At 39.8% G+C, this 141,604-nt stretch overlaps 1 protein-coding gene and 1 long non-coding RNA gene across 2 annotated transcripts; one reads left to right on the top strand and one right to left on the bottom strand.

The window, feature by feature from the left end:
• Positions 1-13,055: 13,055 nt before the first annotated feature.
• On the bottom strand, positions 13,056-20,183 carry LOC142666768 (uncharacterized). The gene is made up of 3 exons (XR_012851729.1): positions 20,098-20,183; positions 13,479-13,716; positions 13,056-13,113 (listed from the first exon to the last, which is right to left on the bottom strand). It is a non-coding gene; the product is annotated as an uncharacterized LOC142666768 (long non-coding RNA).
• A 45,785-nt stretch (positions 20,184-65,968) lies between these two features.
• ABCC3 (ATP binding cassette subfamily C member 3) lies at positions 65,969-125,228 on the top strand. The gene is made up of 31 exons (XM_075845838.1): positions 65,969-66,266; positions 91,220-91,396; positions 91,936-92,061; positions 92,804-92,941; positions 93,040-93,162; positions 93,242-93,303; positions 96,161-96,289; positions 96,590-96,808; positions 97,054-97,231; positions 97,582-97,743; positions 97,937-98,029; positions 98,405-98,608; positions 98,769-98,915; positions 111,747-111,834; positions 112,066-112,132; positions 112,281-112,407; positions 113,272-113,448; positions 114,334-114,501; positions 116,612-116,795; positions 116,870-116,975; positions 117,210-117,360; positions 117,509-117,716; positions 117,794-118,104; positions 119,263-119,462; positions 121,435-121,561; positions 122,345-122,446; positions 122,690-122,836; positions 122,965-123,123; positions 123,645-123,811; positions 124,403-124,597; positions 124,897-125,228. Exons 1-31 carry the CDS (start codon positions 66,219-66,221, stop codon positions 125,006-125,008), a joined length of 4,602 nt encoding a protein of 1,533 aa, XP_075701953.1. The 5' UTR covers positions 65,969-66,218; the 3' UTR covers positions 125,009-125,228.
• Positions 125,229-141,604: the final 16,376 nt, after the last annotated feature.

Raw genomic sequence — 141,604 nt, 5'->3', positions numbered from 1 at the left:
CATGGCACCAGGATGCATTATGGGAGTAAGACAAGATGGAGGCAGTGCGATGATCTGGACAATGTTCTGCTGGGAAACCTTGTGTTCCGAACCACCGACCTAAACATTGCTGCAGACCCCCCTTCATGGCAGTGGTATTCCCTAATGGCAGTGCCCTCTGTCAGCAGGATAATGCCCCGCCAAAATGTTCAACTTGTATCATGTGGCCCCAGTACCAATTTATAAATAAATACCAGGGACATAGGTCCAGGTTATTTTATATCATGACCTTTTTACTCACATAATTTCCATTTTTTTTAATTCATTTGTAATTTTCAATTTTTTTTATCGTTTTAATTTTCGGTGCGTAGCTTATTTGTTGTACCTCATGTATTTATTGCCTGCTGCTGGCACTTCAGACACTAGGTGGCGCTCCACTTCAGGAACCACGCGTATCTAATACAGAAACCTTATCTTAAATGGCGGCTTCCAACTTCTATACCCGTTATTAATTGGTATAGTAATGGCCACCATAGAATTACCGGCGTCTCAACCGAGTCTCTGTGAACAAACCGCCTCATATCCCTCCTTAGCTTCATTCCTTGATAGCGTTCCTCTGCTTATTGCTCCCGTTACCTCAAGCCCTGCCCCTTTACTTCCCGCCAAGTCTGCGGCCAATCACAGATCGCAGAAGTTACATTGGTCCGTGCCAACACGCATGCGCAGTGGAAAGCGGCGCCTTCGGCTGAGGCTACGTGTGGACCCCAGGTCTTGTAGTCGGGTCCCGTGGTGCCAAAATATGGCGCAGAGAGACGTGTATACATGGATTCCGTGATGGGGCGGACAGGCTCATGACTGAGACTTAATCTCTATCTGTGCTGTACGACACAATCGTTTTTCACTGCCCGAACTCTATCGTGTGCAAGAGGTGCACGGCTTCCTTCTCACGCACTTTGTGTGGAGTTATAAGCTGTCCGACGTCTACAAAAACACAGCTGTTATTTTTTTTTAAGATGGTACGTGCGTTTTTATGGCGTTTTTTGCAAACACTGTTTTACGACTCGCGCTTTTAGAATTTGCTTTTTTACATTGCAAATCAAGTGATTCAAATCATGTATATATATATATATATATATATATATATATACACACACACACTACCGTTCAAAAGTTTAGGGTCACCCAGACACTTTTGTGTTTTCCATGAAAACTCACACTTATATTTATCAAATGAGTTGCAAAATGACTAGAAAATATAGTCAAGACATTGACAAGGTTAGAAATAATGATTTTTATTTGAAATAATAAGTTCTCCTTCAGACTTTGCTTTGGTCGCTCCATTTGCAGCAATTCCAGCATTGCAGACCTTTGGCATTCTAGCTGTTAATTTGCTGAGGTAATCGGGAGAAATTTCATCCCATGCTTCCAGAAGCCCCTCCCACAAGTTGGATTGGCTTGATGGGCACTTCTTGTGTACCATACGGTCAAGCTGCTCCCACAACAGCTCTATGGGGTTGAGATCTGGTGACTGCGCTGGCCACTCCATTACAGATAGAATACCAGCTGCCGGCTTCTTCCCTAAATAGTGCTTGCATAATTTGGAGGTGTGCTTTGTGTCATTGTCCTGTTGTAGGATGAAATCGGCTCCAATCAAGCGCTGTCCACAGGGTATGGCATGGCGTTGCAAAATGGAGTGTTAGCCTTCCTTATTCAAAATCCCTTTTACCTTGTACAAATCTCCCACTTTACCAGCACCAAAGCAACCCCAGACCATCACATGACCTCCACCATGCTTGACAGATGGCGTCAGGCACTCTTCCAGCATCTTTTCAGTTGTTCTGCGTCTCACAAATGTTCTTCTATGTGATCCAAACACCTCAAACGTCGATTCGTCTGTCCATTACACTTTTTTCCAATCTTCCTCTGTCCAATGTCTGTGTGCTTTTGCCCATATTAATCTTTTCCTTTTATTAGCCAGTCTCAGATATGGCTTTTTCTTTGCCACTCTGCCCTGAAGGCCAGCATCCCGGAGTCGCCTCTTCACTGTAGACGTTGACACTGGCGTTTTGCGGGTACTATTTAATGAAGCTGCCAGTTGAGGACCTGTGAGGCGTCTATTTCTCAAACTAGAGACTCTAATGTACTTGTCTTGTTGCTCAGTTGTGCAGCGGGGGCCTCCTACTTCTCTTTCTACTCTGGTTAGAGCCTGTGTGTGCTGTCCTCTGAAGGGAGTAGTACACACCGTTGTAGGAAATCTTGAGTTTCTTGGCAATTCCTCGCATGGAATTGTAATGACTGGGGTGGGGAGACAGACAAGTGAGCCCTAATCTACCCACCACTCAGTCCCTGCCTACTTGCAACGACCCGCCCTAGGTAGGGGTACAACTGGGCGACGGTCCCTACGCTCAATAAGTGCACGACAGACAAACAGACAAGGGTACACAGAGCTAGGGGGAGAAAGGGGCAGTTGCCCACAGCAACACCGTGAGCAACAAGAGAAGTGAACAAGCCGAGTCAAACCAGGAGTGTACGAGGTGCCAAACGCAGAGCAGAAGAGTAGTAAACAAGCCGAGTCAAACCAGGAGTGTACGAGGTACCAAACGCAGAGCAGGAGAGTAGTCAGCAAGCCGGGGTCAATATGAAGCAAGGACAAAGGTACAAGAAGCTGCAGCAGGGCCAGGAAACCAAACGAGAAGAATCACAAGCAAAGGAGGAACAGGAAAGGCAGGTATAAATAGACAGAGGGCGGGAGCTAGCTCCGTCTGGCCAGGCTGTAATAGGTTCTACCACTCCTAAGCCTGCCACCCTGAGTGGTGGAAGATGGAGTCAGTCTCACAGACATAGAAGCAGGTGCAGACTGATTGAGTATGGGCGTTAACCCCGAAGCTGTGCCTGGCAGATCCTTTACAGGAATAGCCTTCATTTCTAAGAACAAGAATAGACTGTCGAGTTTCACATGAAAGCTCTCTTTTTCTAGCCATTTTGAGAGTTTAATCGAACCCACAAATGTAATGCTCCAGATTCTCAACTAGCTCAAAGGAAGGTCAGTTGTATAGCTCCTCTAAACAGCAAAACTGTTTACAGTGGTGCTAACATAATTGCACAAGGGTTTTCAAGTGTTTTCTAATCATCCATTAGCCTTCTAACACAGTTATCAAACACAATGTACCATTAGAACACTGGAGTGATGGTTGCTGGAAATGGGCCTCTATACACCTATGTAGATATTGCATTAAAAACCAGACGTTTGCAGCTAGAATAGTCATTTAGCACATTAACAATGTATAGAGTGGATTTCTGATTAATTTAATGTTAATGCATTGAAAAAAACTGTGCTTTTCTTGCAAAAATAAGGACATTTCTAAGTGACCCTAAACTTTTGATCGGTAGTGTATATATATATATATATATATATATACACATACACACACACACAGAATAATACAGATACTGAGAATTACACCCAGTGTACAGGACAGGAGGAGCGGGTGTGTGCTGTCTGTGTGTTGGAGGAAGCTCTTTCCGGGTGTCGGCTCTTTCCTCTCCAGGGAGAGAGTTTGCTGCTTGGGATGAGAGGAAGTTCTTCCCAGCCAAGTGCTTCTCAGCCTCCTGTTACCCGGTCTAGGCCGGCGGGTAGCGGGAGCGTTCAGCAACCGGCCGAAGTTGTGGGGGTGAGAAGATCTAGTCGGGGTCACAGCGATGTGGCCCCGATCCTGCCCCCGCCTGAAACCAGGACAGAAAGCCAGGAATGCCGCAAGGTTCCTTGTGTTGCAGCCAGCAGGATCGCTCCTGGAGATGTGCAGCAGAGCATGCATGATGGTGTGGAGGCAGATTGGGGTGAACTACGTGCCACGGAGTCAACAACCACCTTTAGCTCCCGTGTTGCGGAGTGCCTCCGTGGGTATGAGGACGCCGGGAAGGCCATTCGGAAGCTCCAGGAGGAGCTGAAAGCAGCCCGTGTTCGGTCGCACGCCACTTCTGGAGCAAAGAGGTTGGTAGTAATGGCGACTATCAGGGATCTCAAATCTGAGGTGGATGCCCTGAAAGAAAAGCGCAAGTTTATTTTGGAGAATAGTGGACCTTTCAAGGAGAAACTCCTTAATGATGATCGGTTCCGGGCAATGAAGGGTGTCTGTGACCCTGGAAAGCAGACGGATGATGAGGGTGAGGAGGAGGAAATGTGTCCGGGTGCGTCTGGTCAGCGGAGTACGTGCAGCGAGCTGCCTGCAGAGCAAGTGGCTTTACCCATGGACTCCAGCTCAGCCGGTGAGGGGGACACCTGTGACCAGGACATCAGCAGCAGCAATTCAGGTGGGAGGCTGATGGCGGAAATACGGCAGCTCCAGTCTCCGGTGAGCCTGCAGCATTTTTTTTGGCGCGGACTTGGGTCCAGAGGAGAAAGTTAATGCCAAGCGCGCAGCAAAGCGCAAAGCCCGGCGGCGACTAAAATCCAGAAAGGCTGGAAAAATCATGGAGGAGGTCAGTTTTAAGTTTGTTCCCCACCCAGTGCTACCCCAGCTGGCCGCAGGGTCAGCTCGCTGCACAAGCCCCGTGATCCAGCCTAGCCCGGGCCCTGAAGTGGGTCCGGTGCAGGAAAGCGGGGAGATTAATGATGGCGTAATAATGGAGGCTAATGTCCCTGCTTGTCATAGTAGCGGTGACATTTTTGGTGGCGTTTTTAAGGCGTCAATAGCGCCAGATAATGTTGGTGGCCCAGCGTTGGGTGCAGAACAAAGCTCTGGTGCTCAGGTTTCCTCTTCAGTAATGGGGGGCAGCTCGACACCAGAGCTGGAAGCGAATATTCCAGTGTCCCTGGAACCCGTTGGTGCTACTGAGCGGCGGCAGCATGAAGGGGCTGCTGGGACTGACGGCACGGTTGAATGTCCCCCCAAGCTTGCGGTCATTGGGTCCGGTGGCGCAGTCACTAGTATTCCTTTGGTGGCTGCGTCACATGAATCCCCAGCCCGGGAGCCAGCTTTGCCAGGGGTGAGGGCGAGTCTGGGCATTGCTGGCTCTAAGAAGGAAGGATTGTCTCAAGTAAAGAAATGTCACGCTAATGAGGTGGAGGTGAAACCTGATGATACCGAGGCGATAACATCCGGCCCAGAAACACTTTTTACTGCTGGTCCAGAGGGTGAGGATATGAATGGTGCCGGTACAATTGCTGTTAATAATGGTGAGGGTATGAATGGTGCCGGTACGAGTGATATTGATAATGGTCCCTCTCCTGTGTCTGGGGCCGGGGTGAGTGGTGGGAATGTTACTGCCAGGGGTATGAGGTCTAGTGAGGCCGGTCCATCTGCCCCCCCAGGGGTGACTACTCGCAGTTATGCCAGTGTCACTGCTGGGGCCTCCTCCTCATCTTCAGGCTCTGGGGACGGTATTTTACAGCGGCGCCTCCTGGATGCCCTTAAAAAGGGTGAGAGAACAATAATGGTAGAGGGCCGAGCGGTTGATCTGTCCTTCTGGATAGACAGGCATGGCCTGACTGCTTTCCGAGAAGAAAGGGAAGGGGAAACTGTGTGGACCCTTCCGACAGCCGGGCCTGGGGGGGGCTCGTAGGAATGTTGTTCGTCTTCGCTGGAGAGGCAATGATACGTGCCCACCTAGGGCAAAAATAGTTGAGCTTCTCTTGAAGATGAATTTCAGGGCGATCGACATCTTTGCCCTGATACATCCCTATGGCACCCCAGTATTTGACATCAGCTTTGTTCGGCCGGAGGGCCTGGAGCTCTTTTGGTCAAATTATGAGCTGGTGAAGAATGAGTCCGGCTGGCGAGACTTCGCTGTACAAGCGTTGTCTCGTCAGAGCGAAATCAAGAAGGTGACCGTCCTAACTTGCAATGAGTGTCTTTCTTGTATGGACATTATGACCTGGCTCAGCAGGTACGGGGAGGTAACGGAGGTCCCCAAAAAAAACAGGGATGAATTTGGCATCTGGTCAGGGGCCTGGACCTTTATGGTTAAATTAAAGCGTTCAGGAAGTACTGTCACCCACATCCCTTCCTCAGCCTTTTTAGGAAGGGACCGAATCCTGGCCTTTTACCAGGGGCAGCCGAAGCTCTGCCACAGGTGTGGTGACCCCACGCACTTCAGTGCCCACTGCAAAGTGCAGAAGTGTGCGTTGTGCGGGGGGATAGGTCATCTTGCCGCATCCTGTGGGGATATTCGGTGTCACCTGTGTGGGGATCTAGGTCACCCATTCAGTCGCTGCCCTCGTTCCTTTGCCAACGCCATGGCGGGCCCAGCGGGAGAAAGCCGAGAGGTTGCTCCTGCCGTGGTTGGCACTGGTGGAGGTGAAGGGGCTGAGGGGCCAGGGAAGAAAGGCAAGTCACCCTCCAAGTTAAGGCGATTGGAGAACCGTCGAAGGAGTAGGGAGCTTGGGGAGCCCCAGGCAACTGGGGTAACCCTTGGCCCTGCTCCGGGGGCGAGTGTCATTGCTACTGAGGCCCTGGGGGAACAGGACTTGAATGAAGAGGTCAGGAGGTTGGAGAGGGAGGAGGAAGCCGCTTCTTCATGTTCCTCGCTATATGAAAGTATGGATGAGGACAGTAGACGGTGGCTAGATGAAAAGCGCAAGCAGGGTGCTAAAAAGAAAAAAAAGGGAGATAAGAAATCTTCTCCCACCCTGGTCCAGGTGCCTAAGGAAAGCCCAACCTGCTCACCTCTTGTTGTTCTCTCAAACCGCTTTCAAACCCTCAAGGACATCTCCTCTTCAGATGAGGAGTGTGGGGGTGAGGATGTGGCGAAGGTGACGAGGGGGTCTGTGGGGGGCGTCCAGCTTCTTGCCTCAGGGGGTGCAGAACCCTCAGGGAGAAGCGCTGTCCCGGAGCCTGGAGGTGAGGTTGATAGTGGTGCTGGTGAGGAGGTGGAGGAAGGGAAGGATATGGACACATCAGCATCCCTCAAAAGGGCCCTCGGCTCTTCATCAGACAGTGATAAAAACCAGGGGAGGGGCAAGGGGAAGGGGAAAAAGGTCATCTAATTCAATCACCCAGGATGGCGGCACCCACCCCGTTGACGCTGGCATCTATTAATGTCGCCAGCATTAAATCTGACAAGGCTAGATTTGCGGCCTTTGATTTTCTCGGCCGAATTGAGGCCGACATTTTATTTTTGCAAGAGACCAGGCTGACAGACTTGGCAGCCATACATAAAGCGAAAAAGGAGTGGAGGCGTGGACCATCTTATTGGTCTCTTGCGGCCGAGCCGGGTAGCGGGGTGGCGGTTCTTTTCACCGCATCGGTAGAATGCAGGCGGGTTATTGAATTAGAAATGGGGAGGTGCCTGATCTTGGATGTCCTCATGAAGGGACAGGAGCTCAGGCTCATTAACATCTATGGTCCCCAAACAAGCTGGGACCGGAAAAGTCTCTTTATGAGGATCAAGCCCTATCTTTTTACGAGTCGGCAGGTGGTCTTTGGAGGGGACTTCAATGCTGCCACGAGGTCCCAAGATAGGGGAGGTTCCAGAGACAGGCTGACTTATGACTGTGTGGCCCTAAATAGGATAGCTAGTGAGGCTCGCCTGGTGGATGTCCACATCCGGCACACCCCAGGCCACGCGGGATTCACCTTTTATCGAGGTAGTTGTAGGTCTAGAATAGATAGGTTTTATTTAAAGAAGGATGCCATCTCTTCGGCAGTGTCCGTCGTTGAGGTGGAGTTCTCCGACCACTGTTTAATTTTATTTTCTCTGAATGTTGCAGAGACCCCCCGGATGGGAAGAGGCTTTTGGAGGCTCAATTCGTCTCTCTTGGAAGAAGCGGAGATAAGACGGTCCTTTGAGGATTTCTTTCAGAGCCAGGTACCATTACTGGATCTTTGTAGCAGTAAGTCGGAGTGGTGGGAGATGTTCAAAAAAAGGGTGGCGAGTTTCTTCCGCCAGCTCTCGAGCCTCAGGAGCCTGGACAGGTACCGCCTGTATCAGGGCCTGAGGAGGAAACTCGAGCATCTTGTCTCGACTGGAGGTGACCGCGAGGACATCTCCAGAGTGAAATCTTTGCTTAAGAGTTGCCAGTATGATAGACACGCATCTTTAGTTTTTGAGAGGGATTTTGGGAAGTACCGCTCGCCCGACCCCTACAAGAACTGCAAGATGTCAGTAAATAGTAAAGTGGTTTCAGGACTGATGGACAGTACAGGATCCCTGAAAAGGTCCAGATCAGGGATCTTGGAGGTCGTCAGATCCTTTTACTCGCACCTCTTGGGAAAGATGGATCTTGATCGGGATGCGATGTCGGCTTTCCTGGCTGAAACTGTCCCCGAACCAGGAGTAGACCCCTCTCTTGGTGTCTTGGCAGAGGCGATCAGGGAAGAGGAAGTGAGACTGGCGATTGAAGGGCTTGCCCTCAAGAAGTCGCCGGGTCCAGATGGCTTAACGTCTGAATTTTACAAGACCTTTAAGGACATTTTAGTTCCCCTGTTGACTGAGGTGTTGAATGAGTGTCTTTCCTCGGGCACTTTGCCGAAGTCAATGAGGAGGTCGGCCCTGATCATCCTGTCAAAGGGTAAAGACCCATCGCACATTGAGAATTGGCGTCCCATAGCGCTACTCAATGTGGACAGAAAGGTTCTGGCAAAGGTGCTGTTTAATCGGCTGGTGAAATTTGCACCCCGGCTCCTTTCGGGGGCTCAGCATTGCTCTGTTCCAGGCCGCAGCGCGTTTAGCGCTGTACTCGGTGTCCGAGAGGCAGTGGAGCAGAGTAGGGCGGGCCGTTGGAAGGGGTACTTGCTGTCCTTGGATCAGGCAAAAGCGTTTGATCGGGTTGATCACGAGTATCTCTGGTCGGTCCTTCTGAGGTATGGTCTGCCGGGGGGGTTTGTTGATTGGCTTAAGATCTTGTATGCAGGGGCAGAGAGTTTTCCGCTTGTGAATGGTTGGATTGGCCGCTCTTTTGAGGTTGGGTCTGGGGTTCGCCAGGGTTGCCCGCTGAGCCCGCTTTTATACGTATTCGCGATTTACCCCTTCCTTAGGAGGGTAGATCGTGGACCGTTGGTGGGAGTCAGCATGGACTTGGCAGCCTCGGAAGCCACTCTGAGAGTGGTGGCGTATGCGGATGACGTCACCGTCTTTGTGTCCTCGAGAGGGGAGGCAGAGTGGGTGATGTCTGAAGTTGACCGCTACTCGGAGGCATCCGGGTCCATGATCAACCAGGATAAGTGTAAGAGTCTCTGGCTGGGAGGGGGAGATCCTACCTTTGATCTCTCGGACACTCTTCCAGGGCCTCAGGAGTTTGTAAAAATTCTCGGCATCGAATTTGGCCAGGGGGATTACCCCAAACAAAATTGGGACAGCAGGCTAAAGATCGCCGCTCAGAAGGTCGACCAGTGGAAGGGTTGGTCTTTGACTCTCAGGGAAAGGGTCAACTTGATCAAAACTTACCTGCTCCCTTTGTTAATCTATTTGGGCAGTGTCTGCATCTTGCCAGAACCTCTCTGGACTCGGGTCTACAGCTTGTTCTTCCAGATGTTATGGGGGAATAAGCTGAACCTAGTCAAGAGGGAGGTGACATACCGTACGAGGAGACTAGGGGGGTTGTGTATGGTCAACCCTGTGGTATTCCTGGTTAATACCTTTGTAAAGATCAACATGTCAAACCTCTGGCAAGAGAGGGCTCCTCCGTGGGTAGTCTCCTGCAGGGGGTGGTTTCGGCCTTTCTTCCAGGAATGGGAGACAGGAGGGCAAGTGAAGGACCTTCGCACGCCGCATGGGCATCTTCCGGCTTATGCTACCGTGGTTCTGAAAACAATTCGCCGGTGGGGTCTGGGGATGTGGGAGATCAGGACTCTGTCAAGGAGGCTCCTTGACAACAGAGTTCTGTTGACCCATTTCCAGAAGCCCCTGGCGCTCAGGGACTGCCCAAGTCGGGATCTGGAGGTTGGTTTGAGGGTTTTAAATTCTAGTAGGATCCCTTTAAAGTTTTGGGACTTGGCTTGGCGTTGCTTCCATGGGAAACTGTATGTGAGGGACAACTTGAAACACAGGAACCCTGAGGAAAGGGGTTGTCCCCGGGAGGAGTGTGGCGGCGTGCTGGAAAGCATGGAGCACTTCCTGCTTCATTGTCCCCTCAATACAGGGGTCTACAGCAGGGTGGGTGCCTCCATTGGTTGGCCTGGTCTGACCGGTCTCTCCTATGCGGAATGGGCCTATGGAACATTCAGACACCTGGGTGGTCGAGATCGGGGCACTTTATTCTTAGTCAGCTTAGCGGTCAGGTACGGCACGTGGAACGCACGGTGTTTTGTATCAACCAGACAAAAAACCCTCCCGAAGGAAGAGGTGGTGAGGAACATTCTCGGTGACCTGGGGAAGGTTCGTTCTTTGGAGTTCGAGAGACTGGGCACGAGTAGGGCCTCCATGCTTTGGAGGGGTTTCTCCTTCAGTGTGCCCTAGTCTAGTCGTCTCTATTCCTGGTGGGGGGCTAATGCTGTCACTGTAGCTTTTTGTTTTCTGTATAGTTGATGACGGATATAGGGCTGCAGGTACCGAACCAGGGCCTTGTGGGTAGGATTTGTTAAGGATGTGTTATGTGTTATGTCAGGTAATGTATGCCATTGTACAGGCTGAGTTATTACTTACTATATCTTGTAGAGTGTAGTATTTTTGTATAGATGTGAGGGGGTTAGGTGTTAAGTGGGGAGGGGGGAAAGGGGGGAGGGGTGGTACAAATAATAAGAAAAAGCCGGGCCCGATCAAAGAGACATTGAAGGATGGACGATGGTGTTGGTCGGAGCTTAGGTAAGAACTTTGGACTGGACATTGGTCTTGAATTGGATAAAAAGTCATTAATATGGGTATAATGTATATATTATGTATATATATATGTATGTTCAGTATTGTTTTGTATATATTGGTTACTAATTGGTATTCATATTTTGGATTTGTGGTTGATTAGAAGGGTGGAGGGGAAAAAAAAAAAAAAAAAATATATAGAAAATAGTGGGGGGGGGTGGGTTATTTGCCGATGTGTTTTCTCATGTAGGAATTTCTCATTTTTCCTTGGTTAATATTTTTTGATGGGCACATGGACCGGTTAGGGTCAGTTTTTGGTTTTATTGTGGTTTAACAATTTTATTTATTTTATTTTTTAGACTGTTACTGATTTTGTTCTTTTGAGGCGTCTGGATTGTTGTTGTGACTATGAGTTTTGTGTATTTGTATTTATACTGATGTGAGTGACGTGTGGATGATGAGAGTGATGTGTGGATGATGAGTGATGTGTGGATGATGTGAGTTATAATACAGAAGACTGAGTGCTGGTAGGAATGTGATCTGGACCAGAGAGGAGGCGGCCGAGATTGATAATGTGTTTAGAACTTGTTCATTTTGTGTTGGTTTTTGACCCGTGTATTGTATGTGCGGATTTATGGCATGTGTATGTTTGTTAACATTTATTAAAAAAGATGAGAAGTGGTACTGTGCAGTGTATATATACAGAATAATACAGATACTGAGAATTACACCCAGTATACAGGACAGGAGAAGTGGTACTGTGCAGTGTATATATATATATATATATATATATATATATATACAGAATAATACAGATACTGAGAATTACACCCAGTATACAGGACAGGGGAAGTGGTACTGTGCAGTGTCCATATATACAGAATAATACAGATACTGAGAATTACACCCAGTATACAGGACAGGAGAAGTGGTACTGTGCAGTGTGTATGTATATATATATATATATATATATATATATATATATATATATATATATACAGAATAATACAGATACTGAGAATTACACCCAGTATACAGGACAGGGGAAGTGGTACTGTGTAAGATTGATAGCCTGCATAGTATCTCTTCTGTTGTTTTGTAGGCTGGGTTATACATTTTTAGTATCTCAGAAGATTCTATTTGGTTATTCTTGATTTATTACAGGGGCATTACTAGTGAGCGCAAACTAGCGACTCCCATCTAGAAAGGTCTACAAAACCAAAGAAATAAAATAGTTGGATCTGCAATGCTTCAGCCCAAGGCCTGATTCACACGCACGTGTTAAACGTCCCACGGACCTGTGTAATTCAATGTGGCCGTTCACACGTGTGAAGGGTCCGTGCGAAAATAGGACATGTCCATTCTTATCAGGCATCCCTCCATAGACTCTGAACTATGGAGGATGCGGAACATGGCGTCCCGCAGCGCTGAGCACGGATGCACCTCGGATGTGAAATACGGCGGTCCTGCTGGGACTGGTGTTTGCTCCTTCCCTTGTAGCAGTACGTGCGGATTTCTTCAGGGATTTGTTTGTAATGTTAGTGAAGGGAATCGCAAGACGATCAGGACCCTTGACGCAGGTTTTTCAGCCCGGGTATTTTGGCCAAAATATCAACTAATTCCTTAATGTTTATCATGGATATGTTTTCAGGATGCAGCCAGGCCTTGTATGTTGGGGGAGAGTCGGGTGCCAGCACTGTGTGTGATACACTTGGAAGCAGTTCGCCTAATCGGCACCCTTATATAAGCCCTATCTGGGTGCCATGATGATATTAAGCAGCCTATCCCTCATGGATGATGGGTGTGGTAGTGGCTGTTCATCTCCCTCCATGTAGTGTTGTGGGAAGTGGGATGTAACCGGCCCTTGTATTAGTCAGTGCGGCCTTGTTCTGTGACTTTAGATATATCTATATTTCCTCTGATTCGTCAGTTTGTTTTTTTCAGAGTGAAGGTTCTAGGCTCGGTCGTCATAGGGTGCGGTGCTAGCTGTGATTTCGCTGTTCTCTCACCAGGGAAAGCGATAGGTTCACGATTTCTGACTTAATTATGTGACGTCCTATAAGGTCCCCGAATAAAAAGCCCCAACAACGGAGAAGCGACTAACACCAATGCCCCACTCTTGTGTTTCCAGGAGGTGCAGAGAGAGGGTCGGGGAGGAATCCCTCATATACAAGTGATAAACATAATGTAAACTCTATGCAATGGGATGAGATTATTAACTCTATATTCCCCTGGAGCTGATTATATGGATCTTCTCATCTACTTTATGTCTATTGGGTCTATGAAGGGTCGAGATTTCCTAATAATAAACTATTATACTGATGATGCAACCAAGTGATTTACCCCAAGGAGCTGGAACGGGATCCTTGTATGGGGAACGTAGTCCTCAAACTGCAAATCCTGAAAGACAAAAAGTACTTCAATAAACCGGATAATATTAAAGTGGAAGTTTGGTTGGACAACCCCTCCTGTCAGATTTTGGGTCCCACTGAGGGGACATCAATAGGCTGCAAGGCCCCCAGCGATAGAACTAAGGGGCCACAGTACTTCGGAGAGAGCTGCGGGCCCCTGTGTTCTAGAGATCCTACTGGTTCATACTGATGTTGTCTGTAACGCTGCACATACAGAGGTGGAGACAGACGTTGGGTCAGTACCTGAGGGTTCGGCCCTTGCAGAATATTTTTCCTCAGCTAAGCACATTAAAGTAATTAACACTATAATGAATCGTGTGGACGTCATGTTTAAAGTGCAGTAACATTTCCTACCATCAGGTGGCAATAAATGCAATGTCTCTTCTATGTTCTGCTTTGATTTTCCTTGTTTTTCTTTTTCCATACTTGGTACATCTAATCTTCCAAGTGTGTTTTACACCAAATATGTAACCTCAGTGATATAGGGGTCAGCACTGTTATGTTCAGGGGTCCTGGATTAAATCCGACTAGCTGCCACATCTGCATGGAGTTTGTATGTTCTTTCCGTGTTCTCGCGACTTCCTTTCCAGTCCTGCAATATTAGGAGTGATACATTAATTACGTGTGAAACAGTGTGTGAGATATGAAGATTAGATTGTGAGCTCTTGCGGACAGGAACTGATTACACAATTTATTGGCTTTATATGAATAATGGGACTTAAAACGAACACAGCCGGGGTCAGGCAGGCAGGGGAGACAGAACTTCTGCATTATATATTCTGTCAATGCAACTTTCAGTTTTGTATTCATGATTCTGGTTGTAGTTCTCACGGTTTCTTACCTTCCCGTCCGCACACAGGATATGAAATCAGCAAATACCCGTAATAATAAGCCCGAGACAATGTAGTGCAGTACATAGCTAACCAGTAATGAAAAAGGTATAATAGCAACCCCATTATAGTAGTTATATTCTTGTATATAGGGGGCAGTATTATAGTAGTTATATTCTTGTATATAGGGAGCAGTATTATAGTAGTTATATTCTTGTATATAGGGGGCAGTATTATAGTAGGTATATTCTTGTATATAGGGGCAGTATTATAGTAGTTATATTCTAGTATATAGGGGCAGTATTATAGTAGTTATATTCTTGTATATAGGGGCAGTATTATAGTAGTTATATTCTTGTATATAGGAGCAGTATTATAGTAGTTATATTCTTGTATATAGGAGTCAGTATTATAGTAGTTATATTCTTGTATATAGAAGCAGTATTATATTAGTTATATTCTTGTATATAGGGGCAGTATTATAGTAGTTATATTCTTGTATATAGGGGGCAGTATTATAGCAGTTATATTCTTGTATATAGGGAGCAGTATTATAGTAGTTATATTCCTGTATATAGGAGGCAGTATTATAGTAGTTATATTATTGTATATAGGGGCAGTATTATAGTAGTTATATTCTTGTATATAGGGGCAGTATTATAGTAGTTATATTCTTGTATATAGGGGGCAGTATTATAGTAGTTATATTCTTGTATATGGGGGCAGTATTATAGTAGTTATATTCTAGTATATAGGGGCAGTATTATAGTAGTTATATTCTTGTATATAGGGGCAGTATTATAGTAGTTATATTCTTGTATATAGGAGCAGTTTTATAGTAGTTATATTCTTGTATATAGGGGGCAGTATTATAGTAGTTATATTCTTGTATATAGGAGCAGTATTATAGTAGTTATATTCCTGTATATAGGGGGCAGTATTATAGTAGTTATATTCTTGTATATAGGGGCAGTATTATAGTAGTTATATTCTTGTATATAGGAGCAGTATTATAGTAGTTATATTCTTGTATATAGGGGCAGTATTATAGTAGTTATATTCTTGTATATAGGAGCAGTATTATAGTAGTTATATTCTTGTATATAGGAGTAGTATTATAGTAGTTATATTCTTGTATATAGGGGCAGTATTAGGCTGGGTTCACACGTGGCGGAATTTCACTTAAATTCCGCTGCGGACACTCCGCAGCGTTAATCCGCAGCGGAGCCGTTTCTGCATTGACTTCCACTTCTATTTAGAAGTGTTCGTTTAGACGATGCGTAACATTCCGCTGCGGAGCATAGGCTGCGGAGCGGAATTTGGTGTCCACAGCATGCTCTGTCTGTTGCGGAGCAGTGGCGGACTCATGGCGGAATTTCTCCATTGACTTCAATGGAGATTCTAAGTTTCTCAATGAAGTCCGCAGCTGTCATGCACATGTTATGTGTGCTGCGGATGCGTCTTGCTTTTTTGCCATGACATTTCTTCATTCTGGCTGGACCTATGTATTTCTAGGTCTACAGCCAGACTGAGGAAGTCAATGGGGCTCCCGTAATGACGGGAGCGTTGCTAGGAGACGTCTGTAAATAGTCACTGTCCAGGGTGCTGAAAGAGTTAAGCGATCGGCAGTAACTGTTTCTGCACCCTGGTCAGTGACTACCGATCACAATATACAGCAACCTGTAAAAAAATATAAGTTCATACTTACCGAGAACTCCCTGCTTCTGTCTCCAGTCCGGCCTCCCAGGATGACGTTTCAGTCTAAGTGACGGCTGCAGCCAATCACAGGCCAAGCACAGGCTGCAGCGGTCACATGGACTGGCGCGTCATCCAGGGAGATCGGGCTGGATGCCGAAAGAGGGACGCGTCACCAAGACAACGGCCGGTAAGTATGAAATTCGTTTACTTTCACTAGGGAAAGTGCTGTCCCTTCTCTCTATCCTGCACTGATAGGGAGAAGGGAAGCACTTTTCCCGCAGTCCGCAGCAGCTAGTCCGCATCAATTTACTGCACATTTTGTGCAGATCCGCAGCAGAATCTGCAACGCAGATTCTGTGCGGCATTGATGCGGACAGTTGCGGAGGAAATCCGCCACGTGTGGTCATGCCCTTTTAGTAGTTATATTCTTGTATATAGGGGCAGTATTATAGTAGTTATATTCTTGTATATAGGAGCAGTATTATAGTAGTTATATTCTTGTACATAGGGGACAGTATTATAGTAGTTATATTCTTGTATATAGGAGCAGTATTATAGTAGTTATATTCTTGTATATAGGGGGTAATATTATAGTAGTTATATTCTTGTATATAGGAGCAGTATTATAGTAGTTATATTCTTGTATATAGGAGGCAGTATTATAGTAGTTATATTCTTGTATATAGGGGGTAGTATTATAGTAGTTATATTCTTGTATATAGGAGCAGTATTATAGTAGTTATATTCTTGTATATAGGGGGCAGTATTATAGTAGTTATATTCTTGTATATAGGAGCTGTATTATAGTAGTTATATTCTTGTATATAGGGAGCAGTATTATAGTAGTTATATTCTTGTATATAGGGGACAGTATTATAGTAGTTATATTCTTGTATATAGGAGCAGTATTATAGTAGTTATATTCTTGTATATAGGAGCAGTATTATAGTAGTTATATTCTTGTATATAGGGGGTAGTATTATAGTAGTTATATTCTTGTATATAGGAGCAGTATTATAGTAGTTATATTCTTGTATATAGGGAGCAGTATTATAGTAGTTATATTCTTGTATATAGGGGACAGTATTATAGTAGTTATATTCTTGTATATAGGGGGCAGTATTATAGTAGTTATATTCTTGTATATAGGGGCAGTATTATAGTAGTTATATTCTTGTATATAGGGGGCAGTATTATAGTAGTTATATTCTTGTATATAGGAGGCAGTATTATAGTAGTTATATTCTTGTATATAGGGACAGTATTATAGTAGTTATATTCTTGTATATAGGAGCAGTATTATAGTAGGTATATTCTTGTATATAGGGGCAGTATTATAGTAGTTATATTCTTGTATATAGGGGCAGTATTATAGTAGTTATATTCTTGTATATAGGAGCAGTATTATAGTAGTTATATTCTTGTATATAGGAGCAGTATTATAGTAGTTATATTCCTGTATATAGGGGGCAGTATTATAGTAGTTATATTCTTGTATATAGGGGCAGTATTATAGTAGTTATATTCTTGTATATAGGGGCAGTATTATAGTAGTTATATTCTTGTATATAGGAGCAGTATTATAGTAGTTATATTCTTGTACATAGGGGACAGTATTATAGTAGTTATATTCTTGTATATAGGAGCAGTATTATAGTAGTTATATTCTTGTATATAGGGGGTAATATTATAGTAGTTATATTCTTGTATATAGGAGCAGTATTATAGTAGTTATATTCTTGTATATAGGAGGCAGTATTATAGTAGTTATATTCTTGTATATAGGGGGTAGTATTATAGTAGTTATATTCTTGTATATAGGAGCAGTATTATAGTAGTTATATTCTTGTATATAGGGAGCAGTATTATAGTAGTTATATTCTTGTATATAGGGGACAGTATTATAGTAGTTATATTCTTGTATATAGGAGCAGTATTATAGTAGTTATATTCTTGTATATAGGAGCAGTATTATAGTAGTTATATTCTTGTATATAGGGGGTAGTATTATAGTAGTTATATTCTTGTATATAGGAGCAGTATTATAGTAGTTATATTCTTGTATATAGGGAGCAGTATTATAGTAGTTATATTCTTGTATATAGGGGACAGTATTATAGTAGTTATATTCTTGTATATAGGGGGCAGTATTATAGTAGTTATATTCTTGTATATAGGGGCAGTATTATAGTAGTTATATTCTTGTATATAGGGGGCAGTATTATAGTAGTTATATTCTTGTATATAGGAGGCAGTATTATAGTAGTTATATTCTTGTATATAGGGGCAGTATTATAGTAGTTATATTCTTGTATATAGGAGCAGTATTATAGTAGTTATATTCTTGTATATAGGGGCAGTATTATAGTAGTTATATTCTTGTATATAGGAGCAGTATTATAGTAGTTATATTCTTGTATATAGGGGCAGTATTATAGTAGTTATATTCTTGTACATAGGGGGCAGTATTATAGTAGTTATATTCTTGTATATAGGAGCAGTATTATAGTAGTAATATTCTTGTATATAGGAGCAGTATTATAGTAGTAATATTCTTGTATATAGGAGCAGTAATATAGTAGTTATATTCTTGTATATAGGGCAGTATTATAGTAGTTATATTCTTATATATAGGGCAGTATTATAGTAGTTATATTCTTGTATATAGGGGCAGTATTATAGTAGTTATATTCTTGTATATAGGAGCAGTATTATAGTCGTTATATTCTTGTATATAAGGAGCAGTATTATAGTCGTTATATTCTTGTATATAGGAGCAGTATTATAGTAGTTATATTCTTGTATATAGGCGCAGTATTATAGTAGTTATATTCTTGTATATAGGAGCAGTATTATAGTAGTTATATTCTTGTATATAGGGGCAGTATTATAGTAGTGATATTCTTGTATATAGGGGCAGTATTATAGTAGTTATATTCTTGTATATAGGGGGCAGTATTATAGTAGTTATATTCTTGTATATAGGTGCAGTATTATAGTAGTTACATTCTTGTATATAGGGGGCAGTATTATAGTAGTTATATTCTTGTATATAGGAGGCAGTATTATAGTAGTTATATTCTTCTATATAGGGGCAGTATTATAGTAGTTATATTCTTGTATATAGGAGCAGTATTATAGTAGTTATATTCTTGTATATAGGAGCAGTATTATAGTAGTTATATTCTTGTATAAAGGGGGCAGTATTATAGTAGTTATCTTCTTGTATATAGGGAGCAGTATTATAGTAGTTATATTCTTGTATATAGGGGCAGTATTATAGTAGTTATATTCTTGTATATAGGAGCAGTATTATAGTAGTTATATTCTTGTATATAGGAGCAGTATTATAGTAGTTATATTCTTGTACATAGGGGCAGTATTATAGTAGTTATATTCTTGTATATAAGAGCAGTATTATAGTAGTTATATTCTTGTATATAGGAGGCAGTATTATAGTAGTTATATTCTTGTATATAGGAGGCAGTATTATAGTAGTTATTTTCTTGTATATAGGGGGCAGTATTATAGTAGTTATATTCTTGTATATAGGGGGCAGTATTATAGTAGTTATATTCTTGTATATAGGATCAGTATTATAGTAGTTATATTCTTGTATATAGGGGGCAGTATTATAGTAGTTATATTCTTATATATAGGATCAGTATTATAGTAGTTATATTCTTGTATATAGGGGGCAGTATTATAGTAGTTATATTCTTATATATAGGAGCAGTATTATAGTAGTTATATTCTTGTATATAGGGGGCAGTATTATAGTAGTTATCTTCTTGTATATAGGGAGCAGTATTATAGTAGTTATATTCTTGTATATAGGAGCAGTATTATAGTAGTTATATTCTTGTATATAGGAGCAGTATTATAGTAGTTATATTCTTGTATATAGGGGCAGTATTATAGTAGTTATATTCCTGTATATAGGGGCAGTATTACAGTAGGTATATTCCTGTATATAGCAGCAGTATTATAGTAGTTATATTCTTGTATATGGGAGCAGTATTATAGTAGTTATATTCTTGTATATAGGGGCAGTGTTATAGTAGTTATATTCTTGTATATAGGGAGCAGTATTATAGTAGTTATATTCTTGTATATAGGAGCAGTATTATAGTAGTTATATTCTTGTATATAGGGGGCAGTATTATAGTAGTTATATTCTTGTATATAGGAGCAGTATTATAGTAGTTATATTCTTCTATATAGGGGGCAGTATTATAGTAGTTATATTCTTCTATATAGGGGGCAGTATTATACTAGTTATATTCATATATATTCGGAGGATAGCACAGGAGAAACATTATTATATATTCTTCAGGTTTTGGTATGAATCTGCATGTTGCGCAGTAAAATGAACACTGTAGGAAAACAGCTTTGCGATGTCATGCAGGACAGGTAGAGGAAGGCAATAAATCACAGCAGCTCACAATATTCTGTACTGGAACATTTCAGGAGTCATGTGCTGGATTTCTGTTTCCGATCTTTTCCATATCTCTCTGTGCACAACTTTGTGGTTGATAAATGAACTATGTTCTATCTGCCAGGAGTGATGGTTTCCAGAGTCCTGGGCAATAGAAAACTTGTTGTAAATTCACCTCCTTCCATACGTTTCGTGCCAAAATAACCACATTTTCTATAAGTCAGCCTAAGCCAGTGAAAATACATTAGCGAGAAGATTGTGAACTCAAAGAAATGAAAAATGTGCCAAGTCAACTATATTCCAAGATGAAAGTCAAGAAATATTTAAAGAAGATGTTGATAGAGAAGACGTGTGCCAGACATCGGGCCGGTTCTGAAACTCATACATCGGTGTTGACGACTTTAAATGGTTCTTCAGTTTTGTTATCTCTCAGTATGAAATGTTAGAAAGTGACATTGGTGACAGTCCATGAGATGAGACCCTCCCCAGGATGAATCTAGATACATGGTTGGATACTACTTTCTATCCACAGCCTCAGTTTTGGCCACTTCCATATCTCAAGTGGCCAAACGTGAAGACCCACCAATTTCATTAGCCATAGAGGAGGCCTTTCTTCCTTTCTTAGTTGGGATCTGCTACTTTAGAGCATTAATGACACCAGCAATGTTATTTTAGGACTTACCAAAACTAGAGAACCCCACCCGATAATACTATCCAGGGACTAGAATGGAGGCTTATATCATGTGATGCCCCACAGACTGGGAAGATGTCCATGAAATCATGTATGGCCGCCTTTACATCGACAATGCAGGTTAACACCTCTAGTTCTCAGAATCCGTTGGGGTCTCAACAGCTGTACCCCACTGATAATACTGACGTCTTAAAAATTCCCACTTTTCATGATTTCCTATGGGCCATATCTTGCGTGAGAATTTGTATCCACCATGGGTCTTGTCGATTTTGGACAGGACATGATCAATTTATAGGGTTCTAACCGAATACAATGGTCTGATCCATGCAGACAGTGAATTCATGCTCCATGTTGCCTGCCGTAAACCTCAGATTATTGAAGGGCTCCCAGTAAGGAGACCCCCTGCATCTGTCTGTATGTAGGTTTCATTAAGCTGGACAATCCCGAAATCTCAATTTTCTGGCACGGGATACTTTACATCTTTGTTAGATAATTTTTACTTCAGGCCATGGTGGTAAAAGCTGAATTTTTGCTTAAAAAAAAATATCTAAAAATGTCAAAACAAAACTCTACAAAAACACTCAGGTATTCAAGTAGCAGCCGTGTCGTGTACTGTATATACCCGCGGACAGCATTGGTAGGATTTGATATATTGTATGATGCAAGCCCAAGCCTGTCACTCTGTCTCAATAGCCCAATGAGATTATAATCTGCTCCTGCTCCAGTCCCTGAGGTGGAGTCATTTATAAGTGCATTTATGTGTGTGTATAGAAAAACAATTGAGGACGAAAAGTGGAAATGCCGCATTCCAATAAACTTTATAGTGTCCGGTAGAATACAGCCGACATGTTGTTGAAGTGGTTTTCGAAGTGAGGTTCAAAATCTTTTACCATCTGTTTGCATAATGGGCAGCTTCAGACAAGCGTAACGTGCCCGTTTTACATCCACAAATTCCCTCCCGACTTCAGAATTACAGGGTTGGGTCACCAGACTCTAGGTCGGGCTGGGATTTGCAGCCGTAATACTGTCCCTACTCAACATTGCCGATAGGTCACTAAATGGTGGGTTTCCAGCCGTGGAGATCCTCTCTGATCCCGAGAACCGGAGAGTGTTTTTCTCACCCGCCATTGACATGAACATAATTTATAGAAAGGTCTTCATGTCACAAAACACATTGGTGGGAAAACCCTTTTAAAGACGTTTTATATAAAAGTTTGCAATCAGGACTAAACATAAACCCCATAATGATTTTATTTTAATAGGGGGCACTCTTTCCTCTGAGATGTGCTGCCATATGGTGGAAATGTATAGGGATGAACGGTCGTATAACGATGGCCCGTCCCCATACATGACCAATCTTAGCTGCTTGTGAAAGGAGCAAACGAACGTCGATCAACGAGCTGTAACGTTGACCAACGCTCGTTCTCACAGCCCATATCGGGCCGTGTAATTGGCCCTTTAGGTTGGCCATACACTTGAGATCGTTCTGCTGACGGCTATTCCTAACGACTCCCCCATACACAGAAATGCTCGGGGAAGAGAGAAAGTCGCTGCCAGTCTCCTCTAGCAGCGGCTTATCGTCTAAAACAAAAGGACTAGGCATGTATAAATTCATCGGCCTGATCCTTCGATCACCCAACATCTGCCATCGTGCAAGATACGGGACGCCCCATACATATTTGATGGGCGGGTTCAGCCGACATACATGTAATTTTTAAAATGTATATTTATTCTCACCCTAGTAGTCACAAGGACCTTATAAAAACTGGATGACGGCTCTTGGTTGTTACCCAACTTTTTCAGAAATAAATTCACCCGAAGAGCAGAATTTTTGAGGAATTTTTTTTTTAATAGGGATTTTTCGACTTTGAAGGGAAATGTTTTTAATGGACGTTTGACAATAATTTGTAATATTTGCTATTGTTTAATGACAACCACCCATGGCCTAAGACCGGGGCTGCACGGAGACTCTTTGTGGCGCTACTGATTGATTTTAACTATTGTGCTACAGCTGCAGTCCATTGAATTGCAGGCAATCTTGTGGACTGCAGCTGTCACTCAAGAGTTAAAATGAATCAGCAGTACTACAAAAAGTCTCGGTGTAGCCTACGCCTGCAGACTCTGAGCTGATTGAAACCTAGTGATTTAAGCCCTGAGGATATAGTCTTTTTTCTTGTGTGTGCATTAGTAGCTTTTCTATACCTCATATTATGCAGGAACCACCACGAGACAAAAGCTGGCCATACACAATATATAGCTGGCAGCTCTCTTCTGTGACACACCCATTAACATGCCCATTCAGCGGATTTCTATAGAAGGGTGGAGATAAGTGGCGCCCGGAAACCTGTGGTGCTGCTGTTCCAGGACAAACTAAGGGTGAAAATTCAACCTGTATGACCCTTGCTTCACAAAAAAAAGGAGCTATTGGGGGTCAGGCAGGCTCTCCTCCTAGATTTTATGTATGTGGTCAGCTTGTGAGTGACCATTCTTTCTTTATTGTATAAGATGCACATTGAGCCGTGTTAATGGTGGAATCAGCCATCGTAGTCACAGTCAAATTTCTATCAGGGCTGGTTTTAGAGAAAAATAGGCCCTGGGAAACAAGCAACGTAAGGCCTCCTTCTTGACATTTTTAGACAGTTATTCCTATATTTTCAGCCCACATAATGCTGCTATAAAGTGCCAATTTAGTACTGCCATATACAGTGTACTGCCATACAGTGCCAAGATTATACCTCTATATACAGCCTATATAATACCGCCATACAGTGCCAAGATTATACCTCTATATACAGCCTATATAATACCGCCATACAGTGCCAAGATTATACTGCTATATACAGCCTAAATAATGCCACCATACAGTACCAAGATTATACCTCTATATACAGCCTATATAATACCGCCATACAGTGCCCAGATTATACCTCTATATACAGCCTATATAATACCGCCATACAGTGCCCAGATTATACCTCTATATACAGTCTATATAATACCACCATACAGTGCCAAGATTATACCTCTATATACAGTCTATATAATACCACCATACAGTGCCAAGATTATACCTCTATATAGAGTCTATATAATACCACCATACAGTGCCAAGATTATACCTCTATATACAGTCTATATAATACCACCATACAGTGCCCAGATTATACCTCTATATACAGCCTATATAATACCACCATACAGTGCCAAGATTATACTGCTATATACAGCCTAAATAATGCCACCATACAGTACCAAGATTATACCTCTATATACAGCCTATATAATACCGCCATACAGTGCCAAGATTATACCTCTATATACAGTCTATATAATACCACCATACAGTGCCAAGATTATACCTCTATATACAGCCTATATAATACCGCCATACAGTGCCAAGATTATACCTCTATATACAGCCTATATAATACCGCCATACAGTGCCAAGATTATACTGCTATATACAGCCTAAATAATGCCACCATACAGTACCAAGATTATACCTCTATATACAGCCTATATAATACCGCCATACAGTGCCCAGATTATACCTCTATATACAGCCTATATAATACCGCCATACAGTGCCCAGATTATACCTCTATATACAGTCTATATAATACCACCATACAGTGCCAAGATTATACCTCTATATACAGTCTATATAATACCACCATACAGTGCCAAGATTATACCTCTATATAGAGTCTATATAATACCACCATACAGTGCCAAGATTATACCTCTATATACAGTCTATATAATACCACCATACAGTGCCCAGATTATACCTCTATATACAGCCTATATAATACCACCATACAGTGCCAAGATTATACTGCTATATACAGCCTAAATAATGCCACCATACAGTACCAAGATTATACCTCTATATACAGCCTATATAATACCGCCATACAGTGCCAAGATTATACCTCTATATACAGTCTATATAATACCACCATACAGTGCCAAGATTATACCTCTATATACAGCCTATATAATACCGCCATACAGTGCCAAGATTATACCTCTATATACAGCCTATATAATACCGCCATACAGTGCCAAGATTATACTGCTATATACAGCCTAAATAATGCCACCATACAGTACCAAGATTATACCTCTATATACAGCCTATATAATACCGCCATACAGTGCCCAGATTATACCTCTATATACAGCCTATATAATACCGCCATACAGTGCCCAGATTATACCTCTATATACAGTCTATATAATACCACCATACAGTGCCAAGATTATACCTCTATATACAGCCTATATAATACCGCCATACAGTGCCAAGATTATACCTCTATATACAGTCTATATAATACCACCATACAGTGCCAAGATTATACCTCTATATACAGCCTATATAATACCGCCATACAGTGCCCAGATTATACCTCTATATACAGTCTATATAATACCACCATACAGTGCCAAGATTATACCTCTATATACAGCCTATATAATACCGCCATACAGTGCCAAGATTATACCTCTATATACAGTCTATATAATACCACCATACAGTGCCAAGATTATACCTCTATATACAGCCTATATAATACCGCCATACAGTGCCAAGATTATACCTCTATATACAGTCTATATAATACCACCATACAGTGCCAAGATTATACCTCTATATACAGCCTATATAATACCGCCATACAGTGCCCAGATTATACCTCTATATACAGCCTATATAATACCACCATACAGTGCCAAGATTATACTGCTATATACATCCTAAATAATACCACCATACAGTGCCAAGATTATACCGCTATATACAACCTAAATAATACCACCATACAGTGCCAAGATTATACCGCTATATACAGCCTAAATAATACCACCATACAGTGCCAAGATTATACCGCTATATACAGCCTAAATAATACCACCATGCAGTGCCAAGATAATACTGCTATATACAACCTAAATAATACCGCCATACAGTGCCAAGATTATACTGTTATATACAGCCTAAATAATACCACCATACAGTGCCAAGATTATACTGCTATATACATCCTAAATAATACCACCATACAGTGCCAAGATTATACCGCTATATACAGCCTAAATAATACCACCATACAGTGCCAATATTATACCGCTATATACAGCCTAAATAATACCACCATACAGTACCAAGATTATACCGCTATATACAGCCTAAATAATACCACCATACAGTGCCAAGATTATACCGCTATATACAGCCTAAATAATACCGCCATACAGTGCCAAGATTATACCGCTATATACAGCCTAAATAATACCACCATACAGTGCCAAGATTATACCTCTATATACAGCCTATATAATACCACCATACAGTGCCAAGATTATACCGCTATATACAGCCTAAATAATACCACCATACAGTGCCAAGATTATACCGCTATATACAGCCTAAATAATACCACCATACAGTGCCAAGATAATACTGCTATATACAACCTAAATAATACCGCCATACAGTGCCAAGATTATACTGCTATATACAGCCTAAATAATACCACCATACAGTGCCAAGATTATACCGCTATATACAGCCTAAATAATACCACCATACAGTGCCAAGATAATACTGCTATATACAGCCTAAATAATACCACCATACAGTGGCAAGATTATATCTCTATATACAGCCTATATAATACCGCCATACAGTGCCAAGATTATACTGCTATATACAGAACAAATAATACCACCATACAGTGCCAAGATTATATCTCTATATACAGCCTATATAATACCGCCATACAGTGCCCAGATTATACCTCTATATACAGCCTATATAATACCAACATACAGTGCCAAGATTATACCGCTATATACAACCTAAATAATACCGCCACACAAGGCCAAGATTATACTGCTATATACAGAACAAATAATACCACCATACAGTGCCAAGATTATATCTCTATATACAGCCTATATAATACCGCCATACAGTGCCCAGATTATACCTCTATATACAGCCTATATAATACCAACATACAGTGCCAAGATTATACCTCTATATACAGCCTATATAATACCACCATACAGTGCCAAGATTATACCTCTATATACAGCCTATATAATACCGCCATACACTGCCAAGATTATACCTCTATATACAGCCTATATAATACCACCATACAGTGCCCAGATTATAGCTCTATATACAGCCTATATAATACCACCATACAGTGCCAAGATTATAGCTCTATATACAGCCTATATAATACCGCCATACAGTGCCAAGATTAGACTGCTATATACAGCCTAAATAATACCACCATACAGTGCCCAGATTATACTGCTATATACAGCCTAAATAATACCACCATACAGTGCCCAGATTATACCGTTATATACAGCCTAAATAATACCACCATACAGTGCCAAGATTATACCGCTATATACAACCTAAATAATACCACCATACAGTGCCCAGATTATACCGCTATATTCAGCCTAAATAATACCACCATACAGTGCCAAGATTATACCGCTATATACAGCCTAAATAATACCACCATACAGTGCCAAGATTATACCGCTATATACAACCTAAATAATACCGCCATACAGTGCCAAGATTATACCGCTATATACAACCTAAATAATACCGCCATACAGTGCCAAGATTATACTGTTATATACAGCCTAAATAATACCACAATACAGTGTCAAGATTATACCGCTATATACAGCCTAAATAGTACCACCATACAGTGCCAAGATTATACCTCTATATACAGCCTATATAATACCACCATACAGTGCCAAGATTATACTGCTATATACAGCCTAAATAATACCACCATACAGTGCCAAGATTATACCGCTATATACAGCCTAAATAATACCACCATACAGTGCCAAGACTATACCACTATATACAGCCTAAATAATACCACCATACAGTGCCAAGATTATACCGCTATATACAGCCTAAATAATACCACCATACAGTACCAAGATTATACCGCTATATACAGCCTAAATAATACCACCATACAGTGCCAAGATTATACCGCTATATACAGCCTAAATAATACCACCATACAGTGCCAAGATTATACCGCTATATACAGCCTAAATAATACCACCATACAGTGCCAAGATTATACCGCTATATACAGCCTAAATAATACCACCATACAGTGCCAAGATTATACCGCTATATACAGCCTAAATAATACCACCATACAGTGCCAAGATTATACCGCTATATACAGCCTAAATAATACCACCATACAGTGCCCAGATTATACCATTATATACAGCCTAAATAATACCACCATACAGTGCCAAGATTATACCGCTATATACAGCCTAAATAATACCACCATACAGTGCCAAGATTATACCGCTATATACAGCCTAAATAATACCACCATACAGTGCCAAGATTATACCGCTATATACAGCCTAAATAATACCACCATACAGTGCCAAGATTATACCGCTATATACAGCCTAAATAATACCACCATACAGTGGCAAGATTATACCGCTATATACAACCTAAATAATACCGCCATACAGTGCCAAGATTATACTGCTATATACAGCCTAAATAATACCACCATACAGTGCCAAGATTATACTGCTATATACAGCCCAAATAATACCACTGTCACGGCGCGGGGTGTGGACCCACTGGGCCGTACCACGTAGCGGGATAGCAGCTGGCCAACTAGGTACAATACAATGTCTATAGTCCAGAAAGGGTACCTGACGCAATGTTGACAGTAGCAGTGACACAACTTGACTTTCACTGTAGATGGCACAGTAGAGGCAGCGGAAGACACAACTTGACTTTCACTGTAGATGGCACAGAGGCACGGTAGCACGGGATACAGGATACAGGCAGCAGGAACGGGTAACACTGGGAACTGGAAAACACTAGGAGACCATTTGCAAGACAAACTTTAGGTGTACAACAATGCTCAGGCAAGGATCAAGTAGGTAGAGCCCTTTTTATAGTCCAGCAGCATTCTTGGCTAATTACTGATTATTAACAACTGGACGTGTACTGGCCCTTTAAGGTCGTGCGCGCGTCCTGCGGGAAACAGTCTCAGAACCCGGAAGTGAGTGCCGGGGTCTCCCTAGAGGGAGATGCCGCCGAGAACACAGATGTCCATAGCCGGGGCTGTCAGAGGGTAAGTCTGAACGACGGTCCGCGGCCATAGATGTTACAACCACCATACAGTGCCAAGATAGTATTGCTATATACCGCCCACACAATACCGCCATACAGTGCCAAGATACTACTAATATACGGCCCACATAATACCACCACATAGTGCCAAGATAATATTGCAATACACAACCCAAATAATACCGCCATACAGTGCCAAGATAATATTGCAATATACAGGCTACATAAGACTATTTTATGCACTCTTAAAGGGACCAAATTATACCGCCATATAGTTCCCAAAATATACTGTATATTAAATTCCCAAAAAATACCATACACACACATACATAAATAATACTGGGGAAGGTTTATTTGGCTTCTGGGGCTTCCAGTCCCGGGGGCTCCGTAGTAAATGGCTCAGTCCCCCCCCCCCCTAAAACTGCCTCTGATTTCTATGGTTACAGACCTTGGTCCAGATATAGGTGACCTCAATGTATTCTAATATTTCAAGAATTTAAAATCTTCCACTTCTTATTCAAAATCTTCTGAACAGATTGTAAAAGACCAAAGGAAACTTTTTCCATCTTGCAGAGGAAATGGTGAACTTGGCCATTAGGGTAAGTTTGTTCTAAGAGTTGGAAAAAAGTCATGTTGAGGAAAATGTGGGTGTGGTTTATGTAAATTGTCTGAATGTAGGCGTGGCTTTAATTTGGACTAACACATAAATTCCCAATGGTTTTAATCTTGAGTAATAAACAGTAGGGAACCTTGGACATTACGTTACCTCCAGCTTTGAGAAGGCCCTCGATGATACAATTGTCCATCATTTCCTTCCAAACGCAACTCTAGTGTAATTATTTACTATAGAGAGGGGGGGAGCTGTGTGCCGCTATGGTGGGGGGGGGAGCTGTGTGCCGCTACGGGGGGGGAGCTGTGTGCCGCTACGGGGGGGAAGCTGTGTGCCGCTACGGGGGGGGAGCTGTGTGCCGCTACGTTCAGGAAACAAAAGTTAAAGTTGTCGCTGACTTGAAGCCAACACAGATGTCAGTAATGAGATTATTGTTTCGAGAGAGGGGTCATTTCCTCCATGACTCTCGTGACTGGTTGTATGTATATAAATAGGCAGTAATAATATACAGATCAGAGACTTCTTATGTGCCACAGTATGGACTCTCATAGTATGGACTGTATCTGCTGGCTGTGGAGTTTCTGGTCACCTTATTCCACAATTGATGACCCATATTAAGTCTGGGAACTCAGGAAGACTTCTCGAGAACTTTCATGGTCCACGCTGCCCTCTGCACTCTGTGGGGCCTCCTAGAGTTGTGATTTAATGTAGCCCCTAAGGATGATGACCTCGTTTTCTGAAGATGTACCAATATTATAATTGGTCGCAGTTTGTAGCCATGAGAAGGTCCTAAAGTTCTGATTGGCTTGAGCATGGTCCAGTTTTGAGAAGTTTCACATACTTTGAGTTACCGGGACATCAGGATGGAAATGTCAATAAGAACAATGACCATGAATACACGGCCAAGAAGCCTGTACCAAGAATATTTATCATTTCTGGTCCTTCGACAGAACTATTGAGTTACCCAACCGCATCATTGCAGCTCAACACTATGTCTACAATTGACCGTGCCTCTGAGTTCCGCCAGACGTCATCTAATTCATTTACACGGCTCCACATATAATCGCTTAGGTCGCCTGCAGGTCAAGTGCTCTGGAAATAGATTACGCATCTGTTCATTGGCACTATAAAGAGCTTTGTCATTTCACCATCTAGATGCAGTTGCTATAATTCCTCAAATATGATTCGACGTGTGACAACTTTGTACATTTTCAGTCACGCTAACAAGAAAAATGAGACTGCTCGAGTGCTCAGAAGAGGGAAAAGCAGAGGTTACCGCTGCCGACGGGTGAAACCAATAGAGGAAGACTCCACCTGCTGAAATGGTCACGTCACAGGGAACTTGGTAGTTATTAGCATTTACATGACATTATGCAGTTATTCTGACATAGGCATCACGTAGAAAAGAAGTCTAAAAAATATTTTTAGAGGTTCGGAAACTGTTCCTAATCGGCATGTACAATAAAATGGAGACATCAAATTCCATATCTTATCTTTCTTTTAAAGTAATTATGTGCCAGACTGTCAGCTCATCAATTGCTATTAAAATCCATATAAGAGGAGAAGTTAGCTACTTCCTCCCCCACTGAACAGTCCTTCCCAGTATTCATTGTTGGATATATCTCGAAGGAATAGATAACCATTTGGTCACCGATACCAGATCTACTGGAGAAAATCTACTAAAGCTTCCAGGAAGACCCAAGAGTGGAGACGGATCCTCTGGGTGACAGTAAAAGCAGACCCATGAGGGCTAATATGGCTGTCACATAGGTAATGTCTCTCCACGAAAACTGGAGTACATAAAGATAAGCGTATAAAAAAATATGGCACACAGTCAATGCACACACGGTCTAAATGAGGCACATGTGAGCTGATCCTACCCATCATCTGAGGAGGAGTCATGTCTTCTTTGCCCATATCAACTCATTAACGAGATGTCCTACACGTGACATTGGCATACTCTCTAATTGTTAAGCTGGGCACAGGATATTTATTAAGTTTGGCCAAGCAAGGTGCCAAAACAGGGTATACAGTATGTGTGTCTACTTTTCGTTAAGCCAGTTCACCTCGGATTCCAAAAACCATAAGGGCATGCTCCAGTCACACTTTGCATTTAAAAATGGTATTGTTTGTAGGGCATGTACATATGACGCGATGAAAAAGACTCCAGCGGGGTCGAAACGTAGCTTGTGGAAATTAGGATGTGTTAATAAACACTATATATATTTTTTTGACAAGTTGGATGCTGTCCTCAAGTTTGTTACCGTAGTCCATAATGATGTCATGTGACCACAGTAGCCAATCATGGTCATTGGATGTTGCGTCACTATTGACCATCGCAGCCACCAAACCAGTTTTGTAGGATTTTCTTTTCTCCATTGAAGTCATGGCAGGAAGACATCCAGTGACCGGACATTCTGCAGTTTATAAAGCGCGCCGTGCCAGGGTAATGTCATTTTTGACCATAGATAAACTTTTTTGTTCCCCTCTGCTTATAAAATACATGGGCTGGGTTTTTTCTGGTTGGTTTTATGTTCAGTCGTGTTCATTTCCAGTGATCTGTCCGAGTCCTGGGATTCTTTTATAAAATGCTTGCATTGCAATGCTGTTCGCACAAAAATCCACCGATCCATGGAAAGCATTGTTATAACCGCCACCGTCTCCTCTCCTGAGCCGAAGCTTTCATTCAATCACTTCTGCGGGATTTTTGTACACCGTTGCTAAATACACTTTCAATGAAAACCACTGGTATAAATGGGCTAGACATTCGCTGACCCCCTCACCTCTACCCTCAAGTCCATACTTTACAGTTTTGTTGTGTTCAGCCTTCGGACAACCAGAACCCTTTAAATTACTAGGCTAACCGGATGAAACTGATCTAGTGGGTGTAATTGCACCCATTAAGTTTAGACAAGTCCCCTTTAAATTTTCGGCATAGAGCATGTTCATCCCATGTGCCGGGCTGTAGGCTCCTGGGAGTCGGTTAATAGCAGCAAGGAGTGGCACGTTGTAGTATAATCTTATCATTGCTATGTAAACAGGGACATTCCTGAGCCGGCTGCGTTATTAACCTGTATTTCCACAATACGCGCACTCCCCACAACACCCACCCAGCCCATTCCCTTCTGAATTTCTCCCGCCCACACCTCACGTGTCCACCATCCCATTCACTGACACAGAAGCCATAATTATTTCACTGCATTTATTTTTATTGCTTTGCCTTATTTTATTGTTTTGCAAATTTTGACAAAAGTTGCGGACGGCGGTTTGATGACTGTTTTTAGCTGGATTTCTGTACCCATGTGCGATATATATTTGATGCATAAGGCAATTTACAGCTCTAGTAAATTGGCAAGTTCACTATAATAACAGGGGTGATGTGTACTCACAAAAAGTGATGTGTAAGGCCGGGCCATCTATTCACCGTGCGCTTCACCTCCGGCAGAGCGCTGCACAAAACTCAAAACAATTTGGTAAATTGACCACAATATGCACCGATCCTTGCCGTCTCTAATGCATCTTACGACAATATTGATAAATCTTCTTTACCACATGTTGTGGGCTGAAAATAATGTACTACGTCCCAGCGACACTTTGTGTGCACGCCATATATATAGGTATTTTTTTTTCCATGTATGTAATTTTAGTTTCACTTGATAGATTTCAGTCTGTAGAAGAGAAATGATGTGTTGTTTGTTGTTTAAATGTTGTAGATATTTAGTATTTTTAAAAACTTCCCTGCGGTGGTCATATTGGAGAAACAAACGTCCTTCCTGCATCGTCTATATAGACAGCGCAACAGCGAGTGTGCGCTTTATGGCATCAGTAATGAATGGTAGTAAATTAGCAGAGAAATGTCATAGATTATTACAGTCTCGAGAAAATTAAGTACAGCCCCTCCCCCCCAGAGAGTGACACAGGGGCTTCATACAGAACCTTATCTGTGTACATAGTGTAGAGTTCCCATCCCTTATCTCTCTCAAGCAGTGCAAAAGCTGAAGCCTGTCCTTAAGCCGAATAGGGCATCTGGCGGTTTTAGAGGAGTGTCCTGGTGGCCACTGAAAAATTAGCTGTTTGCCAGGGACTTACTGCAGCTCTAATTTTGTCTTTGAGATAACCTCTTTAATTCTCACCCTCATGATAATTAGTTGACTCTGCTCTTCTGTCCCAGTCTATACAGTAAAGCTGATAAGCGAGCAACAGAAAACAGGAAATGTCAACCTACTGTGTGTGCTCCAGTGCCAGTGTGAAAACTGGCATATTTCAATATTTTTATGTGGGTAGTATAATAAAAGATATTCCCTTTAACATATAAGTGAAGGTTCATCGTGCGTTGAGTGTGTAATCAAGGACTGTAACATTTCACTGAACACATACTCACTTGGACTGGTTTGTAATAATAGACCACGTGGAGTGTACTACCAAGAAACCTCTTGAAATCTGATGAGTAATGCTGATTCTGCTGTCTCATTCATTGTACAAACATTCAGTGACAACTGTTTTTTACCTTTTCGCCTCTTAAAAGTTGCATTTGGCCTTGGTCTTCCCACTTGCTGCATACATTGCTGGACTTTTAAGAACCTCTTGGGAATTAGGAGTGCATTAGCTAAAGTTGGCCGACATTGAGCTTATCTCCCCTCCAATCTCGAGGGTGGGAGATCGATGAAAGGTCCATCAAAAATTGAACGTTCAGTTTTTGATCAATGTCCTTTGAGTTCTAGTCTCTACAAACCCAACTGTGTGTGACTGCGGAACAAATGAAAACGTAAGCTCACTGAGCCCCGGGCGGGCACCATATCAGTAAAGCCAAATGGATTTGTAATTCCACCATCTAAATTTAGGACATAGGGTTAGTAAAACTTCTGTCTTTGGCAATGACCTCAGGCTTTACATGGCTTCTGTCAGAATTGATGTGTCTTAGACTCGTAATTGCCATGTTAGTAATATTTCTGCCTCTGGTTGTGGTGTTTTTTATGGGTCCAGCTTATGGTCTTTGTTATGACTCCTTTATATGCCCTCCACTTTTGTTCTTGGTGAAGGTTTCAAGACTATGGTGGATTCTCCTTGACCAAATCAAGATGAGGCGTCAACGTCAAGCACCAGTGACCAGGCTGAAGCTTTGTCTCGTTCTGCTCGGATTATAAGAAGAGCCTCCTCAGGAGACCATTATACTCGGTAGTGTTGACTAGTAAAGAGGATGAGAATGACCAGCAACAAGATCAATGGAAACAATCACAAGGATTATGAATGAGGCACTGAGAAGAACCAAACTGAAGCCAGGACGTTCTGGAAGAATAGCCGTCATATGGTCACCAGCAGCCGAAAAGGATTTGATGGCCATCTTGTTGGCCCGTCAGTGATCAGACGCTACAGAATAAGCTTTCTATTCCTTTTTTTCATCGGATGACTTAGTCTAAAGGCTTAACATTAAAATACAAGTAATGTAAATAACTCTAAATTTTCTATTCATCTGCTCAGCCACATTCTGCTTGGCCTAAAGCCTACTGATCCCTATCAGTCAAATGGGAAAATACAGCTTAACGACTATATTCGTTTTGGAACAGATTCAGCTCACATAAGATCACTTTGCCTCATGAGGCTGGCTATAACTTTCTATTCTAAGTAGAAGAAAACCCTCCTTCATGAACGTAATATAAATGTCGCTATAAGCTCGAAACGATCAGATAGGGCAATATAGTCCAATGGATTAAAATGTATTTTAATATTGATTGAATTGAGTGGAAATGAATATATGGGGTGACTCAATGCGGCCCAGCATCATTGGGAGGACTCCGATATCATGGGATCTGAACCCCGTCACTCAGCTAAAGCCAACTCTTTATAAAGGAGTTATGGGGTTGATGATATTTCAGCTCTACCACTTTCTTGTAGAGTTGAGATACCCGCCGCAGGTAGTGCTAGTCGCAGCAGTTGTTGGATTCCTCTGTGTAATGTAAAGATTACGGGGCTTTTGAAGAATTCTGGGATTTTCCAACTGCAGGAAGAGATGATGTCTGAGAACAATTCCTTGCCGAGTCATTTATCTGCACAATTTCTGGAGTTCATGGGAAAAAAATGTCACTCATTTAGACTGAATTTGAGCACAGATAGTGCTGTATTCCCCACCCCCGATATAGACAGCACAAAAAATGCAGAGAACCTTCCGAAATAAACTGCTGTATTGGAAAACAAAAATTTCTGCCATGTTGAGCTGACATAATTGTATTTGGCTCCTTGAGGTTTTCGATGTACTGCACCGTGTGGCACGGGAGGCCTAAGAGTCGAATTGCCTATTTCTCAAACCAGTAAGATTACGTGATGACCCCATTTTTGGTTACATACTACCAGTGTTAAGGGGCCCAACTTCCATTCACATGGTCCAATGTATTGCCTAATTTCCATTTTGGTTGGACTCTTTAAATCCCTTCTCTTCTAATAGTAGTAGTCATGTGGTGGTGCCCTATCTTTAGGGCTCAACTCGTAGTCCCAGCAGCCCTGTTAATTATCTCCAAGACTGTACGGGTATCACTATGCCAGGAAATACATCTGGAAGCTTTACCATTGCTGGGTGAAAACCCCTCACTATAGAGTTAATGATCTGAACTGATGTATGCTTCAAAAACATACACAGAAGTTCAGGTTACTTCTTCAGCCTCGGGTTCCTGTGGGAAGACTGTAATTGAGTTACTTATCGAATTCTCCATTGTTCGTCTATATATATATCCACAATATTTATACCTGTGTGTAATAGAGGATTCCAGTAAAGGAAACTAAATATAGGCATCTTGGAAGCGGAGTCCATAAATGGGTTATCCACTGTTGCTGGATCCAATCTTGGGGCCCATTGTGGTTCTCCACTGTTGCTGGATCCAATCTTGGGGCCCATTGTGTGTCTTCTACGCAGGATAACATCATGTGAAGGAGCTTCTGTGTCTACATAAGATAAAACGTTCTTACAAATCCCTCACTAAAGGTGCATACCCAACAAGACCCGGAGGGTGTACTTACACAGCAAGATGGACGCTCCAGTAGATGAGTCATTTAGAGACCATCAGATGTCGTACCATTGGGCTATAGAACGTGTATATGTAGAATATGTGTATTCAAGCTATACAAATTCTGCTCAAAGTGGTCTCCATTTTGGCAGGCACGACCCTTGGCCTGGTCGTGCATTTTGGTCAATGACCAAAAAGAGTAGTTACCCGTGACTATACAAAGACACGGCCTCCAAAGTGACCTTCAATGTCTAAAATTCTTGAAAAATATCCCCAGTTATTACTCACTGAATCTTCTGATTTCCTTTGACCATATTAGGCCTTAAATTGCAGTTATTGCTGAAAAATAAATAAAGAAATCTTTTCTATGTGTCCCAGGGGATGAGCCATGTCCCTCATTCTCTTCCTCCTCCTCACTATCTCTGTGTCTTGCTGTAAGACAACTGGCTGCAGCAGGAGCCTCCCCCATCTGCTCAGTCTGCAGTACGGCACAAGGATTAAGCCCCACCCATTTGCTGACCCCACTTGATAGGCCCCATAAACCATTTAATAGCCAAAAATGGTACAGATCATTAGGACATTGATTTCTATGCTCACTGCAGTATTTTTATAAGGTCGTTTACTGTATATAAGCGACGCGCAGAAGGTCCTGCAGACGGGCAGTGGGTGCAAATATATTTGCGGTTTACTTGTATCAAGAACTTCTAGGTCTAGTGTACTTTGCCAGGAAGGTTCCTAATTGGGTGAACTTACTCATAGTTTGATATATTGTACTCCTCGCGTATAAAAAAAAAACTAATCATCTGCGCCCATTGAAAAACATACAGGAAGGAACAAGCTTTCATCAGTTTCATTTCCTGTCCAGCATCTGTCAGGGAATTTACAGAGTTACTGCCAATATTCAGAATAAAGTAATTTACACAACAAATCACAGCTAAAAAAAAATCACAAAAGCACCCGACTAAAATAATATTCAAATTAATTTATTATATATTATTTTATATCAGTGTTATACCGTGTATATAGTGATATGGAGCATGCTGGTATAACCTGGGTATCTTCTGTATATAATTATATATTTACAGCTGGTATAAGTTATACATCTGATTGTATATAGTGATATGGAGCATGCTGGTATAACATGGGTATCTTCTGTATATAATTATATATGTACAGCTGGTATAAGTTATACATCTTGCTGTATATAGTGATATGGAGCATGCTGGTATAACCTGGGTATCTTCTGTATATAATTATATATGTACAGCTGGTATAAGTTATACATCTTCTTGTATATAGTGATATGAACATGCTGGTATAACCTGGGTATCTTCTGTATATAATTATATATTTACAGCTGGTATAAGTTATACATCTGATTGTATATAGTGATATGGAGCATGCTGGTATAACATGGGTATCTTCTGTATATAATTATATATGTACAGCTGGTATAAGTTATACATCTTGCTGTATATAGTGATATGGAGCATGCTGGTATAACCTGGGTATCTTCTGTATATAATTATATATGTACAGCTGGTATAAGTTATACATCTTCTTGTATATAGTGATATGGAGCATGCTGGTATAACCTGGGTATCTTCTGTATATAATTATATATGCACAGCTGGTATAAGTTATACATCTTCTTGTATATAGTGATATGGAGCATGCTGGTATAACCTGGGTATCTTCTGTATATAATTATATATGTACAGCTGGTATAAGTTATACATCTTCTTGTATATAGTGATATGGAGCATGCTGGTATAACCTGGGTATATCCTGTATATAATTATATATGTACAGCTGGTATAAGTTATACATCTTCTTGTATATAGTGATATGGAGCATGCTGGTATAACCTGGGTATCTCCTGTATATAATTATATATGTACAGCTGGTATAAGTTATACATCTTCTTGTATATAGTGATATGGAGCATGCTGGTATAACCTGGGTATCTTCTGTATATAATTATATATGTACAGCTGGTATAAGTTATACATCTTCTTGTATATAGTGATATGGAGCATGCTGGTATAACCTGGGTATATCCTGTATATAATTATATATGTACAGCTGGTATAAGTTATACATCTTCTTGTATATAGTGATATGGAGCATGCTGGTATAACCTGGGTATCTCCTGTATATAATTATATATGTACAGCTGGAATAAGTTATACATCTTCTTGTATATAGTGATATGGAGCATGCTGGTATAGCCTGGGTATCTTCTGTATATAATTATATATTTACAGCTGGTATAAGTTGTACATCTGATTGTATATAGTGATATGGAGCATGCTGGTATAACCTGGGTATCTTCTGTATATAATTATATATGTACAGCTGGTATAAGTTATACATCTTGCTGTATATAGTGATATGGAGCATGCTGGTATAACCTGGGTATCTTCTGTATATAATTATATATGTACAGCTGGTATAAGTTATACATCTTCTTGTATATAGTGATATGGAGCATGCTGATATAACCTGGGTATCTTCTGTATATAATTATATATGTACAGCTGGTATAAGTTATACATCTTCTTGTATATAGTGATATGGAGCATGCTGGTATAACCTGGGTATCTTCTGTATATAATTATATATGTACAGCTGGTATAAGTTATACATCTTCTTGTATATAGTGATATGGAGCATGCTGGTATAACCTGGGTATATCCTGTATATAATTATATATGTACAGCTGGTATAAGTTATACATCTTCTTGTATATAGTGATATGGAGCATGCTGGTATAACCTGGGTATCTCCTGTATATAATTATATATGTACAGCTGGTATAAGTTATACATCTTCTTGTATATAGTGATATGGAGCGTGCTGGTATAACCTGGGTATCTTCTGTATATAATTATATATGTACAGCTGGTATAAGTTATATATCTTCTTGTATATAGTGATATGGAGCATGCTGGTATAACCTGGGCATCTACTGTATATAATTATATATGTACAGCTGGTATAAGTTATACATCTTCTTGTATATAGTGATATGGAGCATGCTGGTATAACCTGGGCATCTCCTGTATATAATTATATATGTACAGCTGGTGTAAGTTATACATCTTCTTGTATATAGTGATATGGAGCATGCTGGCATAACCTGGGTATCTTCTGTATATAATTATATATGTACAGCTGGTATAAGTTATACATCTTCTTGTATATAGTGATATGGAGCATGCTGCTATAACCTGGGCATCTTCTGTATATAATTATATATGTACAGCTGGTATAAGTTATACATCTTCTTGTATATAATGTTATGCAGCATGCTGGTATAACCTGGGTATCTTCTGTATATAATTATATATACACAGCTGGTATAAGTCATACATCTTCTTGTATATAGTGATATGGAACATGCTGGTATAACCTGGGTATCTTCTGTATATAATTATATATGTACAGCTGGTATAAGTTATACATCTTCCTGTATATAGGGATATGGAGCATGCTGGTATAACCTGGGTATCTTCTGTATATAATTATATATGTACAGCTGGTATAAGTTATACATCTTCTTGTATATAGTGATATGGAGCATGCTGGTATAACCTGGGTATCTTCTGTATATAATTATATATGTACAGCTGGTATAAGTTATACATCTTCTTGTATATAGTGATATGGAGCATGCTGGTATAACCTGGGTATCTTCTGTATATAATTATATATGTACAGCTGGTATAAGTTATACATCTTCTTGTATATAATGATATGGAGAATGCTGGTATAACCTGGGTATCTTCTGTGTATAATTATATATGTACAGCTGGTATAAGTTATACATCTTCCTGTATATAGTGATATGGAGCATGCTGGAATAACCTGGGTATCTTCTGTATATAATTATATATGTACAGCTGGTATAAGTTATACATCGTCTTGTATATAGTGATATGGAGCATACTGGTATAACCTGGGTATCTTCTGTATATAATTATATATGTACAGCTGGTATAAGTTATACATGCTCTTGTATATAGTGATATGGAGCATGCTGGTTATAACCTGGGTATCTTCTGTATATAATTATATATGTACAGCTGGTATAAGTTATACATGTTCTTGTATATAGTGATATGGAGCATGCTGGTATAACCTGGGTATCTTCTGTATATAATTATATATGTACGGCTGGTATAAGTTATACATCTTCTTGTATATAGTGATATGGAGCATGCTGGTATAACCTGGGTATCTTCTGTATATAATTATATATGTACAGCTGGTATAAGTTATACATCTTTATGTATAGAGTGATATGGAGCATGCTGGTATAACCTGGGTATCTTCTGTATATAATTATATATGTACGGCTGGTATAAGTTATACATCTTCTTGTATATAGTGATATGGAACATGCCGGTATAACCTGGGTATCTTCTGTATATAATTATATATGTACAGCTGGTATAAGTTATACATCTTTATGTATAGAGTGATATGGAGCATGCTGGTATAACCTGGGTATCTTCTGTATATAATTATATATGTATGGCTGGTATAAGTTATACATCTTCTTGTATATAGTGATATGGAACATGCCGGTATAACCTGGGTATCTTCTGTATATAATTATATATGTACAGCTGATATAAGTTATATATCTTCTTGTATATAGTGATATGGAGCATGCTGGTATAACCTGAGTATCTTCTGTATATAATTATATATGTAAGCTGGTATAAGTTATACATCTTCTTGTATATAATGTTATGCAGCATGCTGGTATAACCTGGGTATCTTCTGTATATAATTATATATGTACAGCTGGTATAAGTTATACATCTTCTTGTATATAGTGATATGGAGCATGCTGGTATAACCTGGGTATCTTCTGTATATAATTATATATGTACAGCTGGTATAAGTTATATATCTTCTTGTATATAGTGATATGGAGCATGCTGGTATAACCTGGGCATCTACTGTATATAATTATATATGTACAGCTGGTATAAGTTATACATCTTCTTGTATATAGTGATATGGAGCATGCTGGTATAACCTGGGTATCTTCTGTACATAATTATATATGTACAGCTGGTATAAGTTATACATCTTCTTGTATATAGTGATATGGAGCATGCTGGTATAACTGGGTATCTTCTGTATATAATTATATATACACAGCTGGTATAAGTCATACATCTTCTTGTATATAGTGATATGGAACATGCTGGTATAACCTGGGTATCTTCTGTATATAATTATATATGTACATCTGGTATAAGTTATACATCTTCCTGTATATAGGGATATGGAGCATGCTGGTATAACCTGGGTATCTTCTGTATATAATTATATATGTACAGCTGGTATAAGTTATACATCTTCTTGTATATAGTGATATGGAGCATGCTGGTATAACCTGGGTATCTTCTGCATATAATTATATATGTACAGCTGGTATAAGTTATACATCTTCTTGTATATAATGATATGGAGAATGCTGGTATAACCTGGGTATCTTCTGTGTATAATTATATATGTACAGCTGGTATAAGTTATACATCTTCCTGTATATAGTGATATGGAGCATGCTGGAATAACCTGGGTATCTTCTGTATATAATTATATATGTACAGCTGGTATAAGTTATACATCTTCTTGTATATAGTGATATGGAGCATACTGGTATAACCTGGGTATCTTCTGTATATAACTATATATGTACAGCTGGTATAATTTATACATGTTCTTGTATATAGTGATATGGAGCATGCTGGTATAACCTGGGTATCTTCTGTATATAATTATATATGTACAGCTGGTATAAGTTATACATGTTCTTGTATATAGTGATATGGAGCATGCTGGTATAACCTGGGTATCTTCTGTATATAATTATATATGTACAGCTGGTATAAGTTATACATCTTTATGTATAGAGTGATATGGAGCATGCTGGTATAACCTGGGTATCTTCTGTATATAATTATATATGTACGGCTGGTATAAGTTATACATCTTCTTGTATATAGTGATATGGAACATGCCGGTATAACCTGGGTATCTTCTGTATATAATTATATATGTACAGCTGATATAAGTTATATATCTTCTTGTATATAGTGATATGGAGCATGCTGGTATAACCTGAGTATCTTCTGTATATAATTATATATGTACAGCTGGTATAAGTTATACATCTTCTTGTATATAATGTTATGCAGCATGCTGGTATAACCTGGGTATCTTCTGTATATAATTATATATGTACAGCTGGTATAAGTTATACATCTTCTTGTATATAGTGATATGGAGCATGCTGGTATAACCTGGGTATCTTCTGTATATAATTATATATGTACAGCTGGTATAAGTTATACATCTTCTTGTATATAGTGATATGGAGCATGCTGGTATAACCTGGGTATCTTCTGTATATAATTATATATGTACAGCTGGTATAAGTTATACATCTTCTTGTATATAATGATATGGAGAATGCTGGTATAACCTGGGTATCTTCTGTGTATAATTATATATGTACAGCTGGTATAAGTTATACATCTTCCTGTATATAGTGATATGGAGCATGCTGGAATAACCTGGGTATCTTCTGTATATAATTATATATGTACAGCTGGTATAAGTTATACATCGTCTTGTATATAGTGATATGGAGCATACTGGTATAACCTGGGTATCTTCTGTATATAATTATATATGTACAGCTGGTATAAGTTATACATGCTCTTGTATATAGTGATATGGAGCATGCTGGTTATAACCTGGGTATCTTCTGTATATAATTATATATGTACAGCTGGTATAAGTTATACATGTTCTTGTATATAGTGATATGGAGCATGCTGGTATAACCTGGGTATCTTCTGTATATAATTATATATGTACGGCTGGTATAAGTTATACATCTTCTTGTATATAGTGATATGGAACATGCCGGTATAACCTGGGTATCTTCTGTATATAATTATATATGTACAGCTGGTATAAGTTATACATCTTTATGTATAGAGTGATATGGAGCATGCTGGTATAACCTGGGTATCTTCTGTATATAATTATATATGTACGGCTGGTATAAGTTATACATCTTCTTGTATATAGTGATATGGAACATGCCGGTATAACCTGGGTATCTTCTGTATATAATTATATATGTACAGCTGGTATAAGTTATACATCTTTATGTATAGAGTGATATGGAGCATGCTGGTATAACCTGGGTATCTTCTGTATATAATTATATATGTATGGCTGGTATAAGTTATACATCTTCTTGTATATAGTGATATGGAACATGCCGGTATAACCTGGGTATCTTCTGTATATAATTATATATGTACAGCTGATATAAGTTATATATCTTCTTGTATATAGTGATATGGAGCATGCTGGTATAACCTGAGTATCTTCTGTATATAATTATATATGTACAGCTGGTATAAGTTATACATCTTCTTGTATATAATGTTATGCAGCATGCTGGTATAACCTGGGTATCTTCTGTATATAATTATATATGTACAGCTGGTATAAGTTATACATCTTCTTGTATATAGTGATATGGAGCATGCTGGTATAACCTGGGTATCTTCTGTATATAATTATATATGTACAGCTGGTATAAGTTATATATCTTCTTGTATATAGTGATATGGAGCATGCTGGTATAACCTGGGCATCTACTGTATATAATTATATATGTACAGCTGGTATAAGTTATACATCTTCTTGTATATAGTGATATGGAGCATGCTGGTATAACCTGGGTATCTTCTGTATATAATTATATATGTACAGCTGGTATAAGTTATACATCTTCTTGTATATAGTGATATGGAGCATGCTGGTATAACCTGGGTATCTTCTGTATATAATTATATATACACAGCTGGTATAAGTCATACATCTTCTTGTATATAGTGATATGGAACATGCTGGTATAACCTGGGTATCTTCTGTATATAATTATATATGTACATCTGGTATAAGTTATACATCTTCCTGTATATAGGGATATGGAGCATGCTGGTATAACCTGGGTATCTTCTGTATATAATTATATATGTACAGCTGGTATAAGTTATACATCTTCTTGTATATAGTGATATGGAGCATGCTAGTATAACCTGGGTATCTTCTGCATATAATTATATATGTACAGCTGGTATAAGTTATACATCTTCTTGTATATAATGATATGGAGAATGCTGGTATAACCTGGGTATCTTCTGTGTATAATTATATATGTACAGCTGGTATAAGTTATACATCTTCCTGTATATAGTGATATGGAGCATGCTGGAATAACCTGGGTATCTTCTGTATATAATTATATATGTACAGCTGGTATAAGTTATACATCTTCTTGTATATAGTGATATGGAGCATGCTGGTATAACCTGGGTATCTTCTGTATATAATTATATATACACAGCTGGTATAAGTCATACATCTTCTTGTATATAGTGATATGGAACATGCTGGTATAACCTGGGTATCTTCTGTATATAATTATATATGTACATCTGGTATAAGTTATACATCTTCCTGTATATAGGGATATGGAGCATGCTGGTATAACCTGGGTATCTTCTGTATATAATTATATATGTACAGCTGGTATAAGTTATACATCTTCTTGTATATAGTGATATGGAGCATGCTGGTATAACCTGGGTATCTTCTGCATATAATTATATATGTACAGCTGGTATAAGTTATACATCTTCTTGTATATAATGATATGGAGAATGCTGGTATAACCTGGGTATCTTCTGTGTATAATTATATATGTACAGCTGGTATAAGTTATACATCTTCCTGTATATAGTGATATGGAGCATGCTGGAATAACCTGGGTATCTTCTGTATATAATTATATATGTACAGCTGGTATAAGTTATACATCTTCTTGTATATAGTGATATGGAGCATACTGGTATAACCTGGGTATCTTCTGTATATAACTATATATGTACAGCTGGTATAATTTATACATGTTCTTGTATATAGTGATATGGAGCATGCTGGTATAACCTGGGTATCTTCTGTATATAATTATATATGTACAGCTGGTATAAGTTATACATGTTCTTGTATATAGTGATATGGAGCATGCTGGTATAACCTGGGTATCTTCTGTATATAATTATATATGTACAGCTGGTATAAGTTATACATCTTTATGTATAGAGTGATATGGAGCATGCTGGTATAACCTGGGTATCTTCTGTATATAATTATATATGTACGGCTGGTATAAGTTATACATCTTCTTGTATATAGTGATATGGAACATGCCGGTATAACCTGGGTATCTTCTGTATATAATTATATATGTACAGCTGATATAAGTTATATATCTTCTTGTATATAGTGATATGGAGCATGCTGGTATAACCTGAGTATCTTCTGTATATAATTATATATGTACAGCTGGTATAAGTTATACATCTTCTTGTATATAATGTTATGCAGCATGCTGGTATAACCTGGGTATCTTCTGTATATAATTATATATGTACAGCTGGTATAAGTTATACATCTTCTTGTATATAGTGATATGGAGCATGCTGGTATAACCTGGGTATCTTCTGTATATAATTATATATGTACAGCTGGTATAAGTTATACATCTTCTTGTATATAGTGATATGGAGCATGCTGGTATAACCTGGGTATCTTCTGTATATAATTATATATGTACAGCTGGTATAAGTTATACATCTTCTTGTATATAATGATATGGAGAATGCTGGTATAACCTGGGTATCTTCTGTGTATAATTATATATGTACAGCTGGTATAAGTTATACATCTTCCTGTATATAGTGATATGGAGCATGCTGGAATAACCTGGGTATCTTCTGTATATAATTATATATGTACAGCTGGTATAAGTTATACATCGTCTTGTATATAGTGATATGGAGCATACTGGTATAACCTGGGTATCTTCTGTATATAATTATATATGTACAGCTGGTATAAGTTATACATGCTCTTGTATATAGTGATATGGAGCATGCTGGTTATAACCTGGGTATCTTCTGTATATAATTATATATGTACAGCTGGTATAAGTTATACATGTTCTTGTATATAGTGATATGGAGCATGCTGGTATAACCTGGGTATCTTCTGTATATAATTATATATGTACGGCTGGTATAAGTTATACATCTTCTTGTATATAGTGATATGGAACATGCCGGTATAACCTGGGTATCTTCTGTATATAATTATATATGTACAGCTGGTATAAGTTATACATCTTTATGTATAGAGTGATATGGAGCATGCTGGTATAACCTGGGTATCTTCTGTATATAATTATATATGTACGGCTGGTATAAGTTATACATCTTCTTGTATATAGTGATATGGAACATGCCGGTATAACCTGGGTATCTTCTGTATATAATTATATATGTACAGCTGGTATAAGTTATACATCTTTATGTATAGAGTGATATGGAGCATGCTGGTATAACCTGGGTATCTTCTGTATATAATTATATATGTATGGCTGGTGTAAGTTATACATCTTCTTGTATATAGTGATATGGAACATGCCGGTATAACCTGGGTATCTTCTGTATATAATTATATATGTACAGCTGATATAAGTTATATATCTTCTTGTATATAGTGATATGGAGCATGCTGGTATAACCTGAGTATCTTCTGTATATAATTATATATGTACAGCTGGTATAAGTTATACATCTTCTTGTATATAATGTTATGCAGCATGCTGGTATAACCTGGGTATCTTCTGTATATAATTATATATGTACAGCTGGTATAAGTTATACATCTTCTTGTATATAGTGATATGGAGCATGCTGGTATAACCTGGGTATCTTCTGTATATAATTATTTATGTACAGCTGGTATAAGTTATATATCTTCTTGTATATAGTGATATGGAGCATGCTGGTATAACCTGGGCATCTACTGTATATAATTATATATGTACAGCTGGTATAAGTTATACATCTTCTTGTATATAGTGATATGGAGCATGCTGGTATAACCTGGGTATCTTCTGTATATAATTATATATGTACAGCTGGTATAAGTTATACATCTTCTTGTATATAGTGATATGGAGCATGCTGGTATAACCTGGGTATCTTCTGTATATAATTATATATACACAGCTGGTATAAGTCATACATCTTCTTGTATATAGTGATATGGAACATGCTGGTATAACCTGGGTATCTTCTGTATATAATTATATATGTACATCTGGTATAAGTTATACATCTTCCTGTATATAGGGATATGGAGCATGCTGGTATAACCTGGGTATCTTCTGTATATAATTATATATGTACAGCTGGTATAAGTTATACATCTTCTTGTATATAGTGATATGGAGCATGCTAGTATAACCTGGGTATCTTCTGCATATAATTATATATGTACAGCTGGTATAAGTTATACATCTTCTTGTATATAATGATATGGAGAATGCTGGTATAACCTGGGTATCTTCTGTGTATAATTATATATGTACAGCTGGTATAAGTTATACATCTTCCTGTATATAGTGATATGGAGCATGCTGGAATAACCTGGGTATCTTCTGTATATAATTATATATTTACAGCTGGTATAAGTTATACATCTTCTTGTATATAGTGATATGGAGCATACTGGTATAACCTGGGTATCTTCTGTATATAATTATATATGTACAGCTGGTATAATTTATACATGTTCTTGTATATAGTGATATGGAGCATGCTGGTATAACCTGGGTATCTTCTGTATATAATTATATATGTACAGCTGGTATAAGTTATACATGTTCTTGTATATAGTGATATGGAGCATGCTGGTATAACCTGGGTATCTTCTGTATATAATTATATATGTACAGCTGGTATAAGTTATACATCTTTATGTATAGAGTGATATGGAGCATGCTGGTATAACCTGGGTATCTTCTGTATATAATTATATATGTACGGCTGGTATAAGTTATACATCTTCTTGTATATAGTGATATGGAACATGCCGGTATAACCTGGGTATCTTCTGTATATAATTATATATGTACAGCTGATATAAGTTATATATCTTCTTGTATATAGTGATATGGAGCATGCTGGTATAACCTGAGTATCTTCTGTATATAATTATATATGTACAGCTGGTATAAGTTATACATCTTCTTGTATATAATGTTATGCAGCATGCTGGTATAACCTGGGTATCTTCTGTATATAATTATATATGTACAGCTGGTATAAGTTATACATCTTCTTGTATATAGTGATATGGAGCATGCTGGTATAACCTGGGTATCTTCTGTATATAATTATATATGTACAGCTGGTATAAGTTATATATCTTCTTGTATATAGTGATATGGAGCATGCTGGTATAACCTGGGCATCTACTGTATATAATTATATATGTACAGCTGGTATAAGTTATATATCTTCTTGTATATAGTGATATGGAGCATGCTGGTATAACCTGGGTATCTCCTGTATATAATTATATATGTACAGCTGGTGTAAGTTATACATCTTCTTGTATATAGTGATATGGAGCATGCTGGTATAACCTGGGTATCTTCTGTATATAATTATATATGTACGGCTGGTATAAGTTATACATCTACTTGTATATAGTGATATGGAGCATGCTGGTATAACCTGGGTATCTTCTGTATATAATTATATATACACAGCTGGTATAAGTCATACATCTTCTTGTATATAGTGATATGGAACATGCTGGTATAACCTGGGTATCTTCTGTATAGAATTATATATGTACAGCTGGTATAAGTTATACATCTTCCTGTATATAGGGATATGGAGCATGCTGGTATAACCTGGGTATCTTCTGTATATAATTATATATGTACAGCTGGTATAAGTTATACATCTTCTTGTATATAGTGATATGGAGCATGCTGGTATAACCTGGGTATCTTCTGTATATAATTATATATGTACAGCTGGTATAAGTTATACATCTTCTTGTATATAGTGATATGGAGCATGCTGGTATAACCTGGGTATCTTCTGTATATAATTATATATGTACAGCTGGTATAAGTTATACATCTTGTTGTATATAGTGATATGGAGCATGCTGGTATAACCTGGGTATCGTCTGTATATAATTATATATGTACAGCTGGTATAAGTTATACATCTTCTTGTATATAGTGATATGGAACATGCCGGAATAACCTGGGTATCTTCTGTATATAATTATATATGTACAGCTGGTATAAGTTATACATCTTGTATATAGTGATATGGAGCATGCTGGTATAACCTGTGTATCTTCTGTATATAATTATATATGTACAGCTGGTATAAGTTATACATCTTCTTGTATATGGTGATATGGAGCATGCTGGTATTACCTGGGTATCTTCTGTATATAATTATATATGTACAGCTGGTATAAGTTATATATCTTCTTGTATATAGTGATATGGAGCATGCTGATATAACCTGGGTATCTTCTGTATATAATTATATATGTACAGCTGGTATAAGTTATACATCTTCTTGTATATAGTGATATGGAGCATGCTGGTATAACCTGGGTATCTTCTGTATATAATTATATATGTACAGCTGGTATAAATTATACATCTTGTATATAGTGATATGGAGCATGCTGGTATAACCTGGGTATCTTCTGTATATAATTATATATGTACAGCTTGTATAAGTTATACATCTTCCTGTATATAGTGATATGGAGCATGCTGTTATAACCTGGGTATCTTCTGTATATAATTATATATGTACAGCTGGTATAAGTTATACATCTTGTTGTATATAGTGATATGGAGCATGCTGGTATAACCTGGGTATCGTCTGTATATAATTATATATGTACAGCTGGTATAAGTTATACATCTTCTTGTATATAGTGATATGGAACATGCCGGAATAACCTGGGTATCTTCTGTATATAATTATATATGTACAGCTGGTATAAGTTATACATCTTGTATATAGTGATATGGAGCATGCTGGTATAACCTGTGTATCTTCTGTATATAATTATATATGTACAGCTGGTATAAGTTATACATCTTCTTGTATATGGTGATATGGAGCATGCTGGTATTACCTGGGTATCTTCTGTATATAATTATATATGTACAGCTGGTATAAGTTATATATCTTCTTGTATATAGTGATATGGAGCATGCTGATATAACCTGGGTATCTTCTGTATATAATTATATATGTACAGCTGGTATAAGTTATACATCTTCTTGTATATAGTGATATGGAGCATGCTGGTATAACCTGGGTATCTTCTGTATATAATTATATATGTACAGCTGGTATAAATTATACATCTTGTATATAGTGATATGGAGCATGCTGGTATAACCTGGGTATCTTCTGTATATAATTATATATGTACAGCTTGTATAAGTTATACATCTTCCTGTATATAGTGATATGGAGCATGCTGTTATAACCTGGGTATCTTCTGTATATAATTATATATGTATAGCTGGTATAAGTTATACATCTTCTTGTACATAGTGATATGGTGCATGCTGGTATAACCTGGGCATCTTCTATATATAATTATACATGTACACCTGGTATAAGTTATACATCTTCTTGTATATAGTGATATGGAGCATGCTGGTATAACCTGGGCATCTTCTGTATGTAATTATATATGTACAGCTGGTATAAGTTATACATCTTCTTGTATATAGTGATATGGAACATGCCGGTATAACCTGGGTATCTTCTGTATATAATTATATATGTACAGCTGGTATAAGTTATACATCTTCTTGTATATAGTGATATGTAGCATGCTGGCAAAACCTGGTTATCTCTTGTATATAATTATATATGTACAGTGGGATAAGTTATACATCTTCTTGTATATAGTGATATGAAGCATGCTGGTATAACCTGGGTATCTTCTGTATATAATTATATATGTACAGCTGGTATAAATTGTACATCTTGTATATAGTGATATGGAGCATGCTGGTATAACCTGGGTATCTTCTGTATATAATTATATATGTACAGCTGGTATAAGTTATACATCTTCCTGTATATAGTGATATGGAGCATGCTGGTATAACCTGGGTATCTTCTGTATATAATTATACATGTACACCTGGTATAAGTTATACATCTTCTTGTATATAGTGATATGGAGCATGCTGGTATAACCTGGGTATCTTCTGTATATAATATATGTACAGCTGGTACGTTATACATCTTCTTGTATATAGTGATAACCTGGGTATCTTCTGTATATAATTATATATGTACAGCTGGTATAAGTTATACATTTTGTATATAGTGATATGGAGCATGCTGGTATAACCTGGGTATCTTCTGTATATAATTATACATGTACAGCTGGTATAAGTTATGCATCTTCCTGTATATAGTGATATGGAGCATGCTGGTATAACCCGGGTATCTTCTGTATATAATTATATATGTACAGCTGGTATAAGCTATACATCTTGTATATAGTGATATAGTGCATGCTGGTATAACCTGGGTATCTTCTGTATATAATTATATATGTACAGCTGGTATGTTATACATCTTCTTGTATATAATGGTATGGAGAATGCTGGTATAACCTGGGTATCTTCTGTATATAATTGTATATGTACAGCTGGTATAAGTTATACATCTTCTTGTATATAGTGATATGGAGCATTCTGGTATAACCTGGGTATCTTCTGTATATAATTATATATGTACAGCTGGTATAAGTTATACATCTTCTTGTATATAGTGATATGGAGCATGCTGGTATAACCTGGGCATCTTCTGTATATAATTATATATGTACAGCTGGTATGAGTTATACATCTTCCTGTATTTAGTGATATGGAGCATGCTGGTATAACCCGGGTATCTTCTGTATATAATTATATATGTACAGCTGGTATAAGTTATATATCTTCTTGTATATAGTGATATGGAGCATGCTGGTATAACCTGGGTATATTCTGTATATAATTATATATGTACAGCTGGTATAAGTTATACATCTTCTTGTATATAGTGATATGGAGCATGCTGGTATAACCTGGGTATCTTCTGTATATAATTATATATGTACAGCTGGTATAAGTTATACATGTTCTTGTATATACAGATATGGAGCATGCTGGTATAACCTGGGTATCTTCTGTATATAATTATATATGTACAGCTGGTATAAGTTATACATGTTCTTGTATATAGTGATATGGAGCATGCTTGTATAACCTGGGTATCTTCTGTATATAATTCTATATGTACAGCTGGTATAAGTTATACATCTTCTTGTATATAGTGATATGGAGCATGCTGGTATAACCTGGGTATCTTCTGTATATAATTATATAGGTACAGCTGGTATAAGTTATACATGTTCTTGTATATAGTGATATGGAGCATGCTGGTATAACCTGGGTATCTTCTGTATATAATTATATATGTAAAGCTGGTATAAGTTATACATCTTCTTGTATATAGTGATATGGAGCATGCTGGTATAACCTGGGCATCTTCTGTATATAATTATATATGTACAGCTGGTATGAGTTATACATCTTCCTGTATTTAGTGATATGGAGCATGCTGGTATAACCCGGGTATCTTCTGTATATAATTATATATGTACAGCTGGTATAAGTTATATATCTTCTTGTATATAGTGATATGGAGCATGCTGGTATAACCTGGGTATATTCTGTATATAATTATATATGTACAGCTGGTATAAGTTATACATCTTCTTGTATATAGTGATATGGAGCATGCTGGTATAACCTGGGTATCTTCTGTATATAATTATATATGTACAGCTGGTATAAGTTATACATCTTCTTGTATATAGTGATATGGAGCATGCTGGTATAACCTGGGTATCTTCTGTATATAATTATATATGTACAGCTGGTATAAGTTATACATGTTCTTGTAAATAGTGATATGGAGCATAATGGTATAACCTGGGTATCTTCTGTATATAATTATATATGTACAGCTGGTATAAGTTATACATCTTCTTGTATATAATGATATGGAGCATGCTGGTATAACCTGGGTATCTTCTGTATATAATTATATATGTACGGCTGGTATAAGTTATACATCTTCTTGTATATAGTGATATGGAACATGCCGGAATAACCTGGGTATCTTCTGTATATAATTATTTATGTACAGCTGGTATAAGTTATACATCTTCTTTTATATAGTGATATGGAGCATGCTGGTATAACCTGGGTATCTTCTGTATATAATTATATATGTACAGCTGGTATAAGTTATACATCTTCTTGTATATAGTGATATGGAGCATGCTGGTATAACCTGGGTATCTTCTGTATATAATTATATATGTACAGCTGGTATAAATTATACATCTTGTATATTGTGATATGGAGCATGCTGGTATAACTTGGGTATCTTCTGTATATAATTATATATGTACAGCTGGTATAAGTTATACATCTTCCTGTATATAGTGATATGGAGCATGCTGGTATAACCTGGGAATCTTCTGTATATAATTATATATGTATAGCTGGTACAAGTTATACATCTTCTTGTATATAGTCATATGGAGCATGCTGGTATAACCTGGGCATCTTCTGTATATAATTATATATGTACAGCTGGTATAAGTTATACATCTTCTTGTATATAGTGATATGGAGCATGCTGGTATAACCTGGGTATCTTCTGTATATAATATATGTACAGCTGGTACGTTATACATCTTCTTGTATATAGTGATAACCTGGGTATCTTCTGTATATAATTATATATGTACAGCTGGTATAAGTTATACATCTTCTTGTATATAGTGATATGGAACATGCCGGTATAACCTGGGTATCTTCTGTATATAATTATTTATGTACAGCTGGCATAAGTTATACATCTTCTTGTATATAGTGATGTGGAGCATGCTGGTATAACCTGGGTATATTCTGTATATAATTATATATGTACAGCTGGTATAAGTTATACATCTTCTTGTATATAGTGATATGGAGCATGCTGGTATAACCTGGGTATCTTCTGTATATCATTATATATGTACAGCTGGTATAAATTATACATCTTGTATATAGTGATATGGAGCATGCTGGTATAACCTGGGTATCTTCTGTATATAATTATATATGTATAGCTGGTATAAGTTATACATCTTCTTGTACATAGTGATATGGTGCATGCTGGTATAACCTGGGCATCTTCTATATATAATTATACATGTACACCAGGTATAAGTTATACATCTTCTTGTATATAGTGATATGGAGCATGCTGGTATAACCTGGGCATCTTCTGTATATAATTATATATGTACAGCTGGTATAAGTTATACATCTTCTTGTATATATTGATATGGAGCATGCTGGTATAACCTGGGTATCTTCTGTATATAATATATGTACAGCTGGTACGTTATACATCTTCTTGTATATAGTGATAACCTGGGTATCTTCTGTATATAATTATATATGTACAGCTGGTATAAGTTATGCATCTTCTTGTATATAGTGATATGGAACATGCCGGTATAACCTGGGTATCTTCTGTATATAATTATATATGTACAGCTGGTATAAGCTATACATCTTGTATATAGTGATATAGTGCATGCTGGTATAACCTGGGTATCTTCTGTATATAATTATACATGTACAGCTGGTATAAGTTATGCATTTTCCTGTATATAGTGATATGGAGCATGCTGGTATAACCCGGGTATCTTCTGTATATAATTATATATGTACAGCTGGTATAAGCTATACATCTTGTATATAGTGATATAGTGCATGGTGGTATAACCTGGGTATCTTCTGTATATAATTATTTATGTACAGCTGGTATGTTATACATCTTCTAGTATATAATGGTATGGAGAATGCTGGTATAACCTGGGTATCTTCTGTATATAATTATATATGTACAGCTGGTATAAGTTATACATCTTCTTGTATATAGTGATATGGAGCATGCTGGTATAACGTGGGTATATTCTGTATATAATTATATATGTACAGCTGGTATAAGTTATACATCTTCTTGTATATAGTGATATGGAGCATGGTGGTATAACCTGGGTATCTTCTGTATATAATTATATATGTACAGCTGGTATAAGTTATACATCTTCTTGTATATAGTGATATGGAGCATGCTGGTATAACCTGGGTATCTTCTGTATATAATTATATATGTACAGCTGGTATAAGTTATACATGTTCTTGTATATAGTGATATGGAGCATGCTGGTATAACCTGGGTATCTTCTGTATATAATTATATATGTACAGCTGGTATAAGTTATACATCTTCTTGTATATAGTGATATGGAGCATGCTGGTATAACCTGGGTATCTTCTGTATATAATTATATATGTACGGCTGGTATAAGTTATACATCTTCTTGTATATAGTGATATGGAACATGCCGGTATAACCTGGGTATCTTCTGTATATAATTATATATGTACAGCTGGTATAAGTTATACATGTTCTTGTATATAGTGATATGGAGCATGCTGGTATAACCTGGGTATCTTCTGTATATAATTATATATGTACAGCTGGTATAAGTTATACATCTTCTTGTATATAGTGATATGGAACATGCCGGAATAACCTGGGTATCTTCTGTATATAATTATATATGTACAGCTGGTATAAGTTACACATCTTCTTGTATATAGGGATATGGAGCATGCTGGTATAACCTGGGTATCTTCTGTATATAATTATATATGTACAGCTGGTATAAGTTATACATCTTCTTGTATATAGAGATATGGAGCATGCTGGTATAACCTGGGTATCTTCTGTATATAATTATATATGTACAGCTGGTATAAGTTACACATCTTCTTGTATATAGTGATATGGAGCATGCTGGTATAACCTGGGTATCTTCTGTATATAATTATATATGTACAGCTGGTATAAGTTATACATCTTCTTGTATATAGTGATAAGGAGCATGCTGGTATAACCTGGGTATCTTCTGTATATAATTATATATGTACAGCTGGTATAAGTTATACATCTTCTTGTATATAGTGATATGGAGCATGCTGGTATAACCTGGGTATCTTCTGTATATAATTATATATGTACAGCTGGTATAAGTTATACATCTTCTTGTATATAGTGATATGGAGCATGCTGGTATAACCTGGGTATCTTCTGTATATAATTATATATGTACAGCTGGTATAAGTTATACATCTTCTTGTATATAGAGATGTGGAGCATGCTGGTATAACCTGGGTATCTTCTGTATATAATTATATATGTACAGCTGGTATAAGTTATACATCTTCTTGTATATAGTGATATGGAGCATGCTGGTATAACCTGGGTATCTTCTGTATATAATTATATATGTACAGCTGGTATAAGTTATACATCTTCTTGTATATAGAGATGTGGAGCATGCTGGTATAACCTGGGTATCTTCTGTATATAATTATATATGTACAGCTGGTATAAGTTATACATCTTCCTGTATATAGTGATATGGAGCATGCTGTTATAACCTGGGTATCTTCTGTATATAATTATATATGTATAGCTGGTATAAGTTATACATCTTCTTGTACATAGTGATATGGTGCATGCTGGTATAACCTGGGCATCTTCTATATATAATTATACATGTACACCTGGTATAAGTTATACATCTTCTTGTATATAGTGATATGGAGCATGCTGGTATAAACTGGGCATCTTCTGTATATAATTATATATGTACAGCTGGTATAAGTTATACATCTTCTTGTATATAGTGATATGGAGCATGCTGGTATAACCTGGGTATCTTCTGTATATAATATATGTACAGCTGGTACGTTATACATCTTCTTGTATATAGTGATAACCTGGGTATCTTCTGTATATAATTATATATGTACAGCTGGTATAAGTTATACATCTTCTTGTATATGGTGATATGGAGCATGCTGGTATAACCTGGGTATCTTCTGTATATAATATATGTACAGCTGGTACGTTATACATCTTCTTGTATATAGTGATAACCTGGGTATCTTCTGTATATAATTATATATGTACAACTGGTATAAGTTATACATCTTCTTGTATATAGTGATATGGAACATGCCGGTATAACCTGGGTATCTTCTATATATAATTATATATGTACAGCTGTTATAAGTTATACATCTTCCTGTATATAGTGATATGGAGCATGCTTGTATAACCTGGGTATATTCTGTATATAATTATATATGTATAGCTGGTATAAGTTATACATCTTCTTGTATATAGTGATATGGAGCATGCTGGTATAACCTGGGTATCTTCTGTATATAATTCTATATGTACAGTTGGTATAAGTTATACATCTTCTTGTATATAGTGATATGGAGCATGCTGGTATAACCTGGGTATCTTCTGTATATAATTATACATGTACAGCTGGTATAAGTTATGCATCTTCCTGTATATAGTGATATGGAGCATGCTGGTATATCCTGGGTATCTTCTGTATATAATTATATATGTACAGCTGGTATAAGTTATACATCTTCTTGTATATAGTGATATGGAGAATGCTGGTATAACCTGGGTATCATCTGTATATAATTATATATGTACAGCTGGTATAAATTATACATCTTGTATATAGTGATATGGAGCATGCTGGTATAACCTGGGTATCTTCTGTATATAATTATATATGTACAGCTGGTATAAGTTATACATCTTCTTGTATATAGTGATATGGAGCATGCTGGTATAACCTGGGTATCTTCTGTATATAATTATATATGTATAGCTGGTATAAGTTATACATCTTCTTGTACATAGTGATATGGTGCATGCTGGTATAACCTGGGCATCTTCTATATATAATTATACATGTACAGCTGGTATAAGTTATGCATCTTCCTGTATATAGTGATATGGAGCATGCTGGTATAACCCGGGTATCTTCTGTATATAATTATATATGTACAGCTGGTATAAGCTATACATCTTGTATATAGTGATATAGTGCATGCTGGTATAACCTGGGTATCTTCTGTATATAATTATATATGTACAGCTGGTATGTTATACATCTTCTTGTATATAATGGTATGGAGAATGCTGGTATAACCTGGGTATTTTCTGTATATAATTATAAATGTACAGCTGGTATAAGTTATGCATCTTCCTGTATATAGTGATATGGAGCATGCTGGTATATCCTGGGTATCTTCTGTATATAATTTATATATGTACAGCTGGTATAAGTTATACATCTTCTTGTATATAGTGATATGGAGAATGCTGGTATAACCTGGGTATCTTCTGTATATAATTATATATGTACAGCTGGTATAAGTTATACATCTTCTTGTATATAGTGATATGGAGCATGCTGGTATAACCTGGGGATCTTCTGTATATAATTATATATGTACAGCTGGTATAACCTGGGTATCTTCTGTGTATAATTATATATATACAGCTGGTATAAGTTATACATCTTCTTGTATATAGTGATATGGAGCATGCTGGTATAACCTGGGTATCTTCTGTATATAATTATATATGTACTGCTGGAATAAGTTATACATCTTCTTGTATATAGTGATATGGAGCATGCTGGTATAACCTGGGTATCTTCTGTGTATAATTATATATGTACAGCTGGTATAAGTTATACATCTTCTTGTATATAGAGATGTGGAGCATGCTGGTATAACCTGGGTATCTTCTGTATATAATTATATATGTACAGCTGGTAGAAGTTATACATCTTGTTATATAGTGATGTGGAGCATGCTGGCATAACCTCGGTATCTTCTGTATATAATTATATATGTACAGCTGGTATGAGTTATACATCTTCCTGTATATAGTGATATGGAGCATGCTGGTATAACCCGGGTATCTTCTGTATATAATTATATATATGGACAGCTGGTATAAGTTATACATTTTGTATATAGTGATATGGAGCATGCTGGTATAACCTGGGTATCTTCTGTATATAATTATACATGTACAGCTGGTATAAGTTATGCATCTTCCTGTATATAGTGATATGGAGCATGCTGGTATATCCTGGGTATCTTCTGTATATAATTATATATGTACAGCTGGTATAAGTTATACATCTTCTTGTATATAGTGATATGGAGAATGCTGGTATAACCTGGGTATCTTCTGTATATAATTATATATGTACAGCTGGTATAAGTTATACATCTTCTTGTATATAGTGATATGGAGCATGCTGGTATAACCTGGGGATCTTCTGTATATAATTATATATGTACAGCTGGTATAACCTGGGTATCTTCTGTATATAATTATATATACACAGCTGGTATAAGTTATACATCTTCTTGTATATAGTGATATGGAGCATGCTGGTATAACCTGGGTATCTTCTGTGTATAATTATATATGTACAGCTGGTATAAGTTATACATCTTCTTGTATATAGAGATGTGGAGCATGCTGGTATAACCTGGGTATCTTCTGTATATAATTATATATGTACAGCTGGTAGAAGTTATACATCTTGTTATATAGTGATGTGGAGCATGCTGGCATAACCTGGGTATCTTCTGTATATAATTATATATGTACAGCTGGTATGAGTTATACATCTTCCTGTATATAGTGATATGGAGCATGCTGGTATAACCCGGGTATCTTCTGTATATAATTATATATATGGACAGCTGGTATAAGTTATACATTTTGTATATAGTGATATGGAGCATGCTGGTATAACCTGGGTATCTTCTGTATATAATTATACATGTACAGCTGGTATAAGTTATGCATCTTCCTGTATATAGTGATATGGAGCATGCTGGTATATGCTGGGTATCTTCTGTATATAATTATATATGTACAGCTGGTATAAGTTATACATCTTCTTGTATATAGTGATATGGAGAATGCTGGTATAACCTGGGTATCTTCTGTATATAATTATATATGTACAGCTGGTATAAGTTATACATCTTCTTGTATATAGTGATATGGAGCATGCTGGTATAACCTGGGGATCTTCTGTATATAATTATATATGTACAGCTGGTATAACCTGGGTATCTTCTGTATATAATTATATATACACAGCTGGTATAAGTTATACATCTTCTTGTATATAGTGATATGGAGCATGCTGGTATAACCTGGGTATCTTCTGTATATAATTATATATGTACAGCTGGTCTAAGTTATACATCTTCTTGTATATAGTGATATGGAGCATGCTGGTATAACCTGGGCATCGTCTGTATATAATTATATATGTACAGCTGGTATAGGTTATACATCTTCTTGTATATAGTGATATGGAGCATGCTGGTATAACCTGGGTATCTTCTGTGTATAATTATATATGTACAGCTGATATAAGTTATACATCTTCTTGTATATAGTGATATGGAGCATGCTGTTATAACCTGGGTATCTCCTGTATATAATTATATACGTACAGCTGGTATAAGTTATACATCTTCTTGTATATAGTGATATGGAGCATGCTGGTATAACCTGGGTATCTTCTGTATATAATTATATATGTACTGCTGGAATAAGTTATACATCTTCTTGTATATAGTGATATGGAGCATGCTGGTATAACCTGGGTATCTTCTGTATATAATTATATATGTACAGCTTGTATGTTATACATCTTCTTGTATATAGTGATATGGAGCATGCTGGTATAACCTGGGTATCTTCTGTATATAATTATATATGTACAGCTGGTATAAGTTATACATCTTCTTGTATATAGTGATATGGAGCATGCTGGTATAACCTGTGGATCTTCTGTATATAATTATATATGTACAGCTGGTATAACCTGGGCATTTTCTGTATATAATTATATATGTACAGCTGGTATAAGTTACACATCTTCTTGTATATAGTGATATGGAGCATGGTGGTATAACCTGGGTATCTTCTGTGTATAATTATATATGTACAGCTGGTATAAGTTATACATCTTCTTGTATATAGTGATATGGAGCACGCTGGTATAACCCGGGTATCTCCTGTATATAATTATATATGTACAGCTAGTATAAGTTATACATCTTGTTATATAGTGATATGGAGCATGCTGGTATAACCTGGGCATCTTCTGTATATAATTATATATGTACAGCTAGTATAAGTTATATATCTTCCTGTATATAGTGATATGGAGCATGCTGGTATAACCTGGGCATCTTCTGTGTATAATTATATATGTACAGCTGGTATAAGTTATACATCTTGTATATAGTAATATGGAGCATGCTGGTAAAATCTGGGTATCTTCTGTATATCATTATATATGTACAGCTGGTATAAGTTATACATCTTCCTGTATATAGTGACATGGCGCATGCTGGTATAACCCGGGCATCTCCTGTATATAATTATATATGTACAGCTGGTATAAGTTATACATCTTCTTGTATATAGTGATATGGAGCATGCTGCTATAACCTGGGTATATTCTGTATATAATTATATATGTGCAGCTGGTATAAGTTATACATCTTCTTGTATATAGTGATATGGAGCATGCTGGTATAACCTGGGTATATTCTGTATATAATTATATATGTACAGCTGGTATAAGTTATACATCTTCTTGTATATAGTGATATGGAGCATGCTGGTATAACCTGGGTATCTTCTGTATATAATTATATATGTACAGCTGGTATAAGTTATACATCTTCTTGTATATAGTGATATGGAGCATGCTGCTATAACCTGGGTATATTCTGTATATAATTATATATGTGCAGCTGGTATAAGTTATACATCTTCTTGTATATAGTGATATGGAGCATGCTGGTATAACCTGGGTATCTTCTGTATATAATTATATATGTACAGCTGGTATAAGTTATACATCTTCTTGTATATAGTGATATGGAGCATGCTGGTATAACCTGGGTATCTTCTGTATATAATTATATATGTACAGCTGGTATAATTTATACATCTTCTTGTATATAGTGAAATGGAGCATGCTGGTATAACCTGGGTATCCTCTGTATATAATTATATATGTACTGCTGGTATAAGTTATACATCTTCTTGTATATAGTGATATGCAGCGTGCTGGTATAACCTGGGTATCTTCTGTATATAATTATATATGTACAGCTGGTATAAGTTATACATCTTCCTGTATATAGTTATATGGAGCGTTCTGGTATAACCTGGGTATCTTCTGTATATAATTATATATGTACAGCAGGTATAAGTTATACATCTTCTTGTATATAGTGATATGGAGCATGCTGGTATAACCTGGGTATCTTCTGTATATAATTATATATGTAGAGCTGGTATAAGTTATACATCTTCTTGTATATAGTGATATGGAGAATGCTGGTATAACCTGGGTATCCTCTGTATATAATTATATATGTACAGCTGGTATAAGTTATACATCTTCTTGTATATAGTGATATGGAGCATGCTGGTATAACCTGGGTATCTTCTGTATATAATTATATATGTACAGCTGGTATAAGTTATACATCTTCTTGTATATAGTTATATGGAGCATGCTGGTATAACCTGGATATCTTCTGTATATAATTATATATGTACAGCTGGTATAAGTTATATATCTTCCTGTATATAGTGATATTTAGCATGCTGATATAACCTGGGTATCTTCTGTATATAATTATATATGTACAGCTGGTATAAGTTATACATCTTCTTCTATATAGTGATATGGAGAATGCTGGTATAACCTGTGTATCTTCTGTATATAATTATATATATGTACAGCTGGTATAAGTTATACATCTTCTTGTATATAGTGATATGGAGCATGCTGGTATAACCTGGGTATCTCCTGTATATAATTATATATGTACAGCTAGTATAAGTTATACATCTTGTTATATAGTGATATGGAGCATGTTGGTATAACCTGGGTATCTTCTGTATATAATTATATATGTACAGCAGTTATAAGTTATACATCTTCTTATATATAGTGATATGGAGCATGCTGGTATAACCTGGGTATCTTCTGTATATAATTATATATGCACAGCTGGTATAAGTTATACATCTTATTGTATATAGTGATATGGAGCATGCTGGTATAACCTGGGTATCTTCTGTATATAATTATATATGCACAGCTGGTATAAGTTATACATCTTCTTGTATATAGTGATATGGGGCATGCTGGTATAACCTGGGTATCTTCTGTATATAATTATATATGTACAGCTGGTATAAGTTATACATCTTCTTGTATATAGTGATATGGAGCATGCTGATATAACCTGGGTATCTTCTGTATATAATTATATATGCACAGCTGGTATAAGTTATACATCTTCTTGTATATAGTGATATGGAGCATGCTGGTATAACCTGGGTATCTTCTGTATATAATTATATATGTACAGCTGGTATAAGTTATACATCTTCTTGTATATAGTGATATGGAGCATGCTGGTATAACCTGGGTATATTCTGTATATAATTATATATGTACAGCTGGTATAAGTTATATATCTTCTTGTATATAGTGATATGGAGCATGCTGGAATAACCTGGGTATCTTCTGTATATAATTATATCTGTACAGCTGGTATAAGTTATACATCTTCTTGTATATAGTGATATGGAGCATGCTGGTATAACCTGGGTATATTCTGTATATAATTATATATGTACAGCTGGTATAAGTTATACATCTTCTTGTATATAGTGATATGGAGCATGCTGGTATAACCTGGGTATCTTCTGTATATAATGATATATGTACAGCTGTTATAAGTTATACATCTTCTTGTATATAGTGATATGGAGCATGCTGGTATAACCTGGGTATCTTCTGTATATAATTATATATGTACAGCTGGTATAAGTTATACATCTTCTTTTATATAGTGATATGGAGCATGCTGGTATAACCTGGGTATCTTCTGTATATAATTATATATGTACAGCTGGTATAAGTTATACATCTTCTTGTATATAGTGATATGGATCATGCTGGTATAACCTGGGTATCTTCTGTATATAATTATAGATGTACAGCTGGTATAAGTTATACATCTTCTTGTATATAGTGATATGGAGCATGCTGGTATAACCTGGGTATCTTCTATATATAATTATTTATGTACAGCTGGTATAAGTTATACATTTTCTTGTATATAGTGATATGGAGCATGCTGGTATAACCTGGGTATATTCTGTATATAATTATATATGTACAGCTGGTATAAGTTATACATCTTCTTGTATATAGTGATATGGAGCATGCTGGTATAACCTGGGTATCTTCTGGATATAATTTTCTTTACGTGAGTAGGACATGACACATGCGCTGTGGGACAGTTTTTATGTCAGTGCCACTGTTTCATCTCTAAGCATTGTACTTTTGACACCTCCTGGTGAAGGTGGCGAAATGCGTGACGGTGTTGGGGGGACTGGCTCCATACGGGGATCCCTATCATGTCTACACTAGGTAATTACTTTTTTTATATATATTTTTTTTATCTTATTCTTATCTATTTATATGTGATTAGAGGAAACTCTCACACTTTATATTTCACGCCGCACTTGGTTGAACGCTGTCTATTTAATGCTTGTCTATCCTAGGTGGAATTATACGATACAATAATACTTTCATTTAGTCGTATATTCTTCTTGGATGTTCCGTTGTTTCTTTTTCCTTTTTGTATTTTCTTTAGGTTGTCGTTTATTTTATATGTAAAACTAATTGTAGTACATTGATAATTTTGTAGATCTTGGTATTTTTCAGACTTGCTTACAGGTTATGTCGGATATCTTGACTGTGGTGTTCACTATATGGCAGAATTGTAGATACTTCCATCAATATTTGTGTTTTTTTACCCGTTTACACAATTGTAAAAACCTCCCATAAATTGTGTCGCTCGGTCGCCCTCGCGATGATCATCTTCCTTACAGCCTGTATTATATACACCAGTCCTTCATCTTTCCGTCACGTCAGAGACGAGTCCCCAGCTGTGTTATTATAAGTAAATGCCTTCCAAACGCGGACGATAAGTTTATCATTGGCACCATCTGGTGTATACAGCGTACGGGGCTTACACGAACCATCTGCTCTCCCCGCAGATCCGCCACGATTTTACCTTACGTTGACCTGACTTGTTCCATATTTAGGGAAATTAATATTTTAGATGCCTTCCCGGGCTGGAGCTGGGTGTGGAGAAGTGGTCACATCACGAGGGGTGGAGCACCATCAAATTCACATTAGGAGGTGGAGGAAGAGGAGGAGGGCGGTTGTAACAACCAGGAAATGCTCGAAAAAGTCACCCCCTCCGCACATTTAACAATCCATGCAACACAAAAAGCAGAAGTCAGTAGACCTCCCTCTAAGCCTGGAGGATCTCCTCAGCCCCATCACCCCGAAGCACAAACACAAGTGTGGTTAGCCCCTTTCTCTGGAGTGGATGTCATTCTCTGGAGGTAAAGCCGACACGGGGCACTTACCACCGCACCGTCCGCCTGTGTGGACCCCATCTGGAGCTCTATGTAGATCCTAGCAAGTGGCTTCTCCAAACCCTCGGAACATGGACGCTTTTTGTGGAACTGGTGGGAGATTGGGCTCCAAGTTTTGGGTAAGAATTGTGACTTTTTCTATTTTTGTGTTTTTCTATTATTTTTGTATTATTCTTTTTTGTTCAATCAATTTGTTATCTAGAGTTTTTTAGATGTCACAGTTATTTTATATCATATTTCATGTGGGTTTTGAACAGTGTTATAGTGACGTAAGTGATCTGTGATAACCACCATTCTCCAAAATCTAATCACAAAGGAACAGATTTTTTTTATATCTAAATATATTTAAAGTGATATGGACCATGCTGGTATAACCTGGGTATATATATATATACATACACACACACACACATATGTACACACACACATACATACATACACACATACATACAAACAAACACACATTTACATACTTATACACTATACATACATATAAGCACATACATAAACACACACATATATATATCATACCTAGTTTCTCTCTTTTGGAGGACAGTTCCTACTTTTGACTCAAATCCCTAAGTCCTTTAAAGGCTTTATCCCATCACAACAACTTATCACCTATTCATGGGACAGGTGATAAGCATTTGATAGCTGAGCTTCCCACTGGTTTGACCCCCACCGATCAAAAGAATGGGGGTCCCGAGTCTTTTGAATGAACAGAGCTGCGTTCCTACATGCGCGGTGCAGCTTCATTCAATCTCTATGGGACTGCTGTGATAGCCGAGCGCTGTACTGACCTAATAAATAGATTTGCATTATTAAATGGACTATATTGCTCCAGAAAGCATCTGTCTGGTCCCTAGCAGCATATTAGTCACCAACTACTTTATTATTTCATCATCTGATACAATTCGGACCCTAAAATTGTGTGTGTGTGTATATATATATATATATATATATATATATACACACACACACACACACACACACATACATATATATATATATATATATATATATATATATATATATATATATACACACATACATACATACATACATACATATACACACACACACACATTATATATATATATATACACACGCACACACGTATATAGACAGACATATACACACACACACACACACACACACACACACACAAACGTATGTAGACCCACACACGTATATGGACACACACACGCATACCTCCCAACTGTCCCGGATTCAGCGGGACAGTCCTGGATTCCGGGCGGGCCATGGGTATGTCCCGCTGTCAACTGTATCTGCGTCAGGACGCAGATACAGTTGAACCCAATTCTGAAGCAGGGAACCATCAGCTCTCTGCTTCAGAATTAGTTCAAAGCAAAGGAACAGAGGGAGCTCCTCCGCTCGCCGAGGACTCCCCGGGCACAGCGCTACTTTAAGCCGGGCATTTCGCTCCAGGAGGAGCCACTGACGTCAATGTCCATATATGAACAATGACCTCGGGTTTCCTCTAGGAGCAGAATCCCCGGCCAGATCATCGGCAACAGGGATTCCGATTAAGGAGTAGCCACTAACGTCACTGTACATATATGGACAGTAACGTCAAGGGCATCCCCGAGCACAGCGCTTAAAGTAGCCAGGGAGTCATCGGCGAGCGGAGGAGCTGCCTGTGTACATCCGCTCTGAATTAATTCTGAAGCAGGGAGCTGAGGGTTCCCTGCTTCAGAATTAGTGGCTACTGCTTGAAAGGCATCCCCGTTGCCGATGAGCTAACCGTGGTTTCCGCTCCTAGAGAAAATCCCTGAGGTCACTGTCCATATATGGACATTGACGTCAGGGGCTCCTCCTTGAGCGGAATCCCCGGCCAGAGTCAGCAACGGGGATTCCGCTCAAGGAGTAGCCACTGATGTCACTGTACATATATGACAGGGATACCAGTGCTTCCCTCTAGGAACGGAATCCCCGGCCTATGCTCTGGCTAGGGATTCTGCTCCTAGAGGTAGTCCCAATGGCGCTATCTATGGGGGTAGCTGTGTGGTACTACCTGGGAGGGGGGCTGTGTGGCACTACATGGGAGCGGGGCTGTGTGGCACTATCTACAGAGGGCGCTATCTTCAAGGGGGTGTGGCACTATCTACATGGATACTGTGGAACTATATAGTGGCACTATCTACAGGGGACACTGGCGCTATGTACATGGGAACTATCTACATATGTACTGTGTCACTATCTACAAGGGCACTGGAACTAGGGACAGCTAAGGGGATTATACTGTATGGGGGCATCTGTGTTGGCTTTATACTCTATCGGTGGGAGCTACGGGGGCATTATACTGTATAGTGGCAGCTAGAGAGCGTTATACTGTGTGGGGGCATCTATTTGGTATTATACTGTGTGGGAGGCACTATGGGAGCATGATACTGTGTGGGCTGAACCGGGTGTGTATGGGCGGGGATTGGGTGTGCTTAGAGGAGTGGCTTAAAAGAATTGCCGCACACCGCATCGGTTGTCTTTTTTTGTGATACTTGAAAGTTGGGATGTATGCACACACGTATATAGACACACATACGTATATAGAGACACACACACACACTATATATATATATATATATATATATATGACACCCACGTATATAGATATGGACACACTTATATACACAAACACACACATATATATGTATGTATGTATATATATATATATATATATATATATATACACACATCACGTGCACTTATTTACACACCTATACATACACACACCTACATATATATACACGCACACAAACCTACATACATGCACTTATATACATACATACACACATACACGCACACATACATACAAACATACATACATGCACACACACATACATACATACATGCACACATACATACACACACACACATGCACACATACATTACATACATACCAGACATACATACATACACTTATATATATACATATATACATACACACATACACTTCTATACACATACATACATACATACATGCACACACTTATACACATATATCCGGTGATACTTTGGCCACGTTGTCAGGGCTTCGTCATGTCGCACGGTGAGGGGGTTGTAGTTGCAGTGGGATAAAGTGGAGAGGAATCAGTTTGTTTGGTGTAGTTTTTAGTCATCGTCTGTGGTGGTTTATGTTGTGGTTTTACTACACGCGATGTTGTCAGCTGCCCTGTGACGGATACGCTGGAATGGACCTTTCTATCGTGACGTTACTGGAGCTGATATAATACATGGAATTAGTTATAGTATTTTACATTTCATATTTGTGAATTGTATCAGTTTATTAAAGGTAATTATTATTTTATTACAAGTCTATGGGGCCGTAACTCTCTGTCTCTTCTATTGGATCGAAAAACAAAATCCAAGAGCAAAAACGTGATGCCGTGTTTTATCGGATGCCGTGTTTTATCGGATGCAGCGTTTTATCGGATGCCGTGTTTTATCGGATGCCGTGTTTTATCGGATGCCGTGTTTTATCGGATGCCGTGTTTTATCGGATGCCGTGTTTTATCGGATGCCGTATTACGCAGGCATTGCTTATCGGGGGTGTCATACAGAACCAGAGGGACTGCATGTGCCGCCGTGCAATCTCCATACACATGCTCCTGCCACGTACATGAGGCCTTAGGGCTATATATTCTTCATTATCACAGCCCGCTATTCCCTCACTTGTCTTCTAATCACGTTACATATGTAGCGCCAACATATCCCACAGCGCTGTACATAATGTATCCGTCCTCAGTGGCACAATCTAATTTTCTCCATCTCATATACATATATACACCGGATGCCGATTTCATAGAAAACCATTTATCCTTCCTAACAGAGCAACTTTAAGAACTGATGAGCAGGATGGGTAGAGTAGTTGAGATGCTGACCAGGTATATAGGTTTGTGCGCTGTATTTTTGCAATAGTCGATATACTCATGGGAAATATCACAAGGGATGAGGTCGCGTTCTATCTTCATTGGTTATGTGACGGTCGGGATTTGCCCACGCGTTTCTGCATTTCACCCCACAGTTCCATTGTTTGTCTTCTCTTCTATGACAATAACGTCGTACCACCCTGGGCTTCGAGCTCAGATGTTGTTCACTTAGACACAGCGGATTCCACGTTCTAGTCACAAGGCGTGACGGATGAATGTTACACGCCGGAGACTCGCTGGCTTTACATCATTCTCACAAGGTGCAAACAAGGACAGATCCAGCGATGGGATATCGGGCTGCATGAACCTACCTGACCAAATATTGGCACACCCGACGGCACGGGTCACCTTCAAGGACACCTTATCAAAGGTTTAGGGCTTGTTGCTAATCACTCGCATACAGAAACAGTAGAATTCCGTTCATCCGGCATCTGATAGTCCAGAAATGAGCGCAATCCAAATGCTTTGACCATGGAACTGCAATATCTAGAATCAGAAGACGGATATAGAGAACTCTAAAGGGTTTTATATACTTTCCTGCGTCCGTCTGATAATGCAGGAATCATGATACCGTGGCCGCTATCAAGCCCGGTTAACGCTGGATTCGTGAGGGTCTTAAAAATGGAATCGCCTGGCTGGATTTCTACTATTAATCTAATATCCTAATAGAAAGTTGAGTCGTACATCCTGCACTGGTAGTGCCAAGGCCCCCCCCCCCCCCGATCCCTGGTGATTACGTCGGACATGGGGGTTGTAAAGGCTCCACTTGGGGAGGCACTGCCTATCGTGTACGTGGGAGAAGAGAATCAGGCTAATGTCCCAAAAATTAGACAGAATTCTGAATATTTTCCGACTATGGATACAATTCTCACTTGGCACAACAGGATGGAAAGCAAAGAGTTAAAAGGTCTGTGGTAAATACACAGGGAGATGGGGTTTCCTGGAAGGTTTCCATTTTTAGCAACGTCATTAACGCATTGTACTGATAACGGGAACGTGACGATAGGAAGCAAAAATATAGAATATACAGGGAGTGGGGGCCAAAGTTATACTAGGTAATAAGTGGAAAACTGCGCCAGGTAGTCTGGAATACAAAAATTATTTCTAGTAAATGACATCGGGCTGTCCGCAATTATAATATAACTAAAAGTAAAACAAATGATATCGGGTAGTACAGCATGAAAACATAACTAAATATAAATGACACTTGGGGTACAGGATAATGATACACTGACACTTGGGGTACAGGATAATGATACACTGACACTTGGGGTACAGGATAATGACACGCTGACACTTCGGGTACAGGACAATGACACTGACACTTGGGGTACAGGATAATATCACGCTGACACTTCGGGTACAGGACAATGACAGGCTGACACTTGGGGTACAGGATAATATCACGCTGACACTTCGGGTACAGGATAATGACACTTGGGGTACAGGATAATGACACGCACACTTGGGTACAGGATAATGATACACTGACACTTGGGGTACAGGATAATGACACGCTGACCCTTGGGGTACAGGATAATGCTATACTGACACTTGGGGTACAGGATAATGACACTGACACTTGGGGTACAGGACAATGACACACTGACACTTGGGGTACAGGATAATTATACGCTGACACTTGGGGTACAGGATAACTATATGCTGACACTTGGGGTACAGGATAATGACACGCTGACACTTGGGGTACAGGATAATGACACTGACACTTGGGGTACAGGATAATGATACTGACACTTGGGGTACAGGATAATGACACTGACACTGGGGGTGCAGGATAATGATACACTGACGCTTGGGGTACAGGATAATGACACTGACACTTGGGGTTCAGAATAATGATACACTGACACTTGGGGTACAGGATAATAATACGCCGACACTTGGGGTACAGGATAATGACACTGACACTTGGGGTTCAGAATAATGATACACTGACACTTGGGGTACAGGATAATGACACGCTGGCACTTGGGGTTCAGAATAATGATACACTGACACTTGGGGTACAGGATAATAATACACTGACACTTGGGGTACAGGATAATGATACACTGACACTTGGGGTACAGGATAATGATACGCTGACACTTGGGGTTCAGAATAATGACACGCTGGCACGTGGGGTTCAGAATAATGATACACTGACACTTGGGGTACAGGATAATGACACGCTGACACTTGGGGTACAGGATAATTATACGCTGACACTTGGGGTACAGGATAATGATACGCTGACACTTGCGGTACAGGATAATGACACGCTGGCACTTGGGGTTCAGAATAATGATACACTGACACTTGGGGTACAGGATAATAATACGCTGACACTTGGGGTACAGGATAATGACACTGACACTTGGGGTTCAGAATAATGATACACTGACACTTGGGGTACAGGATAATGATACGCTGACACTTGGGGTTCAGAATAATGATACACTGACACTTGGGGTACAGGATAATGATACGCTGACACTTGGGGTACAGGATAATGACACTGACACTTGGGGTACAGGATAATTATACGCTGACACTTGGGGTACAGGATAATGATACGCTGACACTTGGGGTTCAGAATAATGATACACTGACACTTGGGGTACAGGATAATTACACACTGACACTTGGGGTACAGGATAATGATACACTGACACTTGGGGTACAGGATAATGATACACTGACACTTGGGGTACAGGATAATAATACACTGACACTTGGGGTACAGAATAATGATACACTGACACTTGGGGTTCAGGATAATGATACACTGACACTTGGGGTACAGGATAATAATACACTGACACTTGGGGTACAGAATGATACACTGACACTTGGGGTTCAGAATAATGATACACTGACACTTGGGGTACAGGATAATGACACGCTTGGGGTACAGGATAATGATACACTGACACTTGGGGTACAGGATAATAATACACTGACACTTGGGGTACAGGATAATGATACACTGACACTTGGGGTACAGGATAATGACACACTGACACTTGGGGTACAGGATAATGATACACTGACACTTGGGGTACAGGATAATGACACGCTGACACTTGGGGTACAGGATAATTATACACTGACACTTGGGGTACAGGATAATGATACGCTGACACTTGGGGTTCAGAATAATGATACACTGACACTTGGGGTAGAGGATAATGACACTGACACTTGGGGTACAGGATAATTACACACTGACACTTGGGGTACAGGATAATTACACACTGACACTTGGGGTACAGGACAATGATACACTGACACTTGGGGTTCAGAATAATGATACACTGACACTTGGGGTACAGGATAATAATACACTGACACTTGGGGTACAGAATAATGATACACTGACACTTGGGGTTCAGGATAATGATACACTGACACTTGGGGTACAGGATAATAATACACTGACACTTGGGGTACAGAATGATACACTGACACTTGGGGTTCAGAATAATGATACACTGACACTTGGGGTACAGGATAATGACACGCTTGGGGTACAGGATAATGATACACTGACACTTGGGGTTCAGAATAATGATACACTGACACTTGGGGTACAGGATAATGACACGCTTGGGGTACAGGATAATGATACACTGACACTTGGGGTACAGGATATTAATACACGGACACTTGGGGTACAGGATAATGATACACTGACACTTGGGGTACAGGATAATGACACACTGACACTTGGGGTACAGGATAATGATACACTGACACTTGGGGTACAGGATAATGACACTGACACTTGGGGTTCAGAATAATGATACACTGACACTTGGGGTACAGGATAATGACACGCTGACACTTGGGGTACAGGATAATGATACGCTGACACTTGGGGTTCAGAATAATGATACACTGACACTTGGGGTAGAGGATAATAATACGCTGACACTTGGGGTACAGGATAATGACACTGACACTTGGGGTACAGGATAATGAGACGCTGACACTTGGGATACAGGACAATGATACACTGACACTTGGGGTACAGGATAATGATACACTGACACTTGGGGTACAGGATAATGATACACTGACACTTGGGGTACAGGATAATGACACGCTTGGGGTACAGGATAATGATACACTGACACTTGGGGTTCAGAATAATGATACACTAACACTTGGGGTTCAGGATAATGATACACTGACACTTGGGGTACAGGATAATAATACACTGACACTTGGGGTACAGAATGATACACTGACACTTGGTGTTCAGAATAATGATACACTGACACTTGGGGTACAGGATAATGACACACTGACACTTGGGGTACAGGATAATGATACACTGACACTTGGGAGACAGGATAATGATACACTGACACTTGGGGTACAGGATAATGATACACTGACACTTGGGGTACAGGATAATGAGACACTGACACTTGGGGTACAGGATAATGACACACTGACACTTGGGTTACAGGATAATGATACACTGACACTTGGGAGACAGGATAATGATACACTGACACTTGGGGGACAGGATAATGATACACTGACACTTGGGGTACAGAATAATAATACACTGACACTTGGGGTACAGAATATGGACACTGACACTTGGTGTTCAGAATAATGATACACTGACACTTGGGGGACAGGATAATGATACACTGACACTTGGGGGACAGGATAATGACACACTGACACTTGGGGTACAGGATAATGATACACTGACACTTGGGGTACAGGATAATGATACACTGACACTTGGGAGACAGGATAATGATACACTGACACTTGGGGTTCAGGATAATGACACGCTGACATGTGGGGTACAGGACAATGACACGCTTGGGGTACAGGATGTTTCTCGTGTTGTGTGATGTTTCTGTGAGCCGTCCGTGGTTTTCAGTGATCGCTGTCGTTCTGGGGTCCCCGATGATTCCCATTGAGGACGACATTAAGAGGAATTCCTGGCGGGTAATATACATTGTATACGATGGCGGCATTAAGTCCTTGCTTCTTCATCTCTCCATTCTCTGACTTACTCCTGAGCCTATGTTTACACAGAGCGGACAATATGGACTAGCAGTGCTGCAGTGTAAAGCATGAAGGACAGAGGAGCAGCCTGGACCTCATGTCAGACAGGGGTGGATTTCAGGGACCATTAGACTCAAATAGAAAATGCTGCTAAGCTGGAGTGTGACTGGATCACCATTACGGCTCTGGCCATCTTGACTATTGTTGTTGTTTTTTATCGACCAGAATGTATAATAATTGAGGACCCAAAACCATTATTTTACGTTTACATTTAATGCCGCAGTTGGAGAGGTCTTTAGTTCTCACTGCCGCTCATTAATTCCGCATCGGGTCCTGTCGTCCCTCACAAGCCTGAAAGGGTTAAACTTTCCAAAGTGCCGGAGCTGCTCCCGAGAGGAGACATTTCTCCGCTCCATAACGGACTAGACAGGGAGCGCAGGGGGCGGAGCCTACCAGGGAGTCTCATCATCTCCACAGGAATAGCTGAGGTTAGCTCCGCACACATGGAGGGCTTAGATACAGCCACAGTATCACACAGGGTAGGCCTAGATACAGCAGCTCTCTGGAGGTAGGTAGGGTAGTAAGGTTAGAGTTCCTCCGCCTCGGTGACGTTTCTCCACTCCAGTGGTGGAGTCTGCAGCGGTCTGACCGCCGGCTCCATTTACGTCTCCGCAGATAAACATCTGTTTCCGTTGCGCTCGGTTGTAAACATTTCTTGGCCGGCATCATCTGCAGCACAGAGGACGGGGGAGAATGTTAAACATCGGCTGATTAATGTTTCGTAATCCAAACCGCAGCTTCTACATTCTCCGATGGTAAAACCCTCGCTGAATATTCACAGAAGTTCCTCTCCTACCAGTGAAATAAAGAGAAAAACCAAAGAATCCTCCTCTGAAATATTACTCTGCTACGTCCTGTTCTCCAGGATCATCACATGCCACTCCTGAAATACTCTGTGCTGCTGGGCACCCTGCTCCTTCCACTAAGTTACATTAAGCCTGCGACTATCCACAAGATTAGCACACTCCTCCTGAAATGCTCTGTGCTACAAGCTCCGAAATTCATTTCAACCCCGGACCGTATCCCTCCTTTTACTTACTTCTCCGGAGTCGGGTCCGCTTCAGCGGGGTAATGGGCGGCTGCCAGCGCTTTCATTTGGTTATGAGTCGGATTGGCTGCAAGGTGGACAACCCCTTTAACTGCTGAAATAATAGTTACAATCTATTTTCTATAATTGTCCAGTCCTGATCCTAGTCCCGTCCTTTGACCTCCTTTCCTCCGTCCGTCGTCTCCCCGCTCCTAATTCCAGTCCGTCGTGTTACGTTACTGGAAGACACAAGGTTATATTCAGTGTACGGCCTTGGCTCGAGACTCAGGACATGAAGGAACATGTGCTCGACAAGATTGGAATTGTAGATGATGTTTTTGAAAACCATCCAAGATTTTTTGTAAGGATCTTTGTGGAGACATAAGATGCTGGTTGGCTGTTCTGATCCAATCACCAGTCAGAGCAGGACCGGAGGTGGAGGTGCTGGTGGTAGACCAGAGATGATCCACAGAAGGTGGAGGAGATGTCAACACGACCCGGCCTGGTTCTTTAGGATCCCATGGGTCTTCTTTGTCTTCATAGTGGCAACGTCTGGGGGATCCCGGCACGGATTGGGGCCCAGGAGCTTGACGTTACATCTCCACTCAAACCAGAACCTACTACAACACCGGTCTAGAGTGAGATCTCCGGCCCTGTTTATCTTCTACCAAAAATGATTATTAATTTGCACCATCTATGTCCTGCCCAACGTCTATTGAACTTTCCAGGGTGAGGTCTTTCTTATAACAAGGGTGGGCCCAGGGCTCCTCCTGGAAGGAACATTCCCACTGAGGATGTTCTGGTCAATGGTATAAGAGATGGCATACGATTCCCCCGCGAGAACATGAGTAGACCGGCTTTGAGCTCCGATCTTACAAACCTAAGGACGTTTTTTTTAACAGCTCCAGTAAAAAATAAAAAAAAAGGATAAACTAAAGCAAAACTGCCCTCTATCCCTCACACCGGGTTGGTGGTGCCCTTCACCCATGATGCTGTCATCGTGAGGGCATGGTCAGGTCAGACATGCAGATGCCATAACACATTTTTTGATTTTGTTTTTTGGACCCTTGGATCATTTGAAGTCACTTGGTGCCATAGAGAGGAGGTATTGAGAAGAGTGGCGCACTCTACGGAGTGGGACAACGTAAGAAATGGTCCGCACCAATATCCGCCATCATGGTAGGGAGGGTCTGTAACTTGTTGGCCCGCGTCCCATCAGTCCCACCTCAGAGTTGACCTGTTGTAGTGTCTATTGGGAGACCTTCACATGTTTACTCAATGAAGAATGATTGGGCTCATCGAAGCGGAGGCCTTCTTCTCCCCGGTAGTTGCCTCTATGGAACATATGCCATCACCTAGCACTCTACCCAGGGGGCAATGTTGAAACCACACACTTGGAAAATATATGTAATAACACCATCATGGTTGGTTCAACTGGCCCTAGGGCAATGAGTCCCTTACAACTAGACGAGACTCTTTTAGGCCACATCTCAAATATTTTTGTTGAGGGCCCAACCATGAGGAATGATCTTGGAAGACAGATGTCCCGCTCTGAACGGTGGTCCTTAAAGTGTCACATAAGCGTTCTGGCACAGCAAATACTTGTGGATATGGAGGTTTTCCAGATTGGTCTTTGACTGTAAAACACATGAATATTCTCCACTGCAGAACTAGATGTTTGATGTGGAGGCTGGAGAAAGCTTCGGGGCATTTATGTGTAGCTCATGCCGCCCACCTCCTCCATTCACAGTCGCCAGCCTTTCTTTACCTGCTGCTGACATGTCGTGGGTGGAAAATAAAAAGCTTAATGGGATTATGACAAGTCCGCAGAGTACGACTGTGACGTCTGGCCCCGGGGTAAGGACACCATGGCCTCCAACCTCTAATGGTACCGACTCTTGACCTCATCAAATATTTCTAAAAGTGAAGCTCCAGGTTAAAGAATAAAATCCTACAGTATAGTGAATAAGCTGGCGCCACATTCTTCAACTGGTGCCGGAGATCTACTCAACCAAATGTCAGATACTTAGAGGAGAAGTCAGAAGGAGGAGGAGATGATGTGTGTGGTCAGGGGAGACCTCCTCAAGAATAACAAAGTAAAACAGAGCAGGGACTATAAAAACCGCCGCCAAAAACATCTTACAGCTGGCGGCGGGCCATAGAAAACATGTCTATAGAGCGGGACCGATACAGTCTACTGACCAGCGGCGATTAGTTATACCTGAAGAGCTCCCGATATTATAATAATATTATCTCATATCTATCTATCTATCTATCTATCTCATATCTATCTATCTATCTATCTATCTATCTATCTATCTATCTATCTATCTATCTATCTATCTATCTATCTATCTATCTATCTATCTATCTCCTAATCCATCTATCTAATATCTATCTCTCTAATATCTATCTCATATCTATCTATCTATCTATCTATCTATCCCATATCTATCTATCTATCTCCTAATCCATCTATCTAATATCTATCTCTCTAATATCTATCTATGTATCTATCTATCTATCTATCTATCTATCTATCTATCTATCTATCTATCTATCTATCTATCTATCTATCTATCTCATATCTATCCATCTATCTATCTCATATCTATCTATCTATCTATCCCATATCTATCTATCTATCTATCTCCTAATCCATCTATCTATCTAATATCTATCTCTCTAATATCTATCCATCTATCTATCTCATATCTATCTATCTATCTATCTATCTATCTATCTATCTATCTATCTATCTATCTATCTATCTATCTATCTATCTCCTAATCTATCTATCTATCTATCTATCTATCTATCTCATATCTATCTCATATCTATCTCATATCTATCTCATATCTATCTCATATCTATCTATCTATCTATCTATCTATCTATCTATCTCATATCTATCTATCTCATATCTATCTATCTCATATCTATCTATTTATCTATCTATCTATGTATCTATCTATCTATGTATCTATCTATGTATCTATCTATCTATGTATCTATCTCATATATCTATCTATCTAATATCTATCTATCTATCTATCTATCTAATATCTATCTATGTATCTATCTTATATCCATCTATCTATCTATCTCATATCGATCTATCTATCTATCTATCTAATATCTATCTATCTATCTCATATCTATCTATCTATCTATCTCTCATATCTATCTATCTATCTATCTATCTATCTAATATCTATCTATCTATCTCATATCTATCTCTCATATCTATCTATCTATCTAATATCTATCTATCTATCTCATATCTATCTATCTATCTCATATCTATCTATCGATCTATCTCATATCTATCTATCTATCTCATATCTATCTATCTATCTCATATCTATCTATCTATCTATCTCTCATATCTATCTATCTATCTAATATCTATCTATCTATCTATCTAATATCTATCTATCTATCTCCTATCTATCTATCTATCTATCTATCTATCTATCTATCTCATATCTATCTATCTATCTATCTATCTATCTATCTCATATCTATCCATCTATCTATCTCATATCTATCTATCTATCCCATATCTATCTATCTATCTATCTATCTATCTATCTATCTATCTATCTATCTATCTATCTATCTAATATCTATCTCTCTAATATCTATCCATCTATCTATCTCATATCTATCTATCTATCTATCTCCTAATCTATCTATCTATCTATCTCATATCTATCTCATATCTATCTATCTATCTCATATCTATCTATCTCATATCTATCTATCTATGTATCTATCTATCTATGTATCTATCTATGTATCTATTTATCTATGTATCTATCTCATATCTATCTATCTCATCTATCTATCTATCTAATATCTATCTATGTATCTATCTATCTATCTATCTATCTATCTATCTATCTATCTAATATCTATCTATGTATCTATCTTATATCCATCTATCTATCTATCTATCTATCTCATATCGATCTATCTATCTATCTATCTAATATCTATCTATCTATCTCATATCTATCTATCGATCTATCTCATATCTATCTATCTATCTCATATCTATCTCATATCTATCTATCTATCTATCTATCTATCTATCTCTCATATCTATCTATCTATCTCCTATCTATCTATCTATCTATCTCATATCTATCTATCTATCTCCTATCTATCTATCTATCTATCTATCTCATATCTATCTATCCATCTATCTCATATCTATCTATCTATCTATCTAATATCTATCTATCTATCTATCTAATATCTATCTATCTATCTCCTATCTATCTATCTATCTATCTATCTATCTATCTATCTCATATCTATCTATCTATCTATCTATCTAATATCTATCTATCTATCTATCTAATATCTATCTATCTCATATCTATCTATCTATCTCATATCTATCTATCTCATATCTATCTATCTATCTATCTATCTATCTATCTATCTATCTATCTATCTCTCTCATATCTATCTATCTATCTATCTATCTATCTATCTATCTATCTATCTATCTATCTATCTATCTATCTATCTCATATCTATCTCATATCTATCTATCTATCTATCTATCTATCTATCTATCTATCTATCTATCTATCTATCTATCTATCTATCTATCTATCTATCTCATATCTATCTATCTATCTATCTATCTATCTATCTATCTCATATCTATCTATCTCATATCTATCTATCTATCTCATATCTATCTATCTAATATCTATCTATCTATCTATCTATCTATCTATCTCATATCTATCTATCTATCTATCTCCTATCTATCTATCTATCTATCTATCTCATATCTATCTATCTATCTATCTCATATCTATCTCATATCTATCTATCTCATATCTATCTATCTATCTCCTAATCCATCTATCTCTCTCATATTTCATATCTCTCTATCTCTCTGTCTCTCTCTCTCTCTCTCTCTCTCTCTCTATATATCTATCTCTCTATCTCTATATCTATCTATCTATCTATCTCTCTATCTCTCTCTCTAATCTATATATTGATCTCTCTATCTCTTATAAAATGACTTTCCTAATAGAAGGATTATCTTGCAGATTATTTGAAACCTCTCCATATGATCCATTCACTTGTATAGTATTTTCTGAATGATTGCATGTTGTCACATTGTGTCCTCTCTGGGGAATCTAGGACCAGTCTGGTGTATAGTACAATGCAGGGGGCAGCACTATATATAATCTCTGATGATGGTTTTACAGCAGCGATGACACACAAGGATATGGACGGATGATAGAAAAAAAACAAATGTTCCCAAAATGAAGCCCCACTGGTCTCTATAATAGGATTATCCATTCTGATGTGGTTTACACATAATGACTGTAGTGACAATAATGATCAGATCCAAATTATTTTACATAGGTCAGATAATGATTGTATCCCATTATTTTACCTATTTACAGGTGCTCCGACTGTTCCAAAAATAACTTTAGCCATAATGCTGCCAAATTTAAGGGGTTGCCGAGAATTTGAAAAACATGGCTGCCTTCTTTCAAAAATAGTGCCACACCTGTCCACAGGTTGTGTGTGGTACTGCAGCTTATTTACTTCAATGGAACTGAGCTGCAATACCAGACATGACCTACAGTCTGGCCACAACTTTACTAAGAACCGTGGTTGTCAATATTTTAGCGCGCTGCACTGCTGACCCTCTACCGAAAACCCGAGACTTGTATCACCAAAAACATTCGAGAGGAACATCAGGAATGAGTCCAGACACGAAATCTGGTAACAATTTCTCCCGCGATTAGTTACATTACCGCCTGCAGAAATAAGTAGACATATATTAGCACGCGGCTGACGTCACCGTCCAGAGAACTTGACATTTTTTTCTTTATACCCCGTGAGCAGCTACCTGGTGGTAACAGACCATTCATCAGAATTAAATATGAACACCGCGGACAGTTCCTACAGCAACAGCATTCCGAGGCGAAAGAAATGTACGAAATGAGTGGCGCTGGGAGCCGTCAAATACTCAACGTGTAGCAGATGGTTTTTATAAATTCCGATTTATGTAAAAAAAGGTATATAGAAATTCGGACTTAAATATTTTATAAACTTTTTCAATCGGTCACGATGGGTGTAAAAAAATTAAGAATTGACAATTATTTTCCACCACATTTTTGGGGATTGGTCTCAACAGTGATGTCCGTATATGGCCCAAATCTGAAGGTCCGTGGAGTTCTTCTCGTGGTCAGAAGGCCAAATCAATCGTAATATGTGCCTCTCCATCTATTGGATTCCCTGGTGGCACATAGCCATGTTGGTGAGGCACCTTCCCGTTTATGGTGTGCGGTGGCCATTTTTCTTAGCGGAATGACGTCTGCTCTTCATTTGTTTACGTCCTTGGGTTGATTCTGCTCATTAAAACCCATTGTTGTAAATCTGCGAGCGACATTTAAATGAGCGGCCGATAGGACATTGAACTCCATATGTCCCGCGCATTTATATCAGGTAGAGCGTTGAATGGTTTATTGATTTATATATTTGTCATACAAAAGATATTTGCACAGTGAGGAACACCTTATATGACTGTAGGGCTTCATATGCCCAATACTAGACAAATCACATTCCTTGTGATCAGAAGGTACTCATTCTCCTCGTGGAGATCCAGCTGGTAGGGAGTCTGACTGGCAATGCTCTCTGGGAAAAAGTATGCAAAGTAGCTCTCCTCCAGAAGGTAGAAAACGGTCTCTGTAGTAACCGACCCTTTTTAGAGCCTTGAAATATGGATTGAGGTTATCAACCAAATCAAAGACCCTCATCTGTTTGGAGTTGTTGCTCCTCATCAGTGCTGAATAGGATTCTGTGAGAGATCATGTGGACTGGCTCTCAGAAGGTACTGATTGTCCTTGTGGAGATCCAGCTGGTAGGGAGTCTGCACAATACTAGACAAATCACATTCCTTGTGATCAGAAGGTACTCATTCTCCTCACGGAGATCCAGCTGGTAGGGAGTCTGACTGGCAATGCCCCCTGGGAAAAAGTATGCAAAGTAGCTCTCCTCCAGAAGAAAACTGTCTCTTTAGTGACCACCTGTAGGTGACTACCCTGAAAGTCAATGTCCGACCCTTTATAGAGCGTTGAAACATGGATGGAGGTTATCAGCCAAACCAGAGACCCCTATCTGTAGAAAGCACTGTTTGGAGTTGTTGCTCCTCGTCAGTACTGAGTGGGATTCTGGTTGGCTATATGAGTTGTGCTCTCAGAAGGTAATGATTCTCCTTGTGTAGGTCCAGCTGGTAGGGAATCTTAGGACAACACTCCCTAGGAAAAGATATGTACAACTCTCGTCCACCCGTTCAATGTGAAATCTCACAATGTAGATATAAGTAGGGAGGATTGGTGGGGGTTTTCCACTCATTATGGGCTATGGGGGGTGTGGCTCGGATATGGGAGGGCTAAGCTCGTCTGCATCCTTCAGTCCCATAATAGCCCAATAGAAAATGGCGGCATATAACTTCTCCCATCATATCCCACAGTTGAGCTCGTACATGTACAAAATTGTTTGGTAGATGATCATATGGTGAATATTGGATCGTTAAAAACCTTGCCTGGAAGGGATCGGGTTAGGATCGCCGCGCGTAACTTTGGTGATTCAGCGTTCCTCAGACTTCCACACCTGGAATTGTTCTCCTAGCACTTTATTGTACAACCATATATTATATAATGTCTCTTTGTTTGTAGTTATCAGATGCCGGATAGCGCTGTGTACACATCATTACAGGACTTTGTAACGCTCAGACCTACTTCTACCCCAGCTTTCTAATGTTCTAAAGCCGGCCATACACGTTAAAGAACTCCAGGACAAACGCTCATTCGGTCGACGGTTATTTCTCCCGATTCCCGCATAAGCATGAAGGAATGAAATCCAACATGCCCGATCCTTCTGCCCTATCTTTCGTGGAGGGGAGTCTGGGCACCCCCATACACATATGATCGTCAGCTGAGCCCCCCGAAATCAGCGGGTTCAGCCGAGCTTTGTCTGGTTCATATGGCCGCCTTTATAGTCAGATCCGGATTATAATCTATAGTCTATGAGGACTTCCCAATGGATCCAAGATGTCTCTAAGGCTATGTTCACACGGAGTATTTTGGGGGAGGAATATCTGCCTCAAAATTCCATTTGGAACTTTGAGGCAGATATTCCTCTCCCTGCACGCCGATTTTCGCGGCAATTATCGTGCCGTTTTTCGCCCGCGGCCATTGAGCGCCGCGGGCATAAAACAGCGAGAAATACGCTTTCTCCTGCCTCCCATTGAAGTCAATGGGAGGTCGGAGGCGGAAGCGCCCGAAGATAGGGCATGTCGCTTCTTTTTCCCGCGAGGCAGTTTTACTGCTCGCGGGAAAAAGACGCCGACGCCTCCCATTTAAATCAATGGGAGGCGTTCTCGGGCCGTTTCTGCCGAGTTTTGCGACGCGGTTTCCGCGTCAAAAAACTCTGCAAAATACCCCGTGTGAACATAGCCTTAGTGGGGAAACCAAGGATCCAACAAGTTTCCCAACTAAAGATAAGCATCACCAGTATAGTGTCGACGGCTGCTTTTCTCCCCCCTTCTTTTAACAAAAATTGTATAAATGATACAATTGTCCTAATTTTCTACGTGAACATCGTTTGTCGGGATGTAATTTAATTATTTTTATCCAACTGATCAGATGTCACAGTCTATGAAGCAGCTGAGGAGATGATGTTGCTGGATCGGGGCGGAGTATTTCGGGTCTGACTTTTATTGCATCATAGCAGATGGTGCCTCAGAAGGAGGGAGGTGTAAAGCTGCGGTCGAGGTCATGAGAAGCTCACAGCCACACGTTTCCTTACAGGTTTTCCTCTCTGCGCATTAGTAAAGTTCTGTAAATACATAGAAACTATTAGCAGATTTCTCCAAACAACACTGATCACATGTCCTTAAAGGGTAACTCCACATGACACTGAATTAGGGCCAATTGTACAGAACATCTGCCTTGTGCTACATTCTTTACATTTAATCACATTATCTTCTTCATCTGACCCGTCTTCCGCACCGGTTCTTCCAGTTCATGCCATGAATGGTCGCCATATTGCTTCTTCGTGTCTGTATAATGGGCAGGTGCACTTTGCCGCGCACAAGTACCTCCTCTTGCATCTCTTAGATGTGTACACAGCATGGTCACTGATACATGAAGTCAATTTTTGTATTTGCTTTTTAGTTTGCCTCCGGATTCTTTACAGTAAGAGCAGTACAGTTATGGAATGACGAGTAGTTATAGTAAGAGTGGTAAAGAACTAGTAGGATTCTTTACATTCCTTCAAATAGCAACCGTAAAATGTAATACGTACATATTATGTGGATTCTTTCAAAAATAGCAGTGAAATATAACATTCGTGTATGGATAAAGGATTCTTTGCAGTAAGAGAAGTAAAGATATGTGATAAGGACTAGACATAGGAAAAGTGGTAAAGATCTAGTAGGATCCTTTGGATTCTCTCAAATAGCTGCAGTAAAATATAACACATGCATATTATGTGTTATGGATTCTTTACAGTAAGAGGAGCAGAGCTCTATATATGTTTAAAGAGGAGTAAACCTGTAGAAATTAATTCCTAATGTACAACAATAAAAAGGTTAAATATTGTGTATACATCTTAAAGCATCATTGCAGTTATGGAATTAAACATACGTATGTGTGAAGGATTCTTTACAGTAAGAGTAGTGGGTTTTTATATACTACAAGAACGGGGGTATCCAGATGTCACTCTCTGCTTTCTCTTATGGTACTGCGATGGGCCTCGAGTCATCACGTTGACGCTCCCTATTACCTGACATCCATTAGTCCCTATTATTACATTTTTAGGCCTATTTGGTTTCATTTGGGCTTTCTGCCACAGGTCTATGAGCTCATTTGGATATCTTATAACATGAACCACACAAGGACAACGCGTCTCATGAACTAGGCCTCTTGCCAGGTTATTGTTAGATTCTGAGAAACCGTCTCGCTGTCATTTATTAAAAGGGCAAATTATAGGACACAAAAGCGGCGAATGGACTGAGAATGGACTGCTCCGAAAATCGAATTTCTCTAAATACCTGTGGAAGGATCGCCACGCTGTGTACACTGCAAAGAAAGTAGTAGAATTTGTATAGATAAGAAGTCTCAATATTTGCCGAGTATGAAACCGGAAATCAGCGACCGCTATCAATCAGGGTGTGAAAACATCTGCAACAAGCTTACGGTCCACCGATTCCCTCAAAATGGCGCCTGCTTTAGAGAAATGGTGACGTATGGCGTCCGATAGTCATAAAGCCTGGAGGCAAATTTCTTTGCCCGCCTGTAATAAACTACGATTTGCATTCTAAGATCTTCCCCGCACTTCTCCATTGTCCGGAGGTCTTTCCGCTGCCGTTTGTTCTACATTTTGCATATTCTCTGAAACATTTCGTATAGCGAGCATTAAACACAAAGCCGAACCATTGTACGGATGATGCCCGTAGACTGTAGTCCATTAGACATCAGGGAAATGGTTATGCAAAGATTGTTTTGTGGTGTCCATAATAATTTCACTTCCCCAGAAATGGACGCCAACAATTATAACACCTGTGTATCAAGGCTTAGCCTGATGGGTTTCTCCGCTTTGGACAACCACTTCTTCCCTTGGCAATGGGAAGATCACTTGGGACCCCCAGTGATCGTCTGTGATCTGTGGGGAAACCTGGCAGTGTTTAATTTCTCTGCAGCACCACCACAGGTGAAATAAGGCATTACACAGTGTCCATTCATTTCAATGTGTTTGTGTAATACAGGACAGGTCCTCCAGACAGGGAGACGTTCTATGAGGCCGCTCTCCACTCTGACCAAGTGATGGGGATCCTGAACTGAGGACCCCCCTGTATTAATTCCCTAATAGGATGTATGACCATTGGCTTTCCAAACTAGACAAACCCTTTAAGGGTTCTGCTCAGTGGGATCTACCATTAGTCTGATGTCTATGAGAATTGTCACACTCTTGGACATCTGCCGTTTTGGTGATATTTTAGCTGGCTTGGATTGCGCTGAGGATTCTATTGGTTTTCCATGAGATAAGTGGCATCGCGGAGTCCGGCAGCTGACCACCTCCTGAAGAACCTTGACCAAAAGGTCTTCTCATGATGAAGAACAACCTTAGCAGAATCTGATATAACATTTTTGCATGTCTGAAGAAGGATGGAGTTTTGCCTGGATCCTTTATGACTCCACATACATAACGTTCTCCCCGGAGGCCCATGCCAAGCACCGTTACAAGAGGGTCAAGGGACAAGCAGGGGGGCCGATGAGAAGTCTCCCGAACCACAGATCCAATTTTTTGAATCTTTTACTTCTTGGTGGGATGAAATACACACCCAGGTTTGAAAATAAACTATGTGACCACCGATATAGCAGGTGCCAACTTGTACATTACGTGTGGCCCCTTACTCTACTAACATGGAGATAATTGACAGACCATTTCCTTGTAATTACCATGACGTATTGATGATCTGGGACTGTTGACGTACACAAAGGGGGGGGGGGTCCGAGTCACAAGACCACACGATGCCATCAGTTCCTGTCTCTGTATGGTTCGTTGCAAAGAGGGGGCGCCAATATCGGAGGAGGACATGAAGACAGGACCTCCAGGTGGTGAACGAAGGAGCTGGAGCCCTGTAACGCCAGTAGGCCTCTGCTACATCTGTAAGCTTGGCTGGTGCGCTGACATACTCGTACTCAGAAGTCTTGGTCCATTTCAATTGGGGAAAAAAATGCTTTTAACGTTGCAATGAAGTAGTCCAAAGCCTGTCGGAGATTAATGGCACTTGGGGTCTGCTTTATATTATATAACAATCCAGTCATTCATCAGACCTTGGCTCAATACGCTTCATTGGCTTTAATGAGGGCAGACGGTGGTAACGTGAGATCTGCTGGATTCCCAGCATGGAGGATACAGGATCCGTCCGGAGACACTGTAATTACCTGATTTCCAACATGTGCATAATCACTCATTGTAGAGGATTCGGCTGGAAAGCATTAACGACTCATTAATTCCATACTTTATACATACATTTTTGTTAAAGTGGAGCTCCGCCTTTAATATTGGCTCTGCAGTCATCAAATATAAAATCCAGCATCTGTGTATTACGTCTTTATGACTTTTGTCTAGTTTTACTAGAATAATCTCCAATTACTACATGGAACCCATCAACAAGCAGGATAGTTGCTGATGACGGATCTTATTGTTAGTTTTACTACAATATGCATCTGTTATTTTATGGAAACTACAAATAAGCAAGTTAGCTGCTGTTGATGGATCTTATTATTCAACTCATTAACACACGGATATCTGATGCTCCCTGAACAATTGGACATCCAATATTCTGTCTAATGTCTGGACACCTCCTACTTTCATTGGGTCAGGACGGCAGGGGGTATTTCTCACACCCGTTCACAGCGGGAAAACATTATGCTCTTAATGTACTAAATGGAGACAGGATAAGAATGCTAGATCTGTCAACAGCATCTTGTTTTCTGGGTAGGAATAGCAACCACATTACTGAAAAACGGGAGGCCTTCTGGACCTTTGGTCTCACAACCATGAAAGAACTTATGTTCCATTATTGAACCAAATGGAGGACGTAGAGGGGCACCGAGGTCGGAACTATTAATTACAAATATAGTAACGGCGACACTATGTCTTTAATATGAGCTGCTGGTTAGAATACATAACTTAGCAATGTAACTTTTTCCAAGTTTCAGTATTATGAAGGAAAACATTTTCACCCACCTGATACTGTGACATTTGTCCCTCGGAACTCCCGGAATGATAGGCGTATCCTACAATTAAGTTGCGTTTCATCTTACCGACCGGATATAAACTTCGGAAAGCCATTCTTTTGTTCATGACAAGCCATGAATAAGGACACAAGCGTTGTCCGAAACGCGTAGCCATTACCCGTTACCATCCCCGTACCTGGAATTTTATATTGTTCAAAAATAAAGTTGGAACATCATTTCCTTTTAAAAAATCACCTAGCGCTGGATCACGGTTTTCCTCTATACTTTTGCTGCATACATTATATTACTTATCCTGTACTGATCCTGAGTTACATCCTGTATTATACTCCAGAGCTGCACTCACAATTCTGCTGGTGGAGTCACTGTGTACATACATTACATTACTTATCCTGTACTGATCCTGAGTTACATCTTGTATCATACTCCAGAGCTGCACTCACTATTCTGCTGGTGAAGTCACTGTGTACAAACATATTACTTATCCTGTACTGATCCTGAGTTACATCCTGTATTATACTCCAGAGCTGCACTCACTATTCTGCTGGTGGAGTCACTGTGTACATACATTACATTACTTATCCTGTACTGATCCTGAGTAATATCCTGTATTATACTCCAGAGCTGCACTCACTATTCTGCTGGTGGAGTCACTGTGTACATACATTACATTACTTATCCTGTACTGATCCAGAGTTACATCCTGTATTATACTCCAGAGCTGCACTCACTATTCTGCTGGTGGAGTCACTGTGTACATACATTACATTACTTATCCTGTACTGATCCAGAGTTACATCCTGTATTATACTCCAGAGCTGCACTCACTATTCTGCTGGTGGAGTCACTGTGTACATACATTACATTACTTATCCTGTACTGATCCTGAGTTACATCCTGTATTATACTCCAGAGCTGCACTCACTATTCTACTGGTGGAGTCACTGTGTACATACATTACATTACTTATCCTGTACTGATCCTGAGTTATATACTGTATTATACTCCAGAGCTGCACTCACTATTCTGCTGGTGGAGTCACTGTGTACATATATTACATTACTTATCCTGTGCTGATCCTGAGTTACATCCTGTATTATACTCCAGAGCTGCACTCACTATTCTGCTGGTGGAGTCACTGTGTACATACATTACATTACTTATCCTGTACTGATCCTGAGTTACATCCTGTATTATACTCCAGAGCTTCACTCACTATTCTGCTGGTGGAGTCACTGTGTACATACATTACTTATCCTGTACTGATCCTGAGTTATATCCTTTATTATACTCCAGAGCTGTACTCACTATTCTGCTGGTGGAGTCACTGTGTACATACTTTACTTATCCTGTACTGATCCTTAGTTACATCGTGTATTATACACCAGAGCTGCACTCACTATTCTGCTGGTGGAGTCACTGTGTACATACATTACTTATCCTGTACTGATCCAGAGTTACATCCTGTATTATACTCCAGAGCTGCACTCACTATTCTGCTGGTTGAGTCACTGTGTAAATACATTACTTATCCTGTACTGATCCTGAGTTACATCCTGTATTATACTCCAGAGCTGCACTCACTATTCTGCTGGTGGAGTCACTGTGTACTTACATTACATTACTTATCCTGTACTGATCCTGAGTTACATCTTGTATTATACACCAGAGCTGCACTCACTGTTCTGCTGGTGGAGTCACTGTGTACATACATTACTTACCCTGTACTGATCCTGAGTTACATCCTGTATTATACTCCAGAGCTGCACTCACTATTCTGCTGGTGGAGTCACTGTGTACACACATTACATTACTTATCCTGTACTGATCCTGAGTTACATCCTGTATTATACTCCAGAGCTGCACTCACTATTCTGCTGGTGGAGTCATTGTGTACATACATTACATTACTTATCCTGTACTGATCCTGAGTTACATCCTGTATTATACTCCAGAGCTGCACTCACTATTCTGCTGGTGGAGTCACTGTGTACATACATTACTTATCCTGTACTGATCCTGAGTTACATCCTGTATTATACTCCAGAGCTGCACTCACTATTCTGCTGGTGGAGTCACTGTGTACATTTATTACTTCTCCTGAGCCACTCATTGTTTTTGTTTTGACCTGCAAATAGACAGTGAGGGATTCTGGGTAATGTTTTTTTGGGTTCTTTTTTCAGGATTCCAACATCACGTTGTACACGGACAACCCGGACCTGACGCCATGCTTCCAGTACACAGTCATTGCTTGGATCCCCTGCATCTTCCTCTGGGTCTTACTGCCATTTTATATTATTTATTTAAAATATAACAGAAAGGGATATATTGTGCTGTCCGTGCGGAGCAAAGCCAAGACGGTAAGAAATTATCACTGCATGTAATAAGATATCAGGGGTGGGGGTTTAGCAGCAAGCCATGTCTAGCGGTCCGTGCCGGGCCGAGCTGTAGCCAAAACCTGCACTGAAATGCACTTTTACCATAACTCGGTCCGGTTTACGAATAATAGTTCATGTCTTTTCGGTGCGTCAGAGAATGGGTCCGCTATGTGTGTCACTACCCCTCGTGCACAGGCAGCCTAAGGGTCTATTAGATGGTGCGGTCAAATAGTGCAGCTATGCGAACATCAGGGCAAAACAAAAAACACTTTTTGACCACCCAGTGTGAATAAGCCCTAAAACTGCTCACAGCTGAGGGTTTGTTACAATAGCATCTAGTCTAGGCAATCCTCTGTGAGTCTAATTATATCATCCATGTGATATAGACTAGAATCAAGATATATATATATATATATATATATATATATATTTATATACTGCATGAGTTACAGGTCATATATATTGTGTAGAATGTTCTTTAACCCATTATTGTATTATAGGCATTGTTCTCTGTTTTGCAGATATTCGGGGTGCTGCTCTGGTGCGTGTGTTGGGCGGACCTGTTTTACTCTTTCCATGCTCTTGTACAGAACGATCCCCCTCCCCCGGTGTTTTTCGTCACGCCGCTCATAGTCGGAATAACTATGGTTTGTTTCCAGTTCATTATTACGCTATGATATTATTGGATCTGGGGTAATCAGTGTCTATAAGGTCACCATCCACATCAATGTCCACGCCCATTTCTAACTATTCATGCCAGGCAGGACGTAGACATTGATGTGGATGGTGATTTTGATCCATTTATGGTTTCCATTACAACAGTGCACCTGACAAATCAGAAAAGGACATGTCATCGTGATTCCTCAGTAGTGCAGCCTCAGGCTTACGGCCTAGAACTTCCAGCCGTCAGATCTCTGCGAAGACAAAAGAAATTAAAGAACGGTTTTCACATATTTAACATTCGCTAAAAGGACTGATCTGTGGGGTTTCCAAACTTGTCGTATTTTATCCCATATAGCGGGTCTGGCTACTACCTGCTGCTTTTCTGACCCATTTTTATTCCTGAATGAAGGTGCTAGGGCACTGGGTAATACACCCCAACCCCTTAGTGGTGAGATTTCTAGTACTTGGCATCTTCATGTATTCCTTCTTAAGAAGCGCCATCGATTCCAGTGCCACCTTACCGGTCAGTACATGGAAATGAATGGCGCATCCGTGAAGAGAAGTGGTGGACATTGCGAGTTCCAGAAATCTCCAGCCAGCACTGAAAGGGTGCAAAAACTGATTGGAGTCTCCACTGCCAGACCCCCCCCCACCACCAATATCATTTTCTTACACGTGATTGGAAGAAAGTCTCCTTATCTTTTTACGTTTTTCCTATTTTCGCAGATTGTGGCGACAATACTTATCCAGTACGAAAGACTGAGGGGCGTCCAGTCTTCAGGGGTGCTAATAATATTCTGGTTCCTCTCGACACTATGCGCTATTATACCTTTCCGCTCCAAGGTCATGTCTTCAGTCCGTGAGGTAACGGGATGGGATGGGGTTGTAATCACCCAATGACGTCATCGTTATTACCCATGAATGATTCCGGTAACAATATTTGGTGTCTTTCCTGTGTCTAGGGCGTCAGCGACAGATTCCGCTTCACCACGTTTTTTATTTATTTCTTTCTGCTTGTGGTGGAACTTATTCTCTCCTGCTTCAAAGAGGCGCCCCCATTCTTTTCTCCCGTCAGATCGGATTGTGTGAGTTGATATTCACTACTGATGTACAATCTGCTATAATGTGCAGAAACCAATTCTAAATGTCAAATCTTCTCCACAGAATCCGTGCCCAGAGTCGGACGCTGGTTTTCTTTCAAGATTAACATTCTGGTGGTTCACCAAGTAAGTAGAATGGACTTATGAGCCTCAACAGGTCCATAGAAGATCCAGAGTAGTCATCTCTGGTCAGGGGCAGTACCCATCTAGAGGCTGCCTAGGAAACTCCATGCCCATCAGTGAGTGATTGACAGCCTTGTCTCCATAAGCTGGAGACCTTCCACCGCCCATCAGTGAGTGATTGACAGTCTTGTCTTCATGAGCTGGAGACCTTCCACCACCCATCAGTGAGTGATTGACAGTCTTGTCTTCATGAGCTGGAGACCTTCCTCCACCCATGAGTAAGTGATTGACAGTCTTGTCTTCATGAGCTGGAGACCTTCCCCCGCCCATCAGTGAGTGATTGACAGTCTTGTCTTCATGAGCTGGAGACCTTTCTCCACCCATCAGTGAGTGATTGACAGTCTTGTCTTCATGAGCTGGAGACCTTCCCCCGCCGATCAGTGAGTGATTGACAGTCTTGTCTCCATAAGCTGGAGAACTTCCCCCACCCATCAGTGAGTGATTGTCTTCATGAAGACCTTCCCCCGAACATCAGTGGGTGATTGACTGTCTTGTCTTCATGAGCTGGAGACCTTCCTCCGCCCATCAGTGAGTGATTGACAGTCTTGTCTTCATGAGCTGGAGACCTTCCCCAGCCCATCAGTGAGTGATTGACAGTCTTGTCTTTATGAGCTGGAGACCTTCCCCCGCCCATTAGTGAGTGATTGACAGTCTTGTCTTCATGAGCTGGAGACCTTCCCCCGCCCATCAGTGAGTGATTGACAGTCTTGTCTTCATGAGCTGGAGACCTTCCTCCACCCATCAGTAAGTGATTGACAGTCTTGTCTTCATGAGCTGGAGACCTTCCCCAGCCCATCAGTGAGTGATTGACAGTCTTGTCTTCATGAGCTGGAGACCTTCCACCACCCATCAGTGAGTGATTGACAGTCTTGTCTTCATGAGCTGGAGACCTTCCTCCACCCATCAGTAAGTGATTGACAGTCTTGTCTTCATGAGCTGGAGACCTTCCCCCGCCCATCAGTGAGTGATTGACAGTCTTGTCTTCATGAGCTGGAGACCTTCCTCCACCCATCAGTGAGTGATTGACAGTCTTGTCTTCATGAGCTGGAGACCTTCCAGCGCCCATCAGTGAGTGATTGACAGCCTTGTCTCCATAAGCTGGAGACCTTCCCCCACCCATCAGTGAGTGATTGTCTTCATGAAGACCTTCCCCTGTCCATGAGTGAGTGATTGACAGCCTTGTCTTCATGAGCTGGAGACCTTTCTCCACCCATCAGTGAGTGATTGACAGTCTTGTCTTCATGAGCTGGAGACCTTCCCCCGCCGATCAGTGAGTGATTGACAGTCTTGTCTTCATGAGCTGGAGACCTTCCCCCGCCCATCAGTGAGTGATTGACAGTCTTGTCTCCATAAGCTGGAGAACTTCCCCCACCCATCAGTGAGTGATTGTCTTCATGAAGACCTTCCCCCGCCCATCAGTGAGTGATTGACTGTCTTGTCTTTATGAGCTGGAGACCTTCCCCCGCCCATCAGTGAGTGATTGACAGTCTTGTCTTCATGAGCTGGAGACCTTCCCCCGCCCATCAGTGAGTGATTGACAGTCTTGTCTTCATGAGCTGGAGACCTTCCCCCACCCATCAGTGAGTGATTGACAGTCTTGTCTTCATGAGCAGGAGACCTTCCCCCGCCCATCAGTGAGTGATTGACAGTCTTGTCTTCATGAGCTGGAGACCTTCCTCCACCCATCAGTGAGTGATTGACAGTCTTGTCTTCATGAGCTGGAGACCTTCCACCACCCATCAGTGAGTGATTGACAGTCTTGTCTTCATGAGCTGACCTTCCCCCGCCCATCAGTGAGTGATTGACAGTCTTGTCTTCATGAGCTGACCTTCCCCCGCCCATCAGTGAGTGATTGACAGTCTTGTCTTCATGAGCTGGAGACCTTCCCCCACCCATCAGTGAGTGATTGACAGTCTTGTCTTCATGAGCAGGAGACCTTCCCCCGCCCATCAGTGAGTGATTGACAGCCTTGTCTTCATGAGCTGGAGACCTTCCACCACCCATCAGTGAGTGATTGACAGTCTTGTCTTCATGAGCTGGAGACCTTCCCCCACCCATCAGTGAGTGATTGACAGTCTTGTCTTCATGAGCTGGAGACCTTCCCCCGCCCATCAGTGAGTGATTGACAGCCTTGTCTTCATGAGCTGGAGACCTTCCACCACCCATCAGTGAGTGATTGACAGTCTTGTCTTCATGAGCAGGAGACCTTCCCCCACCCATCAGTGAGTGATTGACAGCCTTGTCTTCATGAGCTGGAGACCTTCCACCACCCATCAGTGAGTGATTGACAGTCTTGTCTTCATGAGCTGGAGACCTTCCTCCACCCATCAGTGAGTGATTGACAGTCTTGTCTTCATGAGCTGGAGAACTTCCCCCACCCATCAGTGAGTGATTGACAGTCTTGTCTTCATGAGCTGGAGACCTTCCCCCACCCATCAGTGAGTGATTGACAGTCTTGTCTTCATGAGCTGGAGACCTTCCTCCACCCATCAGAGTGTGATTGACAGCCTTGTCTTCATGAGCTGGAGAACTTCCCCCACCCATCAGTGAGTGATTGACAGTCTTGTCTTCATGAGCTGGAGACCTTCCCCCACCCATCAGTGAGTGATTGACAGTCTTGTCTTCATGAGCTGGAGACCTTCCCCCGCCCATCAGAGCGTGATTGACAGCCTTGTCTTCATGAGCTGGAGACCTTCCACCGCCCATCAGTGAGTGATTGACAGTCTGTCATCTGAAGGGACTGATAATATCTCATTTTCACCACATTTATTTTGTTGACTTGATATTTCTTGCTACACAGGATGGCTATATTGGGCTACAGAAGACCTGTGGAAGACAAGGACCTTTGGTCTTTAAATGAAGATGACACCTCTAAAATGGTTGTGTCCAAATTGATTAAAGAATGGGAAAAGGAGAAGAACAAGATAAGGTATCTTATATGTAATGTGACTATGTGGTGGACGACTTATAGCTGATCACCTAAGTCTTCATTGACCTTCTTACAAATATCTTGGGTTTCTGAATTACTTATCTCCTATAAGCAAATATCTTATATCAATCCTTCCAGTGCATCGGAAAATATGACCTACAAGAGCCCCATATGGCATCATGACAAAGACAAACCTCATATAAGCAACTTGATACATCATGACCCTCCTAGTCTCTTGTAGTTGCCCCATATACGTCCATTATATATATATACATTTCAGATAATTCTTTCATGTTGCAGAACGAGTGAAGTGAATTACATCAAGACTCAGGAGATAGAGCTGAACCACGTGGATGAGAAGCCCACCGAGTCCGATGTCCTGATCGAGAACAACAAAAAGAAGAAAGAGCCTTCCTTCTTAAAGGTTCTGCTGAAGACGTTTGGCTCGTTCTTTTTAATTGGTTCCGTTTTCAAGCTGTTTCAGGACCTCTTGTCTTTTGTGAATCCTCAGTTACTAAGGTACTAGCCAGATGGGACATCTATAGGGTCAAGTCCACATAGTGGTAGTAGTAGTATTATTATTCATACTGAAGTATTTTACCCTGTATCGCCAAGCACTAGAATGAAGAAGCCAACAACCATGACAAACCCAACATATCATTGAGCAACGCTACTGCCCCTTTATTCCGGGTCTTTCCATGACTCCACACACAATGGACCATAATTCACGTCTTCCTAATATTTACTGAACTCCTATCTTCCAGCATTCTCATCATGTTCATCAAAGATGGCCAAGCTCCCGCCTGGTGGGGATTCACCATCGCGGCTTTGATGTTCCTCTCCTCTGTAGCTCAAACATTGATCCTTCACCAGCATTTCCACTACTGCTTCGTCACTGGGATGCGGCTGAGAAGCGCGATCACTGGTATCATATACAGGAAGGTGAGATCAGGTTCCCCCCCAAATGAGGAGTTCTGCTAAGTACACCCCACCTGTAAAGTCTCTGAAAGCCGGCCATGGACAGCAGAACTGTCAGCAGATATCGTTATTTCCATGGGAATCTATGGAGACGTCTTCTGATGTACCATAGAGCGTCTCAACACATAGATATGATTGGACAGTGTAATGCTTCATTTCTCCTGTGGTGGCACTGCAGGGAAACTGAACACTTTCTGCCAGGTTTCCCCTCAGATCACAGCTGATCACTGGGGGCTTTATGATCAACTTATTGTTACGGTATCCTTCTGAAAAGTAGGGATTGTCTTTACATTTCTGCTTCATGTTTTCCTCAGTCGCTTGTGATCACAAATGCTGCAAAACGTTCATCTACGGTTGGAGAGGTTGTCAACCTGATGTCAGTGGACGCTCAACGTTTCCAGGACTTGACCACTTTCCTCAATATGCTGTGGTCGGCTCCTCTGCAGATCTGCCTGGCACTTTATTTTCTCTGGCAGGTAAAAAATAACTAAATGGATAGAACCTCTTAATCCTAGCTCATTAATTATTATCTGTACAAGACCTCTGCCCCCTAGTGGAGAGTACTGGTGCTGCACTGCTTCATCTAGATGCCACAATTTATTGATGATCTTTGCTGCCTCAAAATATATTGCATGTTCAATTATTGATCCGGATCCCTTCCTTTTACAGACTCTGGGACCTTCTGTGCTGGCCGGAGTTGCCGTCATGGTTCTTCTGATCCCCATTAATGCCTTTATAGCCATGAAAACCAGAGCCTTCCAAGTAAGTGATGACGATTACAAGGGGTTGTCCTCATTCTGTTACATAGGTTCACCTTCACTGCCCCCTGCAGGAGGTTAATGGTGCTTCTCTGACCCCTGCTGGAGATCAGATGCTGCTCTGCCCCCTGCTGGAGGTTCATGGTGCTGCTCTGCCCCCTGCTGGAGGTTCATGGTGCTGCTCTGCTCCCTGCTGGAGGTTAATACTGCTCCTCTGCCCCCTGCTGGAGGTTCATGGTGCTGCTCTGCCCCCTGCTGGAGGTTAATGGTGCTGCTCTGCTCCCTGCTGGAGGTTAATGGTGCTCCTCTGCCCCCTGCTGGAGGTTCATGGTGCTGCATGATCTGACTACTTTTATAACAATATCTGCTCCGTTATCAGGTGGAACAAATGCAGTACAAGGATTCCAGGATCAAGCTAATGAATGAAATCCTGAACGGTATAAAAGTGCTGAAGCTGTACGCCTGGGAGCCCTCGTTTTGCCAGAAGGTTCTAGAGATCCGCAGCAAGGAGCTCAACGTTCTTAAAAAGTCGGCGTACCTCAACGCGTTATCTACCTTTGCATGGACCAGCGCGCCATTCTTGGTAAGGATAGCGATCCATGAGAATCAGCGGCAGAGGTTAAGACTATTGACCGGTGGTTCTCCTTTTCTTGTGAAACTGACTACCGGCGTACCTGTTGAGAGTTGTAGTTGGACTAAAGGTGCAGAAGATGATGTCACAGCCCTTCTCTGCTTTATTCCAGGTGGCGCTGACTACGTTCGCCGTCTACGTGTCTGTCGATGAGAAGAACATTCTGGATGCAGAGAAAGCGTTCGTGTCCCTCTCACTATTTAATATTTTAAGATTTCCCCTTAACATGCTGCCCCAAGTCATCAGCAACATCGCACAGGTAAGAAAACACGTCCGAATATTATTGATCCGGTAATCCGGAATGTTTGATAATCCAGAACAAAATCAGGATATAATATTGAATTTCACAAGATCAGGAGCAGAATATTTAAACCATGTGTGATAATCCGGCACCTTCACGTCCCATTAATACTGATCATATCTGATAATCCGGCACCTTCACGCCCCATTAATACTGCTCATATCTGATAATCCGGCACCTTCACGCCCCATTAATACTGATCATATCTGATAATCCGGCACCTTCACGTCCCATTAACACTGATCACATCTGATAATCCGGCACCTTCATGCCCCATTAACACTGATCACATCTGATAATCCGGCACCTTCACATTCCATTAATACTGATCATATCTGATAATCCGGCACCTTCACGCCCCATTAACACTGATCACATCTGATAATCCGGAACCTTCACATTCCATTAATACTGATCATATCTGATAATCCGGCACCTTCACGTCCCATTAATACTGATCACATCTGATAATCCAGCACCTTCACGTCCCATTAACACTGATCACATCTGACAATCCGGCACCTTCACGTCCCATTAATACTGATCATATCTGATAATCCGGCACCTTCACGCCCCATTAACACTGATCACATCTGATAATCCGGCACCTTCACATTCCATTAATACTGATCATATCTGATAATCCGGCACCTTCACGTCCCATTAATACTGATCACATCTGATAATCCGGCACCTTCACGTCCCATTAACACTGATCACATTTGATAATCCGGCACCTTCACGTCCCATTAACACTGATCACATCTGATAATCCGGAACCTTCACATTCCATTAATACTGATCATATCTGATAATCCGGCACCTTCACGTCCCATTAATACTGATCACATCTGATAATCCGGCACCTTCACGTCCCATTAACACTGATCACATCTGATAATCCGGCACCTTCACGTCCCATTAATACTGATCATATCTGATAATCCGGCACCTTCACGCCCCATTAACACTGATCACATCTGATAATCCGGCACCTTCACATTCCATTAATACTGATCATATCTGATAATCCGGCACCTTCACGTCCCATTAATACTGATCACATCTGATAATCCGGCACCTTCACGTCCCATTAACACTGATCACATCTGATAATCCGGCACCTTCACGTCCCATTAACACTGATCACATCTGATAATCCGGCACCTTCACGTCCCATTAATACTGCTCATATCTGATAATCCGGCACCTTCACGTCCCATTAATACTGATCAAATCTGATAATCCGGCACCTTCACGTCCCATTAATACTGCTCACATCTGATAATCCGGCACCTTTACGTCCCATTAACACTGATCACATCTGATAATCCGGCACCTTCACGTTCCATTAACACTGATCACATCTGATAATCCGGCACCTTCACTCCCCATTAATACTGATCACATGTGATAATCCGTCACCTTCACGTCCCATTAATACTGCTCATATCTGATAATCCGGCACCTTCACGTCCCATTAACACTGATCACATCTGATAATCCGCCACCTTCACGTCCCATTAACACAGCTCATATCTGATAATCCGGCACCTTCACGTCCCATTAACACTGATCACATCTGATAATCCGGCACCTTCACATCCCATTAATACTGATCACATCTGATAATCCGTCACCTTCACGTCCCATTAATACTGCTCATATCTGATAATCCGGCACCTTCACGTCCCATTAACACTGATCACATCTGATAATCCGGCACCTTCACATCCCATTAATACTGATCACATCTGATAATCCGGCACCTTCACGCCCCATTAATACAGCTCATATCTGATAATCCGGCACCTTCACGTCCCATTAACACTGATCACATCTGATAATCCGGCACCTTCACGCCCCATTAATACTGATCATATCTGATAATGCGGCACCTTCACGTCCCATTAATACTGATCACATCTGATAATCCGGCACCTTCACATCCCATTAATACTGCTCATATCTGATAATCCGGCACCTTCACGTCCCATTAACACTGATCACATCTGATAATCCAGCACCTTCACGCCCCATTAATACTGATCATATCTGATAATCCGGCACCTTCACGTCCCATTAACACTGATCATATCTGATAATCCGGCACCTTCACGTCCCATTAATACTGCTCATATCTGATAATCCGGCACCTTCACGTCCCATTAATACTGATCATATCTGATAATCCGGCACCTTCACGTCCCATTAACACTGATCATATCTGATAAACCGGCACCTTCACGTCCCATTAATACCGATCATATCTGATAATCCGGCACCTTCACGTCCCATTAACACTGATCATATCTGATAATCCGGCACCTTCACGTCCCATTAATACTGATCATATCTGATAATCCAGCACCTTCACGTCCCATTAATACTGATCACATCTGATAATCCGGCACCTTCACGTAACATTAACACTGATCATATCTGATAATCCGGCACCTTCACTTCCCATTAATACTGATCATAACTGATAATCCGGCACCTTCACGTCCCATTAATACTGATCATATCTGATAATCCGGCACCTTCACGTCCCATTAACACTGATCATATCTGATAATCCGGCACCTTCACGTCCCATTAATACTGATCATAACTGATAATCCGGCACCTTCACGTCCCATTAATACAGATCATATCTGATAATCCGGCACCTTCACGTCACATTAACACTGATCACATCTGATAATCCGGCACCTTCACTTCCCATTAATACTGATCATAACTGATAATCCGGCACCTTCACGTCCCATTAATACTGATCATAACTGATAATCCGGCACCTTCACGTCCCATTAATACAGATCATATCTGATAATCCGGCACCTTCACGTCACATTAACACTGATCACATCTGATAATCCGGCACCTTCACTTCCCATTAATACTGATCATAACTGATAATCCGGCACCTTCACGTCCCATTAGTACTGATCATATCTGATAATCCGGCACCTTCACGTCCCATTAATACTGATCATAACTGATAATCCGGCACCTTCACGTCCCATTAATACTGATCATATCTGATAATCCGGCACCTTCACGTCCCATTAACACTGATCATATCTGATAATCCGGCACCTTCACGTCCCATTAATACTGATGATAACTGATAATCCGGCACCTTCACGTCCCATTAATACAGATCATATCTGATAATCCGGCACCTTCACGTCACATTAACACTGATCACATCTGATAATCCGGCACCTTCACTTTCCATTAATACTGATCATAACTGATAATCCGGCACCTTCACGTCCCATTAGTACTGATCATATCTGATAATCCGGCACCTTCACGTCCCATTAATACTGATCATATCTGATAATCCGGCACCTTCACGTCCCGTTAATACTGATCATATCTGATAATCCGGCACCTTCACGTCCCATTAATACTGATCACATCTGATAATCCGGCACCTTCACGTAACATTAACACTGATCATATCTGATAATCCGGCACCTTCACTTCCCATTAATACTGATCATAACTGATAATCCGGCACCTTCACGTCCCATTAATACAGATCATATCTGATAATCCGGCACCTTCACGTCCCATTAATACTGATCATATCTGATAATCCGGCACCTTCACGTCCCATTAATACTGATCATATCTGATAATCCGGCACCTTCACGTCCCATTAATACTGATCACATCTGATAATCCGGCACCTTCACGTCCCATTAATACTGATCATATCTGATAATCCGGCACCTTCACGTCCCATTAACACTGATCATATCTGATAATCCGGCACCTTCACATCCCATTAATACTGCTCATATCTGATAAACCGGCACCTTCACGTCCCATTAATACTGATCATATCTGATAATCCGGCACCTTCACGTCCCATTAATACTGATCATATCTGATAATCCGGCACCTTCACGTCCCATTAATACTGATCACATCTGATAATCCGGCACCTTCACGTAACATTAACACTGATCATATCTGATAATCCGGCACCTTCACTTCCCATTAATACTGCTCATATCTGATAATCCGGCACCTTCACGTCCCATTAACACTGATCACATCTGATAATCCGGCACCTTCACGTCCCATTAATACTGATCATAACTGATAATCCGGCACCTTCACGTCCCATTAGTACTGATCATATCTGATAATCCGACACCTTCACGTCCCATTAATACTGATCACATCTGATAATCCGGCACCTTCACGTCCCATTAATACTGATCATATCTGATAATCCGGCACCTTCAGGTCCCATTAATACTGCTCATATCTGATAATCCGGCACCTTCACGTCCCATTAATACTGATCAAATCTGATAATCCGGCACCTTCACGTCCCATTAATACTGCTCACATCTGATAATCTGTCACCTTCACGTCCCATTAACACTGATCACATCTGATAATCCGGCACCTTCACGTCCCATTAACACTGATCACATCTGATAATCCGTCACCTTCACGTCCCATTAATACAGCTCATATCTGATAATCCGGCACCTTCACGTCCCATTAACACTGATCACATCTGATAATCCGGCACCTTCACGTCCCATTAATACAGCTCATATCTGATAATCCGGCACCTTCACGTCCCATTAACACTGATCATATCTGATAATCCGGCACCTTCACGTCCCATTAACACTGATCACATCTGATAATCCGGCACCTTCACGTCCCATTAATACAGCTCATATCTGATAATCCGGCACCTTCACGTCCCATTAACACTGATCACATCTGATAATCCGGCACCTTCACGTCCCATTAATACAGCTCATATCTGATAATCCGGCACCTTCACGTCCCATTAACACTGATCACATCTGATAATCCGGCACCTTCACGCCCCATTAATACTGATCACATCTGATAATCCGGCACCTTCACATCCCATTAATACTGCTCATATCTGATAATCCGGCACCTTCACGTCCCATTAATACTGATCATATCTGATAATCCGGCACCTTCAGGTCCCATTAATACTGCTCATATCTGATAATCCGGCACCTTCACGTCCCATTAATACTGATCAAATCTGATAATCCGGCACCTTCACGTCCCATTAATACTGCTCACATCTGATAATCTGTCACCTTCACGTCCCATTAACACTGATCACATCTGATAATCCGGCACCTTCACGTCCCATTAACACTGATCACATCTGATAATCCGTCACCTTCACGTCCCATTAATACAGCTCATATCTGATAATCCGGCACCTTCACGTCCCATTAACACTGATCACATCTGATAATCCGGCACCTTCACGTCCCATTAATACAGCTCATATCTGATAATCCGGCACCTTCACGTCCCATTAACACTGATCATATCTGATAATCCGGCACCTTCACGTCCCATTAACACTGATCACATCTGATAATCCGGCACCTTCATGTCCCATTAATACAGCTCATATCTGATAATCCGGCACCTTCACGTCCCATTAACACTGATCACATCTGATAATCCGGCACCTTCACGTCCCATTAATACAGCTCATATCTGATAATCCGGCACCTTCACGCCCCATTAATACTGATCACATCTGATAATCCGGCACCTTCACGTCCCATTAATACAGCTCATATCTGATAATCCGGCACCTTCACGTCCCATTAACACTGATCACATCTGATAATCCGGCACCTTCACGCCCCATTAATACTGATCACATCTGATAATCCGGCACCTTCACATCCCATTAATACTGCTCATATCTGATAATCCGGCACCTTCACGTCCCATTAATACTGATCATATCTGATAATCCGGCACCTTCACGCCCCATTAATACTGATCGCATCTGATAATCCGGCACCTTCACGTCCCATTAATACTGCTCATATCTGATAATGCGGCACCTTCACGTCCCATTAATACTGATCGCATCTGATAATCCGGCACCTTCACATCCCATTAATACTGCTCATATCTGATAATCCAGCACCTTCACGTAACATTAACACTGATCATATCTGATAATCCGGCACCTTCACGTCACATTAACACTGATCATATCTGATAATCCGGCACCTTCACGCCCCATTAGCACTGATCATATCTGATAATCCGGTACCTTCACGTCCCATTAATACTGATCACATCTGATAATCCGGCACCTTCACTTCCCATTAATACTGATCATATCTGATAATCCGGCACCTTCACATCCCATTAATACTGATCATATCTGATAATCCAGCACCTTCACGTCACATTAATACTGCTCATATCTGATAATCCGGCACCTTCACGTCCCATTAATACTGATCATATCTGATAATCCGGCACCTTCACGTCCCATTAATACTGCTCATATCTGATAATCCGGCACCTTCACGCCCCATTAGTACTGATCATATCTGATAATCCGGCACCTTCACGTCCCATTAATACTGATCATATCTGATAATCCGGCACCTTCACGTCACATTAACACTGATCATATCTGATAATCCGGCACCTTCACGTCCCATTAATACTGATAATATCTGATAATCCGGCACCTTCACGCCCCATTAATACTGATCATATCTGATAATCCGGCACCTTCACGTCCCATTAATACTGATCATATCTGTTAATCCGGCACCTTCACGTCCCATTAATACTGATCATATCTGATAAACCGGCACCTTCACGTCCCATTAATACTGATCATATCTGATAATCCGGCACCTTCACGTCACATTAATACTGCTCATATCTGATAATCCGGCACCTTCACGTCCCATTAATACTGCTCATATCTGATAATCCGGCACCTTCACGTCCCATTAATACTGATCATATCTGATAATCCGCCACCTTCACGTCCCATTAATACTGATCATATCTGATAATCCGGCACCTTCACGTCACATTAATACTGCTCATATCTGATAATCCGGCACCTTCACGTCCCATTAATACTGATCATATCTGTTAATCCGGCACCTTCACGTCCCATTAACACTGATCACATCTGATAATCCGGCACCTTCACGTCCCATTAACACTGATCACATCTGATAATCCGGCACCTTCACGCCCCATTAATACTGATCACATCTGATAATCCGGCACCTTCACGTCCCATTAATACTGCTCATATCTGATAATCCGGCACCTTCACGTCCCATTAATACTGATCATATCTGATAATCCAGCACCTTCACGTCACATTAATACTGCTCATATCTGATAATCCGGCACCTTCACATCCCATTAATACTGATCATATCTGATAATCCAGCACCTTCACGTCACATTAATACTGCTCATATCTGATAATCCGGCACCTTCACGTCCCATTAATACTGATCATATCTGATAATCCGGCACCTTCACGTCCCATTAATACTGCTCATATCTGATAATCCGGCACCTTCACGCCCCATTAGTACTGATCATATCTGATAATCCGGCACTTTCACGTCCCATTAATACTGATCATATCTGATAATCCGGCACCTTCACGTCACATTAACACTGATCATATCTGATAATCCGGCACCTTCACGTCCCATTAATACTGCTCATATCTGATAATCCGGCACCTTCACGCCCCATTAATACTGATCATATCTGATAATCCGGCACCTTCACGTCCCATTAATACTGATCATATCTGTTAATCCGGCACCTTCACGTCCCATTAATACTGATCATATCTGATAAATCGGCACCTTCACGTCCCATTAATACTGATCATAACTGATAATCCGGCACCTTCACGTCCCATTAATACTGATCATAACTGATAATCCGGCACCTTCACGTCACATTAACACTGATCATATCTGATAATCCGGCACCTTCACATCCCATTAATACTGATCATATCTGATAATCCGGCACCTTCACGTCACATTAATACTGCTCATATCTGATAATCCGGCACCTTCACGTCCCATTAATACTGCTCATATCTGATAATCCGGCACCTTCACGTCCCATTAATACTGATCATATCTGATAATCCGCCACCTTCACGTCCCATTAATACTGATCATATCTGATAATCCGGCACCTTCACGTCACATTAATACTGCTCATATCTGATAATCCGGCACCTTCACGTCCCATTAATACTGATCATATCTGATAATCCGGCACCTTCACGTCCCATTAACACTGATCACATCTGATAATCCGGCACCTTCACGTCCCATTAACACTGATCACATCTGATAATCCGGCACCTTCACGCCCCATTAATACTGATCACATCTGATAATCCGGCACCTTCAAGTCCCATTAATACTGATCACATCTGATAATCCGGCACCTTCACGTCCCATTAATACTGCTCATATCTGATAATCCGGCACCTTCACGCCCCATTAGTACTGATCATATCTGATAATCCGGCACTTTCACGTCCCATTAATACTGATCATATCTGATAATCCGGCACCTTCACGTCACATTAACACTGATCATATCTGATAATCCGGCACCTTCACGTCCCATTAATACTGCTCATATCTGATAATCCGGCACCTTCACGCCCCATTAATACTGATCATATCTGATAATCCGGCACCTTCACGTCCCATTAATACTGATCATATCTGTTAATCCGGCACCTTCACGTCCCATTAATACTGATCATATCTGATAAATCGGCACCTTCACGTCCCATTAATACTGATCATAACTGATAATCCGGCACCTTCACGTCCCATTAATACTGATCATAACTGATAATCCGGCACCTTCACGTCACATTAACACTGATCATATCTGATAATCCGGCACCTTCACATCCCATTAATACTGATCATATCTGATAATCCGGCACCTTCACGTCACATTAATACTGCTCATATCTGATAATCCGGCACCTTCACGTCCCATTAATACTGCTCATATCTGATAATCCGGCACCTTCACGTCCCATTAATACTGCTCATATCTGATAATCCGCCACCTTCACGTCCCATTAATACTGATCATATCTGATAATCCGGCACCTTCACGTCACATTAATACTGCTCATATCTGATAATCCGGCACCTTCACGTCCCATTAATACTGATCATATCTGATAATCCGGCACCTTCACGTCCCATTAACACTGATCACATCTGATAATCCGGCACCTTCACGTCCCATTAACACTGATCACATCTGATAATCCGGCACCTTCACGCCCCATTAATACTGATCACATCTGATAATCCGGCACCTTCAAGTCCCATTAATACTGATCACATCTGATAATCCGGCACCTTCACGTCCCATTAATACTGCTCATATCTGATAATCCGGCACCTTCACGCCCCATTAGTACTGATCATATCTGATAATCCGGCACTTTCACGTCCCATTAATACTGATCATATCTGATAATCCGGCACCTTCACGTCACATTAACACTGATCATATCTGATAATCCGGCACCTTCACGTCCCATTAATACAGCTCATATCTGATAATCCGGCACCTTCACGTCCCATTAACACTGATCATATCTGATAATCCGGCACCTTCACGTCCCATTAATACAGATCATATCTGATAATCCGGCACCTTCACGTCCCATTAATACTGCTCATATCTGATAATCCGGCACCTTCACGCCCCATTAATACTGATCATATCTGATAATCCGGCACCTTCACGTCCCATTAATACTGATCACATCTGTTAATCCGGCACCTTCACGTCCCATTAATACTGATCATATCTGATAAATCGGCACCTTCACGTCCCATTAATACTGATCATAACTGATAATCCGGCACCTTCACGTCCCATTAATACTGATCATAACTGATAATCCGGCACCTTCACGTCACATTAACACTGATCATATCTGATAATCCGGCACCTTCACATCCCATTAATACTGATCATATCTGATAATCCGGCACCTTCACGTCACATTAATACTGCTCATATCTGATAATCCGGCACCTTCACGTCCCATTAATACTGCTCATATCTGATAATCCGGCACCTTCACGTCCCATTAATACTGCTCATATCTGATAATCCGCCACCTTCACGTCCCATTAATACTGATCATATCTGATAATCCGGCACCTTCACGTCACATTAATACTGCTCATATCTGATAATCCGGCACCTTCACGTCACATTAACACTGATCATATCTGATAATCCGGCACCTTCACATCCCATTAACACTGATCACATCTGATAATCCGGCACCTTCACGTCCCATTAACACTGATCACATCTGATAATCCGGCACCTTCACGCCCCATTAATACTGATCACATCTGATAATCCGGCACCTTCACGTCCCATTAATACTGCTCATATCTGATAATCCGGCACCTTCACGTCCCACCCTTAGTGACCACTAATACGCCTTTTTACGTCGGTCACTAATGGGCTTTAGGCTAGGCTGATGCCTTTTCACGTCAGCCTAGTCTAAGTCCTGCACGGGTCTCCTGTGCAGGCAGGAGCCGGGGCTCTGCTGTCTGATGAAGTTTACTTCGATCGCGGCCGTTTAACCCGTTAAATGCCGCCTTCAATAGCGACCGCGGCATTTAACTTTGTTTACAGAGGGAGTGCCCTCCCTCTGTCACCCATCGGCGGCCCGCGAATGCAATCGCGGGTCTCCGATGGGGTGTCATGGCAGCCGGGGGACTGATAAAAGCCCCCAGGTCTGCCCTGGACATATGCCTGTTAGGACGCGCCGGAGGCACGTCCTAACAGATTGCCTGTCAGATTTACACTGACAGGCAATAATGCTCTGGTATACGAAGTATACCAGAGCATTATAGCAGCGATCGGAACATCGCACAGTAAAGTCCCCTAGTGGGACTAATAAAATAAGTCATCAAAGTGAAATAAAGATTAATAATAAAAGTTAAGTAAAAAAAATAAATAAAACCATTTTTTTCCATAAAAAGTGGTTTTATTTAGTAGAAGTGTAAAAAAAAAAAAAAAGTACACATATGTGGTATCGCCGCGACCGTAATGACTCCATTAATAAAGTTAATATGTAATTTAAACCGCAAAGTGAACACCGTAAAAAAAAACGCAAAAAACCATGGCGAAATTGCAATTTTTTTCCATTGCCCCCCAAAAAAGTCATAATAAAAATGTATCAATAAGTCCCATGCACCCCAAAACAGTACCATTCAAAACTACGTCTTGTCCCGCAGAAAACAAGCCCAAAAAATCACTACATTGATGGAAAAATAAAAAATTACGGCTCTTGGAAAGCGACGATGCAAAAACAAATAATTTTAGTTCAAAAGTGTTTTTATTGTGCAAAAGTCGTAAAACATAAAAAACCTCCACATATGTGGTATCGCCGTAATCGTACCGACCCATAGAATAAAGGTAATGTGTTATTTACGTCGCATAGTGAACGGCGTCAATTTAAAAACGCATAGAGCAATGGCGGAATTTCAGTTTTTTTTTATAATCCCCCCCAAAAAGGTTAATAAAAGTTAATATAAAAATTATATGTACCCAAAAATGGTGCCATTAAAAAGCACAACTAATCCCGCAAAAAACAAGTCCTCATACAGCTATGTAGACGAAAAAAATAAAAACGTTATAGCTCTTTGAATGCGACTATAGAAAAACAAATAAAATAGCTTGGTCATTAAGGCCTAAAATGGGCTGGTCACTAAGGGGTTAATACTGCTCATATCTGATAATCCGGCACCTTCACGTCCCATTAATACTGCTCATATCTGATAATCCGGCACCTTCACGTCCCATTAATACTGATCATATCTGATAATCCGGCACCTTCACGTCCCATTAACACTGATCACATCTGATAATCCGGCACCTTCACGTCCCATTAACACTGATCACATCTGATAATCCGGCACCTTCACGTCCCATTAATACTGATCACATCTGATAATCCGGCACCTTCACGTCCCATTAACACTGATCACATCTGATAATCCGGCACCTTCACGTCCCATTAATACTGATCATATCTGATAATCCGGCACCTTCACGTCCCATTAATTCTGCTCATATCTGATAATCCGGCACCTTCACGTCCCATTAATACTGATCACATCTGATAATCCGGCACCTTCAGGTCCCATTAATACTGATCATATCTGATAATCCGGCACCTTCAGGTCCCATTAATACTGATAATATCTGATAATCCGGCACCTTCACGTCCCATTAATACTGATAATATCTGATAATCCGGCACCTTCACGTCCCATTAATATTGATCATATCTGATAATCCGGCACCTTCACGTCCCATTAATACTGATCATATCTGATAATCCGGCACCTTCACGTCCCATTAATACTGCTCATATCTGATAATCCGGCACCTTCACGTCCCATTAATACTGATAATATCTGATAATCCGGCACCTTCACGTCCCATTAATACTGATCATATCTGATAATCCGGCACCTTCACGTCCCATTAATACTGATCATATCTGATAATCCGGCACCTACACGTCCCATTAATACTGATCATATCTGATAATCCGGCACCTTCACGTCCCATTAATACTGATCATATCTGATAATCCGCCACCTTCACGTCACATTAATACTGATCATATCTGATAATCCGGCACCTTCACATCCCATTAATACTGATCATATCTGATAATCCGGCACCTTCACGTCCCTTTAATACTGATCATATCTGATAATCCGGCACCTTCACGTCACATTAATACTGATCATATCTGATAATCCGACACCTTCACGTCCATTAATACTGATCACATCTGATAATCCGGTATCTATCGGACAATGAAGTATAACCCCCACTCTTCTCCACCAGGCCAGTGTCTCCATTAAGAGGATCCAGAACTTTCTGGCCAATGACGAGTTGGACTTGGCCGCAGTCAACAAGGAGAAATCAATGAGCGGTGAGCGCAGGCGCCATGATGGAAATGTCTGTTATTTTGTGCGGGTGACATAACCCTCAGTGAAGGATCGACGGGGATTCTGATAATCCGGCACCAGTTTCCAGCAACGAACTGCAATACAATGAGGGATCTCACAAGACAAGAGGCTGCAGACCGGGCAGGGGACGCTGAGGGTTTTGCTCACGTTTTATAGTTCACCTGTAATAATTGACCGTTTCTTTTTGTTACCAGGTGTCGCCATCGCGGTACGGAACGGGACGTTCAGCTGGGCAAAGACCAATGATCCAGTGCTGAACAAGTAAGAAAATGCAGCGCCATCAAGTGGCTGATCTAGTCGGGTGGATGATGAGGGTTGTGTTAGGAAGTCTTCAGACGTTGTGAGGCTTTTCCTCGGAGCAGAGAACGGCGTCTGTCCGATCGGTGACTCCATCTTGTTCTCTCCTCAGCATCAACTTACTGGTCCCCTCCGGGTCGCTGGTCGCCATCGTTGGTCACGTTGGTTGTGGAAAGTCGTCCCTGGTGTCGGCTCTACTGGGAGAAATGGAGAAGATGGAGGGAGACGTCACCGTCAGGGTGGGTGGGACGTTAATACCTCTCGTACCGTCAGCAATGAAGCGTAATCATTCTATAATCTACAGTTCTGCAACTTCCCAATACGTTTGGTGTCTCAATTCTGAGCCATTAAAGATTTCTGCTTACAAAAATTCTGTCCTAGTCTTGCGGACATAGCGGAGGGTTTGTTACAATGTATCCGTCTAGACAATACCCACAAATCTCTCTCCTCTCCTGGAGTCCAGGCTGGGAGCTCTTACCTACAAAGATACATGTTAATAACCCATCAGCTGTGTGACTGGGATGTCAGAATTGATTTGTCCATTCACTGACAGCTGGCAGAGATCTTAAAAATGGTGAGGAATTGAAACACAAAGGGGAGATATGTTAAAACTGGTGCAAAGGAAAAGTGGAGAAGTTACACATGGCAACCAAAAAGGTTGCTGCTTTCATTTTCCAAAGGGCCTCTGAAAAACCAGTCCTGACCTAAGACCGTCCCACAACTGATGGGTTGTTACAATGTATCAGTGTTGCTAAGAGCTACCAGCCTGGACTCCAGGAGAAATATTTTTGCTGCTGCTGTATTAAGTTGGCAGAGGATTACCTATACGGATACATTGTAACGAGCTGTAACGGATGTAAACAAGGATTTTTTAATTCACTGACTGTAAGCAGAGATCTTGAAAATGGTACAGAATTGATACACAAAGTGTAGTAGAAAGTTCTCGAACTTTTCGTTATACAAAGTACAGAAGTTTCAGCGCAGTAGAGAAGTGTCGGTATCTTTAACCCTTTGAATATATTGATCTCCCCGGTAAGTTGTGATGTACTGTGGGTGCGGAGGAGACCACTTCAGGCATGTTCTGTACTCTCGTATTTCGGCAGGGCTCGTTGGCCTACGTTTCGCAGCAGGCCTGGATACAGAACTCAACGCTCAAGGACAACATCTTATTCGGCCGAGCAGAAAGTGAGAAAAACTACAAGAAGGTTCTGGAAGCCTGCGCTCTGCTGACCGACCTGGAGGTGCTGCCGGGGGGCGACCAGACCGAGATTGGGGAAAAGGTAACGTAAATTATGTGGGGAAAACCCTGCTCCTTCCATTCTGCATCTCAGACTGTTATGCTGAAATACTCTGCGCTGCGGTGGACCCTGCTTCTCACTTTGTATATTACACTCCTCTAATGAAATACTCTGCGCTGCTGTGCACCCTGCTCCTTCCATTCTGCATCTCAGACTGTTATGCTGAAATACTCTGCGGTGGACCCTGCTTCTCACTATGTATATTACACTCCTCTAATGAAATACTCTGCGCTGCTGTGCACCCTGCTCCTTCCATTCTGCATCTCAGACTGTTATGCTGAAATACTCTGCGCTGCTGTGCACCCTGCTCCTTCCATTCTGCATCTCAGACTGTTATGCTGAAATACTCTGCGCTGCGGTGGACCCTGCTTCTCACTATGTATATTATACTCCTCTAATGAAATACTCTGCGCTGCTGTGCACCCTGCTCCTTCCATTCTGCATCTCAGACTGTTATGCTGAAATACTCTGCGCTGCGGTGGACCCTGCTTCTCACTATGTATATTACACTCCTCTAATGAAATACTCTGCGCTGCTGTGCACCCTGCTCCTTCCATTCTGCATCTCAGACTGTTATGCTGAAATACTCTGCGCTGCTGTGCACCCTGCTCCTTCCATTCTGCATCTCAGACTGTTATGCTGAAATACTCTGCGCTGCGGTGGACCCTGCTTCTCACTATGTATATTACACTCCTCTAATGAAATACTCTGCGCTGCTGTGGACCGGCTTCTTCTCATTATGTATCTGACTGCTCTCTTTAAATACTCTGTGCTGCTGGTTACCCCGTTTCCCTCAGTAGAGGAGGTTATCTGTATAGTGTGTTTATAATGGGTGACATTGTGGTTTCTTCCTCGCCCATGCTACAGGGCATTAACCTGTCAGGGGGACAGAAGCAGCGGGTGAGCCTGGCCCGGGCAGTGTACAGTAATTCTGATGTTTTCCTGCTGGACGACCCTCTCTCTGCTGTGGACGCTCATGTGGCCAAACATATTTTTGACAATGTCATTGGTCCTGAGGGATTACTACGAGGAAAAGTGAGTACCGCAAAAACCCATATAATCTGCTGTATCGTATTCTAGAAATCCAACTCCTCTATGTACTTCATTATAAAATAATCTCCGAGGTCAATGTGCTGCTCAGCCAGTGTATCTAAGACTATCGTGTGTGATACTGTGTGCTGAGCTGTGTATCTAATCCTATCATGTGTGATACTGTCTGCTGAGCTGTGTATCTAAGACTATCATGTGTGATACTGTCTGCTGAGCTGTGTATCTAATCCTATCATGTGTGATACTGTCTGCTGAACTGCTGTATCTAAGCCTATCATGTGTGATACTGTCTGCTGAGCCACTGTATCTAATCCTATCATGTGTGATACTGTCTGCTGAGCTGTGTATCTAATCCCATCATGTGATACTGACTGCTGAGCTGTGTATCTAAGCCTATCATGTGTGATACTGTCTGCTGAGCTGTGTATCTAAGCCTATCATGTGTGATACTGTCTGCTGAGCTGTGTATCTAATCCTATCATGTGTGATACTGTCTGCTGAGCTGTGTATCTAAGCCTATCATGTGTGATACTGTTTATTGTACTGTGTATCTAAGCCTATCATGTGATACTGTCTGCTGAGCTGTGTATCTAAGCCTATCATGTGTGATACTGTCTGCTGAGCTGTGTATCTAATCCTATCATGTGTGATACTGTCTGCTGAGCTGTGTATCTAATCATATCATGTGTGATACTTTCTGCTGAGCTGTGTATCTAATCCTATCACGTGATACTGTCTGCTAAGCTGTGTATCTAAGCCTATCATGTGTGAAACGGTCTGCTGAGCTGTGTATCTAATCCTATCATGTGTGATACTGTCTGCTGAGCTGTGTATCTAATCATATCATGTGTGATACTTTCTGCTGAGCTGTGTATCTAATCCTATCACGTGATACTGTCTGCTAAGCTGTGTATCTAAGCCTATCATGTGTGAAACGGTCTGCTGAGCTGTGTATCTAATCCTATCATGTGTGATACTGTCTGCTGAGCTGTGTATCTAAGACTATCATATGTGATACTGTCTGCTGAGCTGTGTATCTAATCCGATCATGTGTGATACTGTCTGCTGAGCTGTGTATCTAAGACTATCATGTGTGATACTGTCTGCTGAACCGTGTATCTAATCCTATCATGTGTGATACTGTCTGCTGAGCTGTGTATCTAAGCCTATCATGTGTGATACTGTTTATTGTACTGTGTATCTAAGCCTATCATGTGATACTGTCTGCTGAGCTGTGTATCTAAGCCTATCATGTGTGATACTGTCTGCTGAGCTGTGTATCTAATCCTATCATGTGTGATACTGTCTGCTGAGCTGTGTATCTAATCATATCATGTGTGATACTTTCTGCTGAGCTGTGTATCTAATCCTATCACGTGATACTGTCTGCTAAGCTGTGTATCTAAGCCTATCATGTGTGAAACGGTCTGCTGAGCTGTGTATCTAATCCTATCATGTGTGATACTGTCTGCTGAGCTGTGTATCTAATCATATCATGTGTGATACTTTCTGCTGAGCTGTGTATCTAATCCTATCACGTGATACTGTCTGCTAAGCTGTGTATCTAAGCCTATCATGTGTGAAACGGTCTGCTGAGCTGTGTATCTAATCCTATCATGTGTGATACTGTCTGCTGAGCTGTGTATCTAAGACTATCATATGTGATACTGTCTGCTGAGCTGTGTATCTAATCCGATCATGTGTGATACTGTCTGCTGAGCTGTGTATCTAAGACTATCATGTGTGATACTGTCTGCTGAACCGTGTATCTAATCCTATCATGTGTGATACTGTCTGTGAGCTGTGTATCTAATCCTATCATGTGTGATACTGTCTGCTGAGCTGTGTATCTAAGACTATCATATGTGATACTGTTTGCTGAGCAGTGTATCTAAGACTATCATGTGTGATACTGTCTGCTGCGCTGTGTATCTAATCCTATCATGTGTGATACGGCCTGCTGAGCTGTGTATCAAATCCTTCAAGCACCGCTCTATATTCCCCATGTCCCTGGTGGTCAGGAGTAGTCGTTGACCGTGTATTGGACATTTTGTAGATTTATCATGTGATCCCGACCTCTCGATCTTCCTCTCAGACGCGGCTCCTGGTCACACACGGGATCAGTTTTCTGCCCCAGGTCGACCATATCGTTGTGATTGTGGACGGTAAAGTCTCGGAAATGGGATCTTACCAGGAACTGCTGGACCAAAATGGAGCCTTTGCGGAGTTCCTCAGGAACTACTCGTTCGATGACCACGTGGAGGAGGAAGAACTGACCAGTAAATAAATCTTTATACTTGATCACGCGTTTCGTACGTCTCGTGTCCCCGTCTCACCTTCTCCTGATCCTCAGTCCTAGATGAGGAAGAAGTTCTTCTGGCCGAGGAGACGCTGAGTAATCACACGGATCTTGTAGACAATGAGCCCATCGCGAACGAGGCCCGCAAAAAGTTCATCAGGTAAGGGATATACGTCACAAACACCAAAACGGGAGACACCCCCTCACCCATCCTGAGGGTCCCGGGCTTGTTTATAGATGAGGACCCCTGACTGGTCCCCCCTAATTTGCCAACATATAGAGGGGAGGTCCGCACAGGTCCACACTGCCCGCGAGGCTCCTTCTCCGCGGAGCGCTGCCGCTGGGTAGGACAACATGGAAACATGAGATGCTGTAACCCTTTCTCCTTCTCCAGACAGATCAGCGTTCTCTCCTCAGACACGGAACCATCCCACGCCATGTCAACGCGCAGAAGATTGTGCGAAAGAAAAACGTCAGAAACCGCGACGGCAAAGAAACCTCAGATGGAGAAACTCATTCAGACTGAGACCGCAGAGACCGGCAGGGTACGTGCAATTCTTATGGCGGGACTCTCTACAAAGCTGCGCAAAGAATCTGAAGCTGTTCCAAATTCGAGAAAAAGTTAACTACTATATTTTTATCTCAATTTTTCCCTATGTCGTCGGAAATTAATTTTAATATTTGGCCCTTCAGGTTAAAATGACGGTTTTCTGGCAGTACATCAAGGCGGTCGGACTGGCGGTCGCATTATTCATCTGCTTTCTGTACTGTTGCCAAAACGCCTCCGCCATCGGGGCCAACGTGTGGCTCAGCGACTGGACGAACGAACCGGTCATCAACGGGACGCAGCAGAACACGCAGTGGAGAGTCGGGGTCTACGCGGCGCTGGGACTATTACAAGGTCAGGACAATGTGAAGGTCATGTCTGAAAGTCTTCAGGATGGTTCAGGATGTCTAAGATGTTGTTCCTCTGAATAGGAGTCCTGGTGATGACGTCTTCCTTCACCTTGGCCATGGCTGGGATTGGCGCGGCCCGGAAGTTGCACGAAATGCTCCTGGATAATAAGATGCACACCCCGCAGTCGTTCTACGACACCACGCCCATCGGTCGTATCATCAACCGCTTTTCTAAAGATATTTATGTCATCGATGAAGTCATCCCTCCCACCATTCTCATGTTCCTGGCCACGTTCTTCACCTCCATCTCCACCATGATCGTGATCGTGTGTAGCACCCCACTATTCGCTGTAGTTATTATACCCCTGGCCTTCATCTACTTCTTTGTACAGGTGAGTCGCACTTCTGGAAGGACCCTGAAACGGGCTGTCCAAGATTAGAAAAACTGATGGCTGATTTCTTCCAAAAAGAGCGCCACCCCTTTCTGCAGGTTGTGTCTGGTATTGCAGCTCTGTCCACTGACAGGTGTGGCGCTGTTTTTTAACGAAATCAGCCATTTTTTAAATCCTAGACACCACGTTAATTTCCAACCTTTATTGTTTACAGTTCTTATACTGACACTCAACACTCATAGGACGTTGCTGGGGCTAAGTCCCAATTTTTTTTTATGTCCCTTTTTTTGGAGGCGGGGGGGGGATATTTCTACTCGCCTGTGATTTTGTGCAGCAGTGCGATATGCCAACGTGGAGGCTCTTATAGTGAGACCGCACATAGCGGCTGCTGTTTTACTTGCAAATCCAGGCAGAACTAATAGAGCGACGCAAAACCGCACGCTAGCTTTCATCCCTTATGACAGACGCCATCGCTCCCATGATTGAACATATTAGATCTAACAGCGGAGTAACTCCGTAACAATGTAATCTCACGCGTAGGATTGTACAGGCTAGATTAAACCTTTAGCACGATCTGCCATGGAAGTAGTGGTCGTGAAGGGGTTAAAGCAGCCGGTTCCACTGCCCATATGATTGTGCAGATGAGCAGCAATACGATCAGATAGAACTCCTATGGGGACTGCTAACTCAACATTCACCACCAGATGGAACCAAAGTTCCCTAGGGGAATAACGAAAAAATACAATGGGCGCACACATTAACGGATCGCATTAGTCCACGGACGACAGATACCACTGTTAGACATCCATCACAGCCCACATTTAACGTACATGCTGGGAGCTGTTCCTGTGCCAGCGCTGAAATAGTACGGTGGCTCGCAGGTACTGCAACGTTACCGCAACGTGTTATTACGGAGCCAGGCGGGAAGGGGTTAATCACAGAACCTTATTAGAAACCATAGTTGAGGGGACAGGGAATTGTGTGGCCAGAGCTGGGATTGAATCACTGGCACTCACTGCTAGATACAACTATGGGGGCCACAAAGATCAAATTTCAGTTCAGCTCTTGTTTGGAGTTTCCCTTTAAATTGATTATTTCCCGACCAATGAGTGACGTATATAAGCCTATAGGTAACCGTACACACTTGTGTTTCTGCAGAGATTCTACGTGGCCACATCCCGACAGCTGAAGCGCCTGGAATCAGTCAGCCGGTCTCCCGTCTACTCTCATTTCTCAGAAACCATCACCGGTGCCAGCATCATCCGGGCGTACGGGCGCCAAAGCAGCTTCGTTCTGCTCAGTGACCACAAAGTGGATGAAAATCAAAAGAGCTACTACCCGGGCATCGTGTCAAACAGGTGCGGAGCGCTGCGTATACCCTCAGGGAGGACATCATGAAAACATCAGTGGGGTGACCCAGGGCTGAAATTTGACACTTAAGGGGGTCGTCCGGCTGAGATCATTCATTCTCATATTATACATATAACCACCTCAGATAATAGAGGGGGGTCCGCTGTTCAGGATCCTCATCTCTTGCTCTGCAGGACTTGTCCTGTATTACACAGACAACACATTGATATGAATGGACACTGTGTAATGCTTCATTTCTCCTGTGGTGGCGCTGCAGGGAAACTGAACACTTACTGCCAGGTTTCACCACTGATCACAGCTGATCGCTGGAAAAGAGATCTCATGTGGAAACAGATCACCATCCACATCCTGCCTGTCATAGTGACAAATCTATGTGAACATTGGTGGAGATGGTGATCTGAATCTACACACAACTTTTCTACTCATGTTTTCTGGTGTTGAAAAGGCCAAAAGACTCGAAAAACGCCAATAAAAATTGCAACTTTTAGGCCATTTCCGCCACTTTCTTAAACAAAAAAATGGGTGGCCTGACAAATTTATCATCATTTACACCTGAAATCGGTGCAAATTATGGCGCAAATCTACGGTTTCTCTTTCTGGTCCACGGACGGCCAGAGATGTGCATCATTTTAGTAAGAGGCGTGCGTCACTTTATAAATTCGGCGCACTGAACTCCAACTTTATAGTAAGACTAGCGTATGGAACATCGGTCTTCATAAATTCCCCCCAAGGTCTCCATGATAGAGTGCACCTGACAAATCAGAAGGGGACATGTAGTAGTAGTAGTGGTGGTACAGCCTCAGGCTTTGGGCCTAGAACTTCCAGCCGTCAGATCTCTGCGAGGACAGAAGATATTCAGGAACGGTTTTCACATTTTTAGCATTTGCTGTAAGGACTGTTCTTCATTCCTTCTGGTGGGGGTTTTGGATGTGGTATTTTATCCCATGTATCGGGTCTGGGTACTTTCTGCTGCTTTTCTGCTTTCCTACCTTGCTGGCATCAAGCACAATCACCCGCCCCCCCCCCCCTCCCGTCAGAGTCACCCCCGCTGTCTACATCCCTGCTATGTCTGTTATGGATTGGGCATATTATTTCCCATTGCCTTTAATGGATAAACAACTTTTTATAGTGTTATACACTTCGTGTATCAATTACTCACTTTTGTCAATATCTCTGCTTGCTCTCAGCGAAAGGGTGGCAGAAAACTCGTCTGATCTAATTTTGCTCACGCAGCTGATGGATTGCTACAATGTATCAGTCTAAGCTAAATACCCGAGGCTGATCGCTCTTTTCTGCACTATGATGTACAAGCCGGACAAGTTCATGAGAGATTTTCAGCCTCTGTATGGATGTTTCCATTCACTGATATCAAACAGAGATCTTAGAAATGGGGAAGGATTGAAACGCAGTCTATTAGAAAGTTTGATAGATCTTATTCAGAGAAGGCTGCACCGGCCCTTTAAGGAAAAATTTAATAACCACGGTAAAAGCGCGTATATTACCTAGCGGACGTCTGGCCGTCCTGCTGCGCTCCCTCCGCACTGATTTTTCTTACCTTGTGCATAGACTCCTGCCCCCGGCTGATTCATTTCTCTCTTTCCTTTCCTCCGTCTTCAGCCTTTTCTCGCTCTCTCGCGGTCTGCATGAACGGAGCCATCACATCCGCTTCTCTCTCTCTGCCGCTCGCTCAGACTCCGCTCTCGTACTCAGAATCTGCATCTTTGTATTTCCAGGTAAAAAAAATATGGCGCAATGGGGAACATTAATAATCAATGTTTCTGCAATTGTACTCAACCCCCTCCCCACCCCCCCCCCAGTTTGTGCATCCAACCCGGCAGCCATTTTCTTGTAGCTCTACATCATGGCGCACAATCATAACATTTCGCAATAAGAGAAAAATATCTGCAAAGAAAAATTGTTGAAAAGTTGACTTAGTGGAGTTTTTTTCCGTTGTTCCAGGTGGCTTGGAATTCGGGTGGAGTTTGTCGGAAACTGTGTCGTTCTCTTTGCGGCTCTCTTCGCTGTGATTGGTAGAGAGAATCTCAGTCCTGGCCTCGTGGGTCTCTCCGTATCCTACGCTTTGCAGGTAGGTCTGAGAGACTCATTTCCCCCTGTGCTCCCTGTTATCAGCCCTTTTTAGGCTGGGAAGAGGCTTCAATGGTATGAGTGACAGGAAGTGTCAGCCGCTCGTCATAACACTGAACTGTGGGGGTTACTGGCACTTTAGGTTCTCGGAGATGGACAAGTTGGGTACGTCCATCCATGCATTGGCCGCATTTGAGCCCGGCTTGAGTAAGTCTAATAGAGAATCCAAACTACCTGGATTAGCAGGAGTCTGTCTTAGACCCAAAGGGTTGGGGCGATACTGAGAAAGGAATATGGACTCCGCCTCGAAGATTGTGATGTTGACGAGGAAGCACAAGGATGCAGCTCATCCCTCGGTCCCAGTTTCCTTGGGTCAATAAACAGAGACTCCAGTTTGCAGTAGGCAATGGGGGGAGGTATTAACAGGTTTTAGTGGGGCAAAAATTTGTGACTTTTCTGGTCTTCCAAAACTTTTACAAAGTGACGACGGACATGGGCTGGGTAGGGTTAACGTCGAGGGGACGAGGCAAGAAAATGGCACAAATTGTAGCGCACATCTTATTCTCTTTCTTTAGGACTGCCGGAGATGCGTCCGATTTATTAATAGGTGTGCGGCTCTTAATAAATTTGGTACATTTCACTCCGACGTCCTTCAGTTTAAGAAACGCCAGTCTCAATAAATTCCCCCAATCTATGTCTTCTATAAAGTGGATGTAGCTTCTCCTTATAGACTGGATGAACGTTGTAGAACGCCTCAAAATCATCTCCATTATTTACTATTAAGGTGACGATGTCCTTAAACTGGATGGTGAGGATGACCTCCGACCTGGAGACCAACATTGTGGCCGTGGAGCGCGTCAAGGAATATTCCGAGACAGAAACAGAGGTGAGTTCTTCACTAGTAGACCCAAGACGTGGTGCCAACATGGACAATACTGGAAGGTTACTCCCGAATATTCCTTGGCTCCTTCTAAGACTGTATGGGAAGTCACATGTCCTTCAGAAGAACCCTCAGTGATGGCAGATACCCCTGGTGGGTAGGAAGTCACTGACTATTATAATAGAGTCGTGGATAATAGAAACGGGTCACGTACATGATACTTACATGCAGGCTTCCTCTTGTCTCCAGGCTCCATGGGCCATAGAAGATAAGAAACCTCCGGAGGACTGGCCAAGCAGAGGGGAGGTCGAGTTCTCAAACTACTCAGTCCGGTACAGGTCCGGCTTGGACTTGGTGCTGAAGAACTTGAGCCTGGGTGTAAAAGGAGGAGAAAAGGTAATCATAAGGTTATTATTCTACGGTCCACTGACTACTGGAGAACTGCGGATATCGACTGTGTCCACCTGAGAGGTTCAGAAGAGAAGTTGAGGATATTTTGTAAAACTTTTTGTATTGGTTTACAGGTTGGAATCGTGGGAAGGACGGGAGCGGGAAAATCTTCTATGACACTTTGTCTCTTCCGGATTTTGGAGGCAGCAGAAGGAATCATCAAAATCGATGGTGTAAACATCTCGGAGATTGGGCTACACAACCTCAGGTCTATGCTCACGATCATCCCACAGGTAGGTGGACACAGGGTGATTTATGTGGACCTCCGAGCTTGTACCTTGCCTTAAAGGGGAAAGTGATCTTCTGATATCAGAGAGACATTGCTGGAAATCACGCGATTGCTACTTTGCTTAGAAAGTTCTATCAGTGGTGACCAGGAAGCGGAAATCTCTGCGCAGTTCTATAGAACGCCACCGCCGCTTCTCTCTGGAAATCAATGACGGCCTGAGCTCATGCAACCCGGAGCAATCAGTAGGAAAGACGAGGAGAATATGAATCCCCCCCACAGCTCCCTGCAGACAAGACCTGGGGCAATAAGGGGCCGAGCTCGGTTCTGAACTACTTGGCTTACTCTGTATTGGGAGGTTCAGGTGCAGGACACGTCACCTCGTGGGAAGGATATTGGAAATGGCCGAGCAGGGCTGTCCGTTTCCCCATCCGAGGGTGCCCTCTCATTGCTTCCCCATCAGTAGATCCTGAGTCTAATATGCGTATGCTTCTCTGTATAATTTAATCTTCCTCCATTTTTTTGAAGGACCCAGTTCTTTTCTCCGGGACACTCAGAATGAACCTTGACCCCTTTGAAAAATACTCAGAAGACGAGCTCTGGAAAGCACTGGAGTTGTCGAACCTGAAAAAGTTTGTTTCCAGTCAAACTGAGAAGTTGGACTACGAATGTTCTGAAGGCGGCGAGAATCTCAGGTACGAAGTCTTCTGCATGATCCTCCTTCAGGCCCATACAAAAAAAAAACAACAGCCCTCCAGACAAGCCTGAAAAGTCAGCTGTGATGCAGCTAATCTCAGTCCCTTCCAGTCATACTCTCCGGGACCCCGGAAACTGAGATCTTGACTGCTGTATGTCGGATACTGAGGGCCAGTGACCATATGCACAACCAGCACTAACTGAACGGGGCCAGGATATCACATCTCCACAAGTGACCTCTCAAGTCTCATCCTGTGTCCCTAATGAATAGTTACAATGGAAGACTCCAGTTTTTACATAGAATAATTGGCGCCAGATAAGTCATAACTGTTGTGAATCACGTCACATTGGATCTGCCCAGAGTTTAAAGTGACAACCACAGTGGGTGCCACAAAATGCTGTCTAGTCTGTTTGTCACTGTTTTAGCCCCTTCATTTGTTATCCAGAGAGACTATAAACGTGGGCACCAGTCGTACTGGTGCCACATAATCTTCACCAGGTTGTCGCGCTTTGGTCACCAATTGTATCCAGAAGTAAATCCAGTCCCGCTTACTCCAGCCTTGATACCAGATGTCTCCATTCTTCCCCAGTGTCGGTCAGCGGCAGCTCGTGTGCTTGGCCCGGGCTCTCCTGCGCAAAACTCGCATCCTGGTCTTGGATGAAGCCACTGCCGCCATTGACCTAGAAACCGACGACCTCATACAAATGACCATCAGGACACAGTTTGAGGACTGCACGGTGCTCACCATCGCTCACCGGCTCAACACCATCATGGATTACACTAGGTAGGTGTGCATGTGGCGCCATCTACACCACTGGCGCGTCGCTAAAACTTTACGAAACAGGAACGATCAGCTGTTTCGATGGAAAACAACGACATGTTTTCGGGGTAGGGGTGAGTGGCACTGATACAGGTATAACATAGGGGCAAGAAACTTCAACTACACCCCTGGTGTTCAATCATCCACTACCAGCGAGATATCACTGCACGATTTGTTGTGCCTGCCCCCGGTGATCAGCATTAGTTACTGCAATTCATTATCTTACAGGCGTACAGTTTATCTTTTTCCTTCTTCTCTTTCAGGGTTCTAGTTCTGGACAAAGGTAAAATAGCAGAATTCGACACTCCCACCAATCTCATCGCATCCAGAGGAATATTTTACGGAATGGCCAAAGACGCCGGACTGGCAGCTTAGAAATGTTTATATATTTTTAATATGAGATTACAGACCACAATGTACAAGAAAATCTGGTTTATTATTAGATCGTTCATCATTCCGACTGTAATGAACAGACCGATATTTTATATATAACTTTTATTATCAAATGTTTGTACGAGAAAAACTTTATTTAAATAATGTACAAAATATTGTAAACCTGCAAAGTGACAAATACACGAAATTCACTTTTTTGTAACCATTTCTTCCATTTATTTGAAGCACTAACAACTTACACTGTACATATATAATTATATACAGGAGATACCCAGGTTATACCAGCATGTTCCATATCACTATATACAAGAAGATGTATAACTTATAGCAGCTGTACATATATAATTATATACAGGAGATACCCAGGTTATACCAGCATGTTCCATATCACTATATACAAGAAGATGTATATCTTATACCAGCTGTACATATATAATTATATACAGAAGATACCCAGGTTATACCAGCATGCTCCATATCACTATATACAAGATGTATAACTTATACCAGCTGTACATATATAATTATATACAGAAGATGCCCAGTTTATACCAGCATGCTCCATATCACTATATACAAGAAGATGTATAACTTATACCAGCTGTACATATATAATTATATACAGAAGATACCCAGGTTATACCAGCATGCTCCATATCACTATATACAAGAAGATGTATAACTTATACCAGCTGTACATATATAATTATATACAGAAGATACCCAGGTTATACCAGCATGCTCCATATCACTATATACAAGAAGATGTATAACTTATACCAGCTGTACATATATAATTATATACAGAAGATACCCAGGTTATACCAGCATGCTCCATATCACTATATACAAGATGTATAACTTATACCAGCTGTACATATATAATTATATACAGAAGATACCCAGGTTATACCAGCATGCTCCATATCACTATATACAAGAAGATGTATAACTTATACCAGCTGTACATATATAATTATATACAGAAGTTACCCGGGTTATACCAGCATGCTCCATATCACTATATACAAGAAGATGTATAACTTATACCAGCTGTACATATATAATTATGTACCAGGAGATACCCGGGTTATAACAGCATGCTCCATATCACTATATACAAGAACATGTATAACATACCAGCTGTACATATATAATTATATACAGAAGATACCCAGGTTATACCAGCATGCTCCATATCACTATATACAAGAAGATGTATAACTTATACCAGCTGTACATATATAATTATATACAGAAGATACCCAGGTTATACCAGCATGCTCCATATCACTATATACAAGAAGATGTATAACTTATACCAGCTGTACATATATAATTATATACAGAAGATACCCAGGTTATACCAGCATGCTCCATATCACTATATACAAGAAGATGTATAACTTATACCAGCTGTACATATATCATTATATACAGGAGATACCCAGGATATACCAGCACGCTCCATATCACTATATACAGGAAGATGTATAACTTATACCAGCTGTACATATATAATTATATACAGAAGATACCCAGGTTATACCAGCATGCTTCATATCACTATATACAAGAAGATGTATAACTTATACCAGCTGTACATATATAATTATATACAGAAGATACCCAGGTTATACCAGCATGCTCCATATCACTATATACAAGAAGATGTATAACTTATACCAGCTGTACATATATAACTATATACAGAAGATACCCAGGTTATACTAGCATGCTCCATATCACTGTATACAAGATGATGTATAACTTATGCCAGCTGTACATATATAATTATATACAGAAGATACCCAGGTTATACCAGCATGCTCCATATCACTATATACAAGAAGATGTATAACTTATACCAGCTGTACATATATAATTATATACAGAAGATGCCCAGGTTATACCAGCATGCTCCATATCACTATATACAGGAAGATGTATAACTTATACCAGCTGTACATATATAATTATATACAGGAGATACCCAGGTTATACCAGCATGCTCCATATCACTATATACAAGAATATGTATAACTTATACCAGCTGTACATATATAACTATATACAGAAGATACCCAGGTTATACCAGCATGCTCCATATCACTATATACAAGAAGATGTATAACTTATGCCAGCTGTACATATATAATTATATACAGAAGATACCCAGGTTATACCAGCATGCTCCATATCACTATATACAAGAAGATGTATAACTTATGCCAGCTGTACATATATAATTATATACAGAAGATGCCCAGGTTATACCAGCATGCTCCATATCACTATATACAAGAAGATGTATAACTTATACCAGCTGTACATATATAATTATATACAGAAGATGCCCAGGTTATACCAGCATGCTCCATATCACTATATACAAGAAGATGTATAACTTATACCAGCTGTACATATATAATTATATACAGAAGATACCCAGGTTATACCAGCATGCTCCATATCACTATATACAAGAAGATGTATAACTTATATCAGCTGTACATATATAATTATATACAGAAGATGCCCAGGTTATACCAGCATGCTCCATATCACTATATACAAGAAGATGTATTACTTATACCAGCTGTACATATATAATTATATACAGAAGATGCCTAGGTTATACCAGCATGCTCCATATCACTATATACAAGAAGATGTATAACTTCTACCAGCTGTACATATATAATAATATACAGAAGATACCCAGGTTATACCAGCATGCTCCATATCATTATATACAAGAAGATGTATAACTTATACCAGCTGTACATATATAATTATATACAGAAGATACCCAGGTTATACCAGCATGCTCCATATCTATATATACAAGAAGATGTATAACTTATACCAGCTGTACATATATAATTATATACAGAGGATACCCAGGTTATACCAGCATGCTCCATATCACTATATACAAGAAGATGTATAACTTATACCAGCTGTACATATATAATTATATACAGAAGATACCCAGGTTATACCAGCATGCTCCATATCACTATATACAAGAAGATGTATAACTTATACCAGCTGTACATATATAATTATATACAGAAGATACCCAGGTTATACCAGCATGCTCCATATCACTATATACAAGAAGATGTATAACTTATACCAGCTGTACATATATAATTATATACAGAAGATGCCCAGGTTATACTAGCATGCTCCATATCACTGTATACAAGATGATGTATAACTTATGCCAGCTGTACATATATAATTATATACAGAAGATACCCAGGTTATACTAGCATGCTCCATATCACTGTATACAAGATGATGTATAACTTATGCCAGCTGTACATATATAATTATATACAGAAGATACCCAGGTTATACCAGCATGCTCCATATCACTATATACAAGAAGATGTATAACTTATACCAGCTGTACATATATAATTATATACAGAAGATGCCCAGGTTATACCAGCATGCGCCATATCACTATATACAAGAAGATGTATAACTTATACCAGCTGTACATATATAATTATATACAGAAGATACCCAGGTTATACCAGCATGCTCCATATCACTATATACAGGAAGATGTATAACTTATACCAGCTGTACATATATAATTATATACAGGAGATACCCAGGTTATACCAGCATGCTCCATATCACTATATACAAGAATATGTATAACTTATACCAGCTGTACATATATAACTATATACAGAAGATACCCAGGTTATACCAGCATGCTCCATATCACTATATACAAGAAGATGTATAACTTATGCCAGCTGTACATATATAATTATATACAGAAGATACCCAGGTTATACCAGCATGCTCCATATCACTATATACAAGAAGATGTATAACTTATGCCAGCTGTACATATATAATTATATACAGAAGATGCCCAGGTTATACCAGCATGCTCCATATCACTATATACAAGAAGATGTATAACTTATACCAGCTGTACATATATAATTATATACAGAAGATGCCCAGGTTATACCAGCATGCTCCATAACACTATATACAAGAAGATGTATAACTTATACCAGCTGTACATATATAATTATATACAGAAGATACCCAGGTTATACCAGCATGCTCCATATCACTATATACAAGAAGATGTATAACTTATATCAGCTGTACATATATAATTATATACAGAAGATGCCCAGGTTATACCAGCATGCTCCATATCACTATATACAAGAAGATGTATTACTTATACCAGCTGTACATATATAATTATATACAGAAGATGCCTAGGTTATACCAGCATGCTCCATATCACTATATACAAGAAGATGTATAACTTCTACCAGCTGTACATATATAATAATATACAGAAGATACCCAGGTTATACCAGCATGCTCCATATCATTATATACAAGAAGATGTATAACTTATACCAGCTGTACATATATAATTATATACAGAAGATACCCAGGTTATACCAGCATGCTCCATATCTATATATACAAGAAGATGTATAACTTATACCAGCTGTACATATATAATTATATACAGAGGATACCCAGGTTATACCAGCATGCTCCATATCACTATATACAAGAAGATGTATAACTTATACCAGCTGTACATATATAATTATATACAGAAGATACCCAGGTTATACCAGCATGCTCCATATCACTATATACAAGAAGATGTATAACTTATACCAGCTGTACATATATAATTATATACAGAAGATACCCAGGTTATACCAGCATGCTCCATATCACTATATACAAGAAGATGTATAACTTATACCAGCTGTACATATATAATTATATACAGAAGATGCCCAGGTTATACCAGCATGCTCCATATCACTATATACAAGAAGATGTATAACTTATACCAGCTGTACATATATAATTATATACAGAAGATACCCAGGTTATACCAGCATGCTCCATATCACTATATACAAGAAGATGTATAACTTATACCAGCTGTACATATATAATTATATACAGAAGATACCCAGGTTATACCAGCATGCTCCATATCTCTATATACAAGAAGATGTATAACTTATACCAGCTGTACATATATAATTATATACAGAAGATACCCAGGTTATACCAGCATGCTCCATATCACTATATACAAGAAGATGTATAACTTATACCAGCTGTACATATATAATTATATACAGAAGATGCCCAGGTTATACCAGCATGCTCCATATCACTATATACAAGAAGATGTATAACTTATACCAGCTGTACATATATAATTATATACAGAAGATGCCCAGGTTATACCAGCATGCTCAATATCACTATATACAAGAAGATGTATTACTTATACCAGCTGTACATATATAATTATATACAGAAGATGCCTAGGTTATACCAGCATGCTCCATATCACTATATACAAGAAGATGTATAACTTCTACCAGCTGTACATATATAATAATATACAGAAGATACCCAGGTTATACCAGCATGCTCCATATCATTATATACAAGAAGATGTATAACTTATACCAGCTGTACATATATAATTATATACAGAAGATACCCAGGTTATACCAGCATGCTCCATATCTCTATATACAAGAAGATGTATAACTTATAACAGCTGTACATATATAATTATATACAGAGGATACCCAGGTTATACCAGCATGCTCCATATCACTATATACAAGAAGATGTATAACTTATACCAGCTGTACATATATAATTATATACAGAAGATACCCAGGTTATACCAGCATGCTCCATATCACTATATACAAGAAGATGTATAACTTATACCAGCTGTACATATATAATTATATACAGAAGATACCCAGGTTATACCAGCATGCTCCATATCACTATATACAAGAAGATGTATAACTTATACCAGCTGTACATATATAATTATATACAGAAGATGCCCAGGTTATACCAGCATGCTCCATATCACTATATACAAGAAGATGTATAACTTATACCAGCTGTACATATATAATTATATACAGAAGATACCCAGGTTATACCAGCATGCTCCATATCACTATATACAAGAAGATGTATTACTTATACCAGCTGTACATATATAATTATATACAGAAGATGCCCAGTTTATACCAGCATGCTCCATATCACTATATACAAGAAGATGTATAACTTCTACCAGCTGTACATATATAATTATATACAGAAGATGCCCAGGTTATACCAGCATGCTCCATATCACTATATACAAGAAGATGTATAACTTCTACCAGCTGTACATATATAATAATATAAAGAAAAGATACCCAGGTTATACCAGCATGCTCCATATCACTATATACAAGAAGATGTATAACTTATACCAGCTGTACATATATAATTATATACAGAAGATACCCAGGTTATACCAGCATGCTCCATCTCATTATATACAAGAAGATGTATAACTTATACCAGCTGTACATATATAATTATATACAGAAGATATCCAGGTTATACCAGCATGCCCCATATCACTATATACAAGAAGATGTATAACTTATACCAGCTGTACATATATAATTATATACAGAAGATACCCAGGTTATACCAGCATGCTCCATATCACTATATACAAGAATATGTATAACTTATACCAGCTGTACATATATAATTATATACAGAAGTTACCCGGGTTATACCAGCATGCTCCATATCACTATATACAAGAAGATGTATAACTTATACCAGCTGTACATATATAATTATATACAGAAGATACCCAGGTTATACCAGCATGCTCCATATCACTATATACAAGAAGATGTATAACTTATACCAGCTGTACATATATAATTATATGCAGAAGATACCCAGGTTATACCAGCATGCTCCATATCACTATATACAAGAAGATGTATAACTTATACCAGCTGTACATATATCATTATATACAGGAGATACCCAGGATATACCAGCACGCTCCATATCACTATATACAGGAAGATGTATAACTTATACCAGCTGTACATATATAATTATATACAGAAGATACCCAGGTTATACCAGCATGCTCCATATCACTATATACAAGAAGATGTATAACTTATACCAGCTGTACATATATAATTATATACAGAAGATACCCAGGTTATACCAGCATGCTCCATATCACTATATACAAGAAGATGTATAACTTATACCAGCTGTACATATATAATTATATACAGAAGATACCCAGGTTATACCAGCATGCTCCATATCACTATATACAAGAAGATGTATAACTTATACCAGCTGTACATATATAATTATATACAGAAGATACCCAGGTTATACCAGCATGCTCCATATCTCTATATACAAGAAGATGTATAACTTATACCAGCTGTACATATATAATTATATACAGAAGATACCCAGGTTATACCAGCATGCTCCATATCACTATATACAAGAAGATGTATAACTTATACCAGCTGTACATATATAATTATATACAGAAGATGCCCAGGTTATACCAGCATGCTCCATATCACTATATACAAGAAGATGTATAACTTATACCAGCTGTACATATATAATTATATACAGAAGATACCCAGGTTATACCAGCATGCTCCATATCACTATATACAAGAAGATGTATAACTTATACCAGCTGTACATATATAATTATATACAGAAGATACCCAGGTTATACCAGCATGCTCCATATCACTATATACAAGAAGATGTATAACTTATACCAGCTGTACATATATAATTATATACAGAAGTTACCCGGGTTATACCAGCATGCTCCATATCACTATATACAAGAAGATGTATAACTTATACCAGCTGTACATATATAATTATGTACCAGGAGATACCCAGGTTATAACAGCATGCTCCATATCACTATATACAAGAAGATGTATAACTTATACCAGCTGTACATATATAATTATATACAGAAGATACCCAGGTTATACCAGCATGCTCCATATCACTATATACAAGAAGATGTATAACTTATACCAGCTGTACATATATCATTATATACAGGAGATACCCAGGATATACCAGCACGCTCCATATCACTATATACAGGAAGATGTATAACTTATACCAGCTGTACATATATAATTATATACAGAAGATACCCAGGTTATACCAGCATGCTCCATATCACTATATACAAGAAGATGTATAACTTATACCAGCTGTACATATATAATTATATACAGAAGATACCCAGGTTATACCAGCATGCTCCATATCACTATATACAAGAAGATGTATAACTTATACCAGCTGTACATATATAATTATATACAGAAGATACCCAGGTTATACCAGCATGCTCCATATCACTATATACAAGAAGATGTATAACTTATACCAGCTGTACATATATAATTATATACAGAAGATACCCAGGTTATACCAGCATTCTCCATATCTCTATATACAAGAAGATGTATAACTTATACCAGCTGTACATATATAATTATATACAGAAGATACCCAGGTTATACCAGCATGCTCCATATCTCTATATACAAGAAGATGTATAACTTATACCAGCTGTACATATATAATTATATACAGAAGATACCCAGGTTATACCAGCATGCTCCATATCACTATATACAAGAAGATGTATAACTTATACCAGCTGTACATATATAATTATATACAGAAGATGCCCAGGTTATACCAGCATGCTCCATATCACTATATACAAGAAGATGTATAACTTATACCAGCTGTACATATATAATTATATACAGAAGATACCCAGGTTATACCAGCATGCTCCATATCACTATATACAAGAAGATGTATAACTTATGCCAGCTGTACATATATAATTATATACAGAAGATACCCAGGTTATACCAGCATGCTCCATATCACTATATACAAGAAGATGTATAACTTATGCCAGCTGTACATATATAATTATATACAGAAGATGCCCAGGTTATACCAGCATGCTCCATATCACTATATACAAGAAGATGTATAACTTATACCAGCTGTACATATATAATTATATACAGAAGATGCCCAGGTTATACCAGCATGCTCCATATCACTATATACAAGAAGATGTATAACTTATACCAGCTGTACATATATAATTATATACAGAAGATACCCAGGTTATACCAGCATGCTCCATATCACTATATACAAGAAGATGTATAACTTATACCAGCTGTACATATATAATTATATACAGAAGATACCCAGGTTATACCAGCATGCTCCATATCACTATATACAAGAAGATGTATAACTTATACCAGCTGTACATATATAATTATATACAGAAGATGCCCAGGTTATACCAGCATGCTCCATATCACTATATACAAGAAGATGTATTACTTATACCAGCTGTACATATATAATTATATACAGAAGATGCCTAGGTTATACCAGCATGCTCCATATCACTATATACAAGAAGATGTATAACTTCTACCAGCTGTACATATATAATAATATACAGAAGATACCCAGGTTATACCAGCATGCTCCATATCATTATATACAAGAACATGTATAACTTATACCAGTTGTACATATATAATTATATACAGAAGATACCCAGGTTATACCAGCATGCTCCATATCTCTATATACAAGAAGATGTATAACTTATACCAGCTGTACATATATAATTATATACAGAGGATACCCAGGTTATACCAGCATGCTCCATATCACTATATACAAGAAGATGTATAACTTATACCAGCTGTACATATATAATTATATACAGAAGATACCCAGGTTATACCAGCATGCTCCATATCACTATATACAAGAAGATGTATAACTTATACCAGCTGTACATATATAATTATATACAGAAGATACCCAGGTTATACCAGCATGCCCCATATCACTATATACAAGAAGATGTATAAATTATAACAGCTGTACATATATAATTATATACAGAAGATGCCCAGGTTATACCAGCATGCTCCATATCACTATATACAAGAAGATGTATTACTTATACCAGCTGTACATATATAATTATATACAGAAGATGCCCAGGTTATACCAGCATGCTCCATATCACTATATACAAGAAGATGTATAACTTCTACCAGCTGTACATATATAATAATATAAAGAAAAGATACCCAGGTTATACCAGCATGCTCCATATCACTATATACAAGAAGATGTATAACTTATACCAGCTGTACATATATAATTATATACAGAAGATACCCAGGTTATACCAGCATGCTCCATCTCATTATATACAAGAAGATGTATAACTTATACCAGCTGTACATATATAATTATATACAGAAGATATCCAGGTTATACCAGCATGCCCCATATCACTATATACAAGAAGATGTATAACTTATACCAGCTGTACATACATAATTATATACAGAATATGCCCAGGTTATACCAGCATGCTCCATATCACTATATACAAGAAGATGTATAACTTATACCAGCTGTACATATATAATTATATACAGAAGATACCCAGGTTATACCAGCATGCCCCATATCACTATATACAAGAAGATGTATAACTTATACCAGCTGTACATATATAATTATATACAGAAGATACCCAGGTTATACCAGCATTCTCCATATCATTATATACAAGAAGATGTATAACTTATACCAGCTGTACATATATAATTATATACAGAGATACCCAGGTTATACCAGCATGCTCCATATCACTATATACAAGAAGATGTATAACTTATACCAGCTGTACATATATAATTATATACAGAAAATACCCAGGTTATACCAACATGCTCCATATGACTATATACAAGAAGATGTATAACTTATACCAGCTGTACATATATAACTATATACAGAAGATACACAGGTTATACCAGCATGCTCCATATCACTATATACAAGAAGATATATAACTTATACCAGCTGTACATATATAATTATATACAGAAGATACCCAGGTTATACCAGCATGCTCCATATCACTATATACAAGAAGAAGTATAACTTATACCAGCTGTACATATATAATTATATACAGGAGATACCCAGGTTATACCAGCATGCTCCATATCACTATATACAAGAAGATGTATAACTTATACCAGCTGTACATCTATAATTATATACAGAAGATACCCAGGTTATACCAACATGCTCCATATTACTATATACAAGAAGATATATAACTTATACCAGCTGTACATATATAATTATATACAGAAGATACCCAGGTTATACCAGCATGCTCCATATCACTATATACAAGAAGAAGTATAACTTATACCAGCTGTACATATATAATTATATACAGGAGATACCCAGGTTATACCAGCATGCTCCATATCACTATATACAAGAAGATGTATAACTTATACCAGCTGTACATCTATAATTATATACAGAAGATACCCAGGTTATACCAGCATGCTCCATATCACTATATACAAGAAGATGTATAACTTATACCAGCTGTACATATATAATTATATACAGAAGATGCCCAGGTTATACCAGCATGCTCCATATCACTATATACAAGAAGATGTATAACTTATACCAGCTGTACATATATAATTATATACAGAAGATGCCCAGGTTATACCAGCATGCTCAATATCACTATATACAAGAAGATGTATTACTTATACCAGCTGTACATATATAATTATATACAGAAGATGCCTAGGTTATACCAGCATGCTCCATATCACTATATACAAGAAGATGTATAACTTCTACCAGCTGTACATATATAATAATATACAGAAGATACCCAGGTTATACCAGCATGCTCCATATCATTATATACAAGAAGATGTATAACTTATACCAGCTGTACATATATAATTATATACAGAAGATACCCAGGTTATACCAGCATGCTCCATATCTCTATATACAAGAAGATGTATAACTTATAACAGCTGTACATATATAATTATATACAGAGGATACCCAGGTTATACCAGCATGCTCCATATCACTATATACAAGAAGATGTATAACTTATACCAGCTGTACATATATAATTATATACAGAAGATACCCAGGTTATACCAGCATGCTCCATATCACTATATACAAGAAGATGTATAACTTATACCAGCTGTACATATATAATTATATACAGAAGATACCCAGGTTATACCAGCATGCTCCATATCACTATATACAAGAAGATGTATAACTTATACCAGCTGTACATATATAATTATATACAGAAGATGCCCAGGTTATACCAGCATGCTCCATATCACTATATACAAGAAGATGTATAACTTATACCAGCTGTACATATATAATTATATACAGAAGATACCCAGGTTATACCAGCATGCTCCATATCACTATATACAAGAAGATGTATTACTTATACCAGCTGTACATATATAATTATATACAGAAGATATCCAGGTTATACCAGCATGCCCCATATCACTATATACAAGAAGATGTATAACTTATACCAGCTGTACATATATAATTATATACAGAAGATACCCAGGTTATACCAGCATGCTCCATATCACTATATACAAGAAGATGTATAACTTCTACCAGCTGTACATATATAATTATATACAGAAGATGCCCAGGTTATACCAGCATGCTCCATATCACTATATACAAGAAGATGTATAACTTCTACCAGCTGTACATATATAATAATATAAAGAAAAGATACCCAGGTTATACCAGCATGCTCCATATCACTATATACAAGAAGATGTATAACTTATACCAGCTGTACATATATAATTATATACAGAAGATACCCAGGTTATACCAGCATGCTCCATCTCATTATATACAAGAAGATGTATAACTTATACCAGCTGTACATATATAATTATATACAGAAGATATCCAGGTTATACCAGCATGCCCCATATCACTATATACAAGAAGATGTATAACTTATACCAGCTGTACATATATAATTATATACAGAAGATACCCAGGTTATACCAGCATGCTCCATATCACTATATACAAGAATATGTATAACTTATACCAGCTGTACATATATAATTATATACAGAAGTTACCCGGGTTATACCAGCATGCTCCATATCACTATATACAAGAAGATGTATAACTTATACCAGCTGTACATATATAATTATGTACCAGGAGATACCCGGGTTATAACAGCATGCTCCATATCACTATATACAAGAAGATGTATAACTTATACCAGCTGTACATATATAATTATATGCAGAAGATACCCAGGTTATACCAGCATGCTCCATATCACTATATACAAGAAGATGTATAACTTATACCAGCTGTACATATATCATTATATACAGGAGATACCCAGGATATACCAGCACGCTCCATATCACTATATACAGGAAGATGTATAACTTATACCAGCTGTACATATATAATTATATACAGAAGATACCCAGGTTATACCAGCATGCTCCATATCACTATATACAAGAAGATGTATAACTTATACCAGCTGTACATATATAATTATATACAGAAGATACCCAGGTTATACCAGCATGCTCCATATCACTATATACAAGAAGATGTATAACTTATACCAGCTGTACATATATAATTATATACAGAAGATACCCAGGTTATACCAGCATGCTCCATATCACTATATACAAGAAGATGTATAACTTATACCAGCTGTACATATATAATTATATACAGAAGATACCCAGGTTATACCAGCATGCTCCATATCTCTATATACAAGAAGATGTATAACTTATACCAGCTGTACATATATAATTATATACAGAAGATACCCAGGTTATACCAGCATGCTCCATATCACTATATACAAGAAGATGTATAACTTATACCAGCTGTACATATATAATTATATACAGAAGATGCCCAGGTTATACCAGCATGCTCCATATCACTATATACAAGAAGATGTATAACTTATACCAGCTGTACATATATAATTATATACAGAAGATACCCAGGTTATACCAGCATGCTCCATATCACTATATACAAGAAGATGTATAACTTATACCAGCTGTACATATATAATTATATACAGAAGATACCCAGGTTATACCAGCATGCTCCATATCACTATATACAAGAAGATGTATAACTTATACCAGCTGTACATATATAATTATATACAGAAGTTACCCGGGTTATACCAGCATGCTCCATATCACTATATACAAGAAGATGTATAACTTATACCAGCTGTACATATATAATTATGTACCAGGAGATACCCGGGTTATAACAGCATGCTCCATATCACTATATACAAGAAGATGTATAACTTATACCAGCTGTACATATATAATTATATACAGAAGATACCCAGGTTATACCAGCATGCTCCATATCACTATATACAAGAAGATGTATAACTTATACCAGCTGTACATATATCATTATATACAGGAGATACCCAGGATATACCAGCACGCTCCATATCACTATATACAGGAAGATGTATAACTTATACCAGCTGTACATATATAATTATATACAGAAGATACCCAGGTTATACCAGCATGCTCCATATCACTATATACAAGAAGATGTATAACTTATACCAGCTGTACATATATAATTATATACAGAAGATACCCAGGTTATACCAGCATGCTCCATATCACTATATACAAGAAGATGTATAACTTATACCAGCTGTACATATATAATTATATACAGAAGATACCCAGGTTATACCAGCATGCTCCATATCACTATATACAAGAAGATGTATAACTTATACCAGCTGTACATATATAATTATATACAGAAGATACCCAGGTTATACCAGCATTCTCCATATCTCTATATACAAGAAGATGTATAACTTATACCAGCTGTACATATATAATTATATACAGAAGATACCCAGGTTATACCAGCATGCTCCATATCTCTATATACAAGAAGATGTATAACTTATACCAGCTGTACATATATAATTATATACAGAAGATGCCCAGGTTATACCAGCATGCTCCATATCACTATATACAAGAAGATGTATTACTTATACCAGCTGTACATATATAATTATATACAGAAGATGCCTAGGTTATACCAGCATGCTCCATATCACTATATACAAGAAGATGTATAACTTATGCCAGCTGTACATATATAATTATATACAGAAGATACCCAGGTTATACCAGCATGCTCCATATCACTATATACAAGAAGATGTATAACTTATGCCAGCTGTACATATATAATTATATACAGAAGATACCCAGGTTATACCAGCATGCTCCATATCACTATATACAAGAAGATGTATAACTTATGCCAGCTGTACATATATAATTATATACAGAAGATGCCCAGGTTATACCAGCATGCTCCATATCACTATATACAAGAAGATGTATAACTTATACCAGCTGTACATATATAATTATATACAGAAGATGCCCAGGTTATACCAGCATGCTCCATATCACTATATACAAGAAGATGTATAACTTATACCAGCTGTACATATATAATTATATACAGAAGATACCCAGGTTATACCAGCATGCTCCATATCACTATATACAAGAAGATGTATAACTTATACCAGCTGTACATATATAATTATATACAGAAGATGCCCAGGTTATACCAGCATGCTCCATATCACTATATACAAGAAGATGTATTACTTATACCAGCTGTACATATATAATTATATACAGAAGATGCCTAGGTTATACCAGCATGCTCCATATCACTATATACAAGAAGATGTATAACTTCTACCAGCTGTACATATATAATAATATACAGAAGATACCCAGGTTATACCAGCATGCTCCATATCACTATATACAAGAAGATGTATAACTTATACCAGCTGTACATATATAATTATATACAGAAGATACCCAGGTTATACCAGCATGCTCCATATCACTATATACAAGAAGATGTATAACTTATACCAGCTGTACATATATAATTATATACAGAGGATACCCAGGTTATACCAGCATGCTCCATATCACTATATACAAGAAGATGTATAACTTATACCAGCTGTACATATATAATTATATACAGAAGATACCCAGGTTATACCAGCATGCTCCATATCACTATATACAAGAAGATGTATAACTTATACCAGCTGTACATATATAATTATATACAGAAGATACCCAGGTTATACCAGCATGCCCCATATCACTATATACAAGAAGATGTATAAATTATACCAGCTGTACATATATAATTATATACAGAAGATACCCAGGTTATACCAGCATGCTCCATATCACTATATACAAGAAGATGTATAACTTATACCAGCTGTACATATATAATTATATACAGAAGATGCCCAGGTTATACCAGCATGCTCCATATCACTATATACAAGAAGATGTATAACTTATACCAGCTGTACATATATAATTATATACAGAAGATACCCAGGTTATACCAGCATGCTCCATATCACTATATACAAGAAGATGTATAACTTATACCAGCTGTACATATATAATTATATACAGAAGATACCCAGGTTATACCAGCATGCTCCATATCATTATATACAAGAAGATGTATAACTTATACCAGCTGTACATATATAATTATATACAGAAGATACCCAGGTTATACCAGCAT

This window comes from Rhinoderma darwinii, chromosome 13 (assembly GCF_050947455.1).
Source record: "Rhinoderma darwinii isolate aRhiDar2 chromosome 13, aRhiDar2.hap1, whole genome shotgun sequence".
NCBI lineage: Eukaryota > Metazoa > Chordata > Amphibia > Anura > Rhinodermatidae > Rhinoderma > Rhinoderma darwinii.
This window is presented reverse-complemented; position numbering and strand designations above follow the sequence as displayed.

What these genes read in the sequence shown, in the direction of transcription:
- ABCC3 (XM_075845838.1), top strand. Translation starts at nt 66,219, where the DNA reads ATGGACGCTTTTTGTGGAACTGGTGGGAGATTGGGCTCCAAGTTTTGG. An exon ending in AGACCGAGATTGGGGAAAAG is followed by an intron (nt 113,449 to 114,333) that starts GTAACGTAAATT and finishes CCCATGCTACAG; the next exon opens with GGCATTAACCTGTCAGGGGG. An exon ending in GAAGGCGGCGAGAATCTCAG is followed by an intron (nt 123,812 to 124,402) that starts GTACGAAGTCTT and finishes ATTCTTCCCCAG; the next exon opens with TGTCGGTCAGCGGCAGCTCG.